The sequence below is a fragment of the Eublepharis macularius genome, chromosome 6, assembly GCF_028583425.1.
Source record: "Eublepharis macularius isolate TG4126 chromosome 6, MPM_Emac_v1.0, whole genome shotgun sequence".
Lineage (NCBI taxonomy): Eukaryota > Metazoa > Chordata > Lepidosauria > Squamata > Eublepharidae > Eublepharis > Eublepharis macularius.
The window spans coordinates 2,434,552-2,577,262 of record NC_072795.1 but is presented as its reverse complement, the minus strand read 5'-3'; the positions used below and the strand labels follow the sequence as shown (position 1 = coordinate 2,577,262).

The 142,711-nt window shown below is 48.9% G+C and overlaps 1 protein-coding gene and 1 pseudogene across 2 annotated transcripts; both read left to right on the top strand.

The window, feature by feature from the left end:
- Nucleotides 1–5,913: 5,913 nt before the first annotated feature.
- On the top strand, nt 5,914–6,118 carry LOC129331758 (40S ribosomal protein S28-like; annotated as a pseudogene).
- A 20,802-nt stretch (nt 6,119–26,920) lies between these two features.
- IL1RAP (interleukin 1 receptor accessory protein) lies at nt 26,921–134,471 on the top strand. Of its 2 annotated transcripts, none has more exons than XM_054983666.1 (11): nt 26,921–27,001; nt 55,999–56,066; nt 85,080–85,365; nt 86,169–86,361; nt 89,064–89,229; nt 97,859–97,930; nt 100,217–100,346; nt 101,333–101,481; nt 103,855–104,004; nt 106,345–106,488; nt 133,744–134,471. In XM_054983666.1, the coding sequence occupies exons 2-11, from the start codon at nt 56,000–56,002 to the stop codon at nt 134,469–134,471; spliced, it is 2,085 nt and encodes a 694-aa protein (XP_054839641.1). In that variant the 5' UTR covers nt 26,921–27,001; nt 55,999. The 2 variants fall into 2 exon arrangements, with proteins under 2 accessions (XP_054839641.1, XP_054839642.1); XM_054983667.1 differs by lacking the exon at nt 133,744–134,471 and adding an exon at nt 121,356–124,230.
- The last annotated feature ends 8,240 nt before the right edge of the window (nt 134,472–142,711 follow it).

Below are 142,711 nucleotides of genomic sequence, written 5' to 3'. Positions count from 1 at the left end.
TTTCTGACCTTGCTATATGCCTCATATACGGACCTCTTTCACCTGCCCAGTCGTGCACTCAGTGACCAGGATCCAAAGAAGGTTGCCCTAATTCTTTGGGTCCAAGCGTGGGAGAATTGTGCTTCTCTAACACAGCCTCCCCAAAGGCAGTTTTGGAACAGTGGAGTTATATAGAAGATGGGTTTTGTTGTTCAAGTGGGGGGAAATGTCCAGGCACCTATTTGGAACAGCCAGGTCCTTGCAAAGACTGGGTATAGGTAAGGCTGCCAGCTCCAGATTGGGAAATTCCTTGAGATTTTGGGGTTGGAGCCTGGGAGAGGGGAGGGACCTCAGCAGGGATAATTGGCCGTTTCCACACGAAATTGCGCCAGGAAGACGCTGTTATCTGGGAGTTTTGCACGAAGTTATGCAAAACTCCTGGATAACAGCTTCTTCCTGGCACGATTTCACGTGAGAAGATGGTGTCTTCCGGGTCTTTCGCGCTATGTTCCGCAGGCAGGTAAGACGTGTGGAAACGGCCAATGTCTTAGAACCCACCCTCCAGAGCAACCATTTTCCTCAAGGGAAATGATCTCGGTGGCCTGGACATCAGTTGTACTGTAAATAATTCTGGAAGATCTTCAGCCCCCACCTGGAGGCTGGCAACCCTAAGTATAGGGGATGGGCACGGTGTGTGTTTTATAGGGCTGGGAAAGCATGTTATGGGGGATGCAGCCTGAAGCATACCATCAGCACAATGTTCATATGTGTCATTTCTGAAACAAAATGGGCATTTTTCTGTGAGTATGGGGTGAGATCAAGTGTGCACAGGGGTGTGTGTTGGTGCAAAGCCCAAGGGAACAAGATCCATCTAAGTCTTCGGATGTGTCAGAAGCAGCTTCTTCATCCTGTCCTTAGAAATTCACCCACAAAACTGAAAATATGCAGAATGAAGGACCATGAAGTTGGTTAGTGCATGCATCTGATGAAGTGAGCTGTGGTTCTCGAAAGCTTATGCTACAATGAAGTTGGTTAGTCTTACAATAAAGTTGGTTAGTGCATGCAGCTGATGAAGAGAGCTGTGGTTCTCGAAAGCTTATGCTACAATGAAGTTGGTTAGTCTTACAATATAGTTGGTTAGTGCATGCATCTGATGAAGAGAGCTGTGGTTCTCAAAAGCTGATGGTGCATCTGACGAAGAGAGTTGTGGTTCTCGAAAGCTTATGCTGCAATAAAGTGAGTTAGGCTTAAAGGTGCTGCTGGACTCTTTACTATTTTCCATATATGGAGGCAGCTCACCTCTGACTGCCAGTGCCCAAGAGGCAACATGCGAGCAAGGCCTCAGCTTCTGCAATCTATTTGCTTGGCCCTCTAGGCCAACTAGTTGGCTGCTGTGCAGAACGGGATGCTGAACTAGACACACCACAGGTCTGATCCCGCAGGGCTCAGGGTTCTGGTTATGCACGGGGGGATGGGCTGCTCAAATGGCCCAGGAGCGGATGGGATCGGCTCCACTGTTGCCAACTCCTGGGGTGCTACAATCAAGCCAAAGCCACCAGTGTTGTTGCTGGCCAAGCCTGACTCTTAGCCGCACGGCCCCCGAAGAATTGCCCACATTGCTGGATCTTGGCCCAGCTTTCTCCTGGCCACCAGCAGCCCTCCATGCCAACAGCCCCTAGGAAGTTTCCCGGTAAGGGAAAGGGTCAGCTTGCCCCCGGCTTTATGGGAAGGCATCGGCTGCACCTTCCTAGTGGTGCAGAGTTGGCGGAAAGTGCTAATTGTGATGTCATCGTTTTCACACTTCCTCTCACTCTGCAGTCTGAAATCAAACGCTTTTAATGACCAAATTAAGAGAGGCCAGCAAAGCAAGTGCGCAGGAGCCCAGGATGTAGACGCACCCCATAAAACACGCTCTTACCTGGAAGAAGACCAAGCAGAGACCTCCAGTTTGCAAGATCCTCAAGGAGAACGGCCAGGGCTGAAAGATCCGCATCGTTAACCAGCGAAACCTTCTCCGACCTCCGTTCCCAGCTTGTGGTTCGCTCACGGTCGATCTAGAATGCTTCTCAGCTCCTTGAAAAAAAATTATTATGTTTTAGGATGTGCTGCACATCAGGCAGTTGATTTGTGTCTCTTGGGAGTTCTAGCTGGCCACATGCAGTTTCATGCAGAGGGCAGCCAGCGACTTAAGAAAGACACCCGAGCTGAAGGTCAGCCAGCCCCTCACCAGCCAGGAAAGGGAGAAGCCCCTGCTGATACCAAAATTTGTCCCTGAAAACTGCCTCAGGTGCCAAGGTGGGAGAATATCTGCGTGAAGTTCTGCAAGCAAATTCAGGCTACAAAAATTTGCTTGAAACTACGCCCCCCCCGCCCCCATTTATTTCAGCTGTAATGGAAAATCCCTTCATTTCTTAGCTTTGTTGCTGCCACCACCCCTGTTCTACATACATTATTACTAGAGTTTTGCTAGCTGTACAAGCCCCCACATTGGGCAACCATCATTAACTTTGCTCCTCAGGAACGGAACATGAATGCTGCGTCTCAGAATGACCATTCCCTTCATTTGAAGCTAAACATTAAGCATAAATTGGTTCCTTTGGACAATGATTGACTCAGTCAAGTGGCTATACCTCAACGCCCCCTCCCTCGGCATCGGCCTGATTGCTAGGAAGGCTACAAGGGGAACCCAGGCAGTGTCCACTCTTGGTCCGAGTCCCGTTGTCCTTCAAAACATTGGTAGTTTCTGGTTGAAAGCCATCTTGGTGGTGATTTGCACATGTATTATCAGCTTTGGATGACGGCAAAAGCCAAGCAGTGGCTTGGCACATACAAAGGCGGGCTTCAAGGACGAACTCGTGAGCACTGCTTATGCTCAAAGGCACTCTTCTCTTTAATCAGCCTGAAAGCCTCTCAACATAAAACCCAAGTGACAAGAGGATACAAAGGGCAGTACGGTAGATCTCCCTGACCTTTACCATTGTCTCCTCTGGCTGAAGGGAAATTGTGGGAGGTCAGCTGTTCAAGACCACCCCCCTCCCACTGTTAGTCAAAACCTTCCTGGGGAGAACAGCGGGAAAAGTGATGATCTACTGCCTGCCAGATACAAACTACTGTGGGTGTGGAAAGTGCCGTCTAGTCATAGCCGACTTATGACGACCCCTGGTGGAGTTTTCACGGCAAGAGACTAACAGAGGTGGTTTGCCATTGCCTGCCTCTGCAACCCTGGTTTTCGTTGGAGGTCTCCCATCCAACTACTAACCAAGGCCAACCCTGCTTAGCTTTGGAGATCGGATGGCATCAGGCTTGCCCAATCGGCACCCCCAGGCTTGCGTGATGATATCACTTCCTGGAAGCGACGTCATCATGCTGGCCACGAGCGTGCTCCCATGCTGCCTCTCAGCTCCCACGACCGGGTAAGGATGCCAAGATGCAACACATTCTCCTTCTCAGCAGAGGAATCCACATAGTTTCAGGAAACCCTGATCGACTTTAACCTCAACAGCGGATGTTTTCAAAAGGGGATTAAACAGATTTATGGAGTACTGGTCCACCCTTGGATACTAGCTGTGGAGCGTAACAGGAGCCTCCTTGTCCAGAAGCAGTCAACCCCTGAGTCCCAGTGCCAGGAGGCACGTCAGGGATGGGTCTTGTCTTCTCTGCCCTCTTTGTTAGCCCTCTGTAATAATTGCTTGACCACTGTAGGATGCAGGACTGGAAGAACTGCTAGTCTGACCCAGCAGGCTGTGCTTATGTTCTTATACCTTTGCTGAGCCTGAAGGCACAACGGGGATTTTGGAAAAAAATGTTTGGAGATTCTCTGGCAAGCAGTATCCTACGATGGGGGCAGCTGCTTTGGAATGAGCTCTCCCTACGGAAGCTGATGCCCCCCCCCAGGTTCCAATCTTCATGAAACTTGGGGGGTTGTTATAGGACAGTTAGGAGTAGGTCCCCCCAGCAAATTTGGTAAAATTCAGTCCAAAAATGCCCCCCAGGGGCCCAGAAAACTCCGAATTGTGTTTCCCGTTGGAAACCATGACCAAATTTTACTGAATTTGCTCTGTATTGCTGAGCCGAACTGGCAAATTGTTTTTCAGTGCACACCCCTAGCCTTCATGTCTTTATCCTGAAGGGTGAGGGTGGAGATTGAAGTGGACTCCTGTTTGCGACACAGGCTGGGGAAGGCAGCTAAGCAGATTTGAGCATGCACAAAGAGAAGTTGCATCTTGGGATACCATCCCTCATCTGGGAGGAACGTGGAAGAGACCCACGCCAGTCCAAACACGGGATTGACTGCTGCCTGCTTGCGGCATGCGAGTGAACAGAAAAGTAATGAGGAAACACATGTAAGTGTGATCACACGCTGTACGCGTGTAATTCATCTCATGTAGTTCAGCTCTGAGGCACGATGCCTCTTGTTCTCTTCTAAAGAACCGAGGCGGCAGAGGAAAGCCAGGGTTGGCTCTTTGCTTTGGAGCCAAAGCTTTAGTTTCTGCAGAAAGGCAACACAGACAGGTTTCCGGTCCAGGGACAGAGGTAAGACCTTGTCTGCACTGATGCTGCATGATGCTTGCCAAGGACGAACTTGGAGCTGTGCAGGGCGGTCAGCCGGAGGGGAGTGATCTAAAGGCCCTTTCGCCTTTCCCTTCCATTCAATACCCTTGGGAATTCATCCCCAAGACCCCCAAGCCAAGTTGGTTTCAGGAAACAATCCAGCAGGCACCCACCAAGGACCCCGCCCCCGCTCTCAGTGATTTGCTTCTCTTTAGCAGAACGTGCTTCGCTGCAGCTGGCCTCGTGGCCCCCCTGCGTGCCTCACCGGAGAGGGGCCTTTGCTCTGTGGCTCGTCATCGTGCCAAGCTCCGAATGGCCCCTCCGGTTTTCCTTTATGAATTAATCACAGCACAAGAGAGAGCCGGTGGAAGGGACAAGCGGGAAGATCTCATTACCGCGGCTGCTTCTGCTTTGGGGCAAGGACTGTCCATCATGTGCTAATGCCGGGCGGTTTCTTTGCTTTTCCTTATGCTTGCAGTTACATTGCCCCCAGCGTCCTCCTGGATCTTCTGCCAAGACACAACTATCCGGGGTGCCAATGCAGGGCCCCAACAGCCCTTCAGGTAAAGGTTCCCTGACTGGGTATGTGTGCACGCGCCATCAAGTTGCAACTGACTGATGGCGACCCAAGCAAGGGGCTTGCAAAGCAAGTCAGAAGCAGAGGTGATTAGCCGTTGTCTTCCTCGGCTAATGTGCATCCCATCCAAATACCGATTCTGCAATCCGATAAGAGCGGGCTATGCTCCCTCCCCCCTGCTGGGCATCATCTGTGCAATGTGCTCACAAGCAACACAGCAGCACACAAAACCGGAGCTCTCCGTCTGCTTCGGAGTCCCAGTTCACAGCACAGGTAGGAATTTAAAAAAAGGTTTTCGGTGGATGTGCAGGTATTTCAGTGGGCCTCTTCGATAGTTCTGACTCGAGCCAAGCCAGGCGACACCGCTAAGGGTCAAATGAAACGTTCGCTCTTTTAAAGAGCTGGGTCCTAGTCCTGTGGACCCAGCTTGGGTTCCCTGCAGCCACACAGCAGCTGCAGGAAATGGCTGTTACACAATACAGCAAAGCCTCTTGCTTCCCCCACCCCACAAGCCTTTTCCCACACCAAAACAGCACTAGTAGGGAGTTATGCATGGGGAGCACGAAAACAGGAAAGGAACTCTTCCCAGCACTATTTCAGTTTAGAAATGGCTGGTGGGGGGCAGTGGGCCGTCCCCTCCCCTGAGCAGCATTCTAAGCCCAAACGGGCTCCACTTTATTTTCTAATAACCCTTCCCGGCAGCTGCTGTGTGGTTGCGGGGGACCCGAGTTGGGAGTTGGGGAAATTGGACCTAACTCATCAAAAAAACGAATGTCTGTCTTCCCTTCAATAGCCTCTGCTGTCCCATGGACACCAGCCGTGTGCCGTCTATCATGTTGAGTCACCAAAGTTCTCGGCCGGACTGGCTCCCAAGGCCAGTGCGCGCAGGTCCAAGCGGAATTCATGGATGATACTAGTTGCTCCATCATCCGTAATGTGAAAGGCCCTGTCTGGGAAGGAAATGTGCTTGTCCTGCTGAAATTGGAGCAGGAGGCTCGCCGCTGGCGCTGATCTGTCCCTTCCTGCCGTATCCCCCACACTTGTGGCAACTGAATCCGGTCGCTGACTTCCAGCTGAGGATCACCGAGACTTTGGATGCAACGGAATAAAGTGTCTGTGCTCCTTCCAACCCCTCCCCGCTCCTAAACCAAATGTCTAGTTTGGCTCAGAGCCAAGCTACAAGTGACGCCTGACACAGGTTGGACACTTGTCAGCTTCCCTCAAGTTTTGATGGGAAATGTAGGCATCCTGGTCTTGCAGCTGTAATGGAGAGCCAAGCTGTAAAACCAGGACGCCTACATTTCCCATCAAAACTTGAGGGAAGCTGACAAGTGTCCAACCTGTGTCAGGCATCACTTGTAGCTTGGCTCTCAGTCTAAGACACAGTAAACAAGGGAGTGGCACCTCTTGTGTTTGGGTGATTGTAGAACAGTTGCACAAGTGTCCAGATGCTGACCATATAAATCTGCTTCTCCTCTCTTCCCACGAGTCACCCCCCCCCCAAATATTTGGAACTGATTTGGATGCCCTCACAGTTCCGTTTCCCTTCTGTACCGAATTTAGGGCACAAACCAGCCTGGGCAAGCATGAATGCGATGAGCCCAGCAGGCTCCAGGGCGTCTCCCCTTCATTTCAGCGGGGTCTGCGTGCAAGTCTCGCCTGGCTTTTGAATCTGCAGAAGTACTTTGCAATCATTACTGGATTCAACTTTGCACCAACTCACGTTCTGGTTTAATTAGGCTCCTGGATACCTTGGTCATCCGCAAAGCAAACTTTCAGTTAGGTCACAAGGTCTACAGGAAACCAACTCACACTGATCGGTACTTACACAAAAACTCCAATCACCACCCCCGACAGAAAAGAGGCATAATGAAAACATTAGGGGATCGTGCAAGACGGATATGTGAGCCACACTTTCTCAATGAGGAAATTAATCATCTAAACCACGCACTTCAGGCAAATGGCTACTCCAGAAATGAAATCCGAAGAGCAATCAAACCCAGGATGAATCAAACAACCAAGGAAAAACAGTCTCCTACAGGAAAAGTGTTTTTGCCATATATCAAAGGAATTACTGATCAGATGGGAAAGCTTATGAAAAAGCATAACCTTCAAGCAGTATTCAGACCCACCCGAAAAATACAATAGATGCTACGATCAGCAAAAGACAGTAGAGACCCCCTCACCTCTGCAGGAGTATACCGTATACCCTGCAGCTGTGGACAAGTTTACATCGGGACCACAAAGCGTAGCATCCAGACAAGAATAAAAGAACTTGAAAGACACTGCAGACTTGGACAACCTGAAAAATCAGCAGTGGCTGAACGTAGCCTAACGCAAACAGGGCACAGTATCTTATTCCAGGACACCAAAATACTGGACAACACTTCCAACTACTTTGTCAGACTGCACAGGGAAGCCATTGAAATTCACAAGCATAAGCAAAACTTCAACAGGAAAGAAGAAACCTTAAGAATGAACAGAGCATGGTTTCCAGTTCTGAAAAACACCAGGCTAACAAAACATTCTATCCCCGACAATAGCCCTGCAGAGAAGATTAGCACATCAAGTACCAATCCATATGCAAAAGAACCTCCTCAGGATACAGTGAAGCCTCCTGCCATTAGCATTCCACACCCTGGGAAACTCTTACAGGATGACTCAGCTCAACCCCACCCCTCCTGAGTAGATACAAATGACCTGCCAACATCTTTTCCACACTGTGACACTGAGAGATCTCTGTCTTTTGGTGCTACACCTCTGAAGATGCCAGCCACAGCTGCTGGCGAAACGTCAGGAACTACAATGCCAAGACCACGGCAATACAGCCTGGAAAACCCACAACAACCATCGTTCTCCGGCCGTGAAAGCCTTTGACAATACATAATTAGGCTTTATCTGCACAGTGCAGGGTTGCCAACCTCCAGGGAGTGGCTGAAGAGCTCCCAGAATTAGAACGGATCTCCGGATTATAGAGATCCATCCCCCTGGAGGAAACGGCTGCTCTGAGGGGTGGAGTCCATGGCATCACATCCCTGCTTACCTCCAACCCCAAATCTCCAGAATTTCTCAGCTGCAATTCTGGGAGATCTCCAGCCACTACCTGGAGGTTAAAGAGAATGGCCGTTTCCGTAATGAAAGCTGAGCAGCACAGAGGGGAAACCCCCACGGAAACCAAACAGTAGTATCCCAATGGATCCCAATGTCAAGTTCACGTGGCAACATAATGAACAACAAATTACCTATTTGGATGTGGTTACATACAGGAGTGGGGACCATTTGGTTAAAATTAAGACCTACACTAAGGAGACAGATAAAAATTCATATTTGGATTTCCAATCCTTTCACCCCCGGCACCTAAGGGAGAACATCCCCTTTGGGCAGCTTGAATAATGAGCTGATACTGAACTGAGCTTCTTATATATCCCTGTTGGAAGAATATGGAATAAAGGACAGCAAGAACATCGTCATTAGGAGGGGTTTACCTCTGTAGTCTGTGCATACTTCTGGACACTTTCTGTCTATGCTGCTATAACTACTACTGTAGAGTTTATCTGAATGTTTATGCTACTGTACATGAATGTAATTTGAATGAATTTGATACTTTTCATGTTAAGAGTTTGCACTGTATATTGCACTGGCACTTTAAGAACTTTCAAAGTTTATTAACTGATTGATGTTTTGTTTGGTTCCCGTGGGGGTTTCCCCTCTGTGCTGCTCAACTACCTGGAGGTTGGCAGCATTAAGACTCAGTCATGAATAATGGGACTAAATTTTCAGCAGCCACGAGTGAGATGAATTCATGATGGTTTGTGACTTTCTCTGTCTCTTGAGGGAGCAGCTTGTGCTGCTCTCTTCCCTTCCAGCAGTGGAGAAAATGCAAACCAACCCTCAGGGAGAAAAGGGCTCGGGTTCAGCCCCCTGAAAATGTGCTCAGCAACAGAGGCTGGGCTTTTGATTCAGTTCTCCCTGGTTTTAAGGGCTTCCTCTATTCAAGAACGTTCTTTATGCAGGCCACAGGCTCTAGGTAAACGTCAGACCGGAGTAGGAGGCAACAGGCTTGGCTGTTCCTTCTTCTATGCAGGAAAAAAAATCCCTGCATGTTAGGGAGTAGACTAGGCTTAGATCCTCTTCTCTGACACACCAGGTTTCTCATAGAAGGATGGGGCAGGCAATCCACCATGGGAACTTGCTGCCTCAGTTAATAATAGCAACAGCAACAACAGAAACAGCAATAACAATAATAGCATTTGATTTATATACCGCCCTTCAGGATGACTTAACACCCACTCAGAGAGGTTTACAAAGTATGTTATTATTATCCTCACAACAATCCCCCTGTGAGGTGGGTGGGGCTGAGAGAGCTCTGAGAGAGCTGTGACTAGCCCAAGGTCACCCAGCTGGCTTCAAGTGGAGGAGTGGGGAATCAAACCCAGTTCTCCAGATTAGAGTCCCGCGATCTTAACCACCCAGAGGCCTGCTTCCCTGATTCAAAAGATACCCCCCTGCTTTCTCACATGATGAAAACCTGTTCTTCTGCCCCGCAAGCAGAAGTTATCTTCTGTGTATCTCTGCAAAATGTATCTCTGCAAACGGCAGAGATAAAATGACTCAGGCAGCAATTAATGGGGTGATGAGTTTTTTTGGAGGGGGGAATCTCAAACAAAATTTCTCCATTCCCATTTAAGTGCAACAACCGAAATGTGTGTTCCCTTCCATGGAATTTTTGTGTCCCGCGTTCCTGATCATGGATAAGGTTGAAAGAAAATCTTTGCAATTCAGCAAATTAGTACTTGTCCAGTCCACGTGCAAGACAAATGGAAATTTGGGGTGAGACATTTAGACTGAGGAAATAGACTGGGACAAGGTTAAACACCCCTTCCGCAACACCCCCTCTTGTATGCAATTCACCCCGTGGCAAAAAATGGTGTGCAAAGATTTTCTTCGCCTCCACTATGCATTCGTCAGCAGAGACTTCCATGCAAAGTGTGTGTGTGTGCATTTTTTTTTAATGTAAACCTATAAATGTAGTTGCGTCGGTGCCATTTGAAAGTGCTGAATTTTGCCCAGATTTCAAAGACATCCCAAATTTCTGCTCTAAAAACTGCCTGATCCCCTGGGGATGGAAAGCAAACCTCTGCACAGCAGCCATAAGGAACGTTATGATCCCAAGATCAGTGCAATCCCATCACCGTAACCTGGAGCAGAGCGTCCATGCTGCTTTTATTGCTAGAGGAAAGCCAAGGTTAAAGATTCTCTTGAAGCCAGGTGGCGAAAGAGGAAGGGTGAAAACTGAGGCGTGATAGGATCGTAAGGCTCGAGGGCGTCTGAAGGACGTCATCCCAAGGCAGGCTGCTCAAAACTGGAGCCTTACTCAGAAGAATACGCCACATCGGACAAACATACCACGTTGCCCTGGTGCAGAAACGACGATCCGCTCTCCTGAAAAGCACTGTAGGAATCTGCAGGAACTGGTGGCAGAAGTGGGATTTAATTGTTGGTTCATTGTCCCAAGCATGGTGGGACAACTTCTTGGTCTCCCCTGATAAGTTTTTGGGTGAATCCACCCCTCCCTATCTATTCATACTTGTAGCCAGGGCTTTTTTTCAGCAGGAACGCGGTGGAACGGAGTTCCGGAACCTCTTGAAAATGGTCACATGGCTGGTGGCCCCGCCCCCTGATCTCCAGACAGTGGGGAGTTTAGATTGCCCTCTGCATTGCCAAGCGGCGCAGAGGGCAATCTAAACTCCCCTCTGCCTGGAGATCAGGGGGCGGCGCCACCAGCCATGTGACCATTTTCTCCGAGGGCAACCCACTGAGTTCCACCACCTCTTTTCCCAGGAAAGAAAGCCCTGCCTGTAGCCATTTCCAAGGACACAGAGAAGAGAAGGAAAATTCCCAAGAAAGCCCCAAGGAGGTGGAAAAGGATCCGGGTTCCTTTGAACTAGATCTAAGGTAGTGGAGATAACATTGGGGCCTGATCTCTCACCTCGGTTAGAACATGCACGTGCTTTCTTCCTGCAGGATCGGGTCGCGTAACTACCAGCGGCATGGCTCAGTCCTGCAACGACAGAAGACACCTGCAAAAATCCCGACCAATGCAAAATCAGGCTCCTCGTTTGGTATTCCTTCACAAGTGCTAATTGCTTATTTACATAAAACCATCAAGCACTCTAATGAGTTGAGCTAATGTGCAGAAATCTGAGTCCCCATTATGTGGGATGCATTGAAATGGAGCCTGAAAGCGCAGATGCTGCGATGGAAGCTGAGAAAGGAGGCGGGGCTGGGCTGAGGGTCCCTCCACCTGCTTCTGATCTGCAGAAACGAACCAGATCGGTGGAGATCCAGGCCAGCGCTCTCTCGTGCAAACAGCACCTGTTAGGTGATTTCTTGCATCAAAATACAGATGTCTGTCTATTCGGTTTGGGAGGTATGCTAATGATAAGAGATGGTGGGATCTGCTAAGTTTTGCATGCTGAAAAAGATTAGGGGAAGAATATTCCCCTCACGTTCTCAGATCCCAAACAACAATGAGAGCTGGTGTGATGTAGCAGACTGAAAGTCGGGCCTGGGTTTGAATTCCCACTTCTACCAAGAAGTTTGCTGAATTACCTTGGGCATGCCATATGGTGGCACTGGAGAGTGCCTTCAAGGCAGAGTTGACTTATGGCGAACCCTGGTGGGGTTTTCCTGGCAAGAGACTAAGAGAGGTGGCTTGCCATTGCCTGCCTCTACAACCCTGGTCTTCATGGGAGGACTCCCATCCACTTACTAACCAAGGTTGACCCTGCTTAGCTTCTGAGATCTGAAGAGATCAGGCTTGTTTGGACTACCCAGATCACAGGAGGTGGGGGTCTGCCATGTACTCCCAAGTCCTAACCTAATCTACCTCCCGGGGTAGTTGTGAAAAAATGGAGGAGGGAGGTTCATGTTCTAAGCCATACCGAGTCTCAACAGGAGAGAAAAATGGGATATAAGTGCAGCAAGGCTTGCAGGCTGTGATCAGAGAGATGATAAGCAGGTCCTCGGGAGGTGGTGGGCTCTCCTTCTTTGGAGGTTTTTAAGCAGAGGCTAGACGGCCACCTGACAGCAATGCTGATTCTGTGAACCTGGGCAGATCATGACGGAGAGGGCAGGAAGGGTTACATCAGTGCTTAGTTCTCATGGCCCTTCTTACACGCCCAGGGTAAGGCCGATCACCACTTTGGGGCCAGGAAGGAATTTTCCCCAGGCCAGTTTGGCTGGGGATCCTGGCGGTGTGTTGCCATATTCTGGGCATGGAGCAGGGGTCACTGGTGGGTGGGGGGAGGAGGAGGTGTGAATTTCCTGCATTGTGCAGGGGGTTAAACTAGACGACCCTGGTGGTCTGTGACAACCCTATGATTCTGTTACGCTAATTCACTGAGCAATTTGGATGCATCCGAAAGAATCTAAAGGTGTCTGTTTGCGCGATTACAGACTGCTTTTGTCACCGCTACTGCCCCCCTGCCCTGCCTGCCACCTCTAACTGTTAAAAGGTATGTAGTGAAAATGATTTTTAAAAAAGATTTTTGTGTTGAGACTTGCTACTTTGATGTCTCGGTTGTGCTAAGGTGTTTGACCATGAACCCAGATAATCTTGCAAACACTTTGGAAATAGTTTCCACTGACTGCACTGGTGTAAAACACAGCCAATATTTTATTTACTAATTTACTAGCTTGATACCCGTGCTTTGCTACATTATTTAACTTGACCAGATCAGGCAGTAATAATACTGTGAGCCTTCCACCGCAATGCCCACTGAGCTTGGCCCCAGGGCCTGGCAGCAGCCCTGGAACCAGAGGGAGGGAGGGAGGGAGGGACTAGAGCCCTAGCCCACCACTCCCAGAAATCCCAGATCATGCCCGTTCATGCCCGTGTTTAGTCGGGACACTTGTCTTTATATATATAGATTTACTAGTTTCCACAGCTTAGTGGAGTTTCTAACCTGGCTCTCCTGGGTCATAGTCCCACTACACAAAAGGATGCAGGTGGAAAGAAGGGGTGATCAGACAGCGATTTCGAGCTGAACGATTTAATGACCGGTTACCAGAGGGGATAAATCCCTTTTTTCAGCAAGGGAGAAGTTTTGGTTCTTGGCTTGTGCAAGCAACCTAATCGTTACTTCTTAGCCAGGCTTGACCTTAGTAACGGCACAAAGGTGCCCTAGTGACGCACAGGTCCTCTGTACAATGTGTGGGATCAATTTTGATAAAAAACTTGATCAGGGTCTTGCCATGTGTGTAAGCAAGAGAGTTTGATCAAATGTAAGTTCAAATGACAATTGTGTTTGTGTCAAAATTCTCAGAATCCTTGATCTTGAATCAGAGCCACTTCCAGTTTTAGGAAGCAAGGTGGGGCAGGGCACAGGTTGGCAAAGGTGCACGCCTGAGGCCAAAGATAGCCCCACAACTTGAGAAGCATAGTAGACATATGTCAGGGAGCTGTGATGACAGGTGAGCAGTGTGTGCCAAGTGTGGATTTGGGGATTACATGTTGTGTGGCTCAATCCTGGCTCTTGCAGTCTTGCCCTTGATTATGCTACTGTGGCTTTTCACTGTTTTTGGTATTCCGTTGTCCTTTTGCTTCTCAAGTGTCAGGGAAATTTCTTCCTATTCCTCCCCGTAGTGCTTTGTCTGCGACTGAAGTTGTTACCTTTTAAAGTGCAGGTGAAAACACATTCATTCTCCCAAGCTTTATGTTCAGGTTGCTGCTTTGTGTGATTGTGTGCTTTGCTTTTTTTGCGGGATGTCTGATTTTATGGTGTGACGGTTGTTTATTCTGCTGCTGCTTTAACGGGAATTTTTATCTGTCTTATGCCTCCGCTCCGGTGCCACAGTGAATGTGCCCATGCCAACCTCCTGGCTGGAGATTCCACAGCAGAACCTCCCCCTTCGGTTCTAGCCCTGCCTTTACAGGAGCGATTTTCTTATTCATGGTTATTTATTTTGATGTTATGGTCGTTTGATACTTTTAATGCTTGCAAACACTGGCAGAATGTAGTGACGTGGCTGTTGACAGTCCTGGAAGCCCAGATCGCAGGACCGGCATTTTCCATTTGTTGCTCAAATTTTATCTTCTCAGTAAACATTCGGCTTTTGAAATGAAATGTGATTTGTCTCTGGTCTGAAGACACAAGGGCACAATCCAGTCACCTTAGGAAGCTGGAAGACAGACTGAAAACGAGAGCCCCAGATCCGGCCCAGGGCACAGTTCTATAGGGATTCTCTGCACTCTCCTGTCTGTCTGTTGTAACCCACAGATTAATTTGCGCCTGTCCAAAGGACCTTGGATGCAACACACCGGAAGCAAAGCAGGGCAGGAAGGCTGAACGGCAGACTGTAAACCCGAGTGCCCTTTAATGGCACTGCTCACGGGAAGGCACTTGGGAGGCCGGGAGAATTCAGACAAGAAGTGCTCGTTTGGGGCCAGGCTGAATGTTTTTATTTATTTAAAGTGTCTCCCTCATCAAACATTGCTTCATCCCATAGTGCCCACAGAGTACCCAACAGTTTCATATAGATGCCAATCAAAACAATATCAGTGTAGTACGGACAAGCTACAGATCACCACAAGCGGAGGAATGTGCACATACATGCCTTTCTGGGGGCTTTATGCCAGCTGGCGAGTCAGCAGGCCTTTCCCCACACCGACCCACTGGAACATAGAATCAAAGGGTTGGAAGGGACCTCTAAGGTCATCCAGTCCAACCCCCTGCACAATACGGGAAATTCACAACTGCCTCCCCTCTCTGCACCCCCAGTGACCCCCCTGCTCCAAGCTCAGAAGATGGCAAAACACCATCAGGATCTCTAGCCAAACTGGCCTGGGGAAAATTGCTTCCTGACCCCAAGGTGGCAATTGGCATTGCCCTGGGCATATAAGAAGGGCCATGAGAAATAAGTGCACTGGTGTAGCCCTTCCTGCCCTCCCTCTCATGATCTGCCCAGTTTCACAGAATCGGCATTGCTGTCAGAGGGCCCTCTAGCCTCTGTTTAAAAACCTCCAAAGAAGGAGAGCCCCCCACCTCCCGAGGAAGCCTGTTCCACTGAGGGACCGCTCTAATGGGGTCAGGAATTTCTTCCTAATGTTTAGCTGAAGACTCTTTCGATTGAATTTCAACCTGTTGATTCTGGGCAACAGAAAACAACTCTGCTCCATTCTCTACGTGACAGCCCTTCAAATTCTTGAGGATGGTTATCGTATCACCTCTCAGTCGCCTCCTCTCCAGGCTAAACATTCTGAGCTCCTTCATCTTTCCTCATAGGACTCGGTCTCCAGTCCCCTCACCATCTTCCTTGCCCTCCATCTAATACTGGAAGCCAGAGGAGCCTCTGGGATGGGGGTCCCCCTCGATGCTTGGCAGCCCCCCAGCTCTAGAACTTATTTTCCATGTCAAGAATGTGCACTGTAAGAAACAGCAGGGCCCCCAACCATGTGCAAAGTGCATCTTCTGGTCACCAAGGCCGACCCAACCAGATACTTCTTCAGGCACCAGAGTTGTCAGGGAGGGCAGGTTGCTTCTGCTCTGAATAGGGGTGCCGGCTCTGGGTTGGGAAATTCCGGGAGATTTGGGGGGTGAACCCTCAGGGGGGCAGAGTTTGGAGAGGCAAGGGACCCCATACAGTGCACTTTCCAAAACAACCGTCTTCTCCAAGGGAAATAATCTCTGCCACCTGGAGATCAGTTGTCATTCCAGGAGATTTCCAGCCACCGCCTGGAAGTGTGGCTGGCCTTTGGGATGCACCCTCCTTTTTGATGCTCAGCAAAGAAACAGGGATTCTGGCCTGTGCTTATGGTGCTTCCTGTCCATATCAGCTAATCTAGAGAGGGGTGCAGTTCTTCAGGCATTGCTCTTAGAAGTGAATCTACGAGAACTGTACAAACAAGACCACGGCAGTTTTGCTGCTCAGCACAGGAGATGGCATCAAACTGTTACCTTGCTCCAGGCAGTCTTGAGCTTGCCCTGTGCTCATGGCTGAACCCAAACTCACCAAGCAGGCACTGCCACCTACCTCAGGGCTTGCCAGCTTTAAACAGTGCAAATGCTACGGCACAGCAAGAGTGGATGCAGCTGCAATGGCATCTCCTAGTCTTGCCCCTTTGCTTTGCCTGCTTGTGACACTCATAGGGGAACTCAGTCTAGCCCTTCGGAGAGTGCTGTGGAAGAGGAACAGGGTGAGCAACTCAGTGGCTGCTACTCCCATCTCTGCCTGGGGGATATTTTACAGTCTAGCTTAACTTTCCAGGCAATAGTTTTAGGTGAGTAGCCATATTGCTCTGCAGTAGGCCCTTTTTGAGATTGCAGGTTTCCCCATGTTTTTCCCTATACCAGTCCCCTGGTAGCAGCCATCCCTCCTGCCATAGGATCAAGCAGACTTCCCAGCTGCCTGGAGGGGATTTTCCAGCTGCCTGGAGGGGAAAAAATCCTGTTCTTTTGAGACTTAATGAATCACCAGGTGATGTTCAATGCCATAAAAGGACAGGACGTTTTTCTGTGGGCCAGTTGGCAACCCTGCCACTGAGGGGGCTTTTTAGGATATTTTTCAAAAAGTAGGCAAATGACATACCCTATCGAGTCTCTTTCACTGAATATCCTAACCGTTGTTCATTTATTGTACTTTGCTCAATGAATGTCCTACCTGCTGATTGTATTGTATTTCATATGCATGGTGTGAGCCACCCTAGAGCTCAGTGAGAAACGCAGACTGTTGATGATGATGATGGTGGTGGTGGTGGTGGTGGTGGTGGTGGTGATGTTAAAGTGTTTTAACTTTATAACAATCTATCAAGTTGTCTGAATTCCCAAACTTTTCTTTCCGCATGTAAATTTCTTTCCCCCCTTTGTGGCAGAAACAGAAGGGGAAAGGCATTTTGCCGCAACAAAAAGAAACTCTTGGGTGGCTGCAGGGTGGTGGCAGCCAATACCCATCATGGAAAAATTGCAGGGAAAATGGCACCCGAGTGAGAACGGAGCACGCAGACCTTCCTGCCCACATAGGTGCTGGCCTACCTTTGCAGTGCTCTTTCCCAGAACATCCCAGAAAAGCAGGTTTGGGGAGAATGCAGGAAAGACAAGCACCACAATGCCGGGGGAATTGCATGGGGGGGGGACCCCCACTCCCCACTAGCATCCAAGGCAATCAGTGTGTAAGTGACCTGTGTTTGGAGAGCCAGGAGTGTGGTGTGCGTTTGTGTATAGATATCAGTTAATATGTTCTGCTTCAGTATTTTTTCTACTCTGTATTGGATTCTTGCTAATGCCGTGTCTTTCAAACTTGTATCTATTTACCCTATGGTATTGTTTATGGAAATGTCCTTGATACTGTATTGAAATGTCCTTGATCCTGATTGTACTAATCTCACACTATGATAATCCGCCTTGAGTCTCAGTGAGAAAGGCGGACTATAAATGACAAACAAATAAATAAATAAAACCAGTGCCTTAATTAGGGGAAATTCCTAAGTCACACCTGTTTGCAAATCACTTCCTCCAACTTAGAAATTTATCTCCTAATATCAGGAAGACAGATGTTTACTACCTAGTGGGGGGAAATCACCCTGAACGTGTATGGCATATTTCTAGTCTCAGCTTTCAGAAAACTGATTTTCCTTGGGACAGGTTTCTTGAGATCCTCCCAAAGAGCCTTTTTTTTTTTCTTGTAGTGAAAAGTGATCGGCCTTACGATTTCCTGGTTATTCTGCCCTCTCAGCCCCTGGCCTTTCGTAGGTAAAGGCTTCTTCCTCTGTGGTCAAAATTTTTGCTGCTTAAACATGTATTGTGCCTCTCTGCTCCTTTAGCACTAACCCCAGATTTTTTTGAGGGGTGGGGGAGATGCACACAGGCACTCGACAATGACTATTCATTTCTGAGTACCCTATGGCATTGTTTATGGAAATGTCCTTGACACTGTATGGAAATGTCCTTGCTACTGATTGTACTAATCTCACACTATGTAATCCCCCTTGAGTCTCAGTGAGAAAGGCGGACTATAAATGACATAAATAATAAATAACATTTTGCACATGCTCAGGGGCTCATATTCTTGCAAACAGGCAAGTTACAGCAATGCAATTTAAGAGGAACAGGCAAAAGCAGCTACCAAGCTGAGTGTTAACTATGCAGTGATTTTTCTGCCTCTTTGCACAGTACATAGACCCACCTAGTACCCCTTTTCAATACCTTATCATAAAAGCAGATCAAATAGTTGAACTATGGCTGGGACAGCCAACAAACAATAAAATGGGGTGTGGGGCTGCAGAAATTTGAAGAGCAAGATGCAGGTCCAGTAGCACCTTAAAGACCTATGAAACCCTCGAAAGCTCATACCTTGGAAATCTAGTTGGTCTTTAAGGTGCCACTGGCCTCAAATCTTGCTCTTCGACTACAGGCCAACATGGCAATCCACCTGAAACAGAAATTTGAAAACAAGCATAGAACCAAACAGAGGCATTAAACTTTGCAGAAACAAGACAAAAGATTTGACATGAACATGTTAAATGAGGCAGAAACACTCAGTAAGAATGTATCTACATCAACAAATAGTACCTAGTAGTATATTCTACAGGCCCTGTCCTTTCCCCAAGATACCTAGTCTGAGTTGGGAGAGACCTTTTTGGCTGCTGCATTTGCTTGCTTCTCTAGCAGCAGTGCTGGATCCACTGTAATCCACAGGCTCTTAACTAAGTCAGAAAGGGTCAACTGAGCCCCATCAAAAGAGACACAACATTCTTCAATTGATATTCCCCATGGCAGACAGGGGAGGCAGAGTGCAGTAATGGTTAGGATCTGGGAGGCACACTGCCCTAGATAATAACATTACAATAACATTCGATTTATATACCACCCTTCAGGACAACTTAACACCCACTTGTTATTATCCTCATGACCATCCCCTGTGAGGTGGGTGGGGCTGAGAGAGCTTTGAGAGAGCTGTGACTGACCCAAGGTCACCCAGCTGGCTTCGAGTGGAGAAGTGGGGAATCAAACCCAGTTCTCCAGATTAGAGTCCTGCTGCTCTTAACCACTACACCAAACTGGCTCTTGGGGCTCTCTGGGTAACCTTAGGCCTAGTTACTGTCTCTCAGCCTACCTTACCTTACAAGGTCGCTGTTGCAAGGATTACCAGAGGCAGAGAAGAAGCACCTGGGTGGAGGCAAGAGCACATGGTGGAGAGCTGCTGCTAGAAGGTAAGGGGTTGTTGTCTTGTGTGCAGTTCTGGAGGCCTCACTTCAAAAAGGATGTGGCCAAAATCGAGAGGGTGCAGAGGAGAGCGACGAGAATGATCAGGAGTCTGGAGACTGAGCCCTACGAGGAAAGGCTGAGGGCCTTGGGAATGTTTAGTCTGGAGAAGAGGAGGTTGAGGGGGGACATGATTGTTCTCTTTAAGTATTTGAAAGGCTGTCATTTGGAGGAGGGCAAGGAGCTGTTCCCGTTGGCTGCAGAGGGTAGGACCCGAAGCAATGGGCTTAAATTACATGCACAAAGGTACCGGCTGGATATTAGGAAGAACTTTTTCACAGTCAGAGTAGTTCAAAAGTGGAATCAGCTGCCTAGGGAGGTGGTGAGCTCCCCCTCACTGGCAGTTTTCAAGAAGAGGCTGGATGGATATTTGTCAGGGATGCTTTAGGCTGATCCTGCATTGGGCAGGGGGTTGGACTAGAAGGTCTGTATGGCCCCTTCCAACTCTGTGATTCTATGAAATGGAGGAAGGGAAACTGATACTGTAAGTCATTTTGGGCCCCCATTAGAAAGAAAATCAGGGCATGCATTTCTGAGTAAACACCCCCCCCCCCAATATAAATCTCATTCCAGTTTTCAGCCCAGTGTTCTTACTATGGACACTAACAAGGACAGAGAAAAGAAAGAAGCAAAACGAGGAGAGAGAGAAATGGTGAAGGGACAGAACAGAAGACGACGAGTTTGGTCAGCAAGGGGTTAACTGACTCAGCTTCTATTATTGGGAGCCAGCAATGAATATTACTCCCATTCTGCAGTCACTCCACCTATCAAGTACCAGGCTCAATTCAAAGTGGTGGCTGTCACATTTATGCTCCTACTGGGTAGTTCATGTTGTTTAATAGATCCAGAGGAGTTTGCTGTGTTACTCTGTGTAGTTGCAAAATAGTAAAGAGTCCAGTAGCATCTTTAAGACTAAAAAAACTTTATTGTAGCATAAGCTTTTGGGAGCTACAGCTCTCTTCATCAGATGCATCCTCAGCTTTCAAGAACCACAGCTCCAATCAGATGCATTGTCAGAGAGAGCTGTGGTTCTCGAAAGCTGACGATGCATCTGACAAAGAGAGCTGTGGTTCTCGAAAGCTTATGCTACAATAAAGTTGGTTAGTCTTGAAGGTGCTACTGGACTCTTAACTATGTTGTTTAATATGTCAGTCGTAGAATTGCTCATATTCTGTATCAGTATTTGCACATTTGCATTTATATACCCTACAGCATCGTTTATTGAAATGCCCTTGAAATTAACTACCCTAATTTCACGCTATGCCCCGTTCAGATGACACTCCATTCGACCGGTGCTCCTCATCACATCACTCTCCCACTTACCACTTGGGTTGCTCGTGAGGAGCTGCTCCGATCTCCAAGCAGAAGAAAGACAGCTTGGCCTAAATACTCGCTGTCAGCAGTTCCAGGTGATGCCCTTGGGAGTTCTGACGGTCCTAATCTTAGTTGCACAAAACGGGTGGTTCAGCAGAGTTGCTCTGCCTTCGTTGCTGGGCTCCCCTTTTTTTTAAAGCACTTTTTTTTAAAAAAAATGTGCATACTTGGCCTGTCCCTTTGGATTCACACCTCTCTGATGCTTTGCACATACGGAAAAAATCCTCGTTAATAAAAAGGGCATTGCAAATTAATCTCTCGGTTGGACTTCCTCATTTTTCAGAGCATCATTTATCAGTTCAGTTTAGCATTCATTTGGCTGCTACCGGCTGTGGCAGGAGGCCCGCTCCAAAGGCAACCAGGACGCCTGAGCCAGAATATTTCATCTGGAAGAGTTGGGGGCCTGTGCCTAGATCCCTCCTCCCCCTGCCTGACACATTATAATCAGAGCTTTGGAGAGGCACTCCAGAACAATGGGAAAGACTTGTCAGGGATGCAGTCAGAAAAGAAATAGCAAAGGGGCCCGTCCTGCTGACTCACAAGGTGCTCGGCGAGGCTCTTGTTTTGTTGCAGTCTTTCAAGGATAACAAGCCAGAGCTAAGCTTCCAAGAGCAGCTGCAGCGCTGTGTGAGCTGGACTGCAATTTGCATTAAAGATGAACATTCCAGCAAGTTGGAATGTAAGCTCAGTCTGCCATCTTTCCTCTCCCATCATTTACCAGGCAAATAAAAGCAGCATACGTAGGTGTATTGGTTGATACTCCAGTCCTTTACCTTGCTCTCTCTGCCACACCATCACAAAAACTGAATAGTTGCAGAACCGATCTAGGGAAGGAAGAAATGAATGGATGAGACACAGATACTAGCCAATAGGTACCTTGCAGCTCCTCGGACTGAATGCATTGGAAGCTCGCAATATTCTTCTTCCAGGGTTGCCCAGGAATAAAATAAGGTATGTTTGCATCACTAAGGGGTCTTCCAAATAGCTACTTTCCAAATGTGGCACCTGTCTTCAGCCTCAGCATTGTACTGGGGTCCCTTTTGGCCCAAGATCTCAAAGAACAGGTGTGGACGGAGTGGGAGGGCTTACCTATCAGCTTCATAATAATGTAACCCCCCCACAAAATGGGGACATACAATGAAAAAGAACGTTCCATAAATCTGAAGTGTGAGTGGTCTTTGAATATGAGTCTAAGGTTTCTTATTTCTAAATATTGATTTTTCAATTTTTTTTTAAAAAAAAGCTCCAATCCTAAATCTTTTGTTTGAAGATTTTAAGTCCAAACTATATGTTGCGTTAACTTGGCACCTTTACAACTTCACCATGTGCATTTCTGCCCCCCCTCCATGGTTTTGCAGGGCAGTTTGGGTGGAAAGACAAGTAAATGGACGAAATAAAATTTGTGTGTGTGTGTTTATAAATGGGTTTGGAAGTATATTTGGAAGTATGACAAAAATGTTGTTTAAAAATGAATTAGTACCCAACTCTTTTGGAAAGAATTTCAGCTTGGAGGATCCGATCAAGATTCATCTAAACCTCCTTCCCTTTGCAGACTTATTGAAAGGTCAATCTCCTGAGGCCATTGGCGGACAAACCATGTGTGAACTCGCCTGTATGTACTTTAACCTCCCACATCCCACCGGGGTCCTATTTCCCCCCCGAATAATTTCACTCTTTGTAGAGGTTTGCCCCCCCTTACATACATACCTACATGGGCTGCTGCCTTCATCGTTCAACTAGAGAAGGAGGAAGAGTAATTACTGCACACACCCCTGGCAATTGTTTAATTCTATTTTGGGGGCGTCTATTAGTTGCTGGGGCACCATTCATCATGTTGGGAGTCGGGTGAAGGTCTTCTCTTTCATCAGAAACTTTGGGGAAGCACAGCTCTGTAAATGAGGAGGCATTCAGAGGGGGTGGGATCCTGCTGCCCAAAGGACTGGGGCCAGAAGGCTGGCTGGAAGAAAGATCGGGATTCTCTCATCTTTCTCCTTCCTGCTCTTTGGCAGAACAGCTCTGTGGTTCTTGATCTTGCAAAGGGGCCTTCTCTCGCCACAAGCCACACCAAATTGGGCAGCTTATGATGGGTGCCCCTCCAATTAAGTCTTGACAAGGCCAGTTCATACACCCACCCACCTCTGCCCCGGGTACCAGCCACTAGCGAAAGGCGAAAACCCACAATTGCCATTCAGCGTTGCCAACAGGCCTGGAGAAAAATGTCCTCTCCCTTTAACAGAGGTTAAATGTGTGAAAATGGGTTGCTGAAGCATTTCATGGTATGGAGGTAAAGAACATCCCATTAGGCCGCTATTAGAAGAACAGGATAGTTTTGTCTCCAAGCAGTCGGCAGCCCTGGCCCTGCTTCACTCTTGGCTCCTCACTCCTTCGTTCCACATTCAGGACATGGAGCCCTTCCGAATCTGGGAGCTCTTCTGGCTGGACCCCACAAAAGAGGAAGTGGGCACATCATTTGGGGGGACATTTTCAAAGCCACAACAGCTAGAGCAGTAAGAAATACGGGAGTATCTCTGAGCATGTGAAGAGCATAATGATAGTAAGTGTTTTATGCCTAGATGTATGGAAGGAAGACACCGTGAGCACACCAGTCAAAGATTTAAACCTAGGCCAGCATCTTTGTGAGATCACTTCCTGTAAAATGGGCACCATGTTGCAAAAAAATCTTTTCTGATCGTGGTTTCCAAAATCCACAGAGGATTTTCTTCTCGCTGCAATGTGAAGCAATGGGCTGAATGCTCAGTGGGCACCGGAGGGCTGGATCCAAATACCTCCAAAGTCACTAAACTCATTGGGTGACCAAGGCCCGTCACTATTGCTCAGATGGCCTAACCCACAATTGTCTTGTGAAGATAACAGAATAACCAGACACACATTGATCTGAGCTCCAGAGCAGGATACAAATGTGCTCCGCACAAACAAAACATTTATGGCTGTCAATATCTTGGCTCAAGACAGCCGCAGCGAAGAGAAACGTTTTAATTAAAAAGCAGGTTTTGGACAGGAGAGGGCGCCATTGCACCTGTGTCGGTCGGAAGGCCGGCTAGGAGGACGTCCTCTGCCGGTTCTCACCGAGCTCCTCCGCTCTGCCCCAGCTGGGAGGCTTTTCAGAGTCCCAGAATCGGAAGGAAGTCCCGTTTTTAGGCTTGCTTTGGTCAAAGTTTTATGCGGGAAGGAAAGGCTTTCTGAGTGTCAGCACGGAAAGGTGGGGGCTTTCAAGAGCCAAAGCTCCCTTCGTCATACCCTGGAAATCTAGTTGGTCTCTGAGGTGCTACTGGACCCCCATCTTGCTCTTCTACTACCGACCAATGTGGCTCCCCACCTGAAACAATCTTCCCAGAAAGAGAGGTGGTCCAGGAGTGGATTGTCTGCTTTGCATGCAAAAGGGCCCAGGTTCGATTCCTAGAAGCATCTCCAGGCAAAGTGTCCGAGGAGAAGGTCCTGGGAAATACCTTTCTTTGCTGGGGAGCTCAGATAGCCGGCAGTCAGAGTGCAGGATACTGAACAAGATGGTCTCATGGCTGGACTTAGCGTAAGGCCGCTTCAGATGATACCCCCCCCCTCCCCGACACACACACTGCTTTTCAGAATGGAGGAAACGCCTCCAGCAGTGGAGCTTCATGAGCTTATGAAAATGGCTGTATTATTATGGAACGCAAACCCAAGGTGGACGAGGGCGGCTTTCCAAGAGGGCGAGGATGGATTACTCAGGTTGAAAATGACTAGAATAAAATTTGAAAGAGAGGACTGACAATTCTAACAATTTCATCTTGCTATATAAAGGATTTTTTTTAAAAAAAGAGGGATTAAAATTGTAGCTGAAGCCTGTTGTAGGAACTCTGGGCGCGTTACTTGTGTTACTGCCTTGTGAGCTGTGGGGTTTGAGGGCTGAATGAACTCTTGGTTCTGCTTGGAGGTCTCATTGACGGGGGGTGAGGATTTTGTATCCAAAAAGAAAAAGAAAAGGCCAAGAGAGGGCAGGCGTCTGGGCTGCCAGGAGGTGCAAGTAGCCCAAGAACACAGGGAGCACGGAAAGTTGCAGCGCTCGTTTATGCAAGCCTGGGCCATAGCAGGATTTCTCTGTCCAACTGTTCTGTTTGTTTTGTAAGTTTTATTTAATACACTCTTCTTTGTTATGTGCTGTTTTAATATCTTGATTTTTTTTAGTGTTGAAATGTTTGAATGTTTTGATATTCGCCCTCTTGAGGACTCTAGTAGGGTGGAAAGGAGGCATAGAAAACTTTTAAAATAAATAACAGAATGAAAAATTCCTCAACGTTATGCTGTATTTTTTCAAGTCAGGATTAGGAAGTTGAAGAGGCCTCAGTGGGCGACTGACGTGATGCTTGCTGGTTCGTTCTGTGAATGTGGGCCTCCAATGCGTTTGCTTCACCTGGCAAGGCTGGCAAGAGAAAGCCAACTGATAATGGACGGGGTCTCTTCAGTGCCACTCTTTCCTATTGCCCACCTTTCTACTCCAGTCGACTGCAAGGAGGAGGGGGAGGTCCTGATTTTACAAAAGGGCCGTTGAGATGGGAAATAAGGAGCCAGCCCAGCTTCGCAAGAAAGGGCAGGCCAATCTGCACCCTGAAAGGCCTGTTCTAGTACTTCTGCCTCAAGACCCAAGACAGAATGCTGCTTGAACGGCTGGCAGCGTCCTTTCTTTTTCCTGGTGGATTGGGCCCTGTCCTATACAGCTTTCATTGTTTAGGGGATAGAAATGAAAGCTGGCTTGAATAAGCAGACTGAAGACTGTGGGGTGGGGGTGGGGGGTTGAAATGAAATTTCACACAAATTCAAACTATTCATTTTTTTTCAAACTCGACATTTTTGTAAATTCTGCTTTTTTGCATTTCTGATGTATAGATTTGAGTGGAAGCGCTGCGGTTGCAAAGCTCAAGCTTCCACCTTGTTGAAGGGTTTTCATAGCAATACTCTTAAGTTGTGTAACTTGCCAAACTCAGTGTTTTACACCGAGTGTTTTTTTTCCAAAACACACAGTTTGAACAACATCCTCCAACCAGGGAGAACTTGTCTGTAAATTGTTTCCCAGTAAGCCTCATTTCACTTGCTGTTAAGTTGTGCTGCAAGATAGACTTTCTTCTCTGCTCTTTGGAACGGGGGAAATGGAAGCAAAGGCAAAATACTCGTTTTCAAGAAGCAGTGAGAAGAAATCGCAACTAATCCCTGGCGGGAAAGAGAGGAGACGGATCTCCGTAATTGTGCTGCCCAGACCCTGCATTTCCTTCCAACGGGCAACACTTCTATTCCTTGCAATGAGGCTAGTGCAAGACAAATTCCCACGGGATTGTGTCCCATGTCCATGGGGGGTGGGGGGGGCTGCTGGCCGGGGACATCTCTGCCTCCAGCACCCCCATGGGCCAGTGCTCAGTCCGGGGCAAGTGAAATGAATCTTTCCATGAGCCTCTTTATTGCCCAGCTACCCACCCACAGCTAGCCCCCTTCCTTGCCATGGGGGGGGGAATGGCAGCTTGGATTCCCCCCCCCTCCATTAGTCTATAAAATGCAAAGTTTTGACTCAGACCCAAGCCTGCTTGGACCCCGCGACTTTGTGCTTCTGGTTCAAGGAAGGTGACAGGCCCAGGCTTGCCAACCTCCAGGTGGGGCCTGGAGATCTCCCGGAATTACAACTGATCGTAGATCTCCACATTACAGAGATCAGTTCCCCTGGAGGAAATGGCTGCTTTGGAGGTTGGACTCCAGGGCATGATACTCCGCTTCCCAAACTCCAGGATATCCCGAGCTGGAGTTGGCAACCCTGGGATACTGGGGCGAGAGAGGCCAGTGCAGCTCAACTCGTCGTCCCAGGAGTTCTCCTGGCTTTGGGAGCTTTACCAAGACAGACCTCTCCGTGGTTCGGGAAGGGCGCTCTGCCCATGTTCAGAGGCGCCCATTCCTCGCGCTCGCCCCGCGCCGGCGCCTCCCCGGCCGCATCTGGCGCCCTCCCGCCGCACCCCGCCCCGCGCGCCGCTGGAGAGCCGCCGGTTGCGCCACCGGGCCCGGCTGGGGAAGACCCCGCCCCCTGGCCGCGATAGGCGGGCGAGGCCGCTCCCCGCCCCCTCGTTTGCATGCCCGGCCGCGGGCGGGTCCCGCCGCGGGGAAGTGGCGCGCCGAGGGCTGGCGAGCGGGGCGTGCGGCCGAGCGCCCACTGCCCGCCCAGCCGCCCCGCCGCCCGCACCGACCCGCGCAGCCGCCCCGCAGGGCAGGTGGGGGCCAAGGAAAGGTGGGTGCCAAGGCGGGCGGGCGGGCGGGGAGCCGCGCTGCGTCCGCGGGGCGCGCCCGGGTCCCGGAGCGCCGCGGAGCCCGGAGAGGCCGTCCCGGGGCGGGCCGGGCGGAGTCCGCCCGTGGGAGGAAGCGCCGCACCGCCGGCCTCTGCGACCCGCTCCGCTCCCTCGCCGCGCACCGGAGGCCGCCGAGGCAGCGCGGGGCGACTTTGCGGCTCGGGAGCGGGCGTCGGACCCCCCCCACCTGCGCCGCGCCCGGCTCCTCCTGCCGCCGGTCTGTTTGCGCGGCTCCCCGTCGGACCCGGCTGGCCTCTGCCCGCGAAGCGGAGCCGGGCGGGCGCTGCTGGCCGAGGCTCTTCCGAAGGGGAGCGCTCGAGTCGAGAGTGGGAGCGGGCGCCCCGGACAGCCGCCGCAACGACCCGCCGTCGCTCCTGGCGGGCTCGGGTCCCAGCAGGTAGGCTGCCTTTGGCCACGGAGGTTCCACGAAGCCCCCCTGCGCGCCCCGACTTGGCCCGCCTGGCCCGGCAGGCGAGGGCGAGCCTCTGGCAAGAGCCCTCCCCGAAGCAAAGGAGCGCCGAACCGGCAAGGCCCGGCCCAATAGCGCCTGAAAGACCCACTGGATTCCCAGCACCCCTCTGGGTTTCTAGAGCTGCCTATCTCAGACCCGGTTTTCTCTGGGCGGGACCCGGTGCTGCTGTTGCGCGCCTGCCACATCCTCCCCTCCCCCCCCCTTTGCAGGTGGGCTGCAGGGCCTGTAGGAAGAGACCCCCCCCGGGGGGGGCTCCCCGGCGCCTGGTCCCCTCCGGTCGGGATGGTTTCGTGCGCTTTGTGATCGCTTTGAGCCTCCGCGAGAAAGGCGGGCTGTGCAAGGAGTCAATGGAGGGGCCAGTCACTCTGTGCGCCTTCGCTGGGGGTGGCGGAAGCAGGGCGGGGGGCGCCCCTCTTCCCTCGGAGCAGCAGCTCTGGGGCTGGCCCCCTCCTGGCATCCCCCCCACCCACCACCCACCTGAAGATCTTCCTTTTTCTCCTGGCTTTTCTTTTGCCCCCGGGCGGCTTCTCTTGCCTGCCGCTCTTTTGGTAATTTCTAAGGTGGTGCTTCTTTTAGATGCTTTTCTTTAGGATGCCATTTTTACTCTGTGGATGGTAAGAGCGTCAGAAGAGCCCTTCTGGATCCGGCCAGCGCTTCAACGCGTCCAGGATCCTGGCTCGCTGAGTGGCCAACCACTTCTTGTCTCTGAAGAAGGGAGCTTTGAGGCTCAGAAGCTCCTGCCCTGAACACATTCTGGTTTCTACGGCGCCCCTGGACTCAGATCCTCCTGTTGCAGTTACTCTGGAGGGCCAACAGCGGGCACGAGGCCAAGGCCTTCTCCTGAGAGTTGCCTCCTGGCGCCGGCAGACAGCGGTTGACTGCCTCTGCATGTGGAGGATCCCTTTAGTTCCCATAGCCACTGAGAGAGGCCTCTTCCATTCGTCCGTCTAATCCCCTTTTATAGCTGTCTCTGCCGATGGCCAGGGCTGCACCCTCGGGCAGGGAATTCCGCATTCCCGGGAGCTTGTGGTAGTCTCCTACGGCAGTGTGTTGAATTAACAGCAAAAGGTTAGAACTGAGCGGGGGGGGGGAGGAAGGAGGGAGGGGAGGCTGTTGCTGCTGAACTCCGTCCGGATTACGTGAGCCTCCTCTTGACGGTGGTGGTTCTCCCTGCCCGAGGCTGCGCTGGGCTCTCCCTTCCTCTGCTCGGAGGCATCTTCTCTGTTTCTTCTTAACCCTTTTGCTCGCTCCCTGTGTCTTCTCCTTGATTCACTGTGCAGTCCTAATTGAAGTCAATGGGCCTAGACTGGAGTAACTCTGTTTAGGATCGCTTTGTCAGCTGTAAGCCCTCAAGCAGGGCCCATTTTATTTTAAATTTTTTTGTAAATGGACTGTCCGTTTTGGATGCTTTTCTAGCGAGTAAATGCATCAGGCTGGGATTACGCTGAGGCAGGTCTTTCCAGGAAAGAAGCTTCAGCTTGACGGAGATGTTCGGGGAGGATAATAACCTAATTAGGACCGAAGTCCCTTTCGTTCAATAAACTAGACAGCACAATTATTTTTGAGCTACACATTTCTTTTTGCAAGCTGTGTAATTCCTACAAAAAGAACGTGAACAATAAAAAGAGATGGGGTTCCCTGGCTTGAGAGTCTGGGTGGATCTCCGGCCCTGCTGGAAGTGTCGCCCGTTCTTGTTTGGTTCGTGACCACCCGGGAAGAGCAAGAATTTGCTTAATTGTATTTGTGATGTGCAAGTTGTGAGTGAGCAGCTGTCCTGTGGCACAGTATGGGAGTTCAGTGTGCTGTGGATAAATTGGCAAGCAGTCGTCGTCACATAGGAAGGTGCCTTATGCAGAATGGGAGCTTTGCTCCGTCCAAATTTGTATTGTCTACTCTGACCGGAAGCAGCTCTCTAAGGTTCCAGGTGGAAGTCTTTCACCTCGTCTCCTACTTGATCCTTTTACCTGGAGATGCCAGGAATTGAACCTGGGGCCTGCTGAGTGCCAAGTAGATGCTCTGTCATTGAGCCACAAGGGCATGGAGGGTTCTGGAGGCACCTGGCACTCTCCATGCTCCCAAGCACTGCAGGGTGGGAGGAAGTTATGCCTTGTAGGTTCGGAGCATGGCTTGATTCATGCTCTATGAGAGCATCTCCTGGCTTTTCTTACTGGGCCACACTTTGTGAAAAGAATGTTGTTCTCCCTTAGACTGTATTTTTTAAATTATTATTATTATTTGAATTCTGCTCTCCCTGAGAACCAGGCTCAGAGCAGATCACAGAAAAAATATAAAACAGGCAGCATAATAATTAAAACACTTCAGTAAAACATGGCGGCATTCTTATTGCACAATCCCTCTCGATACAAAAACCCTTGGGGTGGGTGGCAAGCTGTTTGACGTTCAGCAGACTGGGGGGGGGGTCATATCCCTCCTGGTGGAAGGCCGATGGAAGTGGGGAGAACGCCCGCCTCAACCACTGTATGCCTAGTGGAACAACTCCATCTTGCAGGCCCAGGGGAAAGACAAATCCTGCTGAGTCCAAGTCTCTACTTGCTGGGCTTGTTGACTTGCTTGAGGGTGGGTTCTCCCAGCACTTGTCGTGTTGCATCTACCAATTTCTCTGTCTTTCGGGTCTCACAAGACTCCTGGTTGTTTCTTACCAATCCGCCTGAACTCTCGTCAACCAGGCAATTGCAGAGATTTAAGGGCGCTGTTTTACCCCTCACACTACGGCCCCCTGAAATGTTGTTCTTGGGGACAAGTAAAGCAGCCAGAGGCGGACTGTGCAGTGAAATGGAGGAATTGGCAGAAATCAGGGCCCTCCTGTTAAGAAAATAGTGCTGTTGTGTGGTTGAATGGAGACCTTTGTAATTTTGGCCATAGCTACGTATAGTAGACCAGTATCGTTGTCTCCATATTGCAGTGGGGGGGGTGAGGCTTTGAGACCCCTTATTCCATACCTTTTGATGCTTCATTAAAACATTCCTATTTATTTTACTGGTGGTGGAGAGTGCTGGCAAGTCATAGCTGAGTTATGGTGACCCCGTTTATTTCCCTACCAGTGTGCTTTATCTGATGCTTTTAATTGACTGTTTATTGCTGTGTTTTCCTCTCAGTGTGTTCTTTTAATATTTAATCCTTGACATTTTAATTTTAAGTCACCTTGGGTATTTTTTGGAAAATGTGGCTTGTAGATGGCGGCCGGCCAAAGGTGCCTAAATACTTGTGGCTGAAATGAAATTTGGGAGAGGAGTTTTACTTAACGCCATTCTGAGGGCTTGGTCCTGGATTTCCCAGTTAGGAAGTCATCCTGGTGGGACAGAAGACGCATGCGCCACGTGTGCCAGCCTTTGGTTGCTTCTTGGAAGGTGTAATGCCAGCCCCCGAACCTATTGGGAAACATGGAAGCAGAGCTTTGTGTGTATAGGTGGTGGCTTTAACTAGCCCAGATCCGTTCTTCTATGCTCTGCTTTTAAAATAACACTACAGTTTGTTTTGTTGCCACCAACTAACACAAGTGCGCACCTGCACCTACGCCCAGGGAAGGTTTTCTGTGCTTCTGGGGCAAGAAGTGAGACAGCCAACGTCTGCACAAACCTGTGAATGGTTAAAGGAAAGAAATCGTTAAATATTGCGTGGATAAATGTTTCTTGGACTTACCTTGTTTACGGGACTAGTGAGAACCTAGCCAGTGGGCACGGTGTCTCCTTGGATCCCGCAAAAGAAAAAGAAAACTTGATTGATTGATTTTTGTGGTCACCGCCAAAAATTGGGCGGGGTCTTCCCCAGCCGGGCCCGGTGGCGCAACCGGCGGCTCTCCAGCGGCGCGCGGGGCGGGGTGAGTGTATGAACATACATGTATTTATATATTTAGGTGTATAGGATATCGATGGGGCAGCTGCTTCAAATGTGTGGATTATGTTTATTGCACATAGGCACTTTAGGATATTTATAACACAATTTCCTCCTTGCGCTCTAGTGTATTGGAAATAGACATGGATTATATTCTTAGACATTATGAGATTAGCATTATTTATTAATTGATGTGTTGGTTTAAGAGCTCATCATGGAGGGCGAGTGGCCCTTAGTTTGGGCTGTAGTTAATATCCAGTGTCGCTTCCTTTTTTGGTTATGAAAGAGAGACAGCATGGAATAAGTCGACAGGTATTAGTTTAGAAACTGGTTAAATGATGGGAAGCTAAGAGCAGAGGTCCGTTGTCAGATCTCAACAACAGTGGGAAATGCGTAGTGGGGTCCTGCGCAGATTGGTGTTGGATCAGTCCTGTTCACAGGTGACCTGGAATCGGAGATGAGCAGTGAAATATCAGAGTTTGCAGGCGGCCAGCGCTTTTGCTTGGGATGGGGAAAACCACAGAGGCCAGGGAGGAGCCGCAAAAGCCTTCTTGTGAATAGGTAACAAAACGGCACATAAAATTCAGTGTGACATGATGCACATTAGAGGGGGTGGAAATCCTAATTTTGCATATGTTCAGATGGAGCCTGGCAGGCTGAGAAATCCACTGGTGTGGCAGTGGATCGCTTGCTGAAATCGTCCACTCGGTGTGCAGCAGTGATTGAAATAACAGAGGCAGTTCTGTGCTAGGGATGATGACTGGGCTGTAGTTTTCCCGAGTAGAGGCTGCCCAGGATAGAGAAGGAGAGAATGCTGAAGACAGTTGTGTGGTGCCAGTTGCCAGGCTGGGCCCAGTGGCACAGTGGGGAACCTGCCCAAGCTTGCAAAGGTTACCTCATTTTCTCCTCCATCCCTTTCCCCAAACTATTTCCTTTTTCCCTCCTGGAAACCTGCCTCTCCTCACCTTTCCTTGCTTCCTTCTCGCCTTCTTAGCCACCAACCAAGTTACCTTTTCTTTGCCTGCATCTCCATACTTGATTTATATCCCATCTTTGTCTTCTCCCTTTTATCCTCACAACAGTCCTGTGAGGTAGGCTAGTCTGTGAGAGAGTAATGGTCCAGGAATCACCCAGCAAGCTTGCATGGCAGAGTGGAAATTCAAATCTGAGTCTCCCAAATCCTAGTCTGAAACAATCATTGCTACACGACACTGGCTTTCACGGGGTGGCTGCTGTTGACCAGTAGCAGCCTGCTGGGCCTGGATGAGTCGTACAGATTTGGCCATCACACACAAAACCCGTCGTGGCCTTGCCCCCTTGTATCTACAGGAGCGCCTCTCTCTCTGTGCCATGGCAGCTTCGCTCGTCAGAACAGGGCTTTCTGCAGATGCCACCCTGCAATTGTGCTAAATCAACAACTGCTCACGTATGTGCTTTCTGTTGTTGTTGTTGTTGTTGTTGTTGTTGTTGTTGTGGCCCCTGCCTTATGGAATGGCCTGCCTGAAGAGGTCAGGAAAGCTCCCACTTTCTTGGCTTTCCACAAACCATGCAAAACTGAATTATTCAGGAGGGCTTTTGACTCAGGCGGTAGTGCTGGAAGGAAGTGGCTTAGGGAGTGGCTTTGGTAATGGGACAGGGACTGTAGGCTGTACTACTGGATATTGTCTGTGGACAGGGCTTTTTTTCTGGGAAAAGGGGGGGTGGAACTCAGGAATGCACAATGACATCACTTTGAGTCCCCTGATCTCCGTCTAAACTCCCCTCTGTCTGGAGGTCAGGGGGCGGGGCCACCAGCCATGTGACCATTTTCAAGAGGTGCCGGAACTCCATTCCCCCGCGTTCCCACTGAAAAAAAGCCCTGGACGTAGATAAGATCCTACTGGGTAGTTCCCGCATTGTTAAATAGGTCTCATCAAATTACTTACGTTTTAACTATGTTTCCTTGCTGTATTCCGGTATTTGAATTGCATGCTCTTTTCAAATTGCTGCAGCACATACCCTGTTGAATTATTTATCGGAAGTCCCAGCTCTTGATCGTTTGGACTTGTGCTGTGTCATCTGCCGTGCGTCTCACAGACTATAAATAACACCACTAAATAAACCCTTTGGTCACATATTGCCCAGTCTTCTCTTAAAGGTCCAAACAGGCCTAGAAAGGGCCCTGTCCCGCTACCCCACACCGACTTTTACTGGCAGGAACCGATGCTGGCAGTCCTGTGGATGCCTAGAAATTCCCACAAGGGCCCCAGAGGAAACCTCTTCCTTAAAGCTACAGGGGCTGCTTTTATCAAGGGGGGGGGTTAACACTCCTGTGTGTATGTGTGTTTTTTAAGATTTCAGATTTTGGGTTTTTCTTGGTGTATGGCTGCAGTCTCTGGTTTTAAGTATTCACAGGTGGGGCAATGTTGAGAGTTAGATATATTGAAAGGTGGGACACCCAGAAGGACTAGCAGGGGGCCTCTCAGCTCTCCTTCGGTCACCCTCCCTGCTTTCCTTGAAAGCCCTCATAGCCCCTCCCTTTCCCCGGCTTCCTTCTCTTATTAGCACCCACCAGCCAACCTGTCTTCTGCTCCCCCATCTTGAACTTCCCCTTTCCTCCCTCTGGCTCTGTCTCCTTGGGAATTCTCTCTGGAGTTCCGGCTGCTGGGCAGGACTCCGTCCAGCTGTGGGATGCCACCTGCCAGGTGAGTCTAAGGGCCAAACTACAAGTGACGCCTGACACAGGTTGGACCCTTGTCAGCTTCCCTCAAGTGTTGATGGGAAATGTAGGCATCCTGGTCTTGCAGCTTGGCTCTCCGACTGCTGTCCAATGGACTTTTCAACTGTCACTTGTCCCACATTCCGCCAAGCTGCCTACATTTCCCGCCAAAACTTGAGGGAAGCTGACAAGGGTCCAACCTGTGTCGTTTGTCACTTGTAGTTTGGCCCTCAGTTGCAGGTATGCAAAGGACTGTTGGGTCTCTCAGTGAGTGTAGTACAAACTAGGATGAAAGCATTCAGTCTGATCGCAAAGGTACTTAATAAAACAAATGAATGCAATGGGGCTGGGATTGAAGAGTTGGAAAAACAGCACAAGCAAACCAAAGGCTACCTGAAGCAACGAAAGCATCGAGACAGGTAAAATTTATCCATTATGGACGCCCCCTCCTGAGCGGATCCATTAGGCTGCCCCCTCTTTGCTCCGTCTACAATGCCCTCCTGAATATACATACATTTTGCAAAATGACAGAAGCGTGTGTGTGTGTGTTGGGGGGGGGCGTTCCTGATAACCTCGGACAGGGTGTTGCCTGTTGTGGGAGCCATTGCAGAGAATGCATGTGGATGGGCAGTTGCTGATTTTACCTGTGTGTAGGGTGACACCTTCAGAAGATTTTGAGCAGACTAGTAGTGCTGTCACAGGGCAGAGGTGATCTTGCAGCCCTGTAGGCCCAGTGCCTTCAAGGGCTTTGTTGGTGATCGCTACCACCTCTAGCTGACCCCGGTAAGTGAACCAGTGAAGCATCTGCAGAAAGGGAGTGATGCAAAACTACAGCGTCTGGGGTCTTTTTGCTTTGATAAAAGGCGGTTGAGCTGTGAGAGGTCTACAGAACTATGCGCGGGAGAGGAAAGCAGCTGTAGATTCAAGTCTAATGAAAGGAAGTATCACTTTACAAACCATAGGTAGTTGACTTGTGGAACTCTCTGCCACAAGATGGGTTGATGACTGCTGGCTTAGATTTAAAAGGGGCTGGGCACATTTATGGATAAGTCCGTCATTGGCATGTGAATGGGACCTCTTGGTTCAGAGGCAAATGCCTCTTACTGTGAGATGCTTGGGGGGGGGGACGGGGGGGAGCAGTCAGCAGGGGAAGGCCGGGGATGGTGGATCCTGCTTTTTGGCTTTCCTGCAACCTCTGAGTTTTAGAAACTAGATGGGCCAGCATGGCTGCTCTTGTTTTATATAAAGACCAAAATTTTCTGCCTCGAGGGGTTTGCCGTCTAAATTTAGACTGGATTGGGGGATCAACAGAAGTCAGAATAACCAGGGATGAATTTTTTAATAATTCTTTTTTTCCCCAAGCAACCCTTTAAAGCACACCACTGTTTCAGACTCTCCTAGCGAGTGTAAATCCACATTGACAACAAAAGCAGGGCTCTTCAAGAAGTATGTCGTTACTAAGCAATATCTGTTTCTTTGGAAGTGGGGGGGGGGCGCTAGCCTTTGACAGGAGCGTGTCCGTCTACCGCGCTCGTCACAGTCATCCAACAGGTTCTTCTTGGGCTGACAACCATGCAGGTAGCTCTTGCGGGGTTGCGTTTTTTTTAGGTATTTCAGGGTTTTTTAAAAATCTGATCTTGTCCTCCATCTGTCTCTTCTGGAACTTGTTTATTAAATTTCTTTATCATTGCCGCATACATACAAGAAATGAAAGTGGTGTGTGTGTGGGGGGGGGAGGGAAGGGAAGAGGGGAGAAATGAAACTTTATTTGGATCCTATTACTGTTAGGGGGGGAACTGTACTTGGGTGACAAATCGCACCCAAAGAGAGCTTGCTAATGGTTCCTCATCCTCTTGGAGAAGAGTGACAAGTGGAGTGCCTCAGGAATCGGTCCTGGGACCTGGTCTGTTCAACATTTTTATAAATGATTTGGATGAAGGAATAGAGGGAATGCTTATTGAATTTGCAGATGGTACTAAATTGGGAGGGGTAGCAAATACGGTCGAAGACAGAGTCAGGATACAGGGTGATCTTGACAGGCTGGAAAACTGGGCCAAAACAAAATGAATTTCAACAGAGATAAATGCAAATTTCTGCATTTAGTAGGAAAAATCAAATGGATAATTATAGGATGGGAGAGGCTTGTCTCGGCAGTAGTATGTGCAAAAAGGATTGAGGGGTCTTTGAAGACCATACACTGAACATGAGTCAGCAGTGTGATACGGTAGCTAAAAAGGCAAACACGGTTTTGGGCTGTATCAATAGAATCATATCGTCCAGATCATGAGAAGTGATGGTATCACTCTACTCTGCTCTGGTTAGACCTCACCTAGAGTACTGTGTTCAGTTTAGGGCACCACAACTTAAGAAGGATATAGACAAGCTGGAACGTGTCCAGAGGAGGGCAAGGAAGATGGTGAGGGGTCTGGAGACCCAGTCCTAGGAGGAAAGGTTGAAGGAGCTCAGAATGTTTAGCCTGGAGAGGAGACGACGGAGAGGTGATGTGATAACCATCTTCAAGCACTTGAAGGGCTGATGCAGAGTTGTTTTCTGCTGCCCCACAGGTTGAAATTAAATCAAAAGAGTTTTCGGCGAAACATTAGGAAGAACTTCCAGATAGTTAGAACAGTCCCTCAGTGGAACAGGCTTCCTCGGGAGGTGGTGGGCTCTCCTTCCTGTGAACCTGGGCAGATCATGAGAGGGAGGGCAGGAAGGGTTATATCAGTGCTTGGTTCTCGTGGCCCTTCTTAAATGCCCAGGGTAATGCCGATCACCACCTTGATGTCAAGTAGCGATTTTCCCCAGGCCAGTTTGGCTAGGGATCCTGAGGGTGTTTTGCCATCTTCTGGGCATGGAGCAGGGGCCACTGGGGTGTGTGGGGAGGGGAGGTAGTTGTGAATTCCTTGCATTATGCAGGGGGTCGGACTAGATGATCCTAGAGATCCCTTCCAGCCCTAGGATTCTACTTTCCCCCTTTCTGCAGAATCCACCAGAGAGATCTGCTCCAGTGCGGCTGCTGTCTTTTTCTGTTACAGACTGGGAGTGAGAGAAAGCAAATTTGAGGTCTTGCATGTGGAAAGAACTTCAAAGGATGTGCCTGTCAAAAGAAAGTCTCTTCCTTTGGGTTTAAAGTCAAGGAGAGAAGTGCCATTGGTCACGTGGAGCAAAGGAAAGTGTTTGGCGTTGGGGCTGCCTTTAAGCTCTCGTCTTTGTGGCGTTTAATGTAATTCTACTTCTCAAGATTTCTGTAGACAAGAGAAGATTAGCTGCTGGCCCCTCTGTTTTTCTACGGAGAGAATAATAGACTCAGACGTTTTCCTGCAGAAGCACTCTTGAAATGAATGGGAAAGTCACATGCGCCTAGTAGGGCCATGCGCATGCTATCTCCCATTCATTTCAAGGGGGTGCCTGCTGAACATCTCTCAGGTGCTTTGGCTGCTCTGTGTATGTGTTCGTGGAGGGAGGTCCTTTTGGGGAGCAAATTATTTTCTGAAATTAAAGGAAAATTGAGTTGAGGACAAAGGAAACATTCTGTATGGCTGTTCATGTGTCTTCTGCCCCTCCCCTTTCCAAAAAGCTTCTCAGAATTCAAAGCACATTTGTGAATTTCAGAAAAATTGATGCTACAGGCATGACTGTACTTGACTGGTAGCAGGGACGGAAAACGCCACACGCCTTGTGGGCCCCCCAATTAATAAAAATAAAGTTGGGTCCAGTGCATTTTATATTGATTTGTTTTCTTTTAAGCTTTGCAAAGATGCTTTGTTTTGGTAGCTGCTTCACTTCTCTGGTTTGAGAATTCAGCAGTTGCTTTGAAGCTCAGTGTTAGAATTTCGTCGCATGGGCCTAGGTGCTGTTTTCGACATTAGCGCTGTCCTTTAAGTGTGCTCTAGGACTCGGCAGTATGCGTTTTTATCTCTTTATCTTGAGTGCCCAGAGTGTTTGAATGTGAATGCTGAGCACAGGTTTCCTTTAGAGCAGGCCGTGTGACTCATTTAAGCCCAGCCCAGCCCTGCATGCCAGTTTGCCAGGACCTCGGTAGGCTTCCTGTTCTTGCTTCCTGCCTGGGTCTTGGAGCACCTGGCAGACTATAGGAGTTGGCAGGGGGGCTGAGTTCTGCCCAGCCGGTCTCATGTCGCTGCAGCTTGCTTTAGAGTGCTGCTACCTCCGTCCACGGCCAGGGTCAGCCAGTCAGGGCCTGCTTGTGCCATCTGTTAACCTGGGCTAGCAGCTCTTCTCATTTGCTCGGCACAGCAGCGTCCAGTCATTGTGGAAAGCGTGCCACAGCCAAGTACAAAAGCTGAGCACATGCTGTCATTTGATGGACTGTGAACTTGCGCTCCCTCTGTGCGTTGGCTGGTCTGATCTGTCTTCTGCCTGCTGCTTGAGGAAGGAGACAGGCAAGGAGAGGCGGGCAGGGTCACCTGCTGCCGTCCGGCTCTCCTAACCCAAGGCATTTGGAGCAATGCAGGTGACTGCACATTACCTGCATGCAGCTTTATGAGTTCAGCATGCAGGTCAAAGGCAGGGAGTCAGAAGTAGAGATGGGCACAAACCTAAATACGACCGGAAAAAACCCACGAACCAGGCCGGTTCGGGGTTGGCAAACCAGGGTTCGTGGAAGCTCCTTTTCACGGAACTTCCACAAACTGTATACTGGTTCGTTGGGTCGTATTCCCTAAGGAAATAGCCATTTAAACTGCCCCTTTAATGGACTTGCAAGGGCAGGGCCCTTTAAACTATCAGCTGCCAGGTGGCAGGGGGATTCCCGCCGCCGCCTACCAGCTGGTAGTTTAAAGGGACCCATGACAGGTCCCTTTAAACTGCCCAAACCCAAACCCCAGCCCCCTACCCCCCCCAGCCCCAGCCACACACTTACCTTCCCCTGTGGTGCAGCGTCCTTCCTTTCCTCCGTTTTCGGCCTCTTCCGCTGCCCTGTGGGCCCCCAGCAGGCAATGTGAAAACAGCCATTGTCCTCCTGTACTGGTAGCTTTCCCAGGACTCGTGACTGATCTTCCAGCAGAATTCATATGTCCCTTCCAAGAGAGATTTGCTTGAAATATAACTCCTGGATACTTAAATTGGTCTTCTTGCTCCGTTGACTGCCCTGCTACTGTCCGCTTATACTTCTTCATCCGTCGCTTTTTGCTAAAAAGAACCTTTCTCTTAGAAACATTGATAGTTGGGCCTCTTTAAAGCCATCCTCAGAGAAGGAGATTCCTGAAACTAATACTGAGCAGAGATGTCTGCCTCACCCTTATCCTTGTTCCAGTAATTCTCACAACAGCCCTATAAGGTAGGCCAGTTGTATCCCCATCTTGCAGCTGGTGGGGAGCTGAGGCTCGTGAGAAATTCGCTTGCACATTCAGTTCATGGGACACTTTGAATGGGGAACTCTGTGATTAGTGGTTTAGCCTCTTTTTATCCTTATATGGATCATGCTGGGAAAAAAATAAATCCATTTGTGGTTGTTTTTTCTGGTGAGGGGAGTTGAGCACTCCCGACTGTGGTGATCCCACTATGGTGCCCCGGATGCCGTGGCACCCGCCGACACCTTTCTTGGTGCCAGCCGAGTGCTTTTGGAAAGGCGGTGGGGTCAGGTGGGGCTTCTGCCCAGCAGGGCTTCTAGTTAGCCGTCGGAGATCTGATTGGCTGGGTGGATGAAAATAACATAGTTTCAGGGGCAGCTGCCATCCCAGTTTTGGCTTTATTCTCTCTCGCTCCCCTTTCCCAGTGTAGTTTTTTTTAAAAAATTAGTTCTCGTTTCCTGCACTTGGACATCCTTTATGTGTGTTTTTGGCTTTGCTTCTTGTGATGACCATTTTGTGGTTGTGCCACCACTCTGTGTCAGATTTCTGACAGTGCCCACAGGCTCAGGTAGTTCGGGGACCCTCTGCTCTCCTGAAAGGTCTGAAATACCCACTTAGCTGATTTTATTGAGGGCATCAAATGTTCATAAACGCACGCAACCAGCTTAACACACAGTTCCGTGCCACTTTCCAGTGCATGGAAATCTCTAGTCCTTGCCCCACACTTTCCTTCAGCCCTCTTGTTTGCATGCAGGGCTCTGGGGCAGTGGGTTTCTTGCACGTGTGCGTGCTGCAACGGCTCTAGCAGAGTCTTGGCTTTTGGGGCCGGTGTTTGCGGGAGAGGGCTGGTGTCGGAGGCAGTGCTGAAGGGATTCTCATAGCAGCCTTCCCGACACGGCAGGCTGCCCCTGTGAAGTGGCTCACTTAGGGGGAATTATACTCCATGGAATTTCACGTGCACCTTCCGAATGCCTCAGCCTGTGCTACATTGAGGCTGAACTTGTGAATTCAGTTGCTGTAATAGCAGCTGTAATTGTGTAGGCCTTTCCTTTCTTCATCTTATTGGTATGCTTCATTGATCTGAAACAAGGACATCGGGGCCACCTCTGTGTGGCGCACCCATATACATTTATTGCAAGGAGCTGGGGGCAGGCTAGGTCCAGATTGGGAAATTCCTAGAGATTTTGGGGGTGGAGCCTAGAGAGGGTGGGGTTTGGAGAGGGAGGGGCCTCAGAATGGTATAATGCCATAGAGTCCATCCTCCAATGCAGCCCTTTACTCCAGGGGAAGGGATCTCTGTCACCTGGAGATCAGCTGTAATTCCAGGAGATCTCCAGCCACCACCTGGAGGCTGGCACCCACTATGGCGCATATGTTTACAAACGTCTGCTTTTGTTAGTCATGTGAGCAAATGCTTCTCTGTGTGTCTTGAGGTTTTGCCTGACGTCTGCTCAGACAGTCCTCGACTGTCTCCTATAGCTCCCGAAACTTGACTCGCTTGCAAAACTTATCGTTGCATACTTTGGAGCCGAAACTTTTTTTGTTGGGGGTGGGGGAGGAATAGGAATGAAAAACTGAGTGGTGAACTTTGCACCCAGTGCCAAATTTTGTAGTTGCACATTGTTGCATTAGGAACTGAGAAAGTCACTTTCCTGTTGGGTTGCCAGCCTCCAAGTGGTGGCTGGAGATCTCCTGGAATTACCAGGAGATCTGAGGTAGGGTTGCCAACTCCAAGTGAGGACATTCCTGGAGATTTGGGGGGTGAAGTCTGGAGAAGGCAGGGTTTGGGGAGGGAAAGGACCTCAGCAGGATATAATAGCATAGAGTCCCCCCTCCAATGCAGCCATTTTCTCCAAGGGAACCGATCTCTGTGGCCTGGAGGTCAGTTGTAATTCCGGGAGATCTCCAGCCACCACCTGGAGGCTGGTAACCCTATTCTGAGGCCCCTGCCCTCTACAGGCTCCATCCCCAAAATCTCCAGGAATTTCCCCACCTAGACTTGGCAACCCTCCTTTCCTGTGATCTTGTCTGGCCTCGACTTTGCTCATATAAACAGATAGTCTTCGGGGCTGGTATAGCCTTTGCAGGATGAGGGCCACGGGGCTACGAGGCTCTCTGGCTGGGAGCGCCATCCATTTCTCAGTTGATTTGGAACTAGAATTGCATTCCAGGAGGAGCCTTCTATCTCGGTCCAGGCTTTGCCTTTCTGAAAAGGAGGAAATGAACCCCATCTGTGTTCTCGGCAGCGGCATTATTTTGCACAATTGCCTTGTGACTCAGACAGGAGCCTGAGTTCTTGGGTTTGATTAAGGCTGTTGCTGTGATATTTAATCTGGGTCTGATCATTTACAAATCAAACAGAAATGGGGGGGATAATTTCAGAGACTGCATTTGCTGACCAGTTCCACTATGGCCAGCTTAATAAAATCTTGGAGCTCAATCTTGTTCGTGGTGATTTTTAGGGGGAGTAGCGGAATTGAGTTTTATAGGAACGCATCTGTATTCCCCAGCCATAAATTGCATTTTATGTCTCACACCTGCCTGGGGTGAGCTGGCGAAGAAGGCCACTTGGGGAAATGGCTGCATTGTACTGGGCTTTAAACCCCGTTCACCGAGGGCAGGTTTACCAGGTCCCTTGACTCCCCTGGTGGGAAATTGGGAGCCCAGCACCTACCTTGATGCACCCCTGGGCCCTTGCTCCCAGCTTGCGTGATGATGTCACTTCCTGGAAGTGATGCCATCGCACGGGTCAAAGTGTGTCCTGGGAGCACTCCTGCACTCACCAAGGGGCTGGATCGGCCCCCTGCGAGGCACGATTTGGCCCGAAACAGGCCTGCTGCGGGGTGCATTTCAGCCCAAATTGGGCAGCTGTGGGCACAGGAGCACACTGCACCACCCGGAGGTGCACTGTGCCATCTGGGGAGTGCACCCCCTGCTGGCCAAGTAAGTGGGTGCAGGGGGAAGGGTGAGCAGGGGATCCCCTGCCCCAGGCGGAGGAATGGCACCCCTAACTGAAGGGCTTGTTTTCTGCCCCATCGTGCATGACTTTGCTTAGCTCGATGTGACAGCAGGTTGTGGCTGGGCGCCAGAGCAGAAAATTGGAAGCCTCAGAAGCAGGTGAAGTGGCTGCTTCCGGTGGGTTTGGGGCACTGTTGAAGATCACAGAGGGGGAAAACCATCCGATCTGGCCCAGGGGCTCAAATCAGGGTCCGGTGGCTTCTGTTATTCTTAGGCGGATAGCCATGTCGGTCTGCAGTAGAAAAGACTTGGGTCCAGTAGCACCTCGAAGACTAGCTAGATTTCCAGGGTGTGAGCTTTCGAGAGTCAACGTTCCCTTCATCAGGGTGTTATCAGTCACCCTTCCTCATGCTGAGTGGGCAGTTTATAGATAAAATATATTCCCTCTTCTTCTCTCTGTGAAATGCTGGTCATTTTGCTGCCTCTGCAGACCTCCGCTCTTCGAGGTTGGTAACTATCGCCCTCCTGAAACTGCGTTCTCCCCTTTTCCTCCCTGATTTTCTTAGTTATCCTTACGTGTGTGCTGTGCGTATTGGTGTTGTCGCCTTTTTTATTTCTTTGAATAAAAATACCTTTCCGATTGAACATCTGCTTGAGTTATTTGAGAGTTCTCTAAGGGAATAACCCCCATAAACATTGGTGGAGATGCCTAGTCACCCTCCCTCTCTTGTGTCCTTTAATGCTGTTTCCCCCAACTAATTAAGGAGATCTCCTATTTGGGTAACATGGGAACTCTGACGCTCAAAAGCTCATACCCTGGAAATCTAGTTGGTCTTTAAGGTACTACTGGATCTGAGTCTTGCTCTTCTAATATTCTGGCACGTATAAGGCTTTGATGCAGCTCATGTGCTGTTTAAGCATGTTTATCTGAAATGGGTCCAGTGTGGACCACAACCGAAGCCACTTGGCTTATGGATTTCTGCACGTTAACGCCGAGAGCAGCAATGCCAGCCAAAATGGCTAAGCCAAAGGCCTCGTTCTTATTGGTGGATGCTGCTCGGTGATTAGGCCGTATGGCGTTCTTGAGCATCACTCGTCTTGTCTCCTTGAGAAGATTAGTGGCTTGTCCTGAGCGAAATGCTTTGGAGGCTGCCCAAAATAAGCCCTGATGTATTACTTGGAACGTCGCTTCTGAGAGGAATATGATTGCTTAAGCACTTGCCTGTCCCCTCGGCTGGGAGAAATGAGGAAGGATATTCATCTCCCTGAATTTAACGAAGCGTAGTTAATGAAATCGTCTGAAGGAAACGTATATGTTGTTGTTAAACTAAAAGATGTTGGAGTATCAGAAGAGTGCGCTGGTCCAGATTTCTCCTTGGTTGAAGGTATTTTTCGGTGCTTGAGTTGTACACTTCTTCATGTGTTCCTGGTATTGCGTGTGTTAGGGTTCTTTTGTGTCTCACGCCACAGTGTTTCTAGCCAGATGGTTGTGCGAATGTGCTAAGGATGGGATCATCTCGTCCTCCAAAGATCTCTATTTCACTCCTCACAATGTACACCATACAGGGCTTAAATACACCTGCTTAATTTGTCCCAGTGTCTGTGACTATCCGTGTTCTGGACGAGATTCCGATAATACTTTAGGAGCATGAAATAGAAGAAACCTGGCGGAACTGCTCTCCCTGAATATTTTCCAATGCTGGGTGGCTGCAGGAGGAAACTTGGAGATTTGAAAATGTTGGGTGTGTCACACTCTCGTAGTGCCCCAGCGGTCAGATTTTCCATATGAGAAAATGCTGTAGCACAACAAGTCGCACTCTACTCGAGTGGCAGGCCAGCGCTCATTGCAGGGGTCCGTTCAAATGGCCATTCGGGGATCTTTCTGACTTTGTGCAAAAGAATTCGCTGCCGGGGGATAAAGAGGCTTTGGTGCTCAGCTATCTCTCAAAAGGCTGAGTGTAATATCTCATTTTGAAACTTTTACATTCTTCCTTTCCAGCTCAAAGCCCAAAGTGGCTAAAAGTGTACCAGAAAACTGTAACCAATTAAAATGCAGCGAAGCAATCTAAATACTGAAGCAGGACCACCCACATATGTGCATAAAAATCTACACACTTGTAAAAATAACACAGTTTTGACTGCTCATCTAAATGCCTGCTGTGAAGACCTCCTGTGAGCTTCCCCCAGCGGCGCTTTCCCCCGAGGTCATGCTCAGGAGGCCAGAGAGTGGGCAACGGTGAGCCGTGCCGCCTTCATTGAAGGCACCATCAGGTAGCTGTGATGTGACCTACACCCTTGGTGCCCATGCTCACGGAGAGCGAGGTAGTCCCTGTCTCTTGAATTTAACTTTCAACACTGCCGTAGATTCCTTGCATTGCTCTTGAGCAAACCGCCCACATTCTGGACCCTTTTCAGTCTCGGTTCAGGCCAAGTGGAAGGACGGAGCCAGCTCTGGTGGCTTTACTAGATGACCTCCGTCTGAATGCAGACAAAGGGCGTGCTTCTTGGCGCTCCTCCTCCATTCTCTGCAGCCCTTGATCAAGTAGACCATGCCACCCTGTTGAGGAGTTTGGAGGCAGCAGTGGGTATCAAGGGATGTTCTTTGCACAGGTTGAAATCGTTTCTCATGGAACGGACTCAAAGGGTCGCTGTTGGAGACCAGCTGTCTTCAGGGTGGGAATTACCTTGCAAGGTCCCACAGGCACAATTTTATCTCCCTACCTTGACACGGCCAATCTGGCCACCTGGTTTCATGCCACGGTAACATTGAGACTTGACTACTGTAATGCACTTCGCATAGGTCTCCCCTCAAAGTCAACTTGGAGACTCTGGTTGGTCCAGAATGCCACAGCCTGGTTATTGCAGAGCATGCATATTACCCCCTCATTCTGCAGTCACTCAACTGGCTACCCATCAGTTACTGAGATCAATTCAAAGTATTGACTATCGTATATGAAGCCCTCCATGGCCTTGGTCCCTCCTATCTGCAGGTCCGTCTCTCTCTCCCTTTGCTCTGCCATGGCAGCTTCACTCCTCTGAACAAGGCCTTCTGCAGATACCATCCTGCCAGTAGGCAAAATCAACAGCTGCCTGCATTCTGTTGTGGCTCCCACCTTGTGGAACGGCCTGTCTGAAGAAGTCAGGGAAGCTCCCACTCTTGGAGCTTTCTGTGAATTGTGCACAATTGAATTATTAAGAGGGCTTTCTTAACACAGGTGATAGGGTTGTGTTGGAAGGGAATGGTTCAGAGAGATGCATTGGTGACTGTAGACTGTACTGCTATGTACTGACAGTTGCTGTATTGAATGCCCCAGCCAATGTTCATACTGGCTTATATTATGTAATCAACCTTGAGTCTCCACTAGAAAGGTGGACTATAAATAACATATATGAATAAATTGCACAAACACATGCACATCTTATAGATTAAATGAAATTTTAATGGGTGGAAAATTTTGGTGTAGTGGTTTGGTGTAGTGGTTATGGGTGATGGGACTCTAATCTGGAGAACCAGGTTTGATTCCCCACTCCTCCGCTTGAAGCCAGCTGCGTGACCTTGGGTCAGTCACAGCTCTCCCAGAGTGCTCTCAGCCCCACCCACCTCACAGGGTGATTGTTGTGGGGATAATAATAACTGTAAACCTCTCTGAGTAAGGATTAAGTTGTCCTGAAGGGTGGTATATAAATTGAAGGTGGTTGTTGTTGTTGTTACTAAATTTTCCGTCTTTGAAGCCGTCCCAGAAAACTTTCAGGAAGTGGCGCAATTAGCTCAAGATACTGATATTTATCTAGTTTAAATAAATTGTGGTGAGTGGCCATAATTTTCATCTGCTAGGCAGGACTGGGGAGTCTGATGGGGGAATCCAGTTGAAGTCTGTGCAAACTGGATTTTAGCTGAGGGGCATGTTTGGGAAGCTATCCTGGATGAAGGAGGGGCTGGGTGGTGAGCTTCCTAGGTTGGGTCTGGCACATCTTCCATTCTCCTTGGCCTGTTCTTTTGTTTCCGCATATATTTTTCCTAAGGTGAGGGTTTCCCCCTTCCTTTCTGCTACTACTGTGGTCAAGTAGTTTGCAGCAGGCACGTGCCACTCAGAGGCATTTTACCCTTCAAGCTGTGGCTACTGCCTGGAATTTGTGAGAGGGGGGTTGGCACTTGGTTGCTCCCACCCATTTCCTTGCCAGCGTCACACCTTCCCTGTTCTCCCATAATCTTTAATGCACCTTGAAGCCAGTCGGAAAAGCAGCGTGGTGTGTGTGTGTGTGTGTGTGTGTGTGTACGTTGAGACTAGAGGCGGGCATGAACTGGGAAAACGGCGTTTTTTTAATGGTTTGTGGTTTGTCACGTTTCACGAACCACTAACTGCCATGAACTTGCCCGGTTTGCGAACCGGTTCATTCGGTTCATCAGTTCATCACTTCCGGGGGCTACAGAAGGTCTGTAGAAAGCCCATCCCCCCATTGCCTAGGAAACAGACTTATAGGCACCAGGCTGTCTGCAGTGATGAAACAAAAAATGAACCATATAAACCGCTCTAAAAATCATAGCAACTTGTCGCAGTTCGTCAGAAATGAGCTCTGACGAACCGCTGGTTTGTGAAGCAAAAACCGGCCCAGTTCATGATGAACTTTGGTTCGTATTTTGGTTCGTGCTCCTCTCTAGTTGAGACTGAGAGAGAGAAAGAAGGGGAAAACAGGAATGTGAAAGCCGGTAGAGTAGGAAAGGATGGCATGTGAACAGCGCAAAAGAGAACCAAGAGAAGGAGAGGGAGGAGAGTGGGTCAGGAAAACGAACAGCAGGCAAGTGCTGCTTTGCCTGTGGGCGCCAGGTTGGCGTTCCCTGCTCCAGGGCAGTATCTGTCTGCCTGACGCTGTTAGTGCTAGTGCCAGTGCCATGGGGAACAGGGTTACCAGCTGGAGACCTCTTGGAATTCTAACTGATCTCCAGATGACAGAGATCAGTTCCCCTGGAGGAAGGACATGGCTGCTTTGGAAGGTGGACTGCATGGCATTGTTCCCCACTGAGGCCTCTTCCCTCTCCAGGCTCCACTCCCAAATTCTCCAGGAATTTGCCAACCTGGAGCTGGCAACCCTGGGTCCCCAGTGACCTCTGCTGGGAGATGACAGCTTCTCTTCCTGGAAGCCCCATTTCTCTTTGGCCTCCTTCGGAATGTGCAGAAAAGTCGGCTTGGCGTTTGGCAACGGATGTGTTTGCCGAGGTCCCGATAAGCTCCAGCAGACAGCCACACCATGCAGAGCCTCCAACAGCCCCCGGAAGAGCAGCCCGACGGAGTAGAAAGCGCTTTGAGTGTCCCACTCAGTGGAGGCCAGATGGCTGATGCCAAGTAATTTTCTCTCATGTCCTCCCCCCCCCCTTTGCCGCTCCAGACGCTAAAAAGAGAAAACGTTTCCTAAAGGGCCTTTTCTCAGCATCCATTAGATGTTTTGAGTGTGGGATTTTTTGGAGCCACTTTGGTGCTTTATTCATTTCACCCTCCCACCCACTGCCAGTTCCTTCATTTGCCGTGTATTGTCTGAGCAGGAGCGCAGCTCGAACTCTTGGGAAATCCTTCTGGCTTGACCTGTATTGCAGTTCAGGGGTGTGTGGCTTCGGACAGGAGCAGAGGGGTCTGGAAGGGAGGGGGGATTCTGCACCCTGTAGAGACTGCAGAGGAGGGATTTACCTTGTTGAAGCCTCCATGTCCCTAAAAGACTCACCTTTGCAGAGTTCGTGATGTGCTGAACCCAACGCACCCCCCTCCCCAGTACCGCATGGGATCCTTAACCCGCCTGTTCTTGCTCCCTGTCTAAGGGCCAAGCTACAAGTGACGAATGACGCTTGAACAGCAAGTGGATTTCTCCCTGTTCACTTGCCCTCCACTCAATCCACTTGCTGTTCAAGTGTCATTCGTCACTTGTAGCTTGGCCCTAAGACTCAAGAAATGAGGGGGGCGGGGGGGGGGCGAGTGGAGCACCAGTGATCGGCCGTCGTGGCTCATGGAGATTGATGTACTTACTCGGCATGTTTTTAATTCCACCTTTCTCCCCAAGGAGGACCCGAAGCAGCTTACAAAACTTCACTTTTAAAACAAGTTTGCATAAAACACAGCCTAAGAAATCAAAAAGTAAAGGAGGCATCCTCGGTTGGTGTCCTCCAAGTTAATCCCGCAGACCAAGAGCACAGGCTGAGAGTCCCTATTGTAATAGTCAAGAGGCCCACTGGGTTAGGATCCTGGCCTCTGTAGTCCCTTTCAAAAATTGCAGATCAAAATGCAAAGAATTATTATTCACAATAGCTGCACTTAAGTCAGTGGGTTTTCAAACGGTGTTCTGGGAAGGTCTAGAGAAACAAAGAAAGAAATGGAAGAAAAAATCCTTCACCCCACCTCCCTGGGAAGAAATGGAAGTTCAGGGGCGTTTCCATATGTTTCATCTGTTAAGAGGCAGTTGAAGATTTTTTAAAGAACCCCGTTCATCCTTGGGCAGCCAAGCAACATGGCACGGAGCCAATTTCTGACGAACAACCTGGTGGAGTCCTGGTGCCCGCTGTTTGAGAAGTGTCCCTGCTGTCCGCTGGCATGCCCATCACCTTTAGTTTTAAGGCCAGTTGTTGAAAAAGAGAAATAGATCCAGAGCAGTTAGCCATGTTAGTCTGTAGTAGCAAAACAGGAAAGAGTCCAGTAGCACCTTTAAGACTAACCAACTTTACTGTTGTTGAAAAAGGAAATGGTTGTATAGCTTTTTTTGCGGACCCTGATGGATACAGCTAAGCATTGGCCCTTGGCTCCATCCCCAGATGGGCTTTGGGGCCTTCTCTTCCCCAGCCCTTTCTGGTACCAGAACTCTTTGCCTTCCTGACCCAACTATTCTGTTGGTCAGAGGTAAACGGTCTCTTAAAATACACTTGATGGTTCAACAGTAGGGGCTAGTCACTGGAGATGGGAATTGTTGGATCTATGTAACCTTCTGAGTCACACAGAACTCTTCATCGGCTCTGACCGAAAAGTAGTTGAGATGGCAATCTGAGAGGTGACTTCTGAGTCAACCCACTTGGGATTGTGCTTTAGTTTTCAGCTGCATGGCGAGCTGAGATATCGAGGCTAATATTTGTACAGTGAGGTTGGAACTTTGTTTTTGTTGGGTCTGTTAATTGCCAATTGTTAAGGCTAGCCAGGCGCTTCATCAGTCAAAGCCATGTTAAAAGAGACCTGCATTGAGGCTGAAGGTTGGTTGCCAAGCTGTTGTTGCTACGGGTGCTTTCGTTGCACTGTCCTCAGCTAGGCTGTGCTGGAGAAATAACTTGCGGCTCTGGTCTCTTCAGGTCATTTAGAAGCGAAACTTGCAAAAAATGAAAAATAAAATGGGTAAGCGGCTGCCAAATGCCCGGGAAACTGCCTGACCTAGAAGTGTGTCATTGTGAGGGTGTCTCTCCCCTCCCTGGACCAGCACCCTGAAAGGATGTTGAGTCTTGGCAAAGAGCCACGCTGCAGACCCTCTCAGGTGGCCGTGGCCTTCTCGACATGGCCACGTTACTGCGTGATGAAACCATGGAAATGCTGTGGCAACGTGCGAAGGGCTCAACTGGCCTTTTTTTAGCCAGAGCGGAGCAGGCCGGTGGGCAGACAGACTGTAACTTCCATCCTTTTTCATTTCTTCCCAAGACGCTGTTCGCTCTTCAGTTGAACCTGCTCTTTTTGGGTGCGTGCATGTCCTCCGCCCGCACGGTTGCAGCTGATGCGTGTCACGAGAGGAGGAGGAGGAGGAGGAGGAAGGCTGGGAAGTGCTGTGACAGTGCACAGTCTGGCATTTGTTGACGAGGATGTTGATGGGATGGATTCTAAGCGGGGTTGCCAGCTCCAGCAAGACCTCTGTCCAGAAGGCCTCTGCCGGAAAAACCTAGTGCTGCAAAGCTCCTGGGCACAGAACAGGCCTTACCTTAAGAAGAATATAATAATATTCAATTTATATACCGCCCTTCGGGACAACTTAACACCCACTTGGAGCGGTTCACAAAGTGTGTTGTTATTATTATCCCCGCAACGATAATCACCCTGTGAGGTGGGTGGGCCTGAGAGAGCTCTGAGAGAGCTGAGACTAACCCAAGGTCACCCAGCTGGTTTCAAGCGGAGGAGGGGGGAATCAAACCCGGCTCTCCAGAGTCCCGTACTCTTATCCACTACACCAAACTGCCTCCCCTTGAGATGCACCAAACAGTTAACTGTCCCCTTTCCTATTTCCTGTATTATAGGAAGAAAATCTCATTGGCATATAGCCAGAGGAGGGGACAAACTAATCAAGCCAGGGGGAGACCAGCCAGTTGAGGCAGCCTCTGCACCCAAAGTGGTTTTTCCCCAGAGGTTGATACTGTGGATTTGTCCAGCTCAAATATTGTCTGTCCTGAGTGGTGGCTGTAACGTGTGCGTAGGGATTGCACCCTGTACCGTTCCATGCGGGCATGCAGCCCCTGCGGGCAGCTTTTCAAGTGGTGCAATGGCGAGTGAAGGTGGTGACGTAGGAGGTAGCCGTTTTACAAGTAGAGTTTGGCTTCCATGTTTTTGGATCCTACTTAGCAAGTTCCCTTTCCCAGTATGTGGCCCTCAAGCCGCATGTTCTCCAGTTCTTGGTTCAGGGCTGGTGGGCGACTGGCGGGTTCTTCCTGGTTTCTTTGAGCTGAGGCCGTGGTGCCCTGGAAGAGCCCTCGCTTTGCATCCAGGGAGCCAGGCTGCTCAGGTTAGAAGCTGCTCGACAGCCAGAGTAGACCGATAGGCTGGCTCAGTGCAGGGCGACTTCATGTGCCTCTGTGGAGAAGAGATCCAGGTGCGAGACCTCGTTCTTGCAAGCAGTGGGCAGTGGGGGCAGCCTCAGTCTCGTGGCAGACAGCCGGTGGGGAGCTTGCGTGGCTGAATGCCCCCTAGGCAAACAATGCCCATCATGCAGAAAGCTGCATGACTTAAGACAGAGGGTGTGAGCCTAGTCTTTCCCTTGACTGGCTGCTTTTCCGTGGATGGGGTCGTTTATCCTGAAGGAACGATGCCTTTGTGCGCACTCTGAAATGCCACAGTCTGGGCGAGGGTTCCATGGCCAAACTCGATATAATGGGCAGGGGGAGCCACGGGCATTCAGGTGAAGGGGGCGGCATCTTCCCCCTGCCCTGCTGTTTCAGTCATTTCCTTTCCATGGGGCAGCAGAATAGGGCTCTTTGCCGCCGCCCCCCCCCCCCGGCGCAAACCTCCGCTTTCTTTGTGCACAAACCCTCGTGGCTACATCAGTCTAGAGGAGATGGGGGCTCCGGTCTTCGACTCAGTCCTGGGTTTCCAGTTGCTGTGCAGGATCTCAGGCCTGCACGCCGCAAATGGCCTCTTTGTGCTCCCCAGACTTCTTGGCAGCTGAAGCCCAGGGGAAACAGGAGGCACTTGTCCTTTGATCCGGACTGCCTTCGCCGCCCTAATTGTTTTCCTCCTTTAATGATCTGGCAGTGTTCAGGGAAAGCTGGACTAATTAAAGCATTCAAGAAATGTCAGCACTCGGCTGCGGTTCAGGCTGAGCATCTGGGGAAGCTTCCGCTAGGCGGGGAGGTGAGATCAGGCCTACGAGAAGCCTTCTAGCAAGTCAAGCCGGTGGTTTGTCAAGGACGAGTGTGTTTGTTCTGGTTGGAAGAGTCTTGAGCAGGGAAGTAAAGAGTCCAGAAGCACCTTTAAGACTAACCAACTTTATTGTAGCATGAGCTTTCGAGAACCGCAGGTCTCTTCGTCAGATGCATCATCAGCTTTCGAGAACCACAGGTCTCTCCATCAGATGCATCATCAGCTTTCGAGAACCACAGTTCTCTTCGTCAGATGCATCGTCAGCTTTCGAGAACCACAGATCTCTCCATCAGATCTGACAAAAGCTGATGATGCATCTGACGAAGAGAGCTGTGGTTCTTGAAAGCTGACGATGCATCTGACTAAGAGAGTTGTGGTTCTCAAAAGCTGACGATGCATCTGACGAAGAGAGCTGCAGTTCTCGAAAGCTGACGATGCATCTGACAAAGAGAGCTGTGGTTCTCGAAAGCTTATGCTACAATAAAGTTGGTTAGTCTTAAAGGTGCTACTATTTTGCAACTACAGACTAACACAGCTAACTCCTCTGGATCTTTGTCGGATACATCGGAGAAGGAATCCATTCAGCCAGCCGAAAGGGGTATGTGTACATAGCACTTCCCTCTTTTACTTCCGTGCCCTTTACCTTGGTAACCCTGCTTTTTCATTATGGTATGTCATGCCTTAGACAGGTTTTCGTTCGCAGTGTTTCCCCGGTTACGTAAGCCTAGCCCTCCTGCATTGTTTACCGGAGGTCTTTGCTCCTTGATTGAATTCTTTTCATATTTTGTGATCTGCCTGGAGTATCATTAAGAAAGGTGGGACGAAGTTAAGAAGAAGAATATACCAGCTGGCCTGATGGATTTATATTTCGATTTGGCTAATGAAATGAATTAAGACGTCAAGCAGCTTAGGCTAGAATAAATTCCATTGGTCTTTACGGTGTCCCTGAAACCCTTTGTGCTCCTGTATCGGCTGTATCATCGCTCTTCCTTTCTTCTTGATTGTGAAGGGCCGGATGAAACAAGGGAAACATTTCTGGGCCCGGCAAGACGGTGGGAGCAGCATATTCCCCAGTCAACGCCACGACTGACAGAGACAAACGAAATAAGCGTCAGGGGAGCGCCAAGGTTCCTTAGAAACCGTGAAACTGATGGAGGACATTGTTCAGAGAAGCCCCTAAAACTGGCTCACTCACTTCCTTTTCTGAGAACTGGGAGAAGGAGAAGGTGGTCTGAACCGTTGCCGGGGAGCAGGCATGGGCCAGGTGAGCATTAGCAAGCTGAAGTTCAGTCCGGCAAGCGGCCATCCGCGGGGGATGTCGCCCTGGCCCTATTGGAGACTGGACGTCATCCCCATTCCGGGCTGCCATTTGGGGGTGCGGTGAGATCTCTGGCTACCAATGGAATTACAGGTCTCCTCTAGGGCATGTTGTACTTTTAACAGGCTTTGCTGGACACGCTGGCGAAGGGCTTGGCTTTCTTTTAAGTTTAGTTGCCTTGTGGTGGTGTTCTAGTTGTCCCTGGAGAGGCGGCAAATACATTCTCTAAATTTAAACATGTAATCGGCAGCCTTCCCTTGAGAAGCAGGAGTCGCTGTGGTCGCAGGTTGCGTGGCTATCATATATTTATTTATGCTGTTTATAGTCCGTCTTTCTCACTGAGATTCAAGGTGGATTACATAGTGTGAGATTAGTAGAATCAGGATCAAGGACATTTCCAGAAACAATGCCATAGGATGGATAAATAAAGGTTTACAAAGCATTATCAAGGATCCAATTCAGAGTTGAAGAAATGCTGAAACAGAACGTAAGCAATTCTAGGGCTGACATTAGATGACATGAAGCACAGGTGGTACATAGGAGTACATATTTCAAGCAACAGATAATATGTAAGGCAACATGGTGGTGAAGTCTATGGTCCCTAACTCCTTAGCAAAGCACCTAATAGCCCCTCCCTACAATACTTCCCTCCTATCTGAGTAAAAAGCCTTTTTGAATAATTCAGTTTTGCATCGTTTGCGGAAAGCCAGGAGGGTGGGGGCTCTCCTGACCTCCTCAGGCGGGCCGTTCCACAGGGCAGGGGCCACCACCGAGAAAGCCCGTGTACGGGCTACTGCTGATTTCACCCATATGTAGGCTGGCACCTGCAGGAGACCCTGTTCAGATGACCAAAGCTGCCGTGGAGGAACATAGGGAGGGAGGCAGTCCTGTAGGTATGCCGGGCCAAGGCTGTGAAGAGCTTTGTATGTGATAACCAGGGCTCATTTTGAGGGGGAATGCACAGGAATGCAGTTCCGGCAGTTCCTCAAAGAGGTCACATGACAGGTGGCCCCGCCCACCTGACTCTCGGCCATTTTGGGCCCGTTTCAGCCTGGATTGGGGCCAAAATGGCCCAGATTGGGCCTCTGATGGGTGGTGGATCATTCTTCCACTCAGCAGTGGCCCGATCCTGACCATTTGGGGCCCCTTTTCTGCCATTTTCAGCCCCTTTTTGCCATTTTGGGCCCAATTTTGGCCCTGAATGGTCAGGATTGGGTCCAAAACAGCCAAGATAGGTGATGTCAGCGGGTGTGGCATATGCAAACCAGTTATGCTAATGATTTGTGCTAATGAGTTCCTCCAGCTCTTTTTCTGCGAAATGACCCTGATAAGCAATACCTTGAACTGAGCTTGGTAACTGCTAGGTAGCCAATGGAGTGACTGCAGAATGGGGGTGATGGGTGAGCCTCAGTTGGTGGAAAATGCTTCGGCTGGATGGCATCACTTCTAGGGAACAGAACTTGCATGTTTTAACCCTGCCCCACTGGCTGCCTATTTGTTGCTGGTGCCAGTTCAATGGGTCGACGGTTCCCAATGAGGCCTCAGGACCGAGTGCCATCAAATGAGTGCCTGCTCTTTTATCAACCTGCCTGTGAGTAGAATTCCTGGGGGTGGGAGGCAGGCTCCATCCCGCCCTTCTGTCTGCTGTGAGACACGGAGCCACAAGGAGCAAGGTTGCCCTATTTGGGCCCTACCTCCGGCTGGGGGGTACCTTCCCCATATCCCTTTGCCCGGCACTGAGTCTCTGTTAGCTCTTAGGGGAGAGCTGTAGCTCTCTACACAAGACCTCTTATATGAGGATGCTTGAATGAAGGCAGACTCAGTGTTAGAGGAAGGGGAGGTGAAACTGACAGAGCCTTCAGGGAGGCAAAGATAAAATAAACCAACTCTCTGCGGAGCGATCTCTGTGGCTCTCGAGAGGTGAAACTTTAAACTACCCTTCCCGACTATCATTGCATCTCCCTTCTCTTGAGTGTCCTTGTGTAGAAAGGCTCTCAGGTATATACAGATTTAATCCCTGGCAGCTTGAGTTTTAAAAAAAAATGTGTAGGAATGGGAAAGACCCCTGCCTGAGACCCTGGAGAGCTGTTGTCAGTCTGGATGGAAAATACTGGTCTGGATGAACCCGTGTTCTGATTCAGGCATTTTCATCAGTATGTCTACCAGGCTAAAAGTATTTGTGCCCAATTATATACTCTACTTGTAGTAGAAGCAGAACTCTGTGCAACCATTAGGAAGTTTTCCTTTTGAAAAGCCAAAATGGGCTCTGCCTCTTTTTCTGGAACTGACTGAATCCAGTCTTGGAACTCGGCAAGAATGTGTTCACGGTTGAAGCTAACTAGTTGTGTTCTGTGTCTGTAGCCAGGCAGATCTTTTGCTTGTGGTCCGGATTTGGTGGGTTTGGGGGGCTGACATGTGGGACAGCGTCCAGTTGTTGGAACAGGCTGTAGGACTCTGGTGTCTTTCGGCTTCAGGATTCTTTGAAAATGCAGCAGGCAAATGTCACATCTGGCCCAAGCCTCCCTGGGGCTCTCAGCAGATCCACCCCTGTCATGTCCCTCCTTGCTACTCTGAAGGGCAAGCTGCAGGGAGGGACTCCTTCTGAGCCCCCCTGCACGCTGATGCAGAGGGAGACCCCAGTTGCAAGGTGACAAGAATAACAGTATTTGAGTCATCTGCGCTTCTGCAGATGAACGTGGCTACCCGTCTGAGAGAATAACGGTCCCTCTCTTTGGCTTTCTGTCTTCACAGGATGAAGGCCCGCTGCCTCCTGCTGCTTGCTCTGTCTCTCTCCATCGCTGACCTTGGCAGCCCCTCTGGTGAGTGACCTGGGCTGCTTGCTCTTGGGCTGGGGGCAGCGGAACAGTTAAGTAACCGCAGACTCTGGACTGAATCGTCTCATTGCCCCCTCCCTCTGGATGGTCGATTAGGCCTAAAGCTACACGCTTTGCTGGAGCCGCCCTGCTGAGGCTATGCACTGGAGACCTGAACTTCCATGCCAAGGGTCCAGCCCTGGTAGCCCTGGGGGTGGGGTGGTTTAGCAAAATCCTGTGTGGCATTTGTCCTGGAAAAAAAAGACGCTGGGATTCCAAAGAGCTGCTCAGAGCCCACGGCTTTAGGGATGTGCAGTGGCGGTTTTGGGTCATGAGCCGTAGCTACCAGCTGCTTTTGGAGTGGCGGGGGGAAAGCTATGTCATGTGAGGGAGAGGGAGAGATGCCAACACAAGGCAACCGGGGATAGATTTACCTGGTGGGAAGCCCCCAAACTGGTGACATTATGAAATCCCTCCCCTTGCACCCAGAAGTGAAGAGATGTCGGCGCGTCACCAGGGACTGTCTAGCATTTGGAAATAACGTACAGTTTGTGAACTGATGTTACTTCTGGGTGCATGGAGAGTGTTGTCAGTGTGTCGAAATGCTTCTCCCCCCCCCCATTTTCCTGCCATTTTCCTCCTTCAGAGCAGCAGCTGGAAGCATGTGCTGGTTGCAGGGGATCCCGTACCACTGGTGAGGATATAGTTAGCCTCGGGAGGGGGGCAGGTTTGCGCATCTGAGCTGCTGCCAGAGAACAACTCCCGGAGTCAATCCAGTGCACTTGGTAGCTGAGCCAAGGTTTGACCCCAGGGGTTTGACTCTTCTTAGCTGTTCTGTGGCACGACCAAGTCAAGAAAATAATAGAGAGAACTGGGAGGAACAGTGATGTGGCAGGGCCAGCCAAATGGATCCCCCAGGGCTCAGCAGGAGGGGGCAGCTTGGAAGCAGCCCAAGGCGATGTGGTGCCTGTGGCCAGAAATCCTGATGCGTGTCTCTGCCCTGCTTTCGGAGTGGATGGCATTCACAAAAAGCTGTTTAGAGCCACCGACTTCCCCCACCTGCTCAAGGTGGGGAACAAATACTGTTGCCCCCCAAATCTCCTTTGTGCTGACTGTAGGGCTTACTTGAAAAGAGAGATCAGCACAGGCTGTACATCAAGTCTTGCAAACCAGGCTGCATCCACTCATCTTTGGAGCATGCGCTGCTGTTCCTTTGCAACTGGGTCATCTTGTCTGCACAGGAAAATCCAGTTGCAAATAATTGCCGCGTTCAGTGATACGCAGGTGGAACTGAAGATCACAGAAATGACCCTCAAAACACAAAGATGATGACCCAGCGTTTTGCATTTGGCTTCTAGCACCTCCTCGGGGCTCCGTATATAATTTCTTGTTCTTTGTGCAACAGGCTTGTAAGGTAGACTGGGATCTTCATAGAGCAGGTGGGCGTGGGGAAATGTTCTCCACTTTGGGCAGCATCACTCCATTGGGCGTTTGGGGGCTGCAAAGCCCCCCCCCCTTCATTTCAAGAAGTTTCCCTGTCAGTAGATTTCCCTGAACCCTGCTGTTCAGTCTCAGAAGCACCCAGGACCTTAAGGGTTAGTTATGCAAATACTTCTAGTCAGCAGAGAATAGTCAGAAATCTGTCTCACACCCTGTCAGCATTGCGTCACCAGGAGGGAACAGAAGTGGGGAGGTCAGGTGCTAGATTGTTTCTCTTCCTGGAAATAACAGGAGCAGGAAGACTGACCCACAGGGGGTGGGGGAGGGGTGGGCCAACGGAGCAGATGAATTCCCTGGACACAGTAGGAATGGGGTCCATTTGGGTGGCCCATTTTGGGGAAGATCTCTCTGAAGATCCACTCGGGCTGATGCGGTCTTGCTGGCTGCCGTTGCCACACGGAGTTTATCAAGGGATAGACATCCCAAACAAAGACCCAGCATAAGAGGTGACTGATAGAATGATGAAATTTTAAGAGTAAAGAGCGTCCGCTGCAATAAAACCATCAGGATGTCTCGAGTGTCAGACTGTGGCTAGATAAGGCACTCTCTGCAAGGTTCTCTTTAGAAGCAAGAATAAGTCCAGTGTCTGGCAAAGGAAGTTTTATTGCAGAAAAGGTCCATTATAGTCCACTGTCCTGAATAGGAGACTCAGGATGGTACATGATCATTGTTACCAATGAAGAGCAAGCATAGGATACAGAGTAACAATACCCATCTGGAACAGCCTCCCCCCACAGTTCTCAAAACAACATCTTTCAGTCCTGGGAAGCTGCTCTCCTTCAAGGCCAATGCCTGGTGGAACGGTGTTAGACAAAACAGTCTCCTCTGGTGGGAATGCTGCCTGGGAACTGGTGCACCTGGGGAAAAAGCACTTAAACACTAGAAGCATTAGAAAATGGAGTCAGTACAGTTTATATACATACTGGACCTGACATTCTGCCCCCCTTAAAATAGATCCCCCCCTGGCTTATATGGATAGCGAGTATGAAAAGCTTTGGTTAATCTAGGAGCATGAACATGTGCAGAGTTCACCCATTCATCGTAACCAGAATCAAAGTCCTTCCAGCGAATGAGGTAAAAAAGCTGGTTTCGCTTGAGCTTAGAGTCCAAGATTTGTTGTACCTCATAGTGTATTTGGTCGTCAATCAAAGTTGGAATGGGTGGAGCTTTGATGTGCCATTTGTTGTCGGTGGGAGCTCTCTTTAGAAGGCTGACGTGGAACGTATCATGCACATGGCGCAGGTTTTTGGGCAAAGTTACAGCAACAGTTACTTTATTTATTATTTTGCGCACAGGAAAAGGTCCCAGGAATTTTAGAGCAAGTTTGCGGCTGGTTTGAGCTAGCTTTAGGTTCTTTGTGGAAATGTACACATGATCTCCAGGTTGTAATTCCCATTCGGCCACACGATGGCGATCTGCGTATTTTTTGTAATCCAGTTTGGCTTTTTCAAGGTGTTTCTTAATAAGAGTCCACTGCTGCGCCGCCTCCCCCCACCATGAAGATACATCTGGCAGTTTAGAGGAACGGAGAGGGGGTGCGTCTAACGGGAAGGGATCGAAGTGAGTCCCGTACACAATTTTGAATGGAGCCTCCCCCGTTGAAGCGTGTACACTGTTGTTATAGGAGAATTCGGCTAGGGGGAGAAGGTCCACCCAATTATCTTGTTGAAAATTAATGTAGCAACGAAGGAATTGTTCTAAAATTTGGTTAGTTTTTTCGGATTGTCCGTCGGTTTGTGGGTGGTGGCTTGAACTGATGCCTTGTTCAATATTCAACATTTTCAAAAGCTCCCGCCAGAAGTTGGCAACGAACTGTCCGCCGCGATCCGAAATCACCTTGGACGGAAAAGAATGTAATTTCACGATGTGTTTTAAAAACAGATCCGCTAGCTTTCGCGCGGAGGGTATAGCAGTACAGGGGATAAAATGTGCTTGTTTGGAGAACAGATCTACCACCACTAAAATACAATTATGTCCTTTTGAGATAGGTAGATCAGTAATAAAATCCATGGATATTACTTCCCAGGGTCTGTTTGGCGTTTCCAATGGTTGTAGGAGACCCGGAGGCTTCCCTTTCCTGGTTTTGGCGCTGAGGCAAACGGGACAGGAACTAACGTATTGGGAAATGTCTTTGCGCATGCCCGGCCACCAGAATTGTCTTTGGACGAGATGCAAAGTTTTTAGATACCCATAATGTCCAGCAGTGGGAGCATCATGACAGCGCTGCAAAATTTCCAGTTTGAGGCTGTCTGGGACATACAACTTGCCCCCGGCCAACCAATCCCCTTGTGGGGATTGGGTCAGTTTGTTCCGCGGAGCTCTATCCCCCTCCTTCTCTATTTCAGCTTTAAGTTTCGATTTCCATTCCTGGTTGGCTGGGAGGGGCTGCTTGGCGCGGCTGCGAGTAGTCACCACGCCCCCAAGTTGCTTAGGCGAGAAGACCGTGTCGACCGTCTCCGCCCGTTTGCTCCTATGTTGGGGCATGCGCGATAGGGCGTCCGCCAAAAAGTTAGTTTTGCCCGGGAGATAATTTAGAGTGAAGTTGAATTTTGAAAAGAATTCCGCCCACCGCAATTGCTTGGCATTCAGTCTGCGTGGGCTCCGGAGGGCCTCCAAATTTTTATGATCTGTCCAGACCTCAAAAGGGTATCGCGCCCCCTCCAGCCAATGTCTCCAGTTAGTAAGGGCTGCTTTTACTGCAAAGGCCTCCTTCTCCCACACATTCCAATTCCTTTCCGCGGCAGAAAATTTTCTAGACAAGAACGCACAAGGACGCAATTTTCCATCCTCCCCCTTCTGTAGCAAAACCCCCCCTATCGCCGTATCGCTGGCGTCGACCTGTACTATGAAGGGGGATTGTTCGTTGGGGTGGGAGAGGATGGGTTCTGTTACAAATTGCTCTTTTAGGCAGTCGAAAGCCGTTTGGCAATCGGGGGTCCATTGTAATTTGGAAGAGGGCTTCTTAGCTTGGTCCCCTTTATCTTTGGTTTTCAGCAGTTCTGTTAAGGGGAGCGTGATTTGGGCGAAATTTGCTATGAAGTCTCTATAAAAGTTGGCAAAACCCAGGAAGGATTGCAGTTCTTTGCGGGTGGTGGGCGTTTGCCAATCTTGTATCGCCTGTATTTTGGCTGGATCCATTTTCAGACCCTCTTGGGAGATACAATACCCAAGGTAAGTGAGTTCTGTTTTATGGAATTCACATTTGGACAATTTGATGGGCAGTTTATTCCTCATCAAGGTGGCTAGGACCTTTTGTACCATTTGAACATGTTCTTCCTCGGTGTCCGAATAAATTAAAACATCATCAAGGTACACCACCACCCCTTTGTACAGAAATTCGTGTAGAACTTCGTTTATCATGGACATGAATACAGACGGGGCTCCCGTCAATCCAAAAGGCATAACTAAGTATTCATATTGTCCGAGGGGTGTATTAAACGCGGTTTTCCACTCATCCCCTGCCTTGATACGAACGTGGAAGTAGGCATCTTTTAGATCTAATTTCGTAAAGATCTTACCTTGGGCCACGACGTTGAGAAGGTCTCGGATGAGCGGTAGAGGATAGGCGTTGTTGGTGGACACTGCGTTCAGTCCCCGGAAATCTGTGCAGAGTCTGAGTCCCCCATCCTTCTTTTTTACGAAGAGGACCGGAGCGGCGTGGGGGCTAGAGGCTGGGCGGATGAACCCACGTTGAAGGTTAGTGTCGATGAATTTCCGGAGCTCTTCGCGTTCATGGAGACTCATGGGGTAGAGTCGTCCTTTGGGTAGCGAGGCTCCTGGTAAGATTTCCACCGCACAGTCCGTTCGTCGATGCGGGGGTAGAGTGTCCGCTTCCTCCTCCGAGAAAGCGTTTAGAAAAGGCCAGTAAGGTTCGGGTATTTGGTTGACTTCTTCTTGGGTAAGGAGGGCCTTTTCTTTCTGAGTAGGGTCTTCGCCCCAGTTTTGATTCCAACGGTGATTTTCACAGTTGGCGTGACTGAAGGTAATGCATCCCTGTGCCCAGTCTATGTAGGGGTTGTGATCACATAGCCATTTGCTGCCTAGGATCAACGGGTACTTGGCAGTAGAGCTGATGACAAAGGACCTCTTCTCCCAATGTTGTCCCATGCCTGTGATCACCGGGATGGTTTCAGTTGTAACAGGATTCATGTTGGTACCATCCATTTGTTCAAAGATTACTGGATTTTGTAAATCCCGGGTTGGTAAAACCAGTCCATTAACTAGAGCAGGGGCTATGATGTCTCTTGAGCAGCCCGAGTCAATTAGAGCTTGCACCCGAATGTGCATTTTTCTCTCTGGGTTGATCAGAGTCACGGGCATGAATAAAATGGACCCAGGTGGCCGGTTCGGTGCAGGAACGGGCTTGGGGCGGATCTGTCGTTTGGGCCCTTTTACGACAGATCCATCTCGTTTCCCGACTGGGGGCTCTCTGGGTTGACTTCTGCGTTTGGGGAAGCGGGGTCGTATTCCATAACTTCTTCCGCTTCTAGTCCCCTCTCTGAGGCGGGCCTTTGGGAAGCGCCGCGGCCTCTGTTCGCTCGAGGTGCGGGAATCGGGCGTTGGAGAGTAGGAAATGGAGCAAGGGTTGGCCGCCTTAGTTGAAGCGGAGGTCTTTGCACAGGCCGGTAGGGGCATTGTGCTGCAAAGTGACCGGCTTGTCCGCATTGCAAACACAGCCCTTGTTGCCATCTAGCATCTCTCGCTCCACGGGTGGCGTACCCAGCTCCCCGTCCTCCCTTCTGCAAAGTCAAGGGTCTTCTTTGCCCCGTTTGTTGTTGTTGTTCAACCAAACGGACTTCCAAAATGCGATTCTCAACTTCGCATGCAAGTTGAATCCAACCCAACAAGGTAGGGGGATTGTCCTGCATGAGAGCTCTGTCCAAAAGTCTCGGGTTTAGCCCTTGCTTGAACAGGATGATTTTGGTGGACTCCTCACACCTAGGGCATTTGGCAGCCAATTGTCGGAATTTCGTGATATAGTCTCTCGCTGACATGCTGCCCTGTTTAATGGCTTGCAATTCTGTTCGGGCCCTGGTTTCCTCTAAGGGGTCTTCGTATTGTGCTCGAATAGCATCTACCAACCCCTGGAGAGTATCGAGTTCTGGGGCCCCGATATTATATAGTCCTACGTACCAGTCCGCTGCTTTCCCTTGTAAGCGGGAGCCGAGATGTTCAATCTGGCTGGCCTCACTGCCGAAGAGGTGTCCCCACCGGTTGAAGAATTGCACGACTTGCACTAGAAAAAAGCCCAGTTTGGAGGGGTCCCCATCAAAAGTGGCTTCCAGTTTCACCCAACCCATTGGGAGGTCTTGCCTCGGAGCCGGTGCTGGGTAGAAGTCCGCCGGAAGCATTAATGGCATTTGAGGTATGGGGGGACCCGGTTGTGCTATCGGTGCTGGTTGTGCTGGCGGCGGCATCACCGGTTGAGCCGGGGGTAGCGGCCTCGGCTGGGCTGGCGGTGGTGCTCTCGGCTGGGCTGGTGGTGGTGCTCTCGGCTGGGCTGGCGGTGGTGCTCTCGGCTGGGCTGGTGGCGGCAGTCTGGGTCGAGCAGGCGGCTGCAATCTCGGTCTGGCTGGTGGCAATGCAGGAGGTGCTGGCCGTAGCGGTTGAGGTGTTTGCAGTTGAGGTCGGTGCGGCGGAGTAATGATCGGCCGCTGAGGGGTGGGTTGGTGGGGTCGTAGTGGTGTAGGCCCCATCGGTTGGTTCGGAGGTGGTCTTACGGGCTGCTCCAGTGGCAAACGTATCGGCTGCAGCGGCGGGGTTAGTTGTGGTCGAAGCGGAAGGGGCCGCAGCGGCGAAGGCTTAATGGGTAGTAGGCCGCGCGGGCTTGCCCCTCTTGGTGTCGTGTCTCTGGGACGCACAGGCTGGTCTTGTGGCGCCGGTAGATCTTCTCCCGGGGTTTGCTGATTAGGAACCACTTCTAGCGGTCGCTGCGGTAATTCCTCCTCAGCAGGGGCCGGGAGTTCTTCCGTCTGACCCGGCCGAACTGTTGTTGGAGAGGCGGGAGGGTGTATCACTGTCGTCTCGGTTGGACGGGTTGGTCCCTCTCCTTCTCTTGGCTCCTCCGCTGGAGTCTCCCCGGGCACCTCAGCTGGAGTATCCCCGCTCGGCGGAGTTTCGTTTAGTCCAGGGTGTTCCGCGGGCGATTCTCCCGGTTCTTCAGGGTAGGATTCCTCCTCCCCCGAAGGTAGCGGCTGCTGCAGGTCGACCTCCACTGGATAGGACATGACACTTTGAAGGGTGGCAATTTGTATCGCCATTTCTTCAGGCGAGATTCTCTCTCCTGCCCCCATTGACGAGATTAGGTGAATGGCATGAGCCAAACTTTCCTCCATATCGATCAGCCTAGCTTCCAACTGTTGCATTCGGCTAGGACCCGGTTGCCCCATCACGGAACCTCCTTCAGTTGTACTCACCGGGGAAAACGGCCCCCAGGGCGGAGGATCACCTTGATCGACTCGCGATCTCGCTGCTAGAATTCCTTTGGCTAGGCCCGTCACGGCCGAGATGCCGGAGTCTACAGCATGGGTACGGCTTTGTATTTGCACCCAACTTTGCTCAGGAACTTCCGTTGGCTCTTTCCACGGGGCAAGTTCCGAATAATCCCAACTCAGGGCGCCGCGGTGAGATGTATTCCCATCCGTCCGTTCGGTCGTCCGGTTCCAAAACAGCCACGGTTGGCTGCTGTCCAGCTCAGGGACCGTCTCTAGGCTTCGGCGCCCGTCCATCGAAACTCTTGGATGTAGCCCTCCGGCCCGGCGCTCCCGTGTTTCTCGGGGTCGGGCTCCCCACTCCGACGGGGTGGGTAGCGAGAGCAAGGGAAGAGCTGTAGCCCTCGGCCTTGTCCCCTCACTGCTGAGGTCGATGAGAGGCGGTGTAGGCGTCGAAGCACCAGCCCCGGCTGGCACCTGCGATTCTTGGGGTTGCACTGTTTGACTGTCGGGGGACGCATACGGATCAAACAAAGGATCCCTGTCCGGGACTGCCTTGGAATCCGCTGGGCCCGACTCAGGCATGATTGGTAACAAAATGTCAGACTGTGGCTAGATAAGGCACTCTCTGCAAGGTTCTCTTTAGAAGCAAGAATAAGTCCAGTGTCTGGCAAAGGAAGTTTTATTGCAGAAAAGGTCCATTATAGTCCACTGTCCTGAATAGGAGACTCAGGATGGTACATGATCATTGTTACCAATGAAGAGCAAGCATAGGATACAGAGTAACAATACCCATCTGGAACAGCCTCCCCCCACAGTTCTCAAAACAACATCTTTCAGTCCTGGGAAGCTGCTCTCCTTCAAGGCCAATGCTTGGTGGAACGGTGTTAGACACAACAATCTCCTCTGGTGGGAATGCTGCCTGGGAACTGGTGCACCTGGGGAAAAAGCACTTAAACACTAGAAGCATTAGAAAATGGAGTCAGTACAGTTTATATACATACTGGACCTGACATCGAGTGGAGGGACAGAAGACCTGGTGGGTGCGCTTTCATTTTCTAACCTTGCTTCATCGGTTGCTGTGCAGAGAACGTGTGTGGACATTTTCTTTTTCATTTCCTGTTACTTGGAACGTTGGAGTTTCGTTCGCTGTAATCACGTTAAGCCCCACTTGAACACGTAACTAAAAGGGCACCTGGGCGGGGAGGTGGTTGGTCAACAGGTTGCCAGGTTTCCTGATTGCGCAGGTGCAGCGAGCCATCCCCGGGGTGGCTAATTGGAGCTTGTGGGAGAATGTAAAGGTCGATGTGGACAGAGTACTAGGAGTGGTGCCCCTCTTCACAGGAGACACTGTAAATCAACAGTTCTCAATCTTTTCGGTACAGTGACCCACGAGTGCAAATTTACATGCTGCAGTGACCTGTCCAAGGCTGGCCCAAGGTTTTCTGGTGCCTAGCCAAATGATGTGCAGCATTCCGTTTTCTACAGTGGTCAACCATATATATGAGAAATGAACCAACACCATGCAAAGAGCCCCACTGCTGCTACTGGGAATCTCAAGAAAGTATCATTCCCAAGTAACACAGTCTTTGCATAGGAGGGCTGCTTGCCAGGCCATGACCACCCTCGCCTCAGTTACTCTCCCTAAGTTCTAAGAGACTCACTCTAGTTGAAATCAGGACACACTTTACTTGATTATTAGAGATGAGCACAAACCGAAATACGAACCAAAGTTCATCACGAACCGGGCCGCTTGGTGGTTCGCGAGCTGGCAGTTCGTCAGAGCCCATTTCTGACGAACTGCCACAAGCTTTAGGCCGGTTTGTTCGGTTTGTTTTTCGGTTCGTCGCGGCAGACAGCCTGGCGCTGATCAATCAGTTTCCTAGGCAACGGAGGGATGGGCTTTCTGCAGACTTTCTGCTGCCCCGGAAGTGACGTTTTCATGAACCAAATGAACCGATTCGCAAACCAGGGCAGGTTTGTGAGTTTGTGGTTCGTGAAATGTGATGAACCATGAATCGCGCGGTTTGGCATTTTCCCGGTTTGTGCCCATCTCTATGCTTTATCAATCAACATGCATATGGATGAAGGGGAAAAAAAAGATGTTACTGTTTCCAGGGGTCATATCTATGCCTTGCCTCCAATGAAGCCCTGGAACTGGTTCTTCTAGAAGACGCTTGATTCATGATTTTTCCTACGGAGACAGTATTCTACCTAGGAAGATGCACAAACCTGTCATTTGCAGTCAAACATCACATTTTGTTTACTGAGAGAGCATAATTGGTTGCATTCATCCCACATGACAGCATGTTCTTTTCTGTACAAAGCAGAAATATTAATGCAGGTAGATAACATAAAAAATGGCCTGATTTTCAACCTCAGTACAGTTAGAGGGGCTTACATTGCAATCCTAAGTAGAGTTACTGCAATCTAAGCCCACCGATTTCAGTGGGCCCACACTGGAGTGACTATGTTTAGGATTGCACTGACAAGATGTGAAAGTGCCCCTAGTTTCCATCTGAATTTAGAAGACAGATAAGGTTCTTTTATCACCTGGGGAAAACTGCCCTGCATGAGGGGGGGGGGTGCTATTCAACAGCTGTTCGCTCAAAAGGCTTAGTGCTGAGCGTTATACCTCCTTTAGTCACCTTCAGAGAGGATGAAGTATAGGCTTTCCTCCGTGTCTGCACTGTGATAAGAGACAGATTTAACACACACGTTACTGATTGAGGAGGGAAATTAAGAAATCTCCATTACAGCAACCAGGTTCATCCATAAAAGACATCACACGTGGGGAGATGGGGTTACAGCAAAGAGTTTTCTCTCCTTTTGAGAGGGGAGTTCACAAGTCTCCCTTTGTAAGGTTGCCAAGCTCCAGGTGGTGACTGGAGATCTCCAGGGATTACGACTGATGGCTGTTTTGGTGAGTGGACTCTATGGCATTATACCCCACTGAGGCCCTCTCTTCCCCAAACCCTGCCCTCTCCAGGCTCTACCCCCCCCCCCAATCTCCAGGCATTTCCTGTCCTGGAGCTGGCAACCCTATCCCCTTGACAGAGGTCAAGTCCCTTTGTTGTTTCTTCCTCCCTTGCCAGCCAGGCAGGCCAGAGGTGGGGTTGGAGGAGGTTCACTTGGAGGAGGGACCAGATTGAGATGGGCAAAGAGAGCACGTGGCAGCAAAGGGGCTGCCAGAAGGGGGACGACACGGAGGGTCTGCAGCAGGCTAGGCAAGAGGTCGGGCGGCAGAAGGAGCAGCACCAAGACAGAACCCACCCACTCCGTCACAAACACTTCTTTTTCTCCTCCTCTGTTTTTGTCATGTCCCCCTGAACCGCTCCCAGCCTCTCTCCAGCCTTCCCCTGCTTTTTCCAGTCATTACCATAAAGTTGCTAGTTGCCAAATGGCTTCCCCTCCTCATTATTGTCGCAAAGAGTGAGGGAGATGGGAATGGGAGAAGTTGGCAGGGAAGAAGAGCAATAAAGAGAGTGACCCGAAGGGCAGGGGCCGCCATTAAGGAGGGCTGGCCTGGAACCCACTTCCAGAGGATTTGTGACCCACTTTGGGTCCGGACCCACAAGTTGGGAAACACTGATCCGAATGACCAGTGGGTGGCAGCGTAGTTACCCAGAGAGAGAAGCAAAGAACCTTCCAGAAGTCAGGAGGGCTTGGGAAGGTGTCACACTGCTGGACAGAGAACTGGGGCAACCGTTGTGTGTCTTGACTTCTTGGAGGACCTGAAGTGGAACCGCGCTCGTGGGTCAGCAGGGCCATTGTGCGGCGGTGGGGGCTGAGGCTCAGAGAGCATGGCTTGGCTTCAGTCTGCTGAGTGAGCTTGTGGTAGATTTGAAATTTGAACCATGGCCTGCCTCTTTAAGCCATTGCTCTCCCGTCAGCTATCAGTACACCTGGCTAACATTAGCCATACGTAGCTTAAAAATGGAAACTCCCAGCTTTGGTTAGACTCCTGCTTGATCAGAAGGAAATTGTGGTTGATTGAAGGGGACAACCAGGCAATTGACTGTATACGAGCCTGAAGTGCACCCTGTGCTAACAGATACAATTCTGCACCCAGAAAGGTAGGATTCTGCAATTTGGATAAATAATGGAAAATAGACACATTTTTTTATTCTCCAGTTTTGGAGAAAGGCAGAGGAATGTATGAAGAGTGCCAAAGCCCTGCTCTCTGGAAATCTTAACTGCTTCCCCTTTCTGGCTTTTTCTGCGTCTCCCAATTTTGCAATCTATACAAAACCGAATTATTCAGAAGGGCTTTCTACCCAGATTACAGGGCTGTGTCGTAAGGGCAGGAATTCTACACTAATCTGTTGGATACTGCCTGCTGATGTTCTAGGGAGTTTCCATGTTACTAATCATTTGCCATGCAAATTAGTTATGCTTTGTTTCAGAAAGATTTCATCTCTGTGCTTGGCTTTATGCTTGTTTTTCACATTTCTGCTATAGTACCCTATTGGATCTCTTTCACTGAATATCCTAACTGTTGTTCATTATTGCACTTTGCTCAGTGAATGTCCTAGCTGTGTATTATATTGTATTTTCACGTGTACTGTGTAATCTGCCTTGGATCTCAGTGAGAAAGGCGAACTAACAACAACAACAAAGCTTTAGCTGCACAATTATCCTAGTTAGGATTTTTTTTTTCATGAAATGGAGCTTCATCAAGAATGTGTGGAATATGTTGCCACAAAGTTAGAGGCCTTTTGCATGGGTGGGTGAATATAGACAGCTGATCAGTTTAGACAGAATATAGACAGTTTGATCAAGTCTCTGTGAGAAGGGATGGTTGAGTCTAGCGGTGATGGTGGCAGCCTCAACGGCTTCTTCTGCCACTGCGCTTCGGGTTCCCCTCGCTGACTCCCATCTTTCTGACCTTGCTGCTCTGACATGACCTCCTGCCCCCGAGCTCCTGGGGGAGGAAAACTTGAGCGGAGTGGATTTTTGCAAACTGCTGCTGGCCCAACTGCACTTCCCGGGTAAACTTGCGGGAACCTGACACTTGTTGGGCATCTTGTGTAGTTTAGCTCAAACCTCCCCTACAAGCCTGTTGTGAGGATATTGTGGGGAGAGGCTATGCGCTCTCTGAGCTCCCTGGAGAAAAGTTGCGGTAAGACTGTTGGAGTGGAGTGGAGGAGGTCGGTGGGAAAGGCTCGGCTCTCTCCTCTCCCTAACCTGCACATTTGCTTCTCTCTGCTATACATATATCCTTCTCCTTTCTATGCAGAGTATCTTATTAGGGTATCTTTAGTACATTCTGCGGAATAGCTGGGGTCTGAGGAGCAAACCGTGGCTCTCTGCCGGCCCTGATTCACACATGCAGCCCTTCATGAGACAGCGCCATGCAGCGGACCCTTTGGAGGAAGCTTTCTCTGGGTCTTCCAAACTTCACCCAGAGCAGGCTTTGTGATGGGAACGGCAAGGAGGTAGCAGATACCAAGGTCCAGTTTGCTGTAGGCAAAAGGAGATTTTTTCCCTCCACCTTTGAATGCTTCCTAGAGGAGAAGGGGTGGAGAAAGCGAGTGAAATGGGGTAGGAAGCTGGCCGCGAGCTCTGTAGGACTGCTAGAGCTGTAGTTGCTTCACAATGTATTGTAAGAGTAGCCCGTGTTTGAATCACTGTGCCTCCTTGAGAAACTGCCATTGCTTCGGGGCAGCCTCCCCCCCCTTGCATCCTCTTGCCCCTTGTCCACATGTCCGTAGATCCAGAGGAGTTAGCTGTGTTAGGCTGCAGTTGCAAAATAGTAGAGTCCAGTAGCACCTTTAAGACTGGCCAACCTTATTGTAGCATAAGCTTTATTTATTTATTTTTATTTATTTATTTATGTCCGTTATAGTCCGCCTTTCTGACTAAGACTCAAGGTGGATTACACAGTTTGAGGTTAGTACAATCAGTATCAAGTACATTTCAATACAGTATCAAGGACATTTCCATAAACAATGCCATAGGGCAAATAGATACAAGTTTAAAAGACATAGGATTAGCAAGAATCCAATTCAGAGTAGAAAAAATACTAAAGCAGAACATAATCAATTCCAGGACTGACGTTAGACAACATGGAGCACTGGTGGTACGTAGGAGTACATATTTGAAGCAGCAGATAATATATGAGACAATATAGTGAGGAAGTCTATGGTCCCTAACTCATTAGCGAAGCATCTGAGACCCCATCCCTACGATACAGCCCTAGCCTTTTTGAATAATTTGGTTTTGCATCATTTGCGGAAAGCCAGGAGAGTGGGGGCTCTCCTGACCTCCTCAGGCAGGTCATTCCACAGGATAGGGGCCACCACAGAGAAAGCCTGTGTACAGACTGCTGCTGACTTCACCTATGTGCAGCCTGGCACCTGCAGGAGACATAAGCGAAGCTGCCTTGGAGGAACATAGGGAGGGAGGCGGTCCCGTAGGAATGGTGGACCAAAGTCATGAAGAACTTCGTATGTAATACAAATCTAACAATGCATCTGACGAGGAGAGCTGTAGTTCTCGAAAGCTTATGCTACAATAAGGTTGGTTAGTCTTAAAGGTGCTGCTGGACTCTTTACTATTTTGTGTCACTTTGAGGAACTGCTGGAGAGAAGCCACTTGACAAAACGTTTTGACCAAGATGTGACCCGCTCTTGCACCTAGACATTGCTTTCCCAGAGGATGGTTGAAAAGAAATTCTCCTTGCAATGTCTCTTTCTGCAAGAACATGTGACAAATTATTTTATTCCTGCCCAATCTAGAGATCTATCCTTGAAGCAATGAAGCCTCATTAGGCTGAATAGAGAACCATATACTCCAATTAGGTCTGCTAAGAAGGCTTTCTGGAAGAGCACCACAGTAAAATATTATCAGACGTCAGTTCCTTTGCCAGCGGAACAAACAGAACTTCTCTGAGTTAATGATTTTATTTGAAATAAAGCATAACTCTTTTATTAGGCAAGAACTTGGTATATGCTGGTGCAAATTAATCCTATCAATCCAGAATAAATGTGTGCAATAAAAATCGTATCTCCTGTCATTTCTTAGACTTGAACTAACTACATAAGGATTGCAATTCTGTAAGATTAAGGCAAATCAGCTTTCAAGCTGATAGGCAGAATGCTATGCAAATAGGAAGCCACCCAATATAAGGTCTCGAAAGCCTGATTAGACCTTACCTGGTACTTCTTTTAATGAAGGTGACAGAAACAGAAATTGATCTAACTTCAATGTGTGATTGTCCTCTCAATAAAGCAATTGGAACCCAAATCAGTTAGGCAAACCTAGGGGAACTAGGATACATCTTGATAACTCTCAAAGCAAGGTTGTAAGGCTAAAAATAGAACTGTTTGTAATTAAAGAACAATAGGTGCTTTCTATTTCTTCAGCTACGCTAATGAACTGTCTCGTTAAGAATCAGTCCTGACCTTCTGGTGCTATGCCTGACTGGCAGTTGAACCTTAGCTAGGTTATCAGTAAGATTGGAGTCCAGGGAGGTGGTGAGCTCCCCCTCACTGGCAGTTTTCAAGAAGAGGCTGGATGAATACTTGTCAGAGATGCTTTAGGCTGATCCTGCACTGGGCAGGGGGTTGGACTAGATGGTCTGTATGGCCCCTTCCAACTCTATGATTCTATGAATACCAGTATCAAGATTGTCAGACAGGATCATTGGCTGACATGATACAAGGTAGCAAAGCAAGGTTAATTATAGGACACAGTCCATGCTCCCTATGGGAAAGAAAGTCCGTTAGGATTTTGGTGTGCTGAGCCAGGAGAGAGGGGACGAGGGAAAGGATGAGCTCTGCTCAGTCTCTTAGGAGGTTGGTGCAGTCTCTGCTGGAACTTCAAGGCCACGTTCTCAGGCCGGCCAGGAAATGGTAACCAAAACACTTGCAAGGTAAGCAGCTAGCAACCAGTCAGCAAAATAGGTTCCCTCTGAATGTTCTCGGAGATACACTACACACTGCAGTAAGAAATTCATGACACATGGCAGATATGCTGGAGGCGTATCTGACAGTGGTACCTGTGGAGAAACACCCTTGTGGTTTCTGGAGTTCCCTTTCTATGGGCTGCAGAGGGGAGGGGCGAGTTCTGGAGTGGAACGTGATGGGAGGGAGAGCGAGTCAGTGGGAGTTGGGAGTGGACAGTTGGTGGCTGGAGTGGAGGGAGAGATGGCTCAGAGGGGAGAGGTAGATCTAGTGTGACCCCAGGTAGCAAAGAATTGGGCCTGCCCTACACAACATCTAATTAGGGCACAAGGGAGACAGAGCAGGGGTTTCTGTTTATGTTTTATTAGTCCTTCCGTTCACTGTATATCTGCCTGTGTATAGTTAGAAGTAAATGAGTTTCGGAATTTCCACATAGTCCCCCAACTGCTTGGGCCCACTAGTAGAGGAGGGGGGTTTGGACGCTGTCCCACCTAACAAGGACCCCCTACAGGGACAGTGGTGGCAGTGAATACCCAGAGACAGGGAAGGGAGACAGCCCCCTCCAGGTGTCTGGCCAGAGGCAGAAAGGGAGGGGTAGGCAGTGCGGGGTCTGCCAGTGGGAGGAAAGGCCCCGTTCCGCCACAGCACCCGAGACCAACAAGATTAGAGAGTAAGCTGAATATCTTGCTGGTCTCTAAAGTGCCACCAGACTCAAATCCTGCTACTCACTGCAGACCAGTACAGCTACCTACCTGAAACTACTTGAGGTAGGAGCTTTGACTCTCAAAAACGCATACCCTGAAAACGTTGTTGGTCTCTAAGGTGCCACCGGACTCAAATCTTGCTGTGCTGCTGCAGACCAACATGGCTACCCATCTAAAACTTAGAAAGGTTATGACATTGCTTGGGATCATGCAGATTAACATGTATGAAAATGATTGAAAAACTTGAATATGTGATAGAAAGTCTTGAATTGGTCTGTTGAACCATTTGACTGGCAGGAAAGAAGCTGTCAACCTGGATGCCTCCGTTTAGCTCCCCCTTCCCCCTGGTTGACATACTCACAAAGGGGAAGACTGTAACCGTACCAGGGTGAGGGAGTAGCAGGAAGATCCATGGAGGAAGGGGGGCAAGGGCAGGGGGGGCTCCAGACTTGGGGGGGCATTCAGTGCTGTGGCTGGAAGATCCTCTTGGGATGAGGCAGAAGCTGGTCTTGAGGATGCCAACCGACAGTCACTTAAAGCCGCTTCGTGCAGCTGGTGCAATGCCTGCCTGGCCATGGGTGCTTTACCGGTGTTTGCTTTCTGCCACAATGTGGGCGCCTTCCGTGTAGCATCCTTTAAACCCCGAGGCACACGGAGCTGCCACGTTTGCTATGGACGGCGTTCAGCTCCCTGGAATGCCTGTTTTAGGCAGGGTGGAATTCCTCCAGTTTGGGCCCCTGTATGCATTCTGCTTCAGGATTTGACCAGAGGGCACAAGAGACTGGTCTTCAAAGCCTAACTTCAGGGCTCCTCCAGTGCTGGTGGGAGGGAAGGGGGAGCTGGATTGGTGTGGAGGTCGGGGTGTCAGACTGGGGTCTGGCACTTCCAGGATTGAGTCCCCACTCTGCTAAGGACTGTGGGCCAGTCACAGTCGCCCAGCCTAATCTGCTTCACAGAGTGATTGTGACGATAATAGCGGGGAGGGAGAACCACATAAACCGCCCACAGGTCCTTGGAGGAAGGGCCAGCAAGAAACACGCTTGGCTTTAGTGTTTGTGCCCTGGTGCTAACAGCCCTAGGGCAGAAGCTGCTGCCTTCCATCCTTTTGTCTTCCCAGAGAGGGAAAGGGGAACGGGGTAGGGAAGGGGGCTCTTCCCCTCCTCCCTGAGGACTGGGCAGTGGAGCCTTGGAAGGGAGAGCAAGCACTTTGGGCAGGATGTCAGGTGTTGTGGTGAGCCCCCTCTTGTAAAGGCAGTGTTGTGCAGGGAGTATAGCCAGGCTAGTCTTCTTGTAGGTCTGTGCATAGAGCCACACACAGCCTCCCCCACCCCAATTGCCTTGCTTTGAATGTATAGTTAGCAAGGCACGGGCTGTAAGTTGCTGGATGAATCTCTTCTTGCTGAGAGGTATTACAGGGTGAGGCGAAGCTTAAGAGGCTGCTGTGGAAATGGCTTGCTAAGAGTGCTGAACTGGGAAGGAGTTTGTTTCTCAATTTCCTTCTCCAGTCTCCAGCTTTCCCAAGGGCCCTTTCTCAATTGAATCCACTCTCAAGAATCTTCCTGTCTTCCCCTCCCTCCTTCTCTGTCACTCTCTTCTTTTGCCGTCTTGTGGTTTTGTGGAGTGCCTACTTCATTGCTCAGGTATGAGTAACCCTCCTGCTCCTCTGAAGATAGCTGGGTGATCCATACAAGATGGTCAAAAATAAAATTGCTTCTTTGCACAGCACGTAATCGAATGGGGAAGCTAATTACTGCAAGAAGGGACTGCTCGTGTCTTAGGAGGCCTTTAAAGGGATTAAGGCTATGGAGGGAGGTCTTCCTCTGGCTGTTGAGCTGTGGCTGCTGAATGGAACCTCCAGGTTTAGAGGCAGTCTGGCTGCAGCGAGGAGAGGCTGTTGACTGCATGTCTTCCCTGCAGACTTCGTGTCTGGCCAGTGTGTGGGAGAGGATGTTGGATGGGACTTTCAGCCTGTCTCAGCCAGGGTCCACTTGCATTTTCAGGCCCAAGAGGGCAGCTGCATCCCTTGTGTCGATGCCTGTTGTAACTGCATGGACTGATTTTCAGTTTAGTCCTGTTAGGTGGGGGTGCCCTCCTGTAAGCCTCTTTTAGAAGGATTGCCCTGGCCTTCACCATTTTAAGAGCTGCTTGTGATATAAAAATCACAAGCCCCTTGGATTTGATGTGCCTTAATTTGCATTAAGATTCTCTTCCGGCTGAGCAAAGCATTACTGAGTCCCAGTCGATTACCGGTAGAGTGAGTCATACCTGGAATAGGAATGCAAATGCTGAGGGCTGGACGTGATTGGCTTCTACCCCTCCAAGCTGCAGAATGTGCAATCAGGACAATAAGGGTACTCATGAGTCACCACCCAGACATTCCAATCTCCCCACTTTTCCATGATTGAATCCTATCCTTCAATCGAGGGCCATCAATCATCTCTGATAAGTTTATAACTCCTGTCTGGGAAGATTTAATCACAAGACTAAATTCATTAGCCAAGCTCCAGGAACATGAATTAGCAACCATTTCTTTGTGAAGCACCAGGAGAACCCAATCTTATTCCTTTGTCACACCCCGGTAGCACCAATCAAAGGTACTCAAACTTTTGTCATTCCCAGGAGGTGACTTTTAAGGTCTTTGTCCTAACGGCTGAGGGGGCTCCCCAGCCTCAGGACATGATTTGCCCTATAAGAACCAGGGCTTTGCCCCATTTAAATCGTACACACTTACTGGGACCCAAGCATAGTGCCCTCAGAGTCTCTCTGTCAGCCCTCTTCCTTAGCCGAAGAAGCAGGATGTCTGAAGCCCTCTTCCTCCATGAAGCACCCCTGCTTACTGGATAGGTAATTATTGCCCAAAATCCCTCAAATCAATTCCAATTTCACCACTGCTTTTCCTCGGAATCTTGTATGCTTGTGAGTTCTTATGTGTATGTGATTTCCCCTTTTAATAAAAATTACTCTTTATTTGAAGAATGCCTATTTCCTCAGTTTCCTTGGGGAGGGGACCCCATAAAATTGGTGGGAGGATCCCTCTTGTTACCCCTCTCGCATAGCCGCCTCCTTGTTGCTAATTTTCCCCTCTTACTCACAAGGAGACCAATTCCAGTAACCTTCCTACTAGAACTTGCACACTGGGGCTGTTGCTTGTAGGGTGTGGCTAGCTAGATAAGAAGGGAACTAACTAGCAAACCAACTGGCCGGTGGGAGAATCTACCCCATCTTCCAGAGACTCTTATGCTTTTCTGTTGAAGCCGAGGTGCCATGCCCGGGAATTGCAGTACTCGAGTTGCTTTCATGTGTGTTTTTGCACTCTGGGGTGGGGTGGGGGGAATGCAATCCATGGGATACCTGCTTGGGAGAATGCCTTAAATGCTCTGGTTGTAACATCTCACCTGATGCTTGAGAGAAATGCTGTAGCACTTTCAGTGGTAGCCAGGGAAAGGCTGATAGGGTACCCGATAGGGTTGCTTTTCTCATTGATTTTCATTACTGAAATGGATTTGTGTGGAAACTTACTTTTTAAAGTTTGTTTGGAAACTTTTAACTGGGATACTCAAACCCCCTTTTTGTCCTCGGTGGGGACCAAAAGCAGTTCACAGCATCCTTCTCCCGTCCTCCATTTTATCCACACAACCATCTTGTGAGGTAGGTTAAGCTGACAGTGGCGGGCCCACGATAACCCAGAGAGCTTCCATGGCAGAGCGAGAATTTGAACCTGGGTTTCCCGAGACCTTGTTCAATACTAATGGCTCCATTATGCGGGAATGTACATCCCTGTTTGGGTGTTATATCAATGAAACTTGCGTGTGTAGTGTTGGTTCATTTGCGTGGGAAGCATGAGATATGGGTGTAAATGAACAGTTTATTTTATTTATGTATGTCATTTGTAGTCCGCCGTTCTCACCAAGACTCAAGGCAGATTACACAGTGTGAGATTAGTACAGTCAATATCCAAGGCAATTTCATAAACAATGCCGTGGTGGTGGTGGTGGTGGTATAGAGTGCCCTCAAGTCATAGCTGACTTAGGGTGACCCCTGGTGGGGTTTTCATGGCAAGAGACTAACAGAGGTGGTTTGCCATTGCCTGCCTCTGCAGCCCTGGTCTCCATTGGAGGTCTCCCATCCAATTACTAACCAAGGCCAACCCTGCTTAGCTTCTGAGATCTGAGGAGATCAGGCGCACCTGTGCTATCCAGGTCAGGGCAAACAATGCCATGGGGTAAATAAATACAAGTTTACAACATAGCTTTCCCCTTTCTCTCGAGATGGTGATGACTTGTTAAGTATCTCTGTGCAACCCAAATTTACACCCAGCTCTGCCTTCTGGCTGTAAGCTGCTCACTAAAAACTGCTTCTCTGGGCGGTGAACATGGCTTCTTGTTGTGTAAGTGACTCTGCATTTAGTGCATGCTGTTTGTAAATCATGGTAAACATGCAGATCTGTTGATGGTGACTTGTGGCTGCACGTTTTCTCCATGGCAGACGAGCAGTCAATGTAGCGTGGGTCGCATTTCAGCCAGGCGGCCTGTCCAGAATCCCCCAAGGAGGTGTTAGATGTGCAAAGCCCTTCACAGTCTTCCATGGAAACCAGCTTCCACTTTTCCTGCTGTCCCTGCTGAAACCCTCTGCGTTCCCCTTAACCTCCCCTCTAAAAACTGGCGGCCCTTGTGTATGGATGGAAGAGAGGGACTCCTCGCAGCTCTGTTTTGGGCCAAGAGCCAGCAGTTTAGACCAACTGTGGTTATGCACATTTTGGAAGGTCAAAGCTTGGGACATTCTGGAAGGTGCCAGGTCACCTTGTCACCAATTAGATCGGAATCTGGTGCTGTCTGCGCTTTGCAGCATTAGCTGCGAACAAGTGGCTAATGAAGCTTAGCGGGATGGGAGGAGGCGGGTGTCGCCGCCGAAGGAATGCCTGGAAGTGCACACAGCTCACGTTTCTTGCTTTGAGCAGGTGAAGGGCCTTGATCCACTGATTCCACTGGCAACTGCAGAGTCGCCCTGCACGCACGTTACACACCTTCCTTTGTGTAAACCTTGTCCGTCTGGTTTGTAGCTTTGGGAGAGAGAACTGGGAATCTTTTGGATTTGGAACTGATTTGGAAAAAGAGAACGAGGGAAATAGGAGTAGATGCCGGTGTGCCGGTGGGGGAAGTGGGCAGACAGGGCAGGCAGCCCCACCCAGTCTGCAGAGTATCACAGGTTCTGTTCTCGTAGACAAACCAACTCTTGTTTTTGTGACCCAAGGGGAAGAGCAAAGATGAGTGAAAGCAGACTTTTCCCAAGGTTATGTCTGTGTGTGATGGGGGGGGGAGTTGGGGGGGATACATTCATACAATCATAAGGTTGGAAGGGGCTTCCAGGGTCATCTAGTCCAACCCCCTGCACAATAATAATAATTATTTATTAAATTTATAGTCCGCCCTCCCCGTAGACAGGCTCAGGGCGGATTACAACATACAGATAAAAACACATTGATAAAATGGTACATTAAGTAATGATAAAAGCCAGATTTAACAGCAATGCAGGAAATTCACAACTGCCCCCACACACACTCCCAGCGACCCCCTTCTCCATGCCCAGAAGATGGCAAAACACCATCAGGATCCCTAGCCAAACTGGCCTGTGAAAAATCGCTACCTGACCCCAAGGTGGCGATCGGCATTACCCTGGGCATGTCAGAAGGAGCCACGAGAACTAAGCACTGATGTAGCCCTTCCTGCCCTCCCTCTCAGGATCTGCCCAGGTTCACAGAATCAGCCTTGCTGTCAGATGGCCATCTAGCCTCTGCTTAAAAAGCGCCAAAGACGGAGATTCTGCCACCCCCTACCACTTCCCTGCTTAGTTCTTGTGGCCCTTCTTACATGCCCAGGGCCCCCTGGGGTCAGGTAACAATTTCCCACTGGGGCAGTCGGGGCGGGGGGGAGTTGTGAATTTCCTATATTATGCAGGGGGTTGGACTAGATGACCCTAGAGGCACCTTTCAATCCTATGATTCTATGATTCTAAGCCTGCTCCGCTGAGAGACCTCTTACCATCATATAATGTATAACTTAGAGAATTCTTGGCTGGAAATGTGGTGCTGGTCACTGGCTCAGATTTTCACAGGTGGATGGTGGTGGTCAGTTTTGAACTTCACCGGAAAAAGAATCGAAAAGAGTCCAGTAGCACCTTTAAGACTAACCAACTGCTGGTTTGGTGCTACTGAACTAAAGGTGCAACTGGATTCTTTTCTATTTTGCTACTACAGACTAACACGGCTAACTCCTCTGGATGACAGAAAAAAGAATTTCCTACAAGTAAAAAACTAGCCTAGAATACTCCCACCCCCCCACCCGCCCAGTCTCTCATGGGTCTCTATTTGCAGAGAGTTTTGAAAGCGAGGGAATATTTCGAAATGTGATCCTCTCCTGGAGTGTTACGCATCATTCTAGCGCCTCCTTCCCTTGCATGTGTAAATCAGGCCTCAGGTGGCTTTGAAAGGGCAGCAGTTTAAAGACTATATGAATGTGTTGGCCATGAAGACTCAGGGCCAAGCTACACATGACGAATGACACTTGAACGGCAAGTGTATTTCTCCCTGTTCACTTGCCCTCCACTCAATCCACTTGCTGTTCAAGTGTCATTCGTCATGTGTAGCTTGGCCCTAAGAGCGGAACTACAAAAGGCACAGGTTGGACACTTGCCAGCTTCCCTCAAGTTTTGATGGGAAATGTAGGCAGCTTGGTGGAATGTTGGACAAGTGACAGTTGAAAAGTCCATTGGACAGCAGTCGGAGAGCCAAGCTGCAAGACCAGGATGCCTACATTTCCCATCAACACTTGAGGGATGCTGACAAGGGTCCAACCTGTGCCTTTTGTCACTTGTGGTTCCGCTCTAACTGGAACCTGCATGTTCAGAAGCAGTCTTCTTAATGCGTCTCCTTAAGCATCTGGTGTTGTGTGTTTATACGTTTTTATTGAATTATCTTCTTTATTATTTTAAAGGTTACTGTCATATTTTTACATTCACCCCATTTGGGTGGAAAGGTGGCATAAAAATGTGTTCAATAAATAAATAAATGGCCGGTCTTGGGGCCAGCAGGCTGGAACTCTTTTGGCCTGATGGCCCAGGGCTGCTCTTGTGTTGCCTCTGGCGAGAAATAAGGATGGATTAAAATGTCTAATAAAAAGGGTATGAGCACATCCCCTGGTAGGGCAAGCTCCTTCCGCATCCAGAACCCACCGGCGGTTCTGTGCCTTTAAGAAGGCATCTGTTGTCTCTCCCCGCCCCCGCCCCCCACGGCAGCGGAGAGAGGTGGAGCTGCCCCTGGTGGTTCCTCCCTTCTTATTCATTGTTTTATTTATTCACAACATTGGTTAGCTGTGTTTCTACCATACCGCACTGAAGGGGGCTTAGAGCAGATAATAAAAATACATTAAAACTTCAGTCTAATACCACTGTATAAAAATATCAATAAACAATACAATTCGATGCATGTGCTGCTTTTACACCCTCGGAGCCCCTCGTTGCACTCCTCCGTTCCCGCTTCTCCAGGTGCCTTGAAGAGCCACCGGTCCTCTTTGCCAGGGTCTCCTGCAAGACCCTCTTGCTTCTCCAGCTGCCCTGTGCAAGGTGAGCCCACCTAGGTTGAAGCTGTCAGTTCTGCAGAGCCTTAGCCATGTGTGGCCTCTGCAAAACGCACCTGCTGGCCAGCAGCCAGGGACCCCCAGACCGGCCCACCTGGCTGCTGTCTGGGTGTGTGCCCAGAGTCCACAATGGCCAGAGTAAGAAGCCAAGGCCTTGCTGCCAGTTCCCCCCTTCCTCAGTGGCTGAGCGGGCCCAGGGTTGCCTTGATGAAAACAGATGAGCCCCAAGCCAGCGAGATGAGCCGGGTGGCAGGCAATTAGCCTCCGCGCCTGACAGGCCCATTTGTCTTCTTCGTGGCTCTCAGCTGCACGGAATCCAGGCCAGGCGTGCCCCCCCACCCCCCCACCACGTTGATCCAGATTCTTTATGATAAGACTGCCTCAACCGCTGGGCTCTTCCTGTGTCCAGATCCACAAGCAGGCGCCTGGCTCTGCTGAGTACAGGCTTTGGTGTGCTACTACTTGTTGGCTGAGGCTGGACAGAAAGGGTGTCTCCTAAAGTGTAAATTAATTTACTGTTCGCTACTTGGAGGGTTCAGCTAGAAATTCCGATATATAATAAGAAGGGAGGGGAGTTTGTGAGATTGCTGAAATTGAGAGTTCATTTAAAAGTTCAGAACGATGGAAACGGAGGACTGAGTAGAGACACAGGATTCTTCCCTTGCTATATCTGCTAATTTTCTGGAGGAGTTAGCCATGTTAATCTGTAGTTGCAAAATAGTAAAGAGTCCAGTAGTACCTTTAAGACTAACCAACTTTATTGCAGCATAAGATTTCGAGAACCACAGCTCTCTTCGTCAGATGCATCGTCAGCTTTCGCGAACCACAGCTCTCCTCATCAGATGCATCTGACGAAGAGAGCTGTGGTTCTCGAAAGCTTATGCTACAAATAAATTGGTTAGTCTTAAAGGTGCTACTGGACTATTTACTATTTTGCTAATGTTCTGCATTTCTTCCTCTGCTCTAATCAAGCGAATTACATTTCACATCCTATTTCATTTTTTTGCAACTCCCCTCCCATCCTCTGACTGGGTAAAAAGACTCAGTGATTTCCATTCCTACTCGTATCTTATGCAGGGAGCTTTGATTCTCGAAAGCTTATACCTTGGAAAATCTTGTTAGTCTTTAAGGTGCTATTGGACTCGAACCTTGCAAAGAACTGTGTGGATAACTGGGTGTAGGTGATGTTGAACTCCATGGGCTTACCACTGAGTAAATGCCCGTAAGGTCAGGCTGTGAGGTGGACCAATGTTTGGCCAGCAGTTGCTTGGCTGGCTCCTCGCCTTACCCGTCTGCATTTGGCAAAAGCATCACCTGGGAATTGAGTATTTTTGGTTGTAGTGTTATGTGCTATTTGTAGATGGTGGTTTTAAAACATTTTTAAAATGTGATTTTGCATGTTATTTTATATTGTCGCTAGCCAGCTCAGGGACTCAGGGGTTGAAAGGTGGGAGGGAAACGTACGCAGTAAAATAATCTCTTTGTGGGTTTCTTGTCTCGATGGGTCTGTTGTTGAGTCATGCAGAAGAGCGCCTCCCTTCCCTTCCTGCCTGGGCAGACAGCCACAGGGGCTGGGCATCCTCCCTCTCCCTCTCAACAAAAACTGTGCCCAATGTCTCCTTGGCATGGTGCCGAGACCACTTTTAAGCCAACGGGTCCTATTCAGCCTCTTTGCTTGTGATTAAAAGAGGCTTTTTGGTTCTGGCCAATTTTATTACTTACCATGCTTGTGGTCCTTTTAAAAAAAAAGCACATTGTCCAGACTGCTGGAAGAGTCCTAAGATTGGAGTAATTTAGGAGGGACTTGGGTGGCTCAAAATGAATGTGATCAGCCTTGCTGGCTGAGACCCCGAGGGTCCCCCTCGCTAGACTGGTGTTCAGTCTTTTCAGACCTGTCACTCACCTGTAGTCCCCAAAAGCACTGCTCCCCATGCATGCCGCAGGTCCTTCCAAAAAGCAACAGAAAATGGCATCTGTCAGGGCATGTGACCCACTTGAGGGTGTGTCCCCAGGAGTCTCTAGGACAATCGTCCCCAACTTTATCCCGCCTGTGGACATCTTTGGAATTGTGACACAGGATAGTGGGAGCAACCACAAAGGCGGTGGTTGCCAACCCTAAAAGAGTTTCCAAGGGGAAATAGAGCCAACCATTAAATGCCATGAACTAAGGTAGTCCATAACTATGATAGCTGGTGTTCCACATTTTACGAAGACGTTCTGTTTAATGGCATGCCTTTTAAAATTAACATATTGTTAATTTTAATTAACATACTGTATAAAAAACTTCCTTGCATACCCACAAAATAAGTATAGTTATTGAGCTAGCTAACAAACTCTTGTCTGATTGTATGTGTATATATATATAGTACTTCACATAAAGCCACTGAAGCCACTGTTTGCATTTTAAACCATAAACGTTCCCACAGCAGGTCGGTTCCACCTTCCCCAGCCTTGATCAGGCCAGGGCCAGTGGCGGAAAGGACGAATGCGCCTTTGCAGCCCTTCCCAGCTGCGATCGGGGTGGCGCCAGGGTGGGAATACCCGGCTCCCCTGCACTGCCCCCCCAAGCCTCAATCGTCAGGAAGGGGGACAGTGGGCATGCCCGGCTTGCCTGCACTGCCTCCCCCCAAGCCTCAAATGCGCCAGCCCGATTTCTGCCCGGTTGAAGCCGAATTGGGGCAGTACGGGGCGCAGGAATGCTGCCAGGGTGGCCCGACAGGCCCTGGAGTGCTCCTATGCTCTTCACAGCCCCGATTTCCACCTTTGAGGCCGAAATCGGCTCACGGCGGAGTGCAGGAATGCTGTGTGGGGAGTGCATGCCCTCACAAGGCCTCTCTAGAACCTGTTGTAATTTTAAACGCAACGGGCTTTGTTGCTAGTTAATATATGATTTGAAAATCCCAGGAAGGAATAGCATGCAAGAATCGGGTCTCTGGGCTGGGCTTGGCTGGCTCCCAAAGTGATGTTCGTCACTGGAAAATGTCAGTAGCCTTGTCAAGCAACCTCAGGGAGATTCCTAGACAAGTTGTGATGTCGGAGCTGTGGCTGTGTCCTGAAAAATCTGCTCCTAGATGCTCTTTTTGTCATTTCCTGACCAGCCACTGGTGGACGGGGACAGGTAAGTCCCACCCGAGGAGGCCCACCTGCCTTCTCCTGTTGCCATCTTCACCAGTGTGTGAAGACTTTTTTCTTTCCTCTGGTATCCCCTCAGTCATCCAGCCTTGGTGCCCTATGGTTTTAATTGTTGCTTTTGTGTTTGAATATTTTAACTCGGTTGTAATTGGTTTCATGATGTGTTTTTGTTTGTTTTTAATGGTTTTTAAGATGTGTTTTTAAGCTGCCTTGGTAAGCCAGAGGAGGGCAGAATGGCAGTCATAAATTTTGTAAATCAATAAATATATTATCAGTCGTCAGACCTTCTTTCCATGAATTTGCCTTATTTTTTTAAAAGAAACAATGTCAGCACCTTACGGGGATGATTGCCATAAGATTACTGTTTGAAGAAGTCCTTCCTTTGTCTGTCTGGAGCAACCCTTGAACAACTTAATCAATCGACCCTCAAATTCTGTGCTCTCTGAGAGACCCCAGGAATATTCCTTGTTTGCTCCCTCCACCCACCATGAGTAATTTTTACACCACTTTGCATATTTTTACTTGTGCGTTAGCCAGCTAGATTCGAGTCCAGCGGCACCTTAAAGATCAACAAGATTCCCAGCATATAAGATTTCAGTAGTCAAACCACACATCAGAAAGCTCATACACTGGCAACCTTGCTGGTCTTTTAAGGTGCTACTGGACTTGGGTCTTGCTGTTGTGTTGAAGACCAACATGGCTACCCACCCGAAACATTAGCCAGAGGTGTCTCTTGCTTGACAAGTGTGCTTGGGACACAGTTGTCACTGCCAGATTAGATTACGACTACAGACGTGAATTTCAGGCTGCAGGTTACATGAGTATTTCCATAAGAACATGAGAGAAGCCGTGTTGGATCAGGCCAATGGCCCATCCAGTCCAACACTCTGTGTCACACAGCGGCCAAAAAATCCAGGTGTCTTCAGGAGGTCTGCCAGTGGGGACGGGACACTAGAAGCCCTCCCACTGATTGCCCCCCAAACACCAAACATCACTGCCCGAGACAGAGAATGCCATCTATACCTTGTGGCTAATAGCCACTGATGGGCCACTGATTTCCAGATCTTCACTGGCTGGCTGATTATTTCCAGTCCCAATTCAAGTTGCTGGCTTTGACATGTGAAGCCCAAAACAGGCTTAGACCTCAGGGCATTTGAAGGCCACCTGCTTCCATGCTTTCCCTACCTGAGCATTGTGTTCATCGCTCAGACCCCACTCCACGGTCTCCATTTTCAGAGACATGACAAGAGGTCATGAAGGACATGGCCTTCTGAGTGGTGGCTACCCAGTTGCAGACCACTCGGCAAGCTTTAAATGGCTGTCTGTTTTTGGTTGGGTTTATCTTTCTCTTACTTTGTGGTATTTCCTGCTTTAGGTGCTGCTCGTGTTTTATGTGATTTCTGTGGTTATTTTAGTTTCAGTTTGGACTTTCCTAATTGTATTTTTTATGTATGGTGAATCGCCTTAGCACTTGTCTGAAGAAGGCACAAGTGATTCTCAAAATTCTCTGAAAATCTTGTTGGTCTTTAAGGTGTCATTGGACTCAAATCCCACTGCTTTGGCACATGTCTGTGGCAAGGCAGCCTGTAAATAAATATTTCTTTTGTGTCCCGTCAGCTGTGAGGATGGGAGTATTATACCCTCCCTTTGAGGTAAATCAGCCCAAGCCACTAGCAACTTGGCATTTCTGTTTGTGATTTATTTTTCTTCTTAGAACGCTGTGATGACTGGGGAGTCGACACCATGAAACACAAGCCAGTCTACAATGGAGAGCCAGCCAAAATCAGATGCCCGCTCTTCGAGGCCTTCTTGAAGTATAACTACAGCACTGCCCACTCGGCCGGCCTGACCCTGATCTGGTATTGGATCGGGCAAGGCCAGGACTTGGAGGAACCCATCAACTTCCGTCTGCCCGACAACCGCATCAGCAAGGAAAAGGATACGTTGTGGTTCCGGCCTGCGCTCCTCAATGACACCGGGAACTATACGTGCATGCTCAGGTACCCCTTTCTTTTCTTATTCTCTGTTTAGAAAAAGTTTACGCTGCCTCTGCTCAAGGCAGCTTATAAAGTATAACATAAGAAAAATGCAGAATAACATAGAAGCTTTGTAAGGATTAATAAACTCTTAATAACCTGTCAGACCAAAAAAAAGCATAAAACATAGAGCACCTTAAAACAGGTCTCATAAAACAGTTCCCAAGCTACAGTCAAGACAATAAAATGATGTATGATCAAAAGTCTGAAGGTATATATGTATAAACTATAATGGCCAATAGCTGGAACATCACTACTCCATGGAACAGGTGCCTACGCAACTGCCATTGGCTGAGCTGCTGTGATGTCATTGAATGTCGATTCAATTTGCTGAGATGGGCCAGAGCAGTCCTTGCGATTCCTGGTCTCTGAAGCTGCTGGCCTTGTCTCCTCACCCAACCCGTGTTTTCCTTCTCAGGGCCAAGTCAGACATGTACTTGAAATATGTCTGGAATTTCTACCACTTTTTAAAAAAGCTCTGTTCTCAGGTACGCAGGAGCACCATGTGCCTGAGGACTGAGTGTAAAGAATTGCCGGGAGCTCTGGACACAGCACTCACAATGCTTGTGTGGCTTTCTTGCTCAGCTTTCTGTGGCCTCAAATGTGTTTGCTTGAAGAAGCAATTCCTTTTCCTTATCTTAAACCTGTTGCTTTTTGATTCCTGTGAATGAATGTCCCAATTTATGCAGAGTGAATATTTTTTCCTTCCTCTCTCAAGTGCATTCAGAGCTGTGACAGCTTTATTCTTTCCACCCCTCTCCTCCCAGAAACGCTACCTACTGCAGTAAAGTAGCTTTCCCCTTGGAGGTGGTTAACAAAGACCCCGGTTCTTGTGTCAGCGGAGCCGTCAGGCCAGACAATGTCGTGTTTTACTTGGAAGACATCGGCGTCAATCTCAGCTGCCCACATGTGGATGGTTTTTTTCCTGCCGGAGTCAAGCCGAAGGTCCAGTGGCTTCGGGTAAGAGGCCTGTGGGATGGAGGGTTCGCCTTGGAAGGAGAGACTTGTCTGGGCTGAGCTAGACTGCGTAGGGCGGATTCCCAGATGGGCTGTGGCAGGTAGACTGTACACATGGCAGGGTACAGGAATGAGCCTCCTTCCCTCCTCGGCAGGCAGGCACTGTGGACTCAGCTGGTCAATCTCTAGATTTTTGACATAGTTGGGGAGGAAATTGCAGGCAATTCTAGCTGGGTGGGGGTACGGACCTGCAGACCGTAATCTTCTTGATTCTGTGCACCGGGTGGTTCCATTGAACTGCTCTTGTACTTCTGTCGACTGTCTTGGGAGGGGTCCTGAGCACATGTGGGCCTTGTGTGAATTGCCCAGTTTCCTCTTTGGTGGCCTCCTGCCCTGTGTCTTTTTTCCTTATTTCATCTTCATTGGTGTTAAATGTGCCTGCAGTTAAAATGAATTAACCTTTGACCCTTCTTGAAAATCTGTGCGGCATGGGGGCGATTGAGCCTGGTAGTGCAATAGAAAGGGGGAGATGGAGCCACAGCGCAGAGCGCCCGGGTGCTGAGTCTGACTCTGGCTTGGCACTTTCTGCTCGGACTGGCAGGAGCTCCTCAGCAGAGAAGGATGGTATCGCAGGCCCGAACCTCTGCCCCTGACTGCAGCTGTCAGGGGTTAAACCTGGGACCTTCTGCCCTGCCACACAGGCTTTTGGCTACTGATGTATGGACTTCCCTCTAACTAGCTGCATTTTGAAGCTACTTGGGGACTTTCCCAAGCCAGTTCCATGTGGTTTCATTAAGACAGTGTCTCAATGCTTTCTTTAGAAAAAAATGGAGAATTCACGGCCTTGTTCATATCCCTCTTGCAGGCCAGCCCCTGAGAAAGGGAAGGGGGCCAGTCCAGAGCAGATATGGGTCACATGCAGATCCTCTCATTGTGGGAATGTCGTTTGGAGCTCTGGCAGTTTAGGAAGTCATCTGTCGCATCAATCAATCTCTTTTCTTCCGGACTAAGAGGGATGGCTTCATTTGGCTGAAGGGCTCATCCATTTAAATTCAAATCTCAACAATCAATTAGCAAAATGAAACCAGCCCTCCCAAGACATAATTTTCTTTGCAGATGGCAAGTCATCCAACCCACTAATAAAACTCCATTAAAATAGTAGATTTCCTTCCTCTCAAGCAGTAAGCAAAGATGGATGTGGCTTGGACATAATGACGGCAAAACTCTGCCAACTGCCGGCATTTGTGATGGTGGCAATGTTGCGCCCCCTCCAAAACTTTTGAGGAGGTGGCAGGCCAGTGAAGCCGCTTCTTTGGTTAGAGGAGCCTGCTATCACGCGAACTGAAAGTAAAGAAAAATAATAAACAACAAAGACAATAAACAATGGATAACAATACACAAAAACAATAAACAATATATAACAGTCTATTATACTACAAAACTATTTCTCCTCTCCATCCCCTTACTTACATATACTCAACATTTATAATCAAAGTTTTAAAATGTTAATTTTAATATTTTATATATAAAATTGTGTGTGTGTGTGTGTGTGAGAGAGAGAGAGAGAGAGAGAGAGAGAGAGAGTTGGACAATGAAGAAAGCTGACAGGAAGAAAATTGATTCATGTGAAATGTGATGCTGGAGGAAAGCTTTGTGAATGCCATGGACAGCCAAAAAATCTAACTATATTAAAGCCAGCGCAAGCAGAAACCTATTTACACAGCCACAATAGAACTGGGGGGGAGGGTGTTTTTGACACAGAAAGCTTGGGTGGTAGGTGGAGACTCCCATTCCAGCCAAAGATAGATCAAGATGGGTAGCCATGTTTGTAGCAGTAGGAAAGAGCAAGAGTCCAGAAGCACCTATAAGACTTAACAAAATTTGTGGGAGGATATGAGCTTTCATGAGCCACAGCTCACTACTTCAGATATCCGTGGTATCTGAAGGAGTGAGCTGTGAATCATGAAAGCTCAGACTCTACCACAAATTTTGTTAGTCTTATAGGTGCTACTGGATTCTTGTTCTTTTCTACATTCCAGACAAAGGAAAGGGTTTACTCTTCTTAGGAAAAGAAGAATAATTCCTGCCCAGAGTCTAAAGGGGGTTTAGCTTTGAGGAGGACCCCGGGTCTGGTGTAAAGGGAAAACTGTTGTGAACTAATGTCTGGAAACATGAGTTGTGAAAGAAAACTGTATAGAAATGTTGTTACTGCAACCTAAGTCTTAAACCAAACACCTCTCATTCTGAAGGATTGTAAACATTGAAACTAAGCTGCAAGAAAACTATTTTGCCTTTTACTTTTAAATTATTCTGTTCTAGCGACAAATTTTACCTCAGAAATTTTATTTCCTGACTGCCTATATTCCATTCCTGCATGTTCAATAAAGTTGTTGTTTCTTTGGGGAGTTATTCAGCCTCTAGTGTCATTTCATACAAGGACTCCTGCTTCTCCAGGGCTGGGCTAAAAAGCCTAAATATAACTGCTTATCAGGGTGGGACAAAAAGGAACCACAACTTTACAACTTTCCAGTCACTAACAGACACACACTACTTGAGGCTGCTCGGCCAAAGCAGGCAACATTACATTTTGGCGGGAAAATCTGCCTCAATGTAGGGGACTGCTGGGGGTGGGGGGGGGTCCATCATAAATGGATTTTGCATTTCCTATTCATCAAGGGGTGTATTTCTCTCCCCGGTATCTGTAGAACTGCGACCTTGTGAATAAGTACCCTGAGAGATACCCCAAAGGCCTCAACCTCACGTTCGGCCTTGTGCGTGAAGCATACAAGGGGGACTATACTTGCGTTGTGACCTACAAGGAGAACGGCCAGGACTTCAGTCTCACCAGGACTTTGAGGGTAAAGGTAGTAGGTAAGGAGAGAACAAGGAGAAGGGGGTGGTGTGTGTGTGCGTGCGTGCTTGTGTGTGTGTGTTGGAGCCAAAATGCATGTTGTGAGGGCAAGATCTCTTGGCGTGGAATGGCTTTTGCTTGAATTAACTGGCTGTGGAATTCTGTTGGAGGGTGGGCGAACATGGTGGCTGGGATACTGAGTAGGAAAAACAAAGAACTCTTAATTCTTGGGTAGCCATGTTTGTCTGAAGCAGCAGAAAAGAGCAAGAGTCCAGTAGCACCTATAAGGCTAACCAGATTTGTGGTAGGGTATGTGCTTTCTTGTGTCAAAGCTCACTTCTTCAGATACAGCAAAGAAGTGACCTGAAGAAGCGAGCTGTGACTCATGAAAGCTCCTACCTTACCACAAATTTTGTTAGTCTTATAGGCACTACTGGACTCTTGCTCTTTTCCAAAGCCATCTATGTTCAGGGCCTTCATTCCATCCACTGGCACTTAATATTTGGTAAGTAAAGATGAGAAGGGGAGGGGACGATAAGCCCATGGGGGCACTGGAGAAGCTAGATTAATTGCGAATAAGTCTTAAAATATCCACAGTGAATATTGCTAAGCAGCTTTGGAGGTGGGGGTTGTCCTCTTATGAGTGAAGAGGGCGAGGGCTAGGAGGACCAAGCCTGAAGGGCTTTACAACTCCCAAAGCATTGCCGGTACCACATCTGGAAAGGGTCACTGCCCCCCCCCAACAGCACAGAATCATTCAAGAAGAAAAGGAATATTTCGTATCCTGGCTGCATTCAAGAATCCCAAACAAATCATAATTTGCAAAGTGAACAAGCCTAAAATCCTTCAAGTGGACGGCTCCCTTCCTCCCCTTCCCCAGTACAGACCCGAATTTAAAATATTCATTCTTATCCCAATTTGTTGCAAAGTCTGAGCTTGGGCTCTTGGAATGAAGGGGAGGGGGTGTTTCTTGCCCCCATACCAGGATTTCAAAGCGCCGTTTGATCCGATGTTAGAGTCCCAGTTTGCAGGCGCGGAAGAGGCCTCCGTTTCTTGAATATCCCATGTGGAAGACCCCCAGAGGCAGGAAGTCTTCACTCTCAGTTCTGAAGGGAGGGGGGTTCCAGGCTTGCTCACATCAGAAACAAATCCCAGGTCTTATAGCTGAGTCTGAATCCTTCTCATAGTGCAATCCTAAGAAGAGTTATTCCAGTCTAAGCCCATTGAAATCAATGGGTAACTGGAGTAACCCTTGTATAGGATTGCACTGCTGGTCTCCTAATGAGGACCAGTTTCTGATAGGATGTTATGGAACTGCTAGGGAAGACTCTCGTATCCCTTCCACCTAGCAATTGTTTTCCCACTGGAGTCCTCTGCCATGGATAGAGCTGCTGGAGCGATTAAGTGGTTGGGTTGAAAAATCATCATTCTGTCGGTTCAACTCCTGCTATTGCCATGAGCTCAGCAGGTGCCCTTGGGGAAGCCCCTCCTCTCAGGCCCAGCTCCTCGGCTGTATTGTGGGGATAAGAATAATACTGACTTTGTTCCCTGCTCTCAGTGGGGCACTCATCTGTCTAGAAGAGTGGCATAGAAGTACAGTTATTATTATAAATGAGCTACTTTAGCATAGTGGTTGGGCTGCAAATCAGCACTCTGCCGGTTCGACTCCCACAATTGCCATGTGCTCAGAAGGTGGCCTTGGGTCAGACACTCCTCTCAGCCCAGCTCCCCAGCTGCGTTTTGGGGATAATAATAACAGTGACTTTGTTCACTGCTCTGAGTGGGGAAACCAATCTGTCTAGAAGAGCGGCATATAAGTGGAGTTATTATAAGGGAGCTGCTGTAGCATAGTGGTTAAGTGCTTGGGCTGTGAATCAGCACCCTGCTGGTTTGACTCCTACTACTGCCATGAGCTCTGCAGGTGGCCTTGGAGAAGCCCCTCCTCTCAGCCCCAGCTGAGATAAGAATAACACTGACTTTGTTCACCACTTTGAGCGGGGCACTAATCAGTCCAGAAGGGTGGTATATAAGCACACTGTTGTTGATGTTGTTGTTACTAGGAAGTGGCCCCAGGTCTGATCACATTACTCTGCGTTCTGTGTGATATTTGAATGTTTCATGCTTGAAACATTCTGTAGGTTGGCACAAGCTGAAGATCATGAAATGCACACCACAGATGTTGGAGTCGTAAACTCACAAGAGCAGTTGTGCTGGGTCAGACTGCTGGTCCATCTATTCCTGCATCCTGTTTCCATAGTGCCCAGCCAGCTGCCCCTGTAAGGTCTCCAAGCAGGGCAGAGATGCCAAGCGCCCAACTGTTTTTGCCCCCCCGCACTGGGATTCAGAAGGTCACTGTATCTGTAGGGGCCCCTTTACTGATTACGGGTTCATAGCTGCCTGTGGAACTCTCCTCCTATGAATTCATCAAATTCCCTGTTAAAACCAAACTAGTGACCATTACTCTGTCCAAAGGAAGTGAATTCTACACGTTAATTACTCATGGTGTTATGAAGCATTTCCTTTCAATCCCTTTTCTCCACCCCGTTCATAACTCTTACAAACCTATTCTTCCCCATTATTAGTGGTTGTGATGGAAAGTGCCGTCGAGTCATTGCTGACTTATGGTGACCCTTGGTGGTTTTTTCAAGGCCAGAGACTAACAGAGAGGGTATTTGCCATTGCCTGCCTCTGCAGAGCAACGCTGGTCTTCCTTGGAGGTCTCCCATCCAATTACTAACCAAGGCTGGCCCTGCTTAGCTTCCGAGATCTGACGAGATCAGGCTTGCCTGGGCTGTCCAGGTCAGGGCCATTAATAGTATTTTCTCTAAACTAAACAGCCCCGAACTCTTTATCCCTTTCTCATTGGGAAAATGCTCCAGTGCCCTAATTATCTTGGCTGCCCTTTTCTGTATCTTTTCTGGCTCTGCAGTGTAACTTTTGAGATACAGTGACTGGAATTGCACATGGTATTCCTAATGAAGGCGCACTGGAGCTGGAGACAAGGGCATTACATTACTGCGCTGTTCCGCCTTCAGTTCCTTTAATAATAATCTCTAGTGTAGCCCCTGAAATTCACTAGCTGGAACATGCTTAAACGTGCATGGGATCTGATGGCAAATCTTACAATAAACTGCCCCCCTGGCCTGGGAGATTTCGATACCAGTTCACAAAACCTCCTCCCTGTTGCCGTTTTTCGTGAATTCTGTTGGGAAAGACGGACTAGATACTTAGCGCTGCATTTCTCTTTCTTCCCCAATTTATCTCTCCCGTCCCCCATCTTTATTTTGATTGTAATCTCTTGGAGGCAGAAGCCTGTCTGTCGGGCATGTCACTCTGATGGCGCTGCCTAAGTATGCAACAACGGCAAGCTATTCTTTGCCAAGTGCTATCTCAGACTAGGCTGGTCTCTGGAGAGTCAGGGCTGAATTCCACACTGGGGGGCTCTGCTCGGAGCTGCTTCCCCTCCCCTTCCCAGTTTCTCAGCTATCTCTGCCCGTCCTCTGCCCTCAGAAGTGCACACAGCTTTGGAGAAACCATGCTATTAACAGAGCTTGCTTTTGTCCGGCAGGACAGGGACTGACTATTAAGAGCACTTGCATGTTTTCTGTAATGGTTGCTTTAGGCAAGAATTGACAGAGGCCTCAGTGGCCACAATAATAGAGACGCCCCTCCATGCCGCAAGGTAACAGAAGCAGGGGGGAAACAGTATTCCAAGAAATGTAGAGAAATATTACTGAAGCTGACCTCTAGGGAAATCTGAACATGAAAGCTGGATAATACCTTTATTAAGATCAACCAAAATGACCCCTCAAGCTTTTGCATTCTCCAGAACTTTTCATCAGGCTGGTTGATAAAAAAGCATGGGGGGGCGGGTTAAGAAAAAAAACGTGTGTCAACACCCTGGCCTTGAAACTCTTTGTTAGCTCCTGTTTGGAGTATCCTGCAGACTTGGAAAGCTCCGGAGTGCCGAACTTGATAGAACTTGGTTCAGGTAGCTCTGACCCCCCCTGTGAGGAGTGGAAGGCAATGCCATAACAGCCCCCCACACCACCCCAGGAATATGCAGACTGGGAGTTGACCCCATGTTTCTGGAACACCAGACAGAAGTCACACACACACACACCCCCCCCCACAAAGAGGCTGAGAGCAGGGTGGGGGGACATGGTCATCCTGGTAGCAACAGTACTGGAGATCAGTTTTTATTTAGAAACATAGAGCTGGAAGGGATCCCAAGGGTCATCTAGTCCAGCCCCCTGCACAATACAGGAGATTCACAGCTCCTCCCCCACATCCAGCAGTGACCCCTGCTGTGTGCGCAGAGGAAGGAAAAACCCTCCGGGATCCCCTGCCAATCTGGCCTGGAGGAAAATTCCTTCCTGACCCCAAAGTGGCAATTAGCTTTACCCTGGGCATGTAAGAAAGGGCTACGGGAGCCTGGCACCAGCTCCTCCCTTCCTGCCCTCCCTCTCTTGATCTACATTCATATTGAGCCACAGAACCATCATAGCTGTCAGGGGGCCATCCAGCCTCTTCTTAAATACCTCCAAAGAAGGAGAGCCCACCGCCTCCCGAGGAAGCCTGTTCCACTGAGGGGCCGCTCTGACTGTCAAGAAGCTCTTCCTAATGTTTAGTTGAAAACTCTTTTGACTTAATTTCAACCTGTTGGTTCTGGTCCAACCTTCTAGGGCAGCGAAAAACTACTCCACACCATCCTCTATACGACAGCCCTTCAAATACTTGAAGAGGGCTATCGTATCACTTCTCAGTCACCTCCTCCCCAGGCTAAATGCACCCAGATCCTTCAACCTTTCCTTATAGGGCTTGGTCTCCAGACCCCCCACTCACTATCTTTGTAGCTCTCCTTTATACACTTTTGTGTATATTGCAGTATATTGTGTAAATTGCATGACCAAAACTAAACACAGTACTCCAAGTGAGGTCTAACCGGAGCAGAGCGATACCATCACGTTGCGTGACCTGGACGTGGTACTCCTGTTGATACAGCCTAAAATTGCATTCACCTATTTAGCTGCTACATCAAACTCATGTTCACTGTATGATCTACTATGACCCCTTGGTGGACTAAAAAGTCAGTGGAAGACAAAGTTCAGGCTTTTCCCATGCCATCCTCCTTCGGATGAAAAATCCCTCTTTCTGTGCGTTAAATTCAGGTGTTTTCTAGTCTGCCTTTCCTTATCAAGCCATTAACAATAATACCCTAAAAACACATTGGTAAGATACCATATGAAAATAGTACAAACAACCACCAATGTGGTAAGTGGTTAGTGTTCATGCGAGGATTTGAGAAATCTGAGCTCAAATCCTCCCAGTGCCACTGAGTTCTTTGGGTGGCCATGGGCGAGTCACTTTCTCTCAGCCTAGTCCACTTTAGAGCGTTGATATGGGGACTAAATAAGGAAGGAGGGCTTTTGAAATTTTAGCAAATGTCCTATGGTCAGTCATGAAAGAGTTAAATTGTTGTTCTGTTTAGCCAGATAACTAGTTAGCACAGGGCCACTTAGCTATCCAGTAAAAGTTCCTACCATAGAAAGGGGAGTCTTTCATCTTAATGAAGGGATCTAGGATTATCTACTGGATGAATCAGTTTATTGGGGGGCAATTAACTAGCAACATATATTAAGGTTTTATTGCTCCATTCTGCAGTTTAGTCTATACTCAAAAAGAATCCAGTAGCACCTTTAAGACTAACCAATTTTATTATAGCATAAGCTTTCGAGAATCAAGTTCTCTTCATCAGATGCCTGATCTGAACAGTTCGGATCAGGCATCTGATGAAGAGAACTTGATTCTTGAAAGCTTATGCTATAATAAAATTGGTTAGTCTTAAAGGTGCTACTGGACTCTTTTTGATTTTGCTGCTACAGACTAACACGGCTAACTTCTTAGTCTATACTGTTCTAGTTAACCATCGAGATGTAGAGAGAGAGCTCTTTTTTTATTTTCTCACCAAAAGTACCCTTTTCCCTAATATGTAGTAAAAGTATTTTTCTAGAGCTAAAACCACAGGAGTCCGTCTACTGATTTCTACAGTGCTAATATTAAACTCTGCAACTTTATCCTCCAACAAGGGCCATGTGCTGGGGGAACATGAAAGCTGGACAATATCTTTATTAAAGTTCTCCGAGTTCTTTGGAGGAAGGGAGGAATGAAAATAAAGCGAAATAACAACTGCTCTTTGGAGTAACAAGAGTTTTCTCTGCTGTCCTAAAAGACAACCAGGAACAGCTCTGTCTAACATACAAAGAAAATTTGTTCCATAACTGAGGGCTGGCAGTGGAAAAGGCATGAAGAAGGAAGGGTTGTTGTTAAACAGGGCAGTGTAAGGGAAAGTGGCCTTTGTAGGCATGGATCTCTCAAGTGTTGTCATCAAGTGGGCGCACCAGGAAGGGGAGTCCTGCAGATAGAGAAGTCCGGGGTTGTGAAGGGCGTTCTTTAAGTGGAGATGAATAGGAAGCCACCATTGCACAGCGGAGCATTCCATAGCTGTCTTAAGCCTCCTTTCTCCCAGCTTGGCAGAAGAAGATGAGATCTGTGTTTCCACGATCGATCGAGGCCTTTGTCCCTGCTCTAGAAAGGGTGGCAGATCCAGAGGAGTTAGCCGTGTTAGTCTGTAGTTGCAAAATAGTAAAAAGTCCAGTAGCACCTTTAAGACTAACCAACTTTATTGAGGCATAAGCTTTCGAGAACCACAGCTCTCTTCGTCAGATGCATGCATGCCTTGTTAGATGTATGCATGCATCTGACAAAGAGAGCTGTGGTTCTCGAAAGCTTATGCCGCAATAAAGTTGGTTAGTCTTAAAGGTGCTACTGGACTTTTTACCAGGAAGGGTGGGGCATCCAGGGATAATATCAAGCTTTCTAGTGTGACCTGGGTTTTACGTTCTCTCCTAGCGTGCGCCCTTGTGGTTTGGCACCTGAACTCTGGTGCCTCGCTCAGTCCTCCTGCTGCTGGACAGCTCCCCAGCTTTGCCGGCTTCTCCCTCTCTTGCTGTGCTGGCCAGAGCCTGACATTTGGGTGGCATTTTCCCACCATGTTGCAGTCAACATCTGGAGTTGAACTCTGAAACTGGAGGCCAGCTAGATGTTTCAAAATGAGCAAGATGCATTCCCATCCGTCAGCCCTTGACTGGGACTGGGAATCCTGGAGAAACTGGTTTTTCCATTACAATTGCCCTCAGGACATGAAAGAAGTTATTTAAAAAATGGAACTCTTTTGTGTTGCCCAGAATGGAAAACCTAATGCCATTAGATATCTTCTCTGGTTTTGGCTGGAATTAATGATCATCTAAAGATTTTAAACAAAGCTCTTGTTCGGCAATTATAATTTTAATACACATTTTAGTTTTTTCTATCTCATTATGTAAGATTTTGTACACCTTCATAGTTGTTGCACACATCCTTTTGTCAATGCCTTCTTTACATTTTTTTTTAAAAAACTGCATTAAACATGTTATAGAAACACTAAGCAACTTCAGGTTAGTACTCTTGGTTCTCCCGTTAATTTCTGTGGTCCTGAAATGGCCCTCGAATCAGACAGCGTGCAGGGACCTGTTGATTCCCCATAGACATGCCTGCCCCCAGTTTCTCTTGCTGGAGACTGTACAACCAGGGAAGGTTGTTGCATTCTTGTCCTGCTGATGGATTTCCAGGAAGCGTCTGATTAGCGCCTCTCAGGAACAGGATGCAGGACTAGTTCGACCAGTATGGATCTTCTTATGCCCTGTTGTTCACGTGGTCTCTGCTTTGGGCTGGTGCCAGAGAAATGCCCTTTTTTGTAGGCTGGCCTGTTTGGTAACTGCTGTCTTGGGATGATAATAAAGTTAAATTAACTTTAATGTGTTTTAATATGCTGTAATCCGCCCTGACCCCTTCGTGGGGAGGGCGGAATAGAAATCTAAATAAATAAAATCATTAAATAGAAGAGAACTGGGACTTTGATGGGTCTTTTCTAGAGATGGGCACGAACCAAAATACAAACCAAAGTTTGTCACAAACTGGGGCAGTTTTTTGGTTCGCAAACTGGCGGTTCGTCGGAACTCATTTCTGACGAATCGTGAAGAATCGCTACAAAATAGTTCTTTTAATTCAGGATTTTGTTGGCTGTTTGCAGTTTGGGGCTGTTGATGATCAATATTATTGAGTTTTTGCTTGTCTTTTAGACACTTTGGACTTATGGCAAAGAGGTATCAATGTTTAAATAAATACTGGGTTGGATCCCATGGTTCTGTTCTGCTAACGGTGGCGCCCTCCTGTGCACTCCATGCCAGAGGCTCTTTTGCTAATGGAAGCACCTCTTGCATCACAAATGGATGTCTGATTTATTTATTTATTTAAAATATTTATATCCCACCTTTTCTCCTTAGCCCCTAGGCAACTGACAACACCTTGTGCTGGAGGGAGAAAGACACTGTGGAATCCAATCCAATGAATTTAATAATAATAGCAATGATAATGATGATGATAACAACAACCATAATAACAATATTAATAATAACAGTTGACTTAATAATAATAACATTCTATTTATATTCGATTTATATTCAATTTATATTCGATTTAGTTCGCGGGTGGGGGGAGGATTCAAATGGCTTCTCACCACAACTTCATTTTATCTCTCAATTTTTTTAGCATCGCCAAGACATGGGAAACCCCCAAAGATCATCTCTCCAAACGACCTCATTGTCTATGAAATCCCGGCAGGTAAAATTCCGTGTGGTGGCATCCGTTTTCTGGGTTCAAAGACTTGCTGGTCAAATCTCCTCTTCTCCTAAAACCAGTTTACTTTTTCAGTTCGAACATGTCTGCAGCAGCAGCGTAGATCCACCCATCTTGGTACAATGGCTGGAAAGAGAGAACGCGGGTTTTTTAACAGATTCCAGATGCCTCCAATTTCAAAGCGGAAGCAGGCAGTTTGTCTTTCGTCTGATCAGCGTCTTTTCTGAGACTGGGATTTTCTGCTCTTTCCTGTGCCAGGTCAAGGGCCCGATCAGACGAAAGACAAACTGCCTGCTTCCGCTTTGAAACTGGAGGCATCTGGAATCTGTAAAAAAACCCGCCAGCATTGAGTAAGTAGCTCGTTGCTTTAACAACATGTGGAAACGGCCAACAACTGAAGCAAAGGCAATCTGGCCTTGGTGCCAGGTGGTTTAAGGCAGGCAAGCTAAATGTGGCCCACCAGCCAAGACTGGTGGGGGCCTTATTTATGTACTCTCAGGCAGACAACAAATCTACACTGAGCTTGGAGAGTGAAAAAGTGCAGGGCTGGCCTGATGGCCTTACCAGATGGAGTTGGGCCGGTTCCCGTGCCCACACACCACTGCCAGCATGCCTTTCTCTCCCGAAATCATAAGCCAGTGTGGTATAGGAAGAGCCTCCGATTTCAGTCCCCGCCAAGCCAGGAAGCACGTATCTGGAGAGCGCACAGTCTTTCGGTCTCATTGTCTTCACGCTGAATAAAATGAGGGAGAGCAGAGCCATATACCTGCACCCTGGGCTCCTTGCAGGTAAGGTGGGTTAAGTTTATTTTTATTTTTTGTGTTCATTGTTCTCCTGTTTATATTTATTTGATTCATTTAAGGCACTTCTAACCCACTTTTCTATATACAGACCCAAAGTGGCTTACCTCGTACAAAGCAAACAAAGGCTGTCAAGTTTCACAGATATGCAAATTAAACACATTTCACAATTATTATTTGCCATTAACAAACTAGTTCATAAGGCAGCGATGGCGAAAACACCTTGATGAACCAGTCTGTCCCCAGGAAGGCAGGCACTCATGGACTCTTCCTCAACAACAACCCTGTGAGGCAGCCTAGGGTGAGGCTGTCTGGGGTGACTGGCTCAGAGTCACACAGTGAGCTGATTAACAGCTGCACATACTGACTGTAGATCCAGAGGAGTTAGCCGTGTTAGTCTGTAGTAGCAAAACAGTAAAGAGTCCAGTAGCATCTTTAAGACTAACCAACTTTACTGTAGCATAAGCTTTCGAGAACCACAGCTCTCTTCGTCAGATGCATCGTTAGCTTTCAAGAACCACAGCTGTTAATTTCTTCCTAGCTCAAGGCTCTGTTGTTTCACCTCCCCTTCTAGGAGGCAAAGAGGAAATTAACAAACCACCTGAGCAGCAATTTGTAAAGAGGAGAAATGGACAAAGCCTTCCGATCTCTTTTAAAATTCATCTTCCCAGCTAACATTGCGACTCCCTTCACGGGAGCATCCTCATGTAATTTGTCTCTTGTAGTTTAGCTCTCAGAGTGGTGAACAAAGTCAGTCTATGGTTGTAGTGGGTTTTCCGGGCTGTATTGCCGTGGTCTTGGCATTGTAGTTCCTGACGTTTCGCCAGCAGCTGTGGCTGGCATCTTCAGAGGTGTAGCACCAAAAGACAGAGTATACCGTATACCCTGAAGCTGTGGACAAGTTTACATTGGGACCACAAAGCGTAGCATCCAGACAAGAATAAAAGACACCAGGCTAACAAAACACTCTATACTCGACAATAGCCCTACAGAGAAGATTAGCACATCAAGCACCAATCCATATGCAAAAGAACCTCCTCAGCTGCACATACTGACTATAGATCCAGAGGAGTTAGCCATGTTATTCTGTAGTAGCAAAATATTAAAGAGTCCAGTAGCATCTTTAAGACTAACCAACTTTACTGTAGCATAAGCTTTCAAGAACCACAGCTCTCTTCGTCAGATGCATCGTCAGCTTTGGAGAACCACAGCTCTCTTCGTCAGATGCATCGTCAGCTTTCGAGAACCACAGCTCTCTTCGTCAGATGCATCTGACGAAGCATCTGACGAAGAGAACTGTGGTTCTTGAAAACATACTGACTGTGTGATAGATAAATATAGAGGCCATTGATCCTAAGGAAGAATCCCTTTTGTAGGCGGAGACTGTTGCCGCTGAATTGTCTTTTTTTGTCAGCCTGGTCAGTATTAAATATTGAGCTGGTTTTCCTATGAATGTTGTTTTACTTGCCAGGAGCGGATCTCGTTCTCCCTTGTCACGTCTACTTCACGTTCCTGAAGGGCCCACCCCCTGAAGTCTCCTGGTTGATTGATGGACGAAATACAGACGACATCACGGACCTCAAGATCAACATCTCCCAGACGTAAGAGATTTCTCAGATGGAGCTCAGGCCAAATCCACCCACCCATGCTCAAAAAGGAAGGTTGTGATGATAATAATAATAATAACTGTGCTTATATACTGCTCTTCTAGACAGATTAGTGCCCCACTCAGAGCTAAACTACAAGAGATGAATTACACGAGGACGCTTTCGTGAAGGGAGTCTCAATGTTAGCCAGGAAGCTGAGTTTTAAAAGAGATTGGAAGGCTTTGGAAACTTTCCCTCTCTACAGAGCCAGCAAAGATTGCTGCCCAGAGCGTTTGTTCACTTCTTCTTAGCTCGAAGGCGCTGTCCGTTTCACCTCCCCTTCTAGGAGGCAAAGGGGAAATTAACAACCCCTCTGAGCTTCCATCTCCCTGGCTCTGCAGAGAGGGGGAATTGACAAAGCCCTCCGATCTGTCTTTTAAAACTCAGCATCCCGGCTAACATTGCGACTCCCTTCACGTGCTCTTCCTCCCGTAATTTGTCCTTTGTAGTTTAGCTCTCAGAGCGGTGAACAAAGTCAATCTGTGTTACCAAATTCTAACCCAGCAGCATTTCCATCTAAGAAATAACACTCCGCCTGTATGCGTATTACAAAAATGGGTTCCAACTCCACGTCCACCCACCCACAAGGTGTGGAAGGCTTTATGTTCTCAGCATGCGCACTCACAACGAACACCTGAATGTCTGGCCATCACATGTGGCAATGTTCAAGAGCATGATACCTTCATCTTGAGGTGGTGGTGCTGCTGCTACGTGTTTCAAAGGGACTTGAGCAGAAGCACTTCCAGGTGGATTGGGTCCACGGTATATGCAAAGTGCTTCATCACTGGTTTCTGGCGCATGCAGCAGAATGTCTATCTGCGTGATCGTCACAGGCGACAGCCTTTTCAAGCCAGTGGCCACACAGAAAATATGGGAATATGCAGCCCCGTTCAAAAGTCCTCTGTTGCCCTAAATCCTTGTTTCCCCTTGGCCTTGTTCAGGGATAATTATGACCCCGTGGAAAACTTGGATGTGGTGAAGACTCTAATTGTGCCGAAAGTCACAGAGGAGGACTTGAAGCGCAACTACACCTGCTACGCCCGTAACCCAAAGGGTGAAGAATACAAGCAAGCCACTGTGAAGTTGAAAGGTAGGGGGACCTCAAGCAGTGGTTGGGAGAACAGGCTTTACGAAATACTTTGTATTTTGGGGACTGGGTGGCTTCTAGCTGCACTGGAATGGAGAGTCCGTCCTCTCCAACCCCTCTTCCTTCTGCTGCCACAAATCACCATAGGTTTGATGTTGTGGGTCCTTCCTTGGAGTTGACTCTGCTAACTGCATGGGAGGAGATTTGCAAGACCAGGGCTAAACTGGAGCCAGGGCTTGCTTGAGGGCGAGTTAACCCCGGAACCTCTCATTTTAGCAGGTATATCTCTTTTTCGCTCTCAAGGCTTAACCCTGAAACATATAAAATTGATAGCAGGAATCTCTTGGATGCCTGTCCAGAATGTAATTACCTCGCCTGTGTGTAACTGCAGCCCTCTTGATACATCTGTGATGAAGGGAAGGACTCGGGCAGTACTGGTTGTCAGAATCCACTCTGTGCTGGTGCAGTGTTAACAAACAGTGGACTTCTGTAATTAGAGCTACATGTTAAGAGGCACTTCAGGGCTAACTGACAAATATGCTCAGAATGTGACGTCCCATATGGCTGAGCTTCCAAACCAGTTTGACCGGACACACTGGAAAACAACTCGCAACAACAGGCCATCTTGAATGATCACAAACATGAACTTTGTATTCAGATAACTTGTTGGAAAGAGACTCCATGGGAATTTGTATCTGGCACTCCCAACGGGCCGTGTCCCAGCAGGATCCTTTAGTCCCTGATCCAGGGTTCTGGAACACCGGGGCTTCCTTGGTCACGCCAAAGGGTGGCACCTTTGAACTTCCATTTGTTTCCAGACCCTGGAACTGTTTGTGTGGAGATGAAGGGAAACCAGGAAAAGTCCTATGATAGCTTCATATACCTGCCATTTTTTTGGCTTTGTCATCTTGTCCTGGCCCCATTTTTCCTGCCAAGCTTCTCCGCATCCTCCTTTCTTCCTCACCCCCCCCTGCCTTTAGCAAAGTTGCCCCCAAACCCCTGTGGCCCCTATTGAGGTGTCTGTGTTCATTTATCCAAACTCTAGAAGTTCAGCAAGCTGAGTACCTCTGAGCACATGCAGAATGCACCCAGAAATAAAAGTTGCTTGGAGGGGCGGGGGGGAATCAGACCACAGACACTATGCATGCTCTCTCTGCACGTGTCCCTTGTGAAACAACCCATCCTTTGTCTTTAAAAATGGACTTAAAAGCATGGTGCCCCCAAGTATGTGCTGCGTGTGTCTTCCCTCTGAAATAGTTTTTTTTTAAAAAATATCCAGAGTGAATTTAAGTATGTGTTGAGTATCAGTCCCAAAGGCCACCAGGTTAGACGGATTTAAAAGAGGGTTGGGCAAACATATGGAAGACGGGTCTATCACTAACTGTTAGCCATGATGACTGAATGGGGCTTCAGAGTAGAGATGGGCAGGAACAGCAATACGAACAAAAAAAAAGCCACGAACAGCCCAATCTGCTGGTCAAGAACAAGCTGTTCATGAGGCCCCATTCTAAACGAACAGGTGGTCATTGCAGGCCTCCTTCGTTGCTGTTTGTCAAGCCAGACAGTCTGGCACCTGCAATCAATTCCCTTGGCAACTTAGGCAGGGACTGCCTGAACTCTGTCTGAACTCCTGCTGTCGCCCTGGAAACCCCAATCTAAGCCCAATTTAGCTTGAAAGGCAGGTCTTCCTTTCAGGTGTGGAGCTCCAAATTGGTTATAAGGGAGCAAAGAGCAGGGGGGAGGGGCTCCCAGCTCTGGCTTAGTTTGCAGGCAGTGGAGAGGGAGAGAGTTGCTGTTGGCATTTTGATAGAGAGAGTGCATTGGAGCTTGGATTTTCTTTGTACGTGGTGGGATAGGGATCTACCCCTTCAAGTTCCAGGGCTGCTGCCAGGCTCTGGGGCCAAGCCATTATTTATTATTGGTACTTTTCCTGCTGCCTGCTCAGGTCAGGTTTCTGGGAGTGGTGCAGTAGGGATCTTGACCAAACTTGGATGATGGCTGAAGGAGAGCCTGCTGGCCCCCACGAACAGCCAACCACGAACATGTTCGTGAACAGGGCCATGTTCGTGGTTGTTCGTGAGTCCCTGTCCGTGGATGGCAATGAACAATGAACATCATGTTCAGGTTTTTTTCTGTTCGTGCCCATCTCTACTTCAGAGACAAATTGATACATTGCTGGGCAGCAATTAGTAAGGGAAGGATATTGTCCATTTGAGAAAGAGAATGCTGGACCTGTTACTTAGCACCTCGGTTCTATATCAGCAATTAGCAGGAGCAAGAATATTTTCTTTTCAGTGTGCCTTCTGTTTGTCTGCAACCTGGAGAAAATTTGGGCTCTGCCACAATGTGCTATAAACATCCCTTTCTTGTCCCCAGTTCCAGTACCGAGATACACTGTGGAGCTTGCCTGCGGCTTGGGAGCGACTGTCTTTCTTGTGGTCATCCTGACAGTGGTTTACCACGTTTATTGGCTTGAAATGGTTCTCTTCTACCGTGCTCACTTCGGGACAGATGAAACCATTCTGGGTAAGGGGATTGGGGCCACTGCCTCTCTTGCCTTGCTGACATGTGTTCAACTTTCCACTGCATTTGCTGGTGGGGATGATGTGTATAGACTGGAGAAACAGAAATGATTTCATATTCCCCTCCACGTATTGCTAACCGTTCTGTGAACCTTTTATATCAAGTAAGTTCTTGTTGTGCTGGAGAAATAATAATAGTAGTAGTAGTAGTAGTAGTAGTAGTAGTAGTAGTAGTAGTAGTAGTAGTAGTAGTAGTAGTAATAATAGCAACATGTTTATATACCGCTCTTCTAAGATTAGTGCCCTACTCGGAGCAGCCAACAAAGTCAGTGTTGTTATTATCCCCACAATGCAGCTGGGGAGCTGGGCTGAGAGGAGTGGCTGACCCAAGGCCACCTGCTGAGCTTATGGCAGGAGTCGAACCAGCAGAGAGCTGATTCACAGCCCAGTCATTTAACCATTCTGCTACAGCAGCTCCCTTATAATAATAACTGCACTTATATACTGTTCTTCTAGACAGATCAGTGCTCCACTCAGAGCAGTGAACAAAATCAGTGTTGTTATTCTCCCTACAGTACGGCTGGGGAGCTGGGCTGAGAGGCTTACTGAAGGCCCCTTGCAGAGTTCATGGCAATGGAGGGAGTTGAACCAGCAGAGTGCTGATTCACAGCCCAACCACTTAACCATTATGGTACATCAGCTCTCAAACATTAGCCATTATCTCTCCCCTGCACCACGCACACCTCCAGTGACCCTTGCTCCATGTTCACCTCTTTCCTAGTCATAGATCCAGAGGAATTGCAAAACAGTAAAGAGTCCAGTAGCACTTTTAAGACTAACCAACTTTATTGTAGCATAAGCTTTCGAGAACCACAGTTCTCTTCGTCAGATGCAAAATAGTAAAGAGTCCAGTAGCGCCTTTAAAACTAACCAACTTTATTGTCACATAAGCTGGTTGGTTAGTCTGATGATGCATCTGACAAAGAGAGCTGTGGTTCTTGAAAGCTTATGCTATGATAAAGTTGGTTAGTCTTAAAGGTGCTACTGGACTATGGTTGTTGTGGGTTTTCCGGGCTGTATTGCCGTGGTCTTGACAGCCCGGAAAACCCACAACAACCATCGTTCTCCGGCCGTGAAAGCCTTCGACAATACATCGTGCTACTGGACTCTTTACCAGGGGCGGCGGTAGGGTTTCTGGCACCTGCAGCTGCCCCTGCGTGCATGCACACATAGTGCGCCCCCCCCCCCGCCCGGACTGCATGATGACGTCACCGCATAAAGATGTCATCACGCAGCAAAGCTAGCCCCATTGGCTGGCGGGTGGCTGGGACAGCGCACGGAGGCTGCATGCGACCCTTGACGCCTGCCGTGCCTGGCCCGCAGCTGCTGTGCCCGGCCAGCAGTGTGTGGTGGCGGCGGCGGCGGCGCAGGACTGGCCGGCTGCAGCAGCTGCGGGCCAGGCATGCCAGCTCTGTGGCGCACACCTCCGTCCCCGGCACCCCCTCCAGTGCCCCAGCACCCGCAGCGCCCACCTCACTGCCTCAATGGTGGCGCCAGCCCTGCTCTTTACTCTTTCCTAGTGTGGCTTCTGAAACTATTTTTAATAGCTGTATGTTGCTGCTGCTATCTGTTGCTTTTTACCAAAAATGCTATTTTAGATGACTGCACTTTAAATTATGTGGATTTCTTATCTCCCTGTATATGTAGGTAGACCTGTGATTTGTAGGTCACTCTGCCAAAGGCACGTGGAGAGCTGCCTAGCATTAAACCCCACATCCAAGTTAACATCTGCAGTTTTAAGAGCGGACACAGTAAAATACAGTCCATGCGTGCATATTAATAGTAAATAGCCTTGACCTTAACTGGAGCTGAAGAGGCACAAGCAGACTCAGTCTCCTGCTCTTCTGACGCAGAATAATTGGAGAGTGCGGCCTGTGCGGTTCCGCCGTTCATCTCCCACATCCCCAGGTGCCACTTCTCTCCCGCATCAGCCAAATTCCTCCCTCCAGGCCCAAAGTTTTCAATTTAAGGCCGCAGGGTTGCCCCAGCAACCAGACAGGCTTAACCAGCCTTCGCTGTAGAGATACGAAGGCCTCCATACCTCTCTGGCGGCCACAAAGTTTCTAGCTGAACCTGTTAAAGAAGACAGAGTGCTTTTGAGGTCTCTGGGCAGGAGTAGTTCCCGCGAAGTTCAGAATGTATCATTTGCTTACCGCTCCGTGATACAGCCCATGAGCGGGGGCAGTGATGGGAGAACTAAATGTGCTTGCCTAACATGTGTCCTTTTTTCTGAAAAAAAAAATTATTATTATTTTCTGTGGTTCTCTCCAACTGGGGCTGTCAGATGGGAAGGAGTACGACATTTATGTGTCCTACGCGAGGAATGCCGAGGAGGAAGAGTTTGTGCTGCTGACACTGCGAGGAGTCCTGGAGAACGAGTTCGGCTACAAGCTGTGCATTTTCGACAGAGACAGCCTCCCTGGCGGAAGTGAGTATCGCAAGCCAGTGCCAGCCACAGCGGCCCTCTTTCCTCTCTGTTTTGCGCACGCTCACCCACACATGCTCCCTCATGGCTGTGTGTCAGTGCAAAGCCGCTTGAGTTTAATTCGAAAGCACTCGCAGCCACTCTTGATACCTTCCCGTTTCTTTGTCCCATGCGGGGCCTTCCCTTTTGCACTTGCTCATGGCCACTCACAGGTGGTGAATTGCAGCAGGTTTGGGGGGCTTGCCTAAATACAAAGCATCTCTGTCTCAGCTATGGCCATTGGTTCTTGCTTCTGGGCACGCCCAGGACTTACGTACCTGAGGAACAAACTCAGCCAGATGTTCCTCAGCTGCCACTGGCCAGTTAGGCCATCAGCGTCTTTCCTGCTTCTTCCCCTGCCAAGAATACCTCTACGCAGGGGTCATTTCGTAGAAAAAGAGCCGCAGGAACTCATTAGAATAACTCATTAGCATATGCCACACCCCTTGATCGGGCCAAAATGGCCAGGATTTGGCTGCTGCCAGATGGGGGAGTGTTCCCCCACCTGGCAGTGGCCCGATCAGGGCCCTTTTGGCCCCAATCCAGGCCGAAACAGGCCCAAAATGGCTCAAAATGGCCATTTTGGGCATGTTTTGACATGGATCGGGCACCAAACGGCCCAGATCGGGTCAGTGCTGGGCAGAGGAGGGGTCCCCTGCCAGGCATCGACCCAATTCTGGTGGTTTCGGTCCTGATCCTTCCTGAAACGTGCCAAAAATGGCCATTTGGGCCTCGTTTGGGCCTGGATCAGGGCTGAAATAGTCAGGACCAGGTCAGTGGTGGGCAGAGGAGGGTTCCCCCATCCAGCACCAACCCGATCCTGGCCATTCTGACCACGATCCCAGCGGGAATGGGGCTGAAATGGCTGGGACTGGGTCGGTGCCAGTAGGGGGAGGCTTCCCCCGCCCAGCACCAACCCGATCCAGGCCATTTTGGCCCGGATTTGGGCCCTTTTTGCCCCAATCGAGGCCTAAATGGCCCTAAAGTCAGGTGGGCGGGACCACCTGACTTGGGGGAACTGCGGGAACGCTGTTCCGGTGCGTTCCCCCTCGAAATGAGCCCTTCCTCTAAGCATGGCCTGGCCTTGTGGGCCTTTGAGCAGAGGAAACAAACACTCTGGCAGATCTTCCTCCTCTAATTAGCTCGGTCTTCCCTACTTCCTCCCCCTGCCAGTGTTCCCTTCAGCTGGCAGAGAGAGGGAGGGGGGGAGGGAGGGAGAAAATTCCCGTGCAGCCCTGAAACTCCTGGCGACCTAGGGCCAGTCGCTCTGTCTCTCAGCATCAACAAGGTTGCTGGGACAAAATGGTATGAGGGAGTATCACACATGCAAGCCTAAAATCCCTAGAGGAAGGGTGGGATAAGGATGGCTAGAGGGACACATGCACATGTATGCATGGATATAGAGCACAAAACTTCCTCAGTGAGCCCGGGAGGCCATGACAGGAATTCTGCTGCATGTACCAGCAGTCTAGAAATGGCACAGACGAACTGCCCCTCCACATCTTTGGACCCCGCTGCTCTCTGTACTCGGGTATCTACTAACTGACCCAATGCTTCATGCGACCACAGTGTCCACAGGGCATCCCTGCCACACTGAAACGTTTAAGGTCCCCTGCGGCTCCTTTTTTCTTTGGCTGAAACAGACTGACGAGGCTGCTCCTGTGAATTTGGCTACAGTTGGTAGCCAAATTGTGCTGTAGCCCAGTGGTTAAGTGGTTCCCCTGCAAATCAGCACTCTAATGGTTCGAATCCCACTACTGCCACGAGCTCAGCAGGTGGCCTTGGGTCAGCCACTCTTCTCAGCCCCAGCTCCCCAGCTGTATTGTGGGGATAATAATAACACTAACTTGTTCACCGTTCTGGGTGAGGCACTAATCTGTCTATATAAGCACTGTGATTGTTGTTCTTGTTATTAATCTGTCTAGAAGGGCAATATATAATCACATTTTTGTTCTTGTAGAGAAATCTGCTGTAGCACAGTGATTAAGTAGTTCGGCTGCAAATCAGCACTCTACTGGTTCAAATCCCACCCCTGTCCTGAGTTCAGCAGGTGGCCTTGGGTCAGCCACTCAGCCCCAGCTCCCCAGCTGTATTGGGGGATAATAATAACACTAGCTTGTTTACTGCTCTGGGTGAGGCACCATCTAGAAGAGTGGCATATAAGCGCTATTATTATTATTATTATTTATTAAAAGGACTGCGAGTTGGATCTGGAACTGTGAAAAAGGCAGAAGTAGAGAAATGAATCAATAGTGTTTCCTCCAGCCTTCCTATTGGGAAAGGCACCAGGCAGATGCTCCACTGCCAGTAGAATGGAGATGCAGAGCGTTACCCAAACGGCATCCCAAGTTTCTGTCCTGGTCTGTAGAGTTGTCCCTCTGAGCACATCCAAAGTACAAACCAAACGATACCACTAGGGATAACATATACATGGAATTCTTTCTTCCTGCCTACACCCGAGCCCCGTGGCGATACTATCCCTCATTACAAGGCAAGAACAACTTACTAGGGAGGGGAGATCTCTCAACCCTCCCATGTTACAACCCGGTCTAGTGGTAGTCAACGTCACTTGCTCAATCTCAAAGCAACCAGTGAGCTGATTCTTTTATTTGATGGTAAAAGGGATTTATTAAGGTAAGAGATACAAGGGAATAGCCACGGAAGCAACGAGCAATGCCCAGATTACAACAGCCACTGAACAGCAACAAGAGAAGTGAGGCTTGCAGCCCCCCCTCCGCAAGGAAGATGTAAATGCCAGTCTCTAAGATCTAACACGAGGCTTTGTCAAAATTACATGTAAAATCAAAGGAATGGTTATTAAGGAGGTTGCGAGGAAAGATGCAACAAAGAAGACTTAAGCAAAGAGGGGAATGTTGACCGGCAGACGTTCCGTGAGAATGAGGGATGGGTTTCCACCGTACATCAGTGAGCCTAAGTTAAAAAAGAGGCTGTGAATCTTAATTTTCCTGTGATGTTTAAATGAGAGTGGGAAAGAAAACAGCAAAGGAAGGAAGGGTTTTTTTTGGGGGGGGGGAACCCCCACAGGTCAACCCAAACAGTTAGGGGAAAATATAGGGGTCACGTTACAAAATAAAAACATTAAAATATATTCAAAATAGGTATTTATTATCAGTGTACACAAAGTTCAAGTTAAAAACAAGGTAAAAACATGGGGCCCGAATAGCAGGCTACATACATATGTTAAAAATAGGTAAACTGTTCTCTGTATACAGCTGATGATTCAGTCAAACAAACAAACCCTCACATCCAGGAAAGAAAGAAAATCATACAACCTGCCCTGAAGAAAGGCAGTTAGGATGTTCTTCCCTTCAATCCCCTCGATAGGATCTTTGAATGTGATGGCAACCAGTGAAGGAGGGAAGAATGGCAGTAAGTGCATGCCAGGTACTCCTTTGGGGGTTCCCGTTATACCTGGGCCCCACCCATATACCATATAAATGAAGCCACTTAATATGGACACTTGGTACGTGTCTCGGTATCAGGTGGGTGCTCTTTGAGTTAATTTGGGCTGTTTTCACACTGCTTACCGGCCACGGAACATCGCACCGAGCTCCCGGAAGGACAGCGTCTTCCTGTCACGATTTCGCACGAGAACGGTAGAACGGTAGTTCTCATGCGAAATTGCACCAGGAAGACGTTGTCCTTCCGGGAGCTCGGCGTGATGTTCCGTGGCCGGTAAGCAGTGTGAAAGGTGGGACTAAGGGACTAACGTGAGAAGTTGAGTTGTTTGAGTGTGCAATGAGAAATGGAAAAAACCTGGTGAGCTACAAGAATTATATAGAGACGTGTCTGAAGAAGGGGAGCTCTGACCCTCGAAAGCTTGCATTCTGGAAACTTTATTGGTCTCTAAGAGGCCACGGGTCTCCAGTCATGGATACACACGTTTGTATTCCTGGGCTTTGGGGCTTGGCAGTTAATAATATAACAATAATAACAACATTTGATTTATATACCGCCCCTCAGGACAACTTAATGCCCACTCAGAGCGGTTTACAAAGTATGTCATTATTATCCCCACAACAAACACCCTGTGAGGTGGGTGGGGCTGAGAGCGCTCCAGAGAGCCGTGAGAAGCCCAAGGTGCCCTAGGTGCTAACATGATAATGCGGTGAGGATGTAATATCCTCAGAAAACTTCAAGAATAAAGCTCACATCCAGCCAGCGTATAAAAAAACAAGGGAAATTGGAACTACACAGTGCTATCCGGTTTGTGCTGACATCTTTCCTTTTGAACTGTTTCCAAGAGCAGGGGTCACAAAAGCAAAAGAGGTTTCCCATGGGGCCTTGGAGAGCTTAATGACTCTTTTATATCAATATCTTGGCCGAGTATAAAGGGTTGTGACCTCTTTATATCAAGGTGGTTTATTTTAGTAGTTCTGGCACGGAAACCTTCAAGCCTTATAAAAATAGCGATACCAACTACCGATAGTTCCAAAAGACGAGTCTTCATGCCTTGAAACGTGAAGGACGGCTGTTATGACAAGGAAGGGGGGTAGTTGAGCGAGTAACTGCATCTTTTGGGAAGTCTTCCTTCTGCGCATCTGAGGTGGGGAGAGGGGATGAGGGGTTCCTTTGCCCTCTGCTGCCAGAGTGCTGAATTCCTCCACGGATGTTGAGAGTCCAGCCTCAGAGGGGTTGGATAGGGAATCTTTCCAAGCACACCCTGGGCAAATCCACACGTCCCGCCATCGCGGTAAACGTTTGCTAAACTTCCGGAAGTATAGCGTCTTTCTAGCACGATTTCTGACTCATCGTGCGATGAGTCAGAAATTGTGCTAAAAAGCCGCCATACTTCTGGAAGTTTAGAGAACATTTACCGCAACGCTGGGACATGTGGATTCAGCCCCTATCTTCCCTGGTCCCATTTCATCACACTTAGTGTGTCAGCTTCTCTGTTTCTCCGTTTTCATAGCTGGCTTATATATGGAGTGTCTAAGCACCCATTTAAGATGGGTGCCATGATGTCACATGGATCCAACCCAATATTTCCTCTTTAAGCTCTGAAAGCGAACGTTGTGAATCCTAAATGGTCCTGGAATTCTGTCCACACTGGAAACAACTGAACGGGCCAGAAGCAAGCCATGGGGCGTGTGTGTGCTGGGGCGGGGGGAGGTTACAAAACCCAGTTGTCTCTTGTGCATTTGATGAGTACCTGTGAGGTGTTTGCCCTTGGGGCAATATGGGAGTTTTTCTTGCATTGCATTTGCATTGGCCTGTTCCCACCGGCAGGCTATTGTATGATAAAGCGATAGACATGCCTCCAGAGAAGGAAGCTAAGGCACCATTGGATGAAAGAGGGAATTCTGGCAGTTGCTGCTTCTCTCCCCCTTGCAGGGCAAGCTGCGCTGGGCAACGCCTAGCTACAGAAGGGTCAGGGACCAGGCTGTGCCCATCTTTGCATCCAGTTCTTTTCGAAGTGCTCCCTGGCGACATCTGTTGCTATGAGCAACTTCTGGTCTCCTGGAAGTGGGTATCCTGTAAACCTCCCCACCTTTAGAGGACGAGGAAGTCTTAGATAGTGAGAGATCCAGAGGAGTTAGCTGTGTTAGCCTGCAGTTGCTAAATAGTAAGAGTCCAGTAGCACCTTTAAGACTAACCAACTTTATTGTAGTGTGAGCTTTCGAGAACCACAGTTCTCTTTGTCAGATGTATCTGATGCAGAGAACTGTGGTTCTCAGAAGCTGACGATGCATCTGACAAAGTGAGCTGTGGTTCTCGAAAGCTTATGCTACAATAAAGTTGGTTAGTCTTAAAGGTGCTCCTGGACTCTTCACTATTTAGATAGTGAGGCAGTCTGTTCCACCGATCCATTTTTAGCCCTCCTTTCTTCCAAGGAGTTCCAAGCAGTGTTCATGGTTTTTTCCTCCCATATTATCCTTTGGTCAATCCTCGTAAGGTAGGGCAGGCTACGTCCGAGGTCACCCAGTAAGCTTCACAGGCCATCAGACTGCTGCACCAAACAGCTGCAATCCTGTCCTTGCATCCGTCACTCCCGATGAACAGAGTAACTGAGTGCACGTGACCCAGGTCAGGCTGAATTCCGGTGTGTCCATGAAGGAGGGAAGCTAGAGTCTGGTACGTGCAATAAAGCCAGAGAGGAAATGGTCAGCCTACAACGTCATCAGTCCTGCTTGGTGCCATTTAAAAAAGAAATCTAGATTAAATGCTAAAAACCCCAGGGCGTTGCTTTTTCGCCATGACTTTAGATTCCATGTCAGGCCCCTGTTTCCATTCAACCTCCCCCATGTGGAGTGGGAGGAGGGGGTTAGGGATGGAGAGGGAGGTGGAGTTGGGTGTCCAGGCACTTCAATTTCCCATACTTAGCTCTAATATTGATATAGCCTTGGGCGTGAGATACTTGACAAGCACTTAGTTTTGTGCCCAGAAGCAACGGTGGTAAAAATGGCATCTGCTGCCCAGTGGGTCTTCCGGCCATGGACAGCTCAAGCCAGAACGATTGACGTGCAGCTCCAAATTTAACTTCTCTCGTCTTCTCTGACACAGATCTTGTGCGGGGAGCTGCTTTTTCTTCCACTCCCTACAGATTGGTCTTGTAAAGAAAACAGCCTATTTTAATGTCAGGCCCTGCCAGCCAGATCCCCAGATACTTCACTGTAGACACCCCAAGAGTCCAGTTAAAAGTTTCTTTATTAGAGATCCATCAGTATCAGGGCGCTCAGGCAACAGCATTGGCAGAAGTGACGAAAAGGGGGAAAGCAATGTTAGTTATAGGGCAAGGTTCCCGCCCTGGGATAAGGACCGTTAGGATTTCGGCCCGCAGGGCCTAGAAGGGGGGAGGGGGGAGGGGAAGAGGAGGATGAGCTCCTTCCATGTTTCAGGGAGATACGGCTCCGACCGGCACTTCAAGGACACTGTCAGTCCCTGGCAGTTGGGTCCCTCAAGCCCTCCACAGTTAACACGCAGGTGTTCCAGTTGAAGCAGCTTTATTGAGATGCATTCAGTACAGGTGTTCACTCAAAGGTGCAGAAATTGGCAGAAGTGAGAATTCAAACAAAGGTCTGGCCATTATAGGAAAACTTCCCGCCCTCCTGGGTCCGTTGACATTCTGGCGCGAAACCCCAAAGAGGTTGCATGGGAACAAAGTAGTTTAGACTACATAAAGTACACAGGAAATCTGTCTCTGGGAAAGTTACGATGTCAGCTGCTAGCAGCTCTTCCCAAGGACACTCGCTAGAAAAGTGAAAGTGCATATTTTCAACAGATAAATGGAGGGGGGGCCCCTGGCTCTCCTGCACTTAACATCAGAAGTTAAGACACTCTCAGATGAGCACACAGAGCTATAGCATGTAATTCAGGCCAACAGAATCATATAGCATTGACCCTTAATGAATGCAGAACACAATCATGGCATGTATGAGGGCATCCATGACTGACACTTGCCCATGCCAGCCAAGCAAGTGAAAGTAGCCACCTGCAAGATAAGCGATTCACAGCTACACAGTTCCCCAGCTACACAGATGTTCCTCCACACATCCTCAGTGGCCCAGAGTGCAATAGACATACATGGCCAGATAAGCAGGGCGCGTCTGACATTTAAATTAAGTTAATGCAGGAGTTTGCAAACTTTTCAGTTTCACTGTTTGCTGTTCTGCTAGTATCTCTATTAGTTAACAGGCAGGTTTGTTTTACATCCCCTTGCCCCCAGATCCTCTTAATAAATAATGGAGACCACTATTGCAGGAGGAGAAAGAGGTCTTTGTGCTTTTCTAGCGAGTGAAGAGCTACAAAGGTCTACAGAGGGGAATTGTAAAGAGGAGTGAGTTTGGGGCATGTCCCACAACTTCTGTGGAACAGGAGAGCTTTGTGCAGCTCTTCTTCCAAGCAGTCATGAAGACTAGAAACATGCTTCTAGAAAAGAGCAGGTTGTTGTGTAGCCTAGCCAATTGTGTATGTGATGGGGAACAAAAATCTAGATCGGCATGTAGACTTCTTTCCACTGATGCATCTGCAATGTACGGCAGTGACTCAGTTTTGTCGCCGTTGCATCTCTGCTTTGACGAGACGTGTCCTCGGTATGACAGGTCACCTTCTGGGAACAGAGAAATGTCTGTACAAATAAAGGTGCAGGTTTCTCACAGACCTCTGGTGTGGGAGAGAAAAGGGACCTGACTTGTTCTCTGGAGCCTTCCTGCTATTGCCAAGTAGCTATGCCTGGCTGGAGGGGAGTTCTCGTGGCCCCTTCTTACATGTTATCGGTCCCTGGCCCCAAGGAGGCCTGCCTCGCCTCGACTAGAGCCAGGGCTTTCTCAATCCTGGCTCCTACCTGGTGTAACGCTCTGTCTACCGAGACCAGGGCCCAGCAGGATTTACCCTCTTTCTGCCAGGCCTGTAAGACAGAGTTGTTCCGCCAGGCCCATGGCTGAGGCTGGGCCTCCGCTGGCCGGAGGATGCAACATCTACCCTCCCACCCCCCCTGTGAAAGCTGCCCACCACTGTTTGTTTTTCAGATGCTGTTACTGTGCTGCTATATCTATAGTTGTACCACTGTATTGTTCGTTAATAGTTGTATTGCTGCCACCAGGCAAAGAGTGCTCCTATTTTTATATGATGTTTTAATGTTTTAATATGGAACGTTTTTAAATGATTTTAAGGTTGTTATCCGCCCTAAACCTGCTTGTGGGGAAGGCGGAATACAAATATGACATGAATGAATGAATGAATGAATGAATGAATGAATGAATGAATGAATGAATGAATGAATGAATGAATGAATGTCCTGGGTAATGCTGGTTGCCACCTTAAGGTCAGGTAGTTTTTCCCAGGCCAGTTTGGCTAGGAATCCTGGAGGTGTTTTGCCATCTTCTGGGCATGGAGCAGCGGTCACTGGGGGTGTGAGGGTGGAGGTAGTTGTGAATTTCCTGCATTTTGCCGGGGGTTGGACTAGATGACCCTGAAGGCTCCTTCCAACCCTATGATTCTATGACCCCAGGTGACATTTGATGGCTGCCTCTGTCACCACCTCGTGCCTCAGTAGGAAAAGGGGGAAGTGGCAGTCCACCACGCTGGGCAGGAGATGCAGGGAGCCCAGCCGTGAGTGTTTTGCAGTGAGAGTGCCTTGTCTTCTGGGCTTAGTCACAGACGTCTGTCACAGATGCCTGCCTCCCTGCGTTTTTGCTAGGCTCCTTCTGTTCCACAGCTATTTCAGACAAGTTTGGAAGAAAGGTGGGCTGTGCTCTATCTTTGTATGCCTCTGTCCTATCTTGAGCCTTTTCCCTATTTCTGAGTTTCGCTTTGCCAGTTGTGAAGGAAGAAGTGCTCTCTTATTTCTATATATTTTGGCTATGGGTAATATGGGGAGGGGGCGCTTTTCAGCAGTTCTTACATCAAATTTTTCTGCCCTCTTCCCGTTAGGAAATCTCCAGGCTTGCCTGCCTGCCTCATTTCCCTGCCCATTTATATTTTCCCTTATGCAGAAGTAGACTTTTTCACGGGGGGCTTGCTATGTCTTTTTCTCCTACAAAGTGAGCCCAATTACCCTTTGCAGTATTTTTGCCAGATCTGTTTAGCAGCTACTTTTGATTCGGCATCAGGTGGACTTCAACCTGATGAAAAAAAACCTTTTAAATTGCTTCCTGAATTGCTGCACGCCCCAAAATGGGGGAATCTAGATCTGGGATTTGAGGGTCCCCAAAAAAATCTAGGATTCCTAAAATCCAGTAAAGATTCTCTGATCCAGCTCAGACAGATCAGAGAAATCCGGGATAATTAGGCCATTATTCCCTATGGTGGAAACTATCTAGGGAGCGGAGGGTGGCATTTTTCAAGCAAACCCCACCAAATTTGCAAGGCACCTACTCTTGCCTGGTCTCTAAAGACTCCCCCTCAAGTTTCAGGAAAATTGGACCCTGGGATCCAATTCTATGGGCCCCCAAAGAAGGGGCCCCTAGCCACTCTGTTTCCTGTCATGGCAGCCAAATGGAGCCCCAGCTAGGCTTCCTTGCAGCCATCCACTGGGGGCCCAAGAGGACTGCCAGCAGCAGAACATCTGGGGTGACGTCCCACCATGGCGTGCAAGCATTCCTGTTCTTAGGAGCCAGTCCCAACTTCATAGAGTCCAGTTTAGGAAAAGTTCTAAATGCATCTCGGTTCCTGAGGATTTCCCCGGCCTCTGTCTGTGAATGCATTTGTGGTTCTGGTTAGCTGTGCCTTGGGGCTCCCCCCCCCCTGCCAAGCACAACCTTGAGCCCTTCAGCAGTGAAATGGTTTCTTTCCAAGGGGGCCTGCACTCTGGGCTTCCATTTGCAAGTTTAAGTGGGCTAATCTGCTGCCGAGGGAAGCGTGGCAAGGCATGAAATTGCTGCCGGTGCCTGCTTGGCTTCCTGAAGAGCATCCGTCTCTTTTCAAGGGGAGAGGATTGAGCGCCCCCCCCCCCCCGCTGACTCAGCGGCAGGAGGCTCCTGCATACCCACCAACCTGACAGGGCCAGAGTCAAGGAGCCCGGCAAGGCGAGCACACCGCCACCTCCCCTCCCCTCCCCTTCCAACTAGGAGGAGCGTTGTCCTCCTGAGAGCAAGTATGGACTCCCCTCTCTTGCAGAGCGGAGCACTGGGACAGCCCCTTTGGGCGGGCTTTGCATTCCTTAGCAGATGGTGATGGCTGCAGAGTGTCTCTGTGCTGCTCTCAAATGAGTAAATTCTGTTTTGGACATAGTGCTTTGGAACGACTCCCTGGGGCCTTAGGTGTACGTCTGCCCCCTCTACTGCACCTCAGGCAAACCGTCCACCATCTGGTAGATTGGGAATTACGGTCTGGTGTCAACCCAAGGTTCCCTGGGCCAGAGAAAAGCATCACTATGAACATTAGCAGAAAAGATCCGCAGAATGTATGCAAAGCCCTGGGCTCCAGGTCTGCAGGCAGAATCATTGCTTAAAAGTTACTCAGGTCCAGTAGCACCTTAGAGATCAACTAAATTTCCAAAGACTCTCGAAAGCTCCTACCCTGCAAATCTGGTTGGTCTCTAAGGTACTACTGGACCCAGATCTTGCTCTTCTACTAAAGACCAGCACAGCTACCCAGCGGAAACTATCAAAACTTCGACGAGTACTGCAGAAGAGTAAGTTGTATGGGAGCTTCATGACATCCATGCACCCCTAAAATTCTCTTCCCATTTCTATGATCAAAGGAAAAAAATGAATAATACAGGGGTGGCCAAACTCACTTAATGTAAGAGCCACATAGAATGAATATCAGATGTTTGAGAGCCACAAGACATGATGCATTGAAGTGACTTCAGATGAGGAGGTGGGTTTAGGGGAGTGTCCTGAAAGTGACATCACAGGAAGGGGTGGGGTTTGGGTGCAGTATGCTGGAAATGACATTATTGGAAGGGGTAGAGCTATCACCTGGCCTTTGACTTGGAAGTGACATCACAAAAGTGACATTACATCCTTGCCAGGCTTCTCCCCCAAAGACCTGAGATATTTTCTGAGTCAGACCTGGCAACTCCGACATTGTTATTGAAAATATGAAAGATGTGGAAAGAAAGAAGGAAGGAAGGAAAAAAGGAAAAGGGAGGAAAGACATGGAAAGAAAGGAGGAAAGGGAGGCAGGGAAATAAACTAGACTAAAATAAAATGTATGGCCACGGCAATACTCAGAGACCTCTGGGAGCCACACAATATGTCTAGAAGAGCCACATGTGGCTCCCGAGCCACAGTTTGGCCACCCCTGGAATAATAGAAGATTTGTTTTAGTGCAATACCAAAGTATTGGATGCAAAGCAGATGGCAGTTTGGGAACCATTCACAGACCTCCTCTCCCATCTCCCCCTGCCCTAGACCAGTAACGTATCACTGTAAAAATATGATGGCATGGTAATATTTCCCCACCCTTCGCAGGCAGCAGCCAGTGGGGCAGAATGGTGGCTGGGGAAATAGTAATAAGATGATGTCTGGCTGTGCCTTTTTTCACCTACAGACAGGGCTCATTTTGAGGGAGAACGCACAGGGACGCAGTTCCAGTAGTTCCCCAAAGAGGTCACATGCCAGGTGGCCCTGCCCACTTGACTCTTGGCCATTTTGGGCCCGTTTCGGCCTGGATTGGGGCCGAAATGGCCCGGATCGGTTCTCCGACGGGTGGCGGATCACTCTCCTGCTCATCAGTGGCCCGATCCTGACCATTTTGGGCCCCTTTTCAGCCATTTTCGGCCCCTTTTTGCCATTTTGGGCCCAATTTTGGCCCTGAATGGCCAGGATTGGGTCCAAAACAGCCAGGATAGGTGATGTCAGGGGGTGTGGCATATGCAAATCAGTTATACTAATGACACACTTCTGGTGATGGCAAGAGGCATGGCATATGCTAATGAGTTATGCTAATGAGTTCCTCCAGCTCTTTTTCTGCTAAATGACCCCTGCCTACAGACTACTAGAGAAATGCACTTTGGTGGAACTCAGCCATTTACACACACACGCACATACACAATCTTCTCATGCCAGTGGGGGCGGGGGGGGGGTTGCCAATAAACTCCTTAGGAAGAAGGGAATGTGAGGACATTGGCTGCTGGCTGATGCCTGGAACCAACTCTTGCGTGTTCCCTCTTGCGTGTTCCCTTTACAATAACCTTCCCAGGCTCTCCAAAGGCGATGCCAGTTCTGTATTCAGTGGAAATCAATTAAGCTGGCATTTTCTTCATGTTGCACAGCTAATTCTGCTTTTGAAATCCATCTTTTTCCTTTCATTTCTTGGCCAGAGATGGGGGAGGGGGAGAAGGCATGCCTGGACATTCGGGGTGATCATTCGTTTTCAGTATAAATTGGCTTTATTAAATATACCCTGCCTTTCCTTTGGGGTTGCAAGGTGGCTTCCACTTCATCCATTAAAACTGTAAGACCTCAAGTAAAAGTGACTGTTAAAAACACAACACCAGCAGCCCCCATGCTTGTGGCTCTCAACTTAGAGTCATAGAATCGTAGGGTTGGAAGGAACATCCAGGGTCATCTAGTCCAACCCCCTGCACAATTTTATTTATTTATTTATTTACTTATTTATTTATTATATTTTTAACCCGCCCTCCCCGCAAGCAGGATCAGGGCGAGGTACAACATTGATTAAAATACAATATAAAAACAATAATCACAGCATAAAAATCAATAAAACCATTCCAAGACGGGGCAGCCCTGCACTCCTGCCTGTCAGCATACAAAAAGGGGAGTTAGTAGCAAAGAGAGTACTGTACCCCTTTTCGGGGCAGCCAGCAGTGGACCCTCCATAACCCCTCATAGAGGGAGACCGGTGGAAGGCTCAGCACTGATGGACTAAAATCAGCCTCCACCATATGCCTGGTGGAACATCTCTGTCTTACAAGCCCGCCTAAATGATACACGATCCTGGCGGGCCCAAGTGTCCTCAGATAGAGAGTTCCACCAGGTTGGGGCCAGGACCAAAAAGGCCCTGATAGAGGCTAGCCAAGCCTCCCTAGGGCCAGGGACCACCTGTAGATGTTTTCCGGTTGAACGAAGTGCAGGAAAGACACTGGCAACAATAGCAATGATGGCAAGACAGCATCAGGATCCCCAGCCAAACTGGAAAATTGCACCCTGACTCCAAAGTAGCGAACTGCATTACCCTGGGCATGTAAGTAGGGGCCACGAGAATTAAGCCCTGAGCTCTAAACACTTCTCACGAAACAATCCCACAGCACTTTGTAAAACCCTCCAAGGAGGACGTGCTTCCCTGTGTCATGAGAAAGCCCATTCCACAAAGTGGGAGCCACTGTCAAAGGCAAGCAGGATGGAGTGGGGGAGGGGGTGGACTAAAAGATGTCAACCCAAAGAGTACAGTTGGCACACAGGAACATATGGAGAGAGGCAGGCCTTTAGATTTATTAGTCATCTCTCCAAATTTTCCCAAGGCAACACTCCAAAACTGAGCGGAAACCTACTCAATTCAGCAGGAGCAGTCCCCGCATACAAGCCGCCTTCTGCCTGCCCGGTTCAGTGAGGTGCAGAAGCACGTGGTGGTCTCTCGGCTCACCTGGCGAGGTGAATCGCTTGGTGTGAATGGGGGACCCCCCCCCATGTGCATGTGACTAATTCCCAGCAACGGCATTGGGTCAGGGGCTAAAGCCATCCACAATTTCAAATAGGATCAACTTTAAAAATAAAGTAAGAAACGGCTATTATTTTTTTCCTCAAGAAAAAAGCTGTGTAAAGGAATGTTCAGCATGAAAACATAACGTTCGAAAGAGGCCAGGAATGGAATCAAACTCCTGAGCTCTGTAGAAAGAGAGAGAACTGGCGGATCCACATCCGTTGAATATCCAGAAATGGGGTTGGCTCTGATGGGAGAGGTCTGTGTGAAGGTTCTTCAGCACCACGTGAGCCAGAGCGGAACAAAGCCTGAAAGACCAAGTAGGCTTCCAAGGTATGAGCTTTCAAGGGTCAAAACTCTCTTTACTCTCGAAAGCTCATGTCTTGGAAATCTAGTTGGTCTTTGAGGTGCTGTGAGACCCAGATCTTGCTCTTTGACTGCAGACCAACACGGCTACCCACCTGAAAAAACAGAATGAAGGACGTGTGGTGTGCAGGTAGGGGGCCGAGCACAGAGCCGTAGCCCCAGGGTGAGGGGGAGAAGTTCTGTCGGGCATCCCATGGCAGAACCCACTAGAGGTCTCGCTTGGACCGTACAGTGTCCTGGAACCCTAATAACCAGAGACTTGAAAGGGAGGAACGTAGGAGTAAAGAGTTCTGTGCCAGATTCTCAGGCCTTCTTGTCGAGGTCTGTCCTCTGCCAGCTGCTTGAGGGCTGTGCCTTGGCCTTCCCTAACCTGCGCGGTGTGTTTTCTCTCCCAGTTGTTACGGACGAGACCCTCAGCTTCATCCAGAGAAGCCGCCGCCTCTTGGTCGTGCTGAGCCCAAACTATGTCCTTCAGGGCACCCAGGCCTTGCTGGAGCTGAAGGCAGGCCTGGAGAACATGGCCTCCCAGGGCAGCATCAGGGTCATACTGGTCCAGTACAAGGCCATCAAGAAGAGCAAGGTCAAGGAACTCCGGCGGGCCAAGGCGGCTCTCACGGTCATTAAGTGGAAGGGGGAGAAGTCCAGGTATCCCCGGGGAAGGTTCTGGAAGCAGCTGCTGGTGGAGATGCCGGTGAAGAACAGAGCCAAGAGCTCCGTGGAGGCACAAGAATTCTCCTACCCTTCCCTGGAAAAGCCTGATAGGGGGCCAGGAGGAGGGAGGAAACAGCTGATGCTGAACTAGGAGGATCCTAGTCAAGGGTTTTGAGAGCGTCTGGAAGAAGCTGCCCCCATCCCAGTGCTCCGCCTGAGCACCGTTTGCCAGGCCTGTCTGAAAGAACGCCCACGTGCGTTTGTGTGCCTGGGGCCCCCCTGTTGGTGACGGACCCACAAAGCCACTGCTGGGTTTTCTATCCCACGAGAAGGCAGGTTCCTTTCAGGCAGGGCCCGTGCGGTCTTTGGCGTGGGATTGTGGGGGAGTTCTTGCCTACGTGGAGGACAGAGACCGCTGTTGCCCTGCCTTGCTCTTGAGTTTTCTGACTAGAGAGTCACTGGGGGATTTCACTTCTGTTTGGACAGGATGAGTCCTGCCCGAGACACCGTTGGAAGCCGCCAGTCCTTGCTTCCAGCACCAGCCTTTAAAAAACAGGGATCATGTTCTATTATGTGTCTCCCTAGATAGAATGGACATTACTTGTTTGGAGGAACTCGATTGTTAACCGTGTGCAGTGCATTTGATCAGGGATCCCTCCATAGCAGCCACGCAGTGGAGGCACACCGCAATCCTGAGCTCTCAGATCCTATATTTTTATGTTCTTCTCCACCCCTCCCCCGAGAAATCCCACAGCTCTGTTGCCACCTAATCGTTCTCCAGAGGGCAAACGCGGGGATGACGTTGGACTGGCGTGCCATCTAACAGTGCCCCAACTAGCGGATCCTGCCACAAAGCTGGCCAGGATTCCAACAGGTTTCCTCTGAGCCATGCTCTTCTCCACTCCCCCCACCCCATTTCTCACCCCAGCACAAACCACAGGAGTGGCGGGGGCGGGGGCGTGGAGAAACACCTGTTAAGAAGGTCCAGTTGACTTTTGGAGCAAGTTATTCTGCACTGTGGCACAAAAAGTTTTGTCTCACTTGACAGTTGCATGTATTTGCTTTCCCTTCTAACCTACAAGCAGGTTAGGCGATAGGCTCTTACGCTTGTGTTCAGTATTATTTCCCAGGCCAGGGGCATTTAAAATGTTCTGTCCAAGTTTACAGACAGCTCCCGTGGGCTCCATCTCACTGGCTGTCATTCCTTAGGTCTGCCAGTTGGCTGTGACGCAGTCTCAGCTTCCCAACCTTTGTCTTCGTTGCTTTACCCTCCACCCCACACACATCACAGATCTGGGGAGAGCTAGGCTGAAAGAGACTAACCCTGGGGTGACAGCCTTGGATTTGGTTACAAGTGCAGGACATGAATGAAAGACAGAAGGGACTTGAGAACGGAGCAGACCCCATAAGGAAGACTGGGAGCTCCCCGGTTCTCTTCCCTGTCAGGATGGGTGTTGGAGTCTTGAACAATAGGACAGTTAATGGCTGCCAGGGAGGAGGGTGAAACACACAATTCTTGCTAGAGAGAAACAATGAGCTGAGCACGCAACTCGCACTTCAAGAAGTTCAGGGCAGTGAACACAGTTCTCTGTTCCCTGCTTTGTCCTCACCACAACCCTGCAAGGTAGGTTCAGTGGAGAGCAAGTGATTTGGTCGAGATTGTCTAGGGAATGTCACGGCAGTATGGGGATATGAATCCAGGCCTTCCAGAGGTTAGTGTGACGCAGTAACTGCTATGCTGCACAAGCTGTCTGTGAGTGAGCTAGGATAACCTGCACAGAGCTGTGGCTGAAATAGCTTGGAATTTGTGGTTCGGGCAGGCGTGGCAGGATAACAGCTCCGGTTAGCTCATGAAAATAAGTTGGGTTGCCAAAGCTACCCAGGAAGAGCCACCACTGCTCCTTCTAGGTATACACTGGCAGTGCTGCTTATGTACCCCTCCTTGGTAACTCTGAAGTCAGCCCTCAGTGCCTGCAACCGAGCACACCAGTCCATGCACACTACTGCACGCGGTACTAAATCCAGGTTTCTCTCTGCCTAACTTGTCAGGTGGCCTTAAGCTTCCTTACAGTGTAATAGTTAATGGGTTCAAATCCCCACTCTGCCACGGAAGCGTGCTGGGAGACTCTGGACTGGTCAGTCTTGGTGTGACCGCACCCACTGGGTTTCTGTGAGGATAAAGTGGAGGATGGGGGACCCTTCTGAGCTCCGGAGGGAAGTGCACCAAAATCTAAACGAGGCACTCGCCCAATTTACGTGGTTTCTGATGTGCATTAGTGGTAGAGGCACACACTCTTAAACGGTACACCTGCCTTCTGGCCGGCTGTGTGCAAGTATGCCCCTCCGATGCAGGGCTCCGCTTTAGCCCACACTGGCCCCCTGGCCTTGAATTACGGTGTTGCTCTCTGCCTTGAAGCATCAGTGCCCAAATCTTCCATGGGAGGGGGATCCTCCTTGGAAGCCGAACCAGTGAGGGGTCTCTCAAGCCACCCATTCCATTTGCTCGTTCATTGGTTCAGTTTTGTTTCCCCTTCCCCTGTCTGTATTTTCTTGTATCATCTGCATTACAATGTGACCGTTTTGGTTTTGTTTCAATAAAATGCTTATTTTGGTATTTTCCTTTATTGTGTGTTCAGTTCCTTCTCCATTTTTCACATTTTCTTTTCCCCATTTTTCTATTCCTTCTGGTCCCGATCACTCTCTGCCCCACCACTCTGCAAACTACAATGGATCCACTAGAGACGAGCTCCTCTCTGCTCCAAAGGAGCTTGTAAGCCCGAAAAGATGCTCTGGCAGCCAAGAGCCTGCATCGCCCACTGATAGAGCCAGCTCCGTGTAGTGGTTAAGAGCAGCAGGACTGTAATCTGGAGAACCGGGTTTCATTGGAATTTTTATTTTATTAATAGAATTAAAAGCCCAGTAAAAAAGCCAGAAAGCAAAAATAAAAGAAATAGTAAAAGAAGCTTACAAGAAGGAAGAAAAGAAAACAGAACTTAGAAATAAAAGAAAACAGTAATACATATTTCATTTCAATTCTTCCCTACAACACTTATCTTTTTAAAACAAACATCATACTTAAAATTTTAATCTCCAAAGTTTTCCACTACTGCCTCCCTTCCAGTTATTTCCCCCCCAGATTTACCTTCTTAAAGATCAAAGAGCTTTGATCTTGGAGAACCAGGTTTGATTCCCCACTCCTCTACTTGTAGCCAGCTGGGTGACCTTGGGCCAGTCACAGCTCTCTCAGAGCTCTCTCAGCCCCACCCATCTCACAGAGGAATTATTGTGAGGATAATAAACAACACACTTTGTTAACCACTCTGAGGAAGTGATAAGTTGTCCTGAAGGGCGGTATATAGGCCCAAGGTTATTACAGGAGTGGAGTGGCTGATTCGGAGGTAGGGGGTGAGAGCTGCACCCTTCCCCACAGCACATTATGGTCTGGGGAACTCTCTGCTTCATGATATAGGTGGACTGGCATTGGTAGAAATCTTTGCTCTGGAGTGTTCCCTTTCCTGCCACCTTTAAACAGCAGGGGGAAAAAACTTTTGTAATAAGCATATGACAGTTTACACGGGCCATAATTCAGTGGTTGCATATAGAATGTCCCTGGTTCGACCCCCAGCACATCTCCAATTTATTTGTCATTTTTAGTCCACCTTTCTCACTGAGACTCCAGGCGGATTACAGTGTGAGACAGTACAGTTAATTTCAAGGTCATTTCAATAAACAGACAAGACTAAAGCTATTGTACTTTGGTCACGTCATGAGAAGACAAGATTCTCTGGAAAAGTCAATAATGCTAGGAAAAGTGGAAGGCAGCAGGAAAAGAGGAAGACCTAAAACCGAGATGGCTGGACTCAATAAAGGAAGCCACGTCCTCCAGTTTGCAGGATCTGAGCAGGACTGTTAAGAGAGAGAACGTTTTGGAGGTCTTTCATTCATAGGGTCGCCATAGGTCAGAGACGACCTGACGGCACATCACACACACACACACGGGCTATACATGCAAATTTGCAAAGATTTAAAACCACCAGAAATCTGACACAGAGTTGAGGAAATGCTGAAACGGACTATTAGCCATTCTAATGCTGATAAATTAAAACAATATTTAAAAACAGAACTACCCAGTTGGATCACAATTCAGGCAACAAATAGTACATAGTAGCGCGTAGCAGTAAAGTCTGTGGTCCCTGCCTCTTTACTGATACATCTCTCTGAGACAAAGGTGGTAGGAAAGGCCCTTCCCTGCCCATGAATTGGTCATTAGAGCAGATAAAGCTGAGCCAGATGGTCCAGTGGTCCAAGAAGGAAGGGCCATGGCTCAGCAATAGTTCACAAATTTCGCATGCAGAAGGTCCCCGGATCAGTCCCTGCTGTCTCCAGTTCAGGGAGCAGCCACCAGCCAGAGGCACTTGCTCCTCTGCTCGCCCTTCTCAAAGCTGAAAAGGCACCATGTTGGTGTGGGCTATTAATAATGTGCCATCAAGTCACACCTAAGTCATGGTGATCCCCCTCAAGGGGTTTTCAAGTGAAGAGATGAGCAACCCTGGTCTTCCATTCAAAGTACCAACCAGAGCCAACCCTGCTTAACATCCCAGCTATAATGAACTCTTAACGCAGCATGCATATAGCGTTCTTATGGATATGTGCAGAAAGCCCTCAAGCTAAAGGAGAGGCCTTCTGGTTCCTACCGCAAGTAGTAGATCCAGAGGCGTTAGCTGTGTTAGTCTGTAGTTGCAAAAATAGTAAAGAGTGCAGTAGCACCTTTAAGACTAACCAACTTTATTGTAGCATAAGCTTTCAAGAACCACAGCTCTCTTCAAAAGATGCATCTGACAAAGAGAGCTGTGGTTCTTGAAAGCTTATGCAACAATAAAGTTGGTTAGTCTTAAAGGTGCTACTGGACTCCGTACTATTTTTGCACCACAGGTAAGCATGTGCTGTGCAGACTTCTGACTGCCATTGTGCAGAGATGGGTGTCCCCTGAGAGTCCTTCACTTTATGCCAGTAAGCAAAGCAGAATGTTGGAGGGAAATGCAGAGGCCCCCAATCCAAGGTGCCTTGCAACTTATCCGTAGTACAGCAGTGGTCGCTCTGACAGAGTGCAAGCAAAACCAGCTTTCAGCGGGGGCGCAAAGGTGGTTCTGGGCTGCTGAAGGTGACTCCATGCCCAAAAACATCCCATGTAGTGAATTAGCATGTCAAGGAAATGGGGCCTAGCCTAGTGTGACATGCCTGTTTTCGATGTGCAGAGGCTTTTCCAGTCGTGGGAGGCTCCACTTGATGCTGCAATGTGCAGTCCCAGGCTTACGAGGCCATAGAATCAGAGATATTCCAAGCCTGCTTGCTTCTATCAAGACCTGGAGCGGGCAGTGACTACTGACGATGGCCCTGCTCTAGGCCCTGTTTTGCCCAGCCCATTCATGCCCCAGGCTGCCCTGGAAATGGTGTCAATGTATTCTGCACGTTTGTTGGGCTACGGAGCTCTGGCCTGGGGGCCTGGAGTCACAGGAGATTTCTCCCTCTCTGCCAGTCCCCCACACTTCTAAACAAGGGAAAATCTCTATGGAAGTTTCCAGATTAAAATTATTACAATGCATCATCAGGATTAGAGATTGGCACGAACGGGGGGGGGGGACCCAAACGATGTTCGTTGTTCGTTGCCATCCACGAACAGGGATTCACGAATATCGATGAACATGACCTGTTCATGAACATATTCGCAGTTGGAGGTTCGTGGGAGCCAGAACGGCCCCCTTGGGACTTAGCTGAACTTGAGCCGGGAAAGGCATGATCCGTGGGTCTCCCCCTTTCCTGTCATTTTCTCTTCACAGGGGCAAAAACTGGACTGTCTGCAGGAAGCTACTTTGAGGGGTTACAAACTGACCTCCCCAATGTCCAATACCCACCAAAGTTGCAGAGGACATAGTCCTCACTGTCCTCTGAAGACCTCCCAAGTTTCAGAGAGATTGCGCCCCAGAAAAGGCATGATCATAAGAACATAAGAACATAAGAACATAAGCAAAGCCATGTTGGATCAGGCCAGTGGCCCATCCAGTCCAACATTCTGTCACACACAGTGGCTAGAAATCCAGTGCCATCTAAAGGACTGTCAGTGAGGCCAGGACACCAGAAGCCCTCCCACTGCCTTCCTTCCAGCACCAAGACAACAGAGCACCACCTCCCCACAAAGAGAATACCATCTATCTCCTGTGGCTAATAGCCACTGATGGACCTCTGCTCCATATATTTGTCCAGTCCCCTGTTGAAGCTGGCAATGCTTGTAGCTGCCACCACCTCCTGTGGCAACGAATTCCATGTGTTTATCACCCTTTGTGTAAAGTAGTATTTTCTTCTATCTGTTCTAACCCGACTGCTCAATAATTTCATAGAGTGCCCACGAGTTCTTGTATTGTGAGAAAGGGAGAAAAACACATCTTTCTCTACCTTCTCTAACCCGTGCATTATCTTATAAACCTCTATCATGTCTCCCCTCAGTCGTCTTTTCTCCAGGCTAAAGAGCCCCAAGCGCCTCAATCTTTCCTCATAGGGAAAGTGTTCCAACCCTTTAATCATTTTAGTTGCCCTTCTCTGTACTTTTTCCAGTGCTATGATATCTTTTTTAAGGTGTGGTGACCAGAACTGTACACAGTACTCCAAATGAGGCCTCACCATCGATTTATACAGAGGCATTATGATACCGGCTGATTTGTTTTCAATCCCTTTCCTAATAACCCCTAGCATAGCATTAGCTTTTTTTATGGCAGTCGCACACTGTGCTGACGTTTTTAGTGAGTTATCTATCATGACTCCAAGATCTCTCTCTTGGTCAGTCTCCGCCAGTTCAGACCCCATCAACTTGTATTTATATTTTGGATTTTTGGTTCCAATGTGCATTACTTTGCACTTGGCTACATTGAACCTCATTTGCCACATGGATGCCCACTCTTCTAGCCTCGACAGATCCCTTTGGAGTGCCTCACAATCCTCTCTGGCTTTCACCACCCTGAACAATTTCGTGTCATCTGCAAATTTAGCCACTTCACTGCTTAATCCCAATTCCAAATCATTAATAAACAAGTTAAAAAGCATTGGACCCAATACCGACCCCTGTGGCACCCCACTGCTCACCACCCTCCACTGTGAGAAGTGCCCGTTTATACTCACTCTCTGTTTCCTATTAATTAGCCAGTTTTCGATCCACAAGAGGACTTGGCCCTTTATCCCATAGCTACTGAGCTTACTTAGGAGCCTTTGATGAGGAACTTTGTCAAAAGCTTTCTGGAAGTCAAGATAAACAATATCTATCGGGTCTCCCTTGTCCACTTGTTTGTTCACTCCCTCAAAGAACTCTAACAGATTGGTGAGACAAGATCTTCCCTTACAGAACCCATGCTGAGTTTTCCTCATCAGCTTTTGGTCATCAATGTGCCCACTAATTTTATTTTTGATAATAGTTTCCACCAACTTACCCGGTATTGACGTCAGGCTGACTGGCCTGTAATTTCCCGGATCTCCCCTGGAACCTTTTTTAAAGATGGGGACAACATTAGCTACCTTCCAGTCCTCAGGAACAGATGCAGAGTTTAATGACAGATTACATATTTTTGTGAGGAGATCTACAAGTTCACACTTGAGTTCTTTCAGAACTCTTGGATGTATGCCATCTGGGCCCGGTGATTTATCAGTTTTTAAATTATCTAGCAGTCGCATAACCTCCTCTCTCGTCACCTCAATGTGACTCAGGTCTTTCAAAACCCCTCCCAAAGTCAGTGCTTCCGGAGTGGGCATGCACTTCTTATCTTCCACAGTGAAGACAGAAGCAAAGAACGCATTCAGCTTCTCGGCCATTTCCCTATCACCCTTTAGTAATCCTTTTACGCCTTGGTCATCCAAGGGCCCCACTGCCTCCCTAGCTGGTTTCCTACTTCTAATATATTTAAAGAATTGTTTATTGTTTTTCTTTATGTTCTTTGCAATATGCTCCTCATATTCCCTTTTTGCCTGTCTGATCACAGACTTGCACTTTTTTTGCCACAGCTTATGCTCCTTTTTATCAACCTCACTCCGACTAGTTTCCCACTGCCTAAAAGAATCCTTTTTACCTTTTACAGCTTCTATTACATTGCTTGTTAACCATGCTGGCCTTTTCCTAAACCTATTTGTGCCTTTCCTAACCAGCGGTATATATTTAATTTGAGCTTCCAGGATTGTAGTTTTAAATAGTCTCCAAGATTCCCCAAGTGTTTTGACCTTTTTTACTTTCCCTTTCAGTTTCTTCTTCACGTACCCCCTCATCTCAGAAAAGTTACCCCTTTTGAAGTTAAACATGGCTGTGTTGGTCTTATTTGGCAATTTCCTATTTATACATATGTTGTACTCAATAACATTATGGTCACTGTTCCCAAGTGGTGCAATCACATTTACATCTCTCACCAGGTCTTCAGCATTACTGAGGACCAAATCCAGGATCACCTCTCCCCTAGTAGGTTCTGTAACCATCTGTTCCATAGCACAGTCATTGAGACAGTCTAGAAACTCACTTTCTCTCCCCCGATTCGAACACCCATTGGCCCAGTCAATGTGTGGGTAGTTAAAATCACCCATTACAACACAGTTTTTTTGTTTAGCAGTCATCTTTAATCCTGTCATCATTTTATAATCCTCCTCTATTTTCTGATCTGGAGGGCGATAACAAACTCCCACAGTTAAGTTTCCATTTGGGCCCGTAATTTCAACCCATAGCATTTCCAGAAGCGAATCTAATTCAGTTACCTTCTCAATCTTACTGGAATGTATACCTTCTCTGACATATAGAGCCACCCCACCACCAACCCTTCCCTCCCTATCCTTCCGATATAATTTATATCCAGGAATCACCGTGTCCCACTGATTTTCCTCATCCCACCAAGTTTCTGATATGCCCACAATGTCTATGGATTCGCCCAACACTAAACATTCCAGCTCCCCAATTTTACCTCGGACACTTCTAGCATTTGTATATAAACACCTGTAACTTCCCCGGCACACTTTGCCTCGAGACGTAGTTAGGTCATCTGCACTGTTTGTCTCCATCTCAGTTGACAACTGAGATCCATGGGTCTCCCTCTTTCCTGTCATTTTCTCTTCACAGTGGCAAAAATTGGACAGTCTGCTGGAAGCTACTTTGAGGGGTTACAAGCCAGAAGGAAAGCCAGAAGGAGTTCAGACAGAGTTCAGACAATCCATGCCTATGTTGCCAGGGGAATTGATTGAAAGGTGGCAGACTGTCTGGCTTTACGAAGGGCTGACCAACGCCACAAAGAGGGCTTGGAACGAATACATGTTCTCCGTGAACGGGGCCTCACAAACAGCTTGCTCGCGAACAGCGGATTGGGCTGTTTGTGACTTTTTTTTGTCCGAATTGCTGTTAGTGCCCTTCCCTAATCAGGATAAGAAATTTTCTTGTGGGTCTTGGCAAAATATAATTTTGCGAGGAGGAAAGAACGGCCAGTCATGAGTTGGAGAAAGGGAGGGGGGCTGTCTTTTCGTGAGTCAGTGATTTCTTCAGGTCGAGCAAGCCTTGCGGAGCACTCAACTTTGCACACGTTCTGGGGAGAAGACTGTAGCATAAGAAGTTTTCCTCTCCAGGGCTTCCACTCTTTACCCTGAACCATGTCAGGGCTAAAATCTTCACATTTTAAGAGAGGTTTAGGCGGCACGGAGAAAAAGTCCTTAAAAATCCAGGTAACGATGAGTTTGTGAGACGTGAACGAGAGAGGCACTTCCAAGCTAGCAGGGCTGTCCCGGATGCCCCGGTCCCCATGTGCCTGAATTTTGTAAAAGAAAAACTTTTACAGATTTATATGACCCCTGGAGTTCTGCACGCAGCATTCCCTCCCGGCGTATGTCTGGTGAGGCTGAAAGCAGCAGAACCATGTCTTCAAAGGTGCTTCTGACCCAATGTCTATAAAGGGGCTTGGGGGGGGGGCATTTGAAGTCGCAAAGGAGCGCTGAAGTGGGGCTGCTGATGCTTCCTCCTGCCTCTTTCCTCTTACACTTGCTGTCTGTCCTCGTACCAGAGATGAACCCTGCTTAGGAAAGGCACCTGGGCAGGGGCTGAAGAGGGAGGGCAGGGTAAGTTCTGGTGCTTCCACCGTGCTTAAGTCAGGCACACGCTGTGGACACGATCCAAGCGGGTTCACTTTTGAAGACACAAGACCACGTCATCCCCACGTGTAGTTTTGTCCATGGAGCCAAAGTAGTTCTCACAAATGAGTCGTTGCTCAGGCTGATTGGCAGCAAGGAACGGATCGAGCGTCCCTAATTCTGCCTCTGCTCCCTTTTTGCCGGGGGTGGGGGAGTTGTGGGGACATCTCCATTCTGCCCAGCCCAGGGGGTCTCCATGCCAAGAGAAAACCTGCTTGGTGCATCACTTTGTCTTTGTTCCACTCAAGCATGCTTATCCGTGGGCTGGGATTGTTTCACAAGCAGGGTACAGCTGGTATAAGACTGCAGGCCTGTTCTGTGAGTGGATCATAGAATCATAGAGTCACAGAGTTGGAAGGGACCTCCAGAGTCATCTAGTCCAACCCCTGCACAGTGCAGGACATTCACAACTATCTTTCCCCCCCCCTCCCCACACACACAGCCCCTGGCTATAATGCATGCCAGCTTGGGGGATATTTGGAGGGGCTCTGAGTGTGTGTGTGGGCAGGCAGGAAGGGTGGCATCAACTGTTGACCCATGAACCATGAGAACAAGGTTGAAAAGGGGGTCAGCTGGTTGTGCCAGTCCTTGCAGGGAGAAATGAGGATCGTTTAGAAATGGGCTGGCCGATCTTGGGGAAATCCTGGAAGAAACGGAGAAGCAGATTTGCAAGCAAAGTGGGAGAAGCTGAAGGGAGGGAGGAAGGAGCCATAGCTCAGTGCTAGATATCTGCTTTGCATGCAGTAGGTCCCGGGTTTGATCCTCGGCACTTCCAGTGTTTTAAAAGATTGGGTAGAAGCACAGCACAAACTCTGGAGCCTCAAAGACCGGAGGAGATCGTCACAGCTCTGTATTTAGGCTGTGCCACAGCCGGTGATGGATGGTGTGCTTGTGGCTGAAAGGTCTTCAATGAAATGCCGTTACAGTTTTTTTTTTAAAGTGCAAGTAAAGGAGAAAGCCCACCAGAGGCTCCATTCCCTCAAGCTCCGGCTTTCTCCGTGCAAAAAAGTTCTCGTAGAGAGGAAGATTCAAGCAGCTGAGAACCCTTGAAGCCCACAATAGGAAGAGAGAAAACGGAGAAACAGAGTCCTCGTTTCCTCAGCTGGCAGTGAGAATAAACTGGGCCCAGCTCCTCCGCCAGGGAGGGAGGCAGCACCACACGTGAGAAGTGTTGTCTGGGCATCACTGGGCAGAATGGGGGTGGCATAACAGACAACACACTCTGTGTGTGACTGAGGCTGCCCCTTAACAAGCCCTGGTTTTGTGTGACTTGGCAACTGCCACCTGAATGGCCCCCTGGTAGCAACCATCCTTGAGGAGGGGACTGAAGCCCTGCCCTCAAGTCATAGCTGACTTATGCCAACCCCTGCTGGGATTTTCAAGGCAGGAGACTTGAATGGTGGTTTGCCATTGCCTGCCTCTGCAACCCTGGTCTTGTTTGGAGGTCTCCCATCCAATTACTAACCAAGGCCGACCCTGCTTAGCTTCTGAGACTGACAAGATCAGGCGCTCCTGGGCTATCCGAGTCAGGACAGCACCACAAATACTGTGTGCACCCCAAAGAGAGGCTTCAGCCATCTCCTTCTGCCTTAGTCACCATTTCTCTAGAGAGAGGTAGTGAAGATTGCCAACCTTCTTGTTGGGTCTGGAGATCTCCTGAACTTACAGATTCCAGAGATCAGTTCCCCTGGAGAAAATGGCTGCTTTGAAGGGTGGACTGTATGGCATTATACCCCACTGAGGTTCCTCCCCAAACCCAGCTCTCTGCAAGTTGCACTCCCAATCTCCAGGAATTTCCCAACCTGGAGTTGGCAACCTTAACCTTTGTGAGGCTTTAGTCTTCTCTGTAGGGGTACAGAGAACCACAGTGGGGTGTCCTCCATGTGGGCCATTGCATCTGGTAGCACAGCTCTGATGCCCCTCTTCTCGCTTTCCCGTTAGATATCACCGAAGCCATTTTCGACTTCATCCAGCGGAGCCGGAAGATGATCGTGGTTCTGAGCCCCGACTACTTGCTGGAGAAGAGCATCAGCATGCTGGAGTTCAAGCTGGGCCTCCTCTGCCAGAACCACATCGCCACCAAGCTCATCGTGGTCGAGTATCGGCCGCTCCAGCGGGCCCACCCGAGCATCCAGCAGCTGAAGGAGTCGGTGACCTTCGTGACCTGGAAGGGAGAGAAGTCCAAGCGATCTGGCTCCAAATTCTGGAAGGCCTTGCGCCTGGCCCTGCCCCTGCGGAGCCTGAACACCACCATCTCGGCGTGGAACGAAAGCTGCTCTTCACACTCCGACATGAGCCTGGACCACATCCAGAAGAAGGAGGGGCGCTTGAAAGGGCAGGCCGAAGAGCAGAGCTCCAGGCCAGGCATTCCCGTTCAAAGAGGGGTGGCTCCCCTGCCCCGAGTCAAGGCCAAAGGGCACCCCAAGCCATTCCTAGCTTGCCGGTGCTGCGTGGCGTACTGCAATGGCAGCCATAAACTCAGGAGCCAGAGTCACAGGTCGGGCAAACCCAGGTGGGAGGCGCAGCTCCGTAAGCCCCTTGCTGGGGAGCCAAAGAGACTTCCACACCAGAACAGCGCAAAGGTTCCTTCTGCCGCACCCCAAATGCCTGCCCTCAATCTCCACCAGTGCACAGACTTGTCCAACAACAATGACTTCTATGTACTCTAGCCAACGGCTTGTAAGTGCTTCTCCTGGCCCCAGAGAGGAGGCCCCTCAGGGAGGGTTGGCACAGGTCCAAATACCAGCAGGATGCAACTCCGCTTGATAGCCAGAGCTGTGGGGAGGGGGGGGGGAGATGGAGCGTCAAGTGGCTGGCTGTTCCGCAGAGCTTCATGAAGGTGGGGCCTGCCCACCAGCAGTTGAGAAGTTCGTCTGGCATTCAGCACTTTTTCCTACGCAGCTTCTGGAAAGATAAAGAGTGGTTGAGGCGCCCGAAGCATTCTTTTCAGGTGGTTTTTCAAAGGTCTCTATAACTCCACAAGAAGAGGAGTAAATATATGATGGGAATGAGGATGTTTACCTAGGGAGTGAGAAACAGGTGAGAAGTTAGTTTCAAATAAAGGAGCATCCTATGCACACAGCTGGTTGTACGGGAGGCCCTGAGCCCCTCTTCTGCGTGTCCTTGGCACAAATGAGGGCAGGATGTGGATTACGAAGCTTTAAAAAGTGAGATTTAGGGCCAACCTTCTCAAGTTCGTCAAGGGTTGCGTCAGAAAAAGCAGGAAGATTATTTTGGTGAGAAAGGAATCTAGCAATTTGCGGGGGGGGGTGGATTTTTACACTGAAGACGCACATTCTGTTTTTTTGCAATGGCCCATTTGGAAAGATTTCAAATTTTCACTTTGCCATCATTGCTGTATTAGAGACATTTTGATAATAAATAATTTAAAAGCCTGCTCTTTTTAAAGAAGAATCTGGATTTTTGAAGAAAAAATAATAATGGCAGAACCTTTGAAATAAAACTGTTTGAAATTAAAATTTCATTTATGTGAATGATTGAGCAGCGTCTCGATATCCTGGTTTCTCAAACGAGTTCCTCTCCAGAGGCCACGGAACATGCATGGCTTTGTGGAGGGCGGGGGGTGGGGGAGCAGCAAAAGCTATTTTTCAGACATTTTATGCAAACTGATTTTCTGATACGGCCATGTCTGAAAAATTCAGTGAAGTTCTGCCTGCAGAATACAAGGCATACCAGGTATGTTTGTATACGTGCTGATGAAAGGGATGGATTTATTCTGCCGACTAAGGTTCCCAGGTGCCTGCTGGTGGCGGGCAATCTCCTGGGATTTTGCCCCCAACCCCCCAGAGATCACCCACCACCACCAGACATGCATGTTGTGGTTTGCTCACACACACATGCTCACAGTGCTTGCGTGATGACATCACTTCCGGAAGTGACATCAACACGCCAGTCACAGGAGTGCTCCCACGCTTTGGACTGTGGGAAGGAAGTGACATCGTCACATCCCCCCCCCCGGAGCGTGTTCAGTGTGCACTTTCCTGAGTTGTCTGTTGGTGCACACTGAGCATGCTTCTAGTGGGTTGCAACGATGTCACTTCCTTCCCGTACCCCAAAGTGTGAGAGCACTCCTGTGGCTGGTGTGATGATGTCACTTCTGGAAGTGATAGCATCATGCAAGCACGGAGTGTGTGTGCATGAGCGAACTGCAACATGCTGGAAGCACGAGGAGAATGTCAGGTCTCCGCACCTCCCCGAAAGGATTTGGAAGACCACTGAATCATGCCACGTTATTCTCTCTGTTCTGTAGTAGTAGGGCTGGTTGCAGAGCAGCCCCCAGAGGGACCCACAAAGCAGGTGACCACCAGCTGACCCTCTGTTGCAGAGCGGGTCATTGAGTGTGTTTGTGTGTGTGTGTGTGCCTCCTTCTTGCCTGAACATTGAACGGAAGTCTTAGCAGGATCCCCGATGGAAACAAAAAAGGGCCCGATCCAGGTGTTCTTACGCAGCATCCAGCCATAACGGTCTTCTGCTCCTTTTCCCAAACGGCTTGTTGATGCTCTTGTATGGCTGGTTTTTTCGCTAGCGCGATTCCTAATCTTAACAGGTATTATTTATGGACGGAGGTTTTGCTATGATGTCGCCAAGGTCTTTGCACTCCTGGCTTCCTTTGGAACTTGTGATTTATTGGGCATTTGGGGGTAAAGGGGCTGGCAGGGCAAGGGGCAAAGTGGGCACGGCAACCTTTTGTGTTCAGTAGATCCCAGAGGGCTCAGTGCCTTTGCTGACGGAAACTCAGGACTGAGTCCTGTTTTGGCACCTTAAAGAGAAGCTGATTTAGTGTGACAGAAGCTTTTATGGGCCAGAAGCTCATAAATGCTGGCCCAAAGGGCCCTTGCCCACAAAAAGTTCCTGCCACTATAAATTGGTTCGTCTTTAAGATGTCACAAGACTCTTTGTTATTCCATACACTGAACAAATCACGTGCAGAAGTTGGGTGGGAGGTAGAATTTGAGCACAAAAAAGCAGGTTGTTTAGGGGCGAGACATTTCTTCAGACATCAGAAGAGTTAAAAGGTAAGTTACGGCAAGGCAGAGAGATCAGTAGGAAAGGATCCACTGAAAGCGAAATGGCCGGTCTTTGTAAAGTGGAAGCCGGTGCCACCCCCTGTATGGAACCCCGAGAGACATGAGGGGGCAGCTGGATTGCTGGTATAAATCAAAACCTTGCTCTGAGTTGACCCTTTACTCCCGCCTCTGTTTTCCTGGAGCAAATTGCCTGCTGTGACCGAAGGGCCCTGCTGACCTGCAAACACTGCTCCGTTCGGCCCTCCGAGGCATTTCGGTGCCCAGTGACTGCCCCGGGTCTCTCTCCACCTGGCGACGCTCCCCTGGGCCGCACCACACCTTCGAAGGGTTGTTTTCTTGCTCTTTTGGTCCTGCTGCCACCAACTGGCCATTTTGGGGATTACCCACCAAGAGGGCCAGTTCTCCTACCTTCCCTTCCTGGCTACTTCTTGCGTCTCCTGCTAACCAGAGTCTGGTTTCCACGGGGACAACTCACCATACTTGTGCAGTCTCGAGGAAATAGTGATGTAGCACTTAACCGCTTCCTTTTCTGTGACCCCAGTTTCGAATAACAGGTTCCAGTGGTTGAGGTCTATGAGGTGCAAAGAACAGCTACCATCATTCAAAATAGTAAAGCATTTATTAGAAGTAAAAAGTCTGCACACAGGCTCTCTGCACAGCAACAGATTGAGCAAGGAGTAGAAAATAAATGTGTAAATGTGCAAGTCCTCTGTCCCTCACCTCATACATGCCCTAGCTCGTCTTATTCCAAGGCAGGCTCCAGCACAGACGTTACAGTGTTCTAAATTTCCCAATACCTTGGAGTCTTTGTCCAGGCAGCCACTTCTTTGTCTATTCCATATGGCAACAACAGCCATCAAGATGGAGCTCAAGCGTGAAAGCTCCTTCCACCAGATGGAATCAGTACAGACAGACTTGCAAAATTGACCCCTGTTGCTCCATGCCAAGGGAGTTTATTTCTTCTGTCTTTCCACACCCATGCGGGTCAAAGAATCCTTTCCTGAAATCTCCAGGAAGATCCAATCTAGCCCCTTGCACCCCCAAGTCTTTGTGTCCCTTCTAGGTGGCAGTCAGATTCCAGCCAAGGTGTGTGCTAACCATTTAATTTCCTCCATCCAGAATCCATTCGTGTTTCCAGAGCTTTGAAGGTTGGTACTTGAGTGATGCTTAAAAGCAATTAGCTTCCTCTTTCCTGCCCGTCTTCTGCCAGGAAAGAGAACAAATTAAAGCTAAAGGTGGGGGGTTGTGTCAAATGAATTTTTACACACACCCTGAAGCTAAGATCCAGGAATAAGAGAGGAAATATGTTCGTAACAGGAGAAACATGAGCTAAATGTCCTTAATTAAAATGGATAAATGTTACCACTGCCCAGGGGGATCTGGAAGGATCCACCTTTCCCTAAACCCATCACTGCCACAAGCTATAATTAGGTGACTTCAGAAACAAAATATACATTTTTCTCATGCAAGTATGGGTCAGATAGTTTGTGAATTAGAGATGCTGCGAACTTTGCTGCTAATTTGTTCAGTGGCAAAAATATTGTGCTTGACACAGCAGTGGCCACTTATGCGCTGAGCCACTGCTGTATCAAGCACAGTTTGTCTGTCTGCCATGTGCCTTGAGCAGCCACCAAACTGCTTTTCAGCTGTGCAGCATTTTTGAGGCTCCGTAGCAGGGCATCTGCTTGGTACCCAGACGGCCCCAGATTCAATGGCCGGCATCTCCACTTAACAGGGTCTGGTAGCAAGTGATGTGAAAAAGACCTTTCAGGAGACCCTAGAGAGCTGCTATCTGTAGAAAGCACGGGCCTTGATGGACGTGTCTGGTTTAGTATATGGCACCTTCATGTGTGTTGATTTCCGTGTGTTAGCGAAGCTTCATTTCCCTGACCTTCGAGGGCTTCTGTACCCACACAGTAGGTGACATCAATTCCACCCCAGGGCCATGTATGGTCAGGTCAGGTAATTAAATGACATGGGCTGAGTCTGTGCAAAAATGTACCTGTGCAAAATAACTTCAATTGCATGGACTTAAATGAAACCAATGGTAAAAATACAGTGCTTGTAAGTTATAATCCCTGGTTGAGTGAGTGTTTAGGAGGGTAGCTGTATTGGTCATTTGAGTGAGCAAATCACTCAACCAGTAAGATCTGAGTCCAGGGGCACCTTAGAGACCAAGAAGAAGAAGGGAGCTCTGGCTCTTAAAAGCACAGACCCTGAAAACCTTGTTGGTTTCTAAGGTGCCCCTGAACTCAAAACCTGCTGGTTGAGTGATTTGCTTACTTTCTATTTAAATGACTGGGTGCCGACCAGCACGAGGAGGCGGTAATTAGAAACCTCATTGGGTTGTGTGAGAACGCACAGGCATGAAGCATTGCCGATTGCGCGGCACTGTAGCATTTCAGCATGTGGAAAGCAGTCGGGTGAATACTTATGCGAAATATTCACGAGCAGCCAAACGGATTGATAAAATCGGCTCCCTCCTCATGACTGTCAAACAGACTGCGAGCCAAACTGTCGGCACGAGTTCGAACATCCCTTGTGTGAATGTGGGCTCGGGTCTCATGAGAAATTATACTTGTGTGGGGCATAAGGTTGCCAGGTTCCCTTACCCTCCAAGCGGGCGGGAGGGGGGACCCGGCACTTACTTTTACTATCTTCTTGCACGCGCGCATAGAACGTGCATGCTCCTAGCAGGGCATGGTCGTGCCCAGTGTCAGGCATGGTCCTGCCCTTTACTTGGGGCCAATTTGGGCATCTGTGATGCATGGGAGCAGGGCCGCCACTGGGTGCAATGATGCCACTTAAGAAAGTGATGTTGTTGCAACCAGCAGTAGCGCACTGGCTTGGGAGATTTTTTGCCTCCTGGGCCGGTTCCCTGGGCCTGATCTCCAGTCCCCACTGGCCAGGTGTGTGTGGGGGGGGGGCAATAGCTGGGAGCAAGGGATGATCTGTGCCCACAGGGAGACCTGGCAACTCTAGCAGGGGGAAGTGGGGAGTGATGCTTGATCCCCATCTGAAGCTTTCATTGGTCTGATGGGATCCACTCTGGCCCCAGATAGCACATTCTGCATCAGAGTCATCCTGTGCAAAGAGTCCAGTAGCACCTTTAAGACTAACCAACTTTATTGTAGCATAAGCTTCCGAGAACCACAGCTCTCTTCGTCAGCTGCATCGTCATGGTTCTCGAAAGCTTTCGCTACAATGAAGTCGGTTAGTCTTAAAGGTGCTACTGGACTCTTTACTTTTGCAAGTGCAACTGCAGACTGACACGGCTAACTCCTCTGAGTCCTGTGCACAGTTATACAAGCTGAACAAATGGACCAGTTACCTTTAAAAGGAACTTTTTAAAGCCTGATAATCTGTGGACGCCAACAAGGAGGATGTTCAGAATATTTTTTCTAGGAATAGGTACCACACACTTGTTATGGCTTGGGGTTTTTTCTTTTCTTAATAATCATGAACTAGACAAAAATGATTAAAAAGAAAATCCATCCGCCCTGGGTATTACTGAAGCGTTAAATTAAAACTTTTTGCAAGGACCAGAAATAGCTTAAGAATGGGGTGGGGGAATATCAGTATGATCTATATTATTTAAAAATGGGGGTGGGGGTAAGAGGATGAGATATTCTTTATGAAATAGCGCTGGGTAAAAGAGTCGCACTTGTCTCCCGGCTTGGTTGCCTTTCAGAATGACCTTTATTTCTCTGACTCGCACGGCAACCCTCTCCCCTTCTTAAAGAGATGCAACCCGAGTCCGTCTATTTTTCCTGCTCAAAGCATGATTAATTATTTCCTCTGTGGCTGCCGAGCGAAGCAGCCTCCCAATGAATTGACAATGGATTCCAGAAGGTCCCCCGGAGATGTATTTTGGGACAAGAATGTGGGGGGTGCTATTTTTGCACCATTCCTCAGCCATGACTTTCTCTCCCAAACAGTATGTGCACAGTCCCCGATGTATAAGGAAGCTAGAAATAGGCCTTGCCTCTGCCCCCGGGAATGAGATTCATACATTGCATCTATTAAGAGTATCTTTCAGGAAGAAGAGAAGACCAGAAGCCTTTCAGAGAAACAGCTGTTCCAGCCCTCCCCTTTCAAGATTCCGTCCACAACCTCAGGGCAGAGGATGTGAGCAGCAGCCGCCTGTGCCGGCCAGACCGGAAGCCGAGGCCCTGGACAGGAACGCCTGCAAGGAGGAGCTGGTTCCAAGCAGGACCTCCCAAAATGAACCATATTTATTTCTCAGCCTTTACCTGAGAGTCAGATTTGCCTGCAGACAATTCCCGGTTCCATCGTTGACCTTTCCAGCCAAAGGATCTCAGGTGTTTGGAAAGGACTTTCCAGGGCTTTTTTTTCTGGGAAAAGAGGTGGTGGGTTGCCAGCACAGAGGGCACCTCTTGGTGGGAGGTGGTGCCCCTGGTACCACATGTGCGCGTGCAAAGTGCACACGTGCCCCCAGATCCAATGATGTCACTTTGGGTCAGCTGGAACAAGGGGGGAGTTTTGTAAAGTTTAAGTCACCCTCGGCGAAAATGGTCACATGGCCGGTGGCCCCGCCCCCTGATCTCCAGACAGAGGGGAATTTAGATTGCCCTCCATGGCAGCACGGAGGGCAATCTCAACTCCCCTCTGCCTGGAGATCAGGGGGCGGGGCCACCGGCCATGTGACCATTTTCCAGAGGTGCCGGAACTCCGTTCCACCGCGTTCCCGCTGAATAAAAGCCCTGGGCCTTTCTCTGCCTGAAATGCTGGAAAGCTGCCACTCATCGGAGTAGACTGTGCCAAGGAAATGGATTGATTTGGTGTAGTGCAGGTGGTTGTTCTGGAGGGATTTGGCACACGTGTCGGAGCTGGAGGCCTTAAAAGATGCCGAAAAGAGCTTCCCGGGAAAGAGGGGGTGGGGCTTGGCTTTTGCTGAAATGAAGCTGGTAGTCCTCGGGGACAGCGATGGAGCACGGGGGTTTGCATCCTGGAGGTCCAGAGTTCGCCTCGGGAGTCTCCAGCTATTTGGGTCTCAAGGTCTGCCTTGGGAGCTGCTCCTCATCAGGGTAGGACTGGGGAAATTGAGTGATGTGGTGCAGGGCATTTTCACTGGTGCCTCTTTAGAGCAACTCAGTGGTGGGACACACACCATGCCTGTAGCAGGGTAGCTCCGATTAGTAGCAGCAGGGCTCATTTCGAGGGGAAACGCACAGGAACGCAGTTCCAGCAGTTCCCCAAAAAGGTCACATGTCAGGTGGCCCCGCCCACCTGACTCTCTGCCATTTGGGCCTGCATTTGGACCGAAACGGCCTGTATCGGGCCTCTGACGGGTGGTGGATCACTCTCCCACTCATCATCGGCCTGATCCTGACCATTTGGGGTCCCTTTTCAGCCATTTTCAGCCCCTTTTTGTCATTTTAGGCCCAATTTCGGCCCTGAATGGCCAGGATTGGGTCCAAAACAGCCAGAATAGGTGATGCCAGGGGGTGTGGCATATACAAATCAGTTATACTAATGACACACTTCTGGTGATGGCAAGAGGCGTGGCATATGCTAAAGAGTTATGTTAACGAGTTCCTCCTGCTCTTTTTCTACAAAATGACCCCTGAGTAGCAGCAAATCTGCAAAGCCTCAGGTAAGGAGGGGTCTTCTCTGGCCAGGGGCTGGCTGGACTCAGGACTTCATGTATGGAAGGCAGGTGATCCCAGGGGAGGCGCTAAGGGCTGGCAACCCCCCACGAGTCTTTGCGGGGACAGAGACTTGCTGGAATGGCATCCTGTGGCATCATGATGCCATTTCCAGCCATGTAACCAGAAGTGACATCACCAGATGTTCTAGAATCCGAAAGTGTCTGGTGAGGCAGTGACATCACTTTTGGT

Excerpts from the sequence above, each read along its gene's own strand:
- IL1RAP (XM_054983666.1), top strand. The coding sequence starts at position 56,000 with ATGAAGGCCCGCTGCCTCCTGCTGCTTGCTCTGTCTCTCTCCATCGCT. Across the intron at positions 85,366-86,168 it reads AACTATACGTGCATGCTCAG|AAACGCTACCTACTGCAGTA; the intron begins GTACCCCTTTCT and ends CTCTCCTCCCAG. Across the intron at positions 89,230-97,858 it reads TTTGAGGGTAAAGGTAGTAG|CATCGCCAAGACATGGGAAA; the intron begins GTAAGGAGAGAA and ends CAATTTTTTTAG.